Genomic DNA, 144,179 nt, shown 5'->3' with positions numbered 1-144,179 from the left:
GCCATGTCGAAAAGATCCAGATAAAATTATGGCGTTTTGTATGAACCAAAAGACCTTTTATTTGAATTGAAGTTTGCGAAAATCGAATAAGTCGTCTCTAGGATATATAAATGAGTTAGATTTTGATGATTTGAGTTCTGATTTCCGATACAAAATCGGATTAAAATGAAAACCAATACTCAATTCGGTATTCCCGCTATTTTCGGTACTTTCGGAATCGAAATTCGGGAATCGTTTAAACCGATTTGGGGTTTTACAGGCTGAGTAAATTAATACGCACAAAATGACGTGATTCGATAAGTTTCAAAAGTCCAATAATGGTTACTTTGCAGTAGGGGAGACCGGGGCGAAAATGGCCACTCGCAACAATTCGAACTCAGTTGAGCCTCAGCAGTCGCTGAGTGCGAAAGTGTAGATTTTCTCGTCTGAAGTAAAATTTACTAGTTCCAGAAATTGTGGTTTGTAGAATACATTTCCAGGAAAAAAAAAAAAACAAAACGAAACTAATGGTTACGATGAAATGGTATTTTTCATGTTCAAAACAATTATAAGATATCAATAATACCAAAAATGAAAGTTAATCACCATATTTGGAGCTAATTTGGTCATTGTTTCGCGTGCCATGTGGTATATGGCACCGTATTGTTGGAACCACATGTCAGGTACACTGAGGTCTCTTTTCACGCGGGGGATCGGCGTAAAAAAACCACGTAACTTCGGAAATCCACGTAAAAAAACCTCAGAACTAAAGAAAAAACTTTGTAAGTTTGAAAATCCGCGCAAACCACATAAAAAAACAGCGTAAAAAGAAACCCCAGTGTATGTCCAACTCTTCCATTTCGGGCAAATAAAAATTGTCAACCATTACATGGTAAAGCTCGCCATTCACAAGTAACGTTCCGCCCATAAATTGGAAGAAGTGCGCGATGCACTCTCTTAACCATGAATTTCGTTTGTTCGTAAGTGGATTCATGATTAAATTATGAACCAAACTGAACAAGTTTGATAATGACACAAGACACGATTCACGCGTTGCCAAAAAGATACCAGCAAAAAATCACCCTTTACTACAAACCGAATACGTTTTGTAACAGAAGGTTGTAGCTTTCGAACAATCGCCCTTATTCTGAATAACGGCGTATTGGCTTTTCGATCGAATATGGTTCGGTCGAATCCTAGCTACCTTTGATTTTGCTAGCGTTATTAAGAATACGAATGAAATACGATCAGAAAAACGATACGTCGTTATTCAGAATAAGGGTGAATATATCAGCTGTTTTTCAAAGAACGGCGAATCTAACATTGACAGCAAATATAGAAAAACGTCGACGAATGTTTCGACTTTGATTTCAAATCCTATTTAAGAATTATCGTACATTCTCAGATCAATTTTTGATTAGTCGATGAGCTGTTGGTTTATCTTTAAAAGCCATGCAATTTTTACCACTTTCCTCATATGCCAGTTTCGCCCTTTATAGTTCTTTGTATTACTAAGATTGAGATTTTTATAGAATCCGAATTTTCCAGAAAAATTGTATTATTTTGAAGCATTCATTGGTAGGTGAGAGAAAATCGATTTGTTAACTTTTGTAAGATTCGCCCTTTTTTGAAAAACAGCTGATATAATATTCAGAAAGAAAATATTATTTTCCGCAAAATTTTTGGCGTAAGACCAAACGTGACCATTATTGCCCCGGTCTTCCCTACTTTCATTAAAACTTCAAAGTTACACCATTAGACGGTCGTATTTCTACAGTTCGAAGGATATCTCTAAACCTTCTCTTGATGGAGCCCATCAGTACCCGGACAGTAGAAACGGTCCATTTTACCCGCTTTTGGTGGATGTCCTTGACAACCCCGCAGCTTCGTCGAAGTCGTTGCTTTAAAATTGCAAGGTATTTTTGATTGATCGAAAATTCGGGAAATTCGGTGAATTTATTATCTTGGGAACAAAATAGATCTTGTTGGCAGTACGGCCCGGGTTTGGCGGTTCAATGCATAGGATGCTGGTCTTACAAGCCAGATGCTGGTCTTACAAGCCAGTTGTCGTATGTTCGAGCCCCGACCTGGAAAGATTCTTAGTGTCAGTAGGATCCATAGTACTACCCATGCAATGATTCTGTACACTAAGAATCGGCTGCGAAGTCTGTTGAAACAGAAAGACCAAATTCCACAAAAAGAATATAATGCCAAGACTTTGACTTTTTGGCAGCACACTTATCCAGAACCCCCTTGGAGTTTGACCTTACGGATGAACGGCAGAACACGCTTTTTCGGCATGTAATTTTGGATGTCATCAGACCACAACAGCAAATCGCTTGCCGAATCATGACCTTATTCGCAAACTTTTCGATTAACACAAACTTAAATCTTCCTGACACAACCCCTCGTCCAGTCTCGAAGTAAAACGTTTAAATGGAAAGCTACTTGAAACCAAGTTTGACGTATGTTTCGTCATCGTTCAAAGTGCAATCCTTACGTTTCGTCAAAACACGGTCGATTATTGATTTTTCGATCGAATCATAGCTACCTTTGATTTTTCTAGCGTTATGGGGAATACAAATGAAATACGAGCGAAAAAACGATACGACGTTATTCGGAATAAGAGCGCCTTATCTGGCAAGAATGTTTCGCACCGTTTGAAAGTTGGCGTTGCACCTTCTAGCCACCTCTCGGATCCAGTATGTGCAATCGACAAACTGTTGTTTTTGGCATCTTCAGCACTTTAAACAACTTGGAACCGTATCGGATTTTACAGGTGTTTTAAAAAAAAGTCGAGTTATATTTGACGTTATTTCTGAATGCGATCGACTACTTTGATGAAATTTGCACCAGTTGGGCGCTATAGAAGTGTAAACAAACCACTGTCACTGTCATTGTGATTCTCGATTACTAATACTAGAAAAGTGTCAAATGTTCTTTACACTTCACAGCCTCAGCCACTGAAACCAGTCGACACGTCACATCTCGACAGTCCACCGAGGCCACGAGCAGTGGAGAACTGGCCAATGATGACGCACGAATTCGGTCAGGTGACAGCCGTTTCGGTGAACCGTGAAGGCAACCCGGTCATCTTTCACCGTGGTCATCGCGTTTGGAATGCAGAGTGGGTTTGATGAATCCCGTGATCCCGTTTTTGCAAATCCTAATGACATATGTTGCATTTACAGAAGCTTCAACGATACCAACTACTTCCAACAGATCGCGGACGGTCCCATTGAAGATAGTACGATTTTAACACTCAGTGCCGCTACGGGAGAGGTAATCGACGAAAGTGGCAGTGGCATATTCTACATGCCGCACGGAATGACGATCGATAAAAATGGGAACATGTGGCTAACGGATGTCGCATTGCATCAGGCTTTCAAATTCATGCCAGGTCACGACTATCCCAGCATAACGATTGGTCGACGGTTTGAGCCCGGTTCTTCGCGGAGTCACCTGTGCAAGCCAACGGCAACGGCGGTAGCTACGACCGGGGAAGTGTTCATCGCCGATGGATACTGCAATAGTCGTCTGTTGAAATTCAATGCCGCCGGACGACTAATCAGAGTGATTCCTCAACCACCGGAGTTCTTGTCCCTACAGGTCCCACACGGACTAACACTTCTGGAGCACCTAGACCTAATCTGCATCGCCGATAGGGAAAATATGCGAGTTGTTTGCCCTAAGTAAGTTTGGTGTGTCATAAAAATATGAACTATTAATAAAAAATGCTCTTTTAAAACAAATTCAGGGCTGGCCTTAGGTCATCTTTCGGAGAGGGAACTCAAGCGGCAACAATTCAGGAACCGGATCTTGGCCATGTATACGATGTTGCCGCTTACGGTGATCTGGTGTATGCTGTGAATGGTCCTACGGCCGACATGATTCCAGTGCGGGGATTTACTATCGATCCACGATCGGAGACTATCATCGACCACTGGGGCAAGTTCGATAATCCGCACTCGATCGCGTTCTGTCCCAACGGGTCCGCCATGTATGTGACCGAAACTGGACCAAACAAGGTGTGGAAGTTCGAGCTAGTGTAAGAAGCAAGACCACACATAAACATACTGTTGAACCCATACTGATGTGAATGAATTATAATGTTTATAGAAATAATTACAATGGTAACAAAAGAAGTGTATATCTTACTCGTATGAGCTGTCTACACAATTGATACAATATTCTTACAAAAAATTTATATCCAGCCAGATTTAGAAGTGTACCAATAGAGTCATCAAAAGTTGGCGAAGTAAAGCAGACAGATAGAGTTGCAATTCCAGCCGCATGTTAAAACTTTCGTTGTTGTAAAACGTTTTGGGGGTCATCATTATCTCAGTATTTCTGTTTGTATTGCTCTTAGTGTCAACTCGATTTATAAAATCGATCATGTTCTTGAGCGCTTAGTTTATCCCATGTACATTTAGCAATCAAAACAATGATAGCGGATTGGTAAAAATCCACATTAGACATACTATGGTGATTCGTATAGAGGGTGTTGGAACAGGTCACATGTAACCGCACCCGCAGAGTAAATCACAATATCAAAATGAATCTAGAATGCTGCGTCAGTGGCGCTGGTGTGTAATAAACATTTATACGTAGTATGAACGAATTGTTTGATTTTCTCCCTCTAGTAGTCATGCTTTAGAGACCACCCGTGTGTTGCTGCTACGTGATCGATCAGGACCAATTGAGCTTGCAAAACGTAGTACTGTAAACATAATATATTTCGAATACAGTCAAAACGGTTACTATTTCAGAATTCATTAGTTAATCTACTTAAAAACGCTATTTTTATCAAACGATTAGCTGCTATAAATTAGTATATACTGTTGATGATCTTTGGTATCAGTACATCGCCTTTATTCAAAGTAAGATAGCTGGCTATTGGTTGAACTCATGGAAAAGGAAGGAGGCTAGCATAAAGAAATAAAATTATAATGAAACCCTAATGGTCTTAAAGAAATGATGAAGAAGGGTCACGACAAGCCAGAATGTCGCGAACTAGCACATTGAATAGTATGCAAACAATTTACTAGTTGAGATCTGACATCACGATACTCCATGCATTTCCAAACGACATGATCAATATCGCAAGCCACAAGCACAATGATTAGTCTCGGAAAGTCCAATTTGAAAGAGATGTACATCTAACGTGTAGTGATTGGACACATCTCACGAATGAAATCCCTACTCACATCAAGTCCCCTGAACCATGCCTTTGTTGATATTTTAGGAATTGAGTGCATCCACCGACCCAGATCATCTTTATTCCAAGAAGCTTGCCAGCTGGCAAGTGTTCTTTGGCGAGACGCGCTGTAGAATTCGTTGAAAGCAATCGGTCTCTCAAAAATTTCACCCTCAATAGCAACACGTTTGGCTAAAATATCGTCTCTCTCATTACCTGGAATGGAGCAATGAGCCGGAACCCAAACTATTGTGATTTGATCATTATTGTTCAATATGTCATTCAGACACTGTTTTATTTAGCCCAAGAAAAATGGTTCATTTTTGCCAGCAGCGTTTGAGCGAATGGTTTCAATTTCGCTCAGACTATCTGTGAAAAGGAAATAATGGTTTGGAGATAATGTGACGATTACACTCAAACTGTAATGAACTGCTGCTAGCTCTGCTATATAAACAGATGCAGGTTACTGAAGCCTAAATGAATCCGAATCATTATTGTTGAACATACCAAACTCAGTAGCAGAGCTAAAAAAAGTCATTTTCATTGATTCAAAATATACGAAAATGACGAGAAATTAATGTCACTCTCAGCTGTGCTTGCAAATCATGAGAACGAGATCCATGTCCAGTCAATGACATCAGCGAAACAGTAGTTTCAAAATTGTGTTCTTTCTTTCATTTGCGGCTTTAAGTGAACATCCCATAGTTTGCAGTGGCGATATTCAACCGAAGCTTTGAGAATCGAAAATGACAGAAAAAGGTTTCACAATGACTTTGACCTGTTGGTACTCGAATCTGCAGTAGTTTTGGTTTCCAAAGAGGTTCTGGGATGTAGTTACTTCGATTACTCATATTTTAGTCACTGTTTATAGCCAAACGGCACAGATTTTCATTATATCGATGATAGAGCGAAAACTGAGATTCTTCTGATTCTCCCTGTAGATGTTAGTTTGGTTTATTTATTTAAAAGATATTTTTATTCAGGCCTATTTGCGTACAAGCTTTACGTGGCCGATTGAACCGATTTTTCAAATATTTTTTTTAGTTGGTTCTCGTTGTCACCCTTTTTCTAGGAGGAGAGGAGCTTCCATTTCCCTCCTGCGAGGATTCAGGGGCACTTCGTTCGTGGTTCGTCTCGTCATCCATTGCCGCATCGATGGTATAGTTGTCGATTTCCGTCTTCTTTTCGTTGCTAGTTTATTAGTTTATTTGTTAAAATAATTTATCTGACAAATAATAGTCTGAATGAAGGAAAAAAGGTACAAACGGTCAATTTATAAAAACGAAACACTTGATAACTTTTGTGCAAACTTATGCGATGGTTCCCCAAATTCGAATAGATGCTCAACTTTGGAAAATGCTTGGATACATGCTGTTATAGGTTCATGGTGTCCGAATGTAGTACGATTGAACCTTTGTTGAAATAGACCAGTCGAGCGAACTGAGAAGCACGGAAGTCGAAAAGAGATAAGATCTTGGGAGAGTCAATATCGCCGTTGATTACTTTAGCTACAAGTAACGCTTGCTGTATCTTTCTACGTCGCTCTAGTGTTTCCAATCCAATCTGGCGACAACGGTCAGGATATGGTGGGAGATCCAGTGAGTTCCGCCAGGGAAGATCCGCAAAGCAAATCGAATAAATCTCTTTTGTACACGTTCTATCCGTAAATTTCAAACCAGTTGGTAAGGACTCCAAATTAAACACGCATTTTCAACTAGTGGACGCACCAATGAGCAATACAACGCTTTCAAACAATACGGATCCTTGAATTTTTGCAATAAATCCGAGTTGCCGCGTTGCTTAAGAAATTAAAGTTGATCGGTGTAGATTGAAGGTGAGTTTAGCATCCAACAAAACGCCAAGATCATTGACAAATTCGACTCTATCAAGCGTTTGTCCATCAATTTGATAATCAAATACTATTGGATTTATTTTACGATGAAAAGTTATAACTTGACATTTCACGGTACTGATTATTAAAAAGTTTCGTCGACACCAGTCTACGAAAATATCAAGGAGCTCCTGAAGATGGACACAATCTTCAACAGCACGGACTGCCAGGTAGTGCCTGTAGATGCACCTTGTTGTACATTGGTTGCAGTTGCTGGTTGGTTGGAGGATAAGTTGTTAACTGCAGCTGGTGTACTTTGTTCTATAGGGGATGATGATAAATTCGTTGAAGGAGATGCTTCACTGTTGTTGGTGGCTGTCACAGGTGTACTGGGGTTGCTTGGGGTTGGTGTGAAGGAAGCACCGTTGTCCTTTGGTGTGGTTGTCTCCTTGTCCAGTTTGTCACATGGCTTACCGTAGTGAACAGCTGTTTGGCAATATTGACATGTGGCCATCTGATTGTCATAGGTAAAAAGTGATTTGCACGGAATTCTTGTATCTTGACCGAAAATCACATAAGAAGGTATAGGCCTCTTTAAGTGTATGCGTAATAAACGTGCGCCATTTAGAATACCTTACTTGAAAATATTTTTGGGATTTCCCTCGAGTGTAGGTGATCCGGGACATTTAGGAGTTGAGTCAAGGACATTTAGGAGGCTGACATGGATAGGAATATATCTTGAAGGGTTGATTTCCTGTAACATATGGTTAAAATACACTGTCATGAATCTTGTTTGAGATTGAAGATCGACTAACCTTTCGAAGTTATTAATAACCAGATGATTTACCTCGCATTTTATTAGCTTATTTTATGAAAGCTCCCAAAAACGATCTTTCAATGGAAGAACTTCCGCCAGAACTTCAAGACTCATTATATGTGTCGAATGCATGCAGCCTAAAGCAATTCGTAAACAACGATGCTGAATTCACTCAAGTTCAATAATATTAGAGTTTGCAGCATAACGAAAGCACATGCATCCATATTCTATAACTGAAAGTATCGTTGTCTGATACCATTTTATTAGATCTCCCGGATGAGCACCCCACCAAGATCCTGTTATTGTTCAAAAAAATCTACTCTTTGTTGGCATTTTGTTATCAGATCTCTCCACGTGCATTTGGATTCAAACCACACCCCGAGGTATTTGAAAGTAAAAACTTGCGCGATTATTCTTTCCATCATATGGAGCTGGAGCTGCGCGGGATCATGCTTTCTTGGAAAGACGACCAACTCTGTTTTCTCCGCAGAGAATTCGATACCCACATGAACAGCCCAAACGGACAATTTATCTAAGGTATCTTGCAATGGTTTTTGCAGATCAATAGCTTTGGGTCCAGTAACTTAAAACACGCCATCATCTGCCAATTATCTTAGTGTGCATGGGATTACTAGACAGCTGTCAATGTCATTCACGTAAAAAATATAGAAGAGCGGACTGAGGCATGAGCCTTGCGGGAGACCCATGTAGCTAATTCTGAATGTTGCCAAATTGCCATGTGAAAAATACATGCATTTCTCTGACAAAAGGTTATGTAAATAATTATTATTTATGGAATTCCATGTTGGTGGAGCTAATCCGAGAGAAAATCAATTGGAACTGAATCAAACTGAGACGAAAGCAATGCAAGACAATCATTCGTCCCTTTATTTTTACGGAAGCCTGAGTATCTGACAACAAACCGTTCGATTCGGCCCAAGTGTCGAGACGTCGAAAAATTATTTTTTATAACAATTTCTTGATGCAGGACAACATTGCGATGAGCTGTGATTGAAAGCTGGTTTCCCCGGCTTTTGAATGGCGATAGCTTTCACTTGCCTCCAGTCAGGTGGAACAATATTTTTCTCAAGAAACTTGTTAAACAATTCCAACAAACGTCTTTTTGCAAGGTGGGACAGATTCTTCACCAAGTTGAATTTAATTCTGTCCAACCCAGGAGCGTTGTTGTTACAAGACATGAGTCCTATGGAAAATTCCATAATTGAAAAGGGACTATCAATGGAACCATTATTTGGATAAGACTCCCTAATAATGCTATGCGGAGGAACAGAATCTGGACAAACTTTCCTAGCAAAGTCAAACATCCACCGGTTCGAGTATTCCTCACTCGTCTGGCCGTGTTCCAAATAGTGCTCATTGAGGTTTCTTTTGAAAATACCTTCGACGAAATGTCTCCAATAGCTACACTTCTTGGCCCGAAGTATGCTCTTGTATTTAGTTTCTAACGTCGAGAATTTTTCAAAATTCCGAGGAATTCCTCCATCCTGTTTACGTCTTGCAAGCATTTTCTTTCGCATGCTTGGCAAAATTTTTCGTGTTTCATGTAGGGAAGACCGGGGCAAAAATAGCCACTTTTCATGTTGCGCAAAAAATAGTGCGGGAAATAATATTTTCACTCGGTATGTTATATACTGTTCGGAAGGTAAAACTTTTAGTTGCAAAAAGCATTTGGTTTGAGGTACAGATCCCCAATTATCCGGGCGCAATCTGACTCAGAGTCTACCAACCTCGAAATTTATTCGCAGGAAACAATCGCAACAACTGGCAACTGTTACGTACATGAACAATATCATTCCATCCTAAAATTACTGATTTTGTTAAAGGAATATGAAAAATGATGATTAAGTTTTGTGAAATGAAATTCAATTGTTTTTGAGTTATGACCAAAATTTAAATGAATATAAAACAGTAGAAAATGCATCTTGAATTAAATTCACGATACGTGCAATCTGAAAAAGTACCAGATTTTGGTTTACGTGGTTTATGAACGGTCCCCAACAGGCTTGTTAGGACCCTATGCATTTAACCGCCAACCCAAGTATTCACATTGTTGGGTGCTACCATTGAATACGTCATGCAGGCTGTTCAGTCCGGTCGACACCCTTCCTGCTGGGGCATTCATGTCACCGACGACCATTTTGGCAGCTTTACAGCGGCGGTTCCAGATTACTGATCCACAACCAAAGCATAGCAGAACCATGTTGCTTTTAATAGTTGAAGCGTTTCGTAACATTTCTTTTCGGAAAAAAAATTATAACAGATAATAGTTTAGTAACAGAATAATTCAAGTGATTTATTTAAAGTGGAAACAACACTAATTATGTATAATTTGTGTAGCCCCTATTGGATTCTAACATTAATTCAAGTAGTAAAAACCTAGATGTACATTTTGATTGAAAACTTATTCACCGAATTAATTTACATGTTCTAGAACAATATTGAGATCATTTCGATTTGCCATTAGCTTAGCAAATTGGATTAGTAACAAGAAACACAATCGAAACGATTCGCAATTAGTAGTTGAATTGTCCTGTAACTATGCTGCAGCTTATTATGATCAATATATCAACTATTTCTAGGAGGCACTATGTTGCATCGGTTTTATGTATTTTCATGTGGAATGCATAGATATAAGATTGTCATTAGGAATGATGAGTTGTAATAAAAATAAAATTCAATTAACTATCTTGGAAGCGTTTGCCAACGTTTACATAACGACAATTTAAAAACCTTATAACTAATTGAAATCTGACGTTAGGAAGAGGCGCTAGTAATTTACAAACATATGAGATTCACTTCCCTTAGATCTAGGCTACAGTCTAACGTTTAATTCGAAAATAATGACTCAAATTTGACCATTACAAGTAGCAGCTATTATTGTATTTTTTATTATTGCACCGATTGCCGAATTTGCATAACGGGGGAGATGGTTAACGAGTTCAAATTTTCCATTCCTTTAAAAACTTAACAACGCGATTCAACTCATTGAGCCACATCTTGAGCTCGTTGGGTGTGTCGACCGACAAGAGATATATTTTAGTGTTATCACATGTGGATTGCTGCTGCTGCTGGTGGTGGCTGTCACTGTTTCGATTGTGCATCTGCTGCTGCTGCTGATGCGAGTCCGTATCCTTGTAGCTGCTAATACCGCTACTACTGCAGCTGCCAGATCCCTTTACAAACACGTCCAGCCGGAATGTTCGTGGGCGTGAACAGGTAGATCGATCTGCTAACTCCACCCCGTCACAGATACATTTGGTCAGATCAATTTGAACGGTCGGAAGCTGTAGAAAAAAATCAAAACGGTTTTTGAAAATAAAATAACTACTTTTAGTTTGGCAAATAGCTACCTTCTCTTGACACTCCTGGGGATAGTTCCAAAATTCTAGAACGAATCCATTCAACTTGCACCACTTCCTGCTCCAATCGATGCTACCGGTACGACTTTGACCGACTGTCAAGAATCCACTGATATCAGAGTTCACAAAGAGAACCTCACTTTTGACGCTCATTCCAATGCTTCCGAGTAGATTTGAATTGTAAACCATTGAATCCAGTTTGAGATACTTGAAGTCCTCCATCAGATAAACGTTGTGGTCGCCCTGGCGTCGTACCATCCGCTGGAAGTTGCTAGATGCCGAATAGTACGGTGAGTGACGACAGTTTTCCAACAGCTGTTCGTTGCCTTCCAGCTGTAGAGTGCTGTTCGAGGGTAGCAAACTGAACGAGGTGAGTGTAATAAATCCTTGAGATTTGAATCGGGAAAACTCGTTATCGAAATCATAATTTTTCGGCGAACTTGAACGGCTCGTAAGTAGCTTGGCTGGGCTAAGCACTTTCGGGGGACTTGGACAGGATCCGAGTAGGTTTTTGTTTTCCTGAAACGGTTTACAACTTGTTATGGTATGAACTAAAACGAGCGGCATTTTTGATTATCAACCTACCTTATTCAAATGATATTTGCTTTCGAAACTGAAATTACGCGCATTCTTCCGTAATCGTAGCACGAACACTTCCACTCGAATTTCATACTCAGCATCCAAATCGTGGAATTCGATCTCGCAGTCCCGGAAGTAAACGCGATCCTTATTGCGCTCTTTGGACAGCGTAGCTTTGACTTGGTTTTTGTAAGAGCACACCATTACGTAGAAATAGTTGAAAAGCATATCGTTGACAGCAGCTTCCTTCAAGGGGAACTCGAAATGATTCAGGGCCACAATGCCAACCTTTTTGCCTTCGTTCAGTACTTTTCCGTTTGAGTTGTAGTCGATCTTACTCAGCTCGTTCCTGGCGGCAGTTTCCTTCAGTGTCGACAGTAACATCAACCGTTCTGCCTCAATTAGTTCAGAGGAACATTCAAATTCCCTCGTATTCCGACAAACAGACAATGCCTGCTTTAGCTGCTTTTTAATGTCACACTGTGTTTTGATCTGATTTACCAGTTCCGCCAAAAATTGGTTGCTCAACTCTACCAGAGAACCCGCGTTACTTAGTGATTGATATATTTCTTCTGTTTCAGTGTCGTCAATGTATTTATTGCGGTACTCATCCAGGTCGAATGCCACGCGATTTCCTTCTTCTCGTTTTGTGGGTTTATCGTCGAAGTAATTTACAATTTTTCGTTGCTCACTTTTGATAAAATTTTTACTCTTTCGAAATGAAGTCCTCAGCTTATCCTTCAGATTCCGGTAAATGTCGCTGCTATTCATCCTCATCTTACCCGATGACGGTGAGCTGTTCACCGGGGACAGATTCGACACGGAATAATCGTGTGCACTCATCAGCTCGGAAATGTTGTCCGTATCGATAGTGGAGTTCGGTTTGTCGCTGTTGTTCCCAGCGCTGGCCGCTTCCAAATCGTTACGACGCGAAGGTGTAACCGGATTGAAGTCCACAGTGTCGAAACCGGTTACGAACGCTTCCGATTCCGTATCGATGGTACCAATCTCCGACAGGGTGATGTTCTCTCGCAGTGATGTGACCAACTCGTCCAGGCACCTATCGCCGTACTTCTGCAGTGATTCGATCTAGAATGAGCCAGAAACAATGCCGTGTTTAGTGTTTACCCGTGATCGAAAATGGATTTGCAGAAAATGGGGAAGCCGTTGTAAAACCGTTAGAAGTCGCGTTGAGGTTTACCTGTACGTAGATTTAAGTATTATAGTACATATACAGATATATGACGTACAGTAAATTACTAAACCAAAGCGACATATTTGTATGTAAAGTAAGTGAACATATTTTTATCACATTATATTGCCCATATTCGCAGTCTCATATTGATTTTAGTCATGTTTGAATGGATTCTATCTATACCTGGAGCTGGAGCTGTCAGCTAGATGTATTTTATTTCAATATTGAACAACCCCGCCATTTTTCGGTCGAGTTTCTCAAATAAAAAAATTATTTTAGGCTGTTCTATGCCATTTATTTTAAACCAGGTTTAGAATACAACGTCGATTAAATGACCACTCCAATTTGATAAACAAAAAGTTTTTCCAATGCGGACATTTTGCATAACATTTGTCAGAATCTGGGACTTTATCACAGCTTTTTCAGCTCGAATATTAGAAGCTGGAGTCCACTAGGAGATTGATAGTACCTTTTAGCTCTCTCCGGACAGTACCAGCCTAGATGCCGTGCGGAATCCGGCGGAAAAAATGAACCAAGAATAGATCCACTGGGTTTCTGCTTCCATGTCGTAAAAGACGACAATTGCAGGAGTTTTTTTCCTTTCAGTTATCAGATATTTTCAATGTTTCACTTCTGATTACTTTATTTTACTAAATTATCTCTTCATTCAACCTATCAATTTTCGTCTAGCTTCGGAGGAAAGTTTTACTTTGAATGTTTTCTTCTTCCATGTTATTGATTGTCTTTCAGGATTATACATTGAATGATAAAAAATCGACTATTGTGCAAATCCGTTGATATTACAAAGTTAATAACAGAGATTATATATACCGGTATATTGAATAGATAGTAAAAAAACACTTAATATTAATATTTCAAATAATAAATTAATATTTTTCTCGGTAGCCGGCTGCCCAGATCAACCAATATAACCAATTAATAATGGTAATAAATAATTAAAATAATAAAGTGGAAATAATAAAGAATCAAGACACGCGTGAAATCCTTTATTTGGTGATTTAAAATGATTTTATAACCACTGTTTAGAATATGTCAATGCAATGAATCAACTATTTTGTCTAAATCCTATTCACTCGTTTATTTTGTATCACGTAATTTCATTTACACAAAATAGGGAAGTTTTTATTCTTTACGCGATAGTATTGCAAATTTTTCTTCAGTTTCCTCGAATAAGAGCTGTGAATCAAGACTTCCCGGGACTTCAATATAGGATATTGTTGAAACGTTCACTCGGGAAGTTAGTGAGTTTAGTGGTGCATACGAGCATCTTGAAATCGGAACATACTGAGTCGCGCTCGAATAATACCAATACTGAAATTTTTACTAACAAATATCCTTCTCCCGTGACACTTGTGGAGTGCGCAGTAGTATATACGGCCTCTAGTAACAACAAGTGTTGGACAAACATCCCTTCCCATTCCTTAGACGATGTACGTTCGGGCTTGGCACGCGCTGGAACTGATCAATGAATTCTGGAATTACCAGAAGATGTACATTGAAGGATGATTTACCAGTCTCAGGTCGAATCATTCAGATACTCCCTGTACAATTTCAGCTAATTCCGATCAGTAACGGAGTAGCAACCAGGGGTGGTCGCTCAAGCTCAAGCTATTTCAGTTCGTATATTAGCTACGAGTTCCGAAAATCTGATTCGCTTCCAGAGTTGTAACGGTGTATATTCAATTACACAATTAAATAAGGCGAAACAAATGAGAGGTAAGAATTTCAGGATTGTGCACGGTACTCAAACGATCACAATGACGTTAAAATGAAATCTTCAAATTCATTAACAAATACATTTATAGGGTAGCGAGATAATTGCCGATTTTAATTTTCCGGTTGGCGAGATAAAAATTTCCGTTTTTTGGAATAGGCTCAAATAGCTTCTGATTAGTTTTTATCCCATGTTCAAAAAAAGAACATTATAATAGGCCCGATAATTGAGGATTGAAGTTAGAGGGTATCTCGATGTATAAATAGGAAATATTCATTTTTATTAGTGCATATAGGGAAAGCAGAAAGTCTGTTTTCTAGTCATCTAGAGGTTTTGATCACACGTAATGTATTTATTATTTTTTGTATACTTTCGAATTACAGGAAATAAATTTTCTCCTAATAGGATTCTAAATTCTATGCATCTCTTGTGGAGTAATCAGAAAAATTATCAGAAAGTACGATTTCTTCATGATGAACTCTCTGCTGGTTTTTAGCCAGTTTTATTTCCAATAGCCCAGCCAATTTATTTTTTATGAGAAATCCTTCTACAATTGATCTGATTCTAGAAGATCAATGTACACGGGCAAAATACCGATTCTAGAAATGAGCAAAACTAGTCATGATTTGGGGAAAATAGTATATTTTCATGTTATGATAATACACCATGATCAAAAGTTCTCGAATCATGATCCATTTAGACTGATTTCGCTGAAATTTAAGCGTAACACACTTTACGTTGTTGGGTATAACTTCAGGCGTGTTTCTGCTACGATGGTGATTTTCGCAACATGAATTCAGGCGTTTTGTTTTAAAATATGAAAATTTCAAATATGCATTAAATGGAATGGTGTGATAAACGTATTTTGTACGCTATTTTAACAAATGTCTCAAATGATGTACATTTGAATAACAAAACAGTGAAAAGCATGACGAATTTGTTTTAATCTGAATCATTACCAACTAAAATATTACGTTTTCGCGAAACGATGACACCTAAAATAACTGTAGCTTTTTGTTTACATTGTATGTCGAATTCTTGCAAATACCGCGGATTGATTTTTCCTTTTATATTTTTAAACCATCGTTTACGAAATCGTCTTATTTAAAATCTTTAGGGTGAATCAATGCAGCTGGTGTTGTTAATCAAAGTGGTTGAACAAGAAAATTTCTGATTTTCGTTAGTTGGCGTTCCAAATTCATAGTATAATTTATTTTTCAGTATACGCTAGTTCTTGGAACATATCTAACAAAAACAGTCACATCAAATATTTGGAAATACATTCAGATATATTCATACAAAATGTAACATTTATGTTTTCCAAATGAAAAACGTAGCCGTGTTTAGTCAATATTCGGTTTATTATCTCTATATATGGTCGATTCTCTGTCAACCGTTGAGTAAAACAACACAATTTCGAAATGAATATGCCTCAGGATCAAGTAAACATTTGCAGTAGTTGTTGTTTTTCAATGTCTGCTTTTTATCTTACCATTAATTTATTGAGCAATTCATCACATCACTTGAGACGGACGATTCAAAATGATATCCGGGTAGAAAATCGGAGTTACGAGTTTTGGTAGAAATACATTCCTCAAGTAACGCAGTTCCGGACCATGATTAATTTTCATGGACTTATTGCTCATGGTTCCATGAGAAGTTTATTGTTTTCATGATTTTCTAATCATGACAGCAGTAACGAATTTCTTTCCGTGTAACAATTGTAGTGATTCTGACTTTGACTCAGATCATCCACCAATAACAATCATGGTTTCAAATTAAGCAATGATTAGTTCAATTAGTTATATATTCTATCACCTTAGAATTAATCGGCTAGAATACAGATCTCATATCGTAAGCAATGTAAACCCTGAAATTGTTTCGGGAAATAACGATACAGCCATACATAATTTAAATCATTACATTATTGAAGTTAGGAGTCTGTCAGTTCTAGAAGCTCAAACTAAATTCAATTCTCTTTCATCTACATCTATGATTCTATACTGGTACTCAAAAATCAGTTTCAGTTCTCAAATATTCAAACACTTCCTGCAAACGGTGGATACGATCAAAGTCGACAACTTTTCCAATTCCTATTGACATCACACAGAAATATGGGCATAATACAAGTATTGTCTCAAGATGTCATTACTAAGACAAATTATATTGAAAAAAAGGGCAATCATTAGCAAACTTAAAACATGAAGACTCTTAAGAATTTTTAATAATTTTTTTTAACATTTTCCCATTGTTACCTTCCTTGAGACTAAAACTTAATAAAAATCCAACAGCAGCGTCCAAATTATCCTTATTTATCAAAACAAACTTTATTGATAGCAACATAGCATGCTCTGATCATTCCTTATAGATTTAGAACTGCTGTTAAACCCTTAAAAATCGTTGGACTGGAGACATGGGGACTTGGCCCAATTTCCAATGAAAAGTTCTACATAGGACTTGTATGGGACAATAAGTTGTTTCAACACATTCACTGAAAATCTAGCTGAAACGCAAAATTGGGTATTGTCTCAAACTTCTCCCTAATGACTTTTTACATCAGAAGATGCATCAGTTGATTACAAACAACTTTTGCGAAAACACCTACTGCAAAAAAAATAATATTTAATAGCGAAAATATTTTTGTCTAGCTAAATTCTCGAATTAGCTAGAACAGAATACCAACAATCCAAAGCTGCCATCTTGGATTTTAAGAATTCCATTACAACAAACTATTTATATGAACTCTTAAAGCGTGATCAAAAAGTTTCTGTAATAATATTACTACAAATATAACAACAACAACAACAACAAACAAAATAAATATAAATTGATGGTCGTATTATTCCTTCAAAAATGGTAAAATATTATTTCTTGACAGATTAAATTTGGAATAAAACAAATTTGCTGTTAGTTAAATCCAAGATGCATTTTTCATTCATCTAATTGTGCATTGTGCAGTCATCCACAAACTAATTACAGTTAATTAGGCTGCATGAAAAAACTACGAGATTTTCGAAACTTTTCTAATGTCGTTTTCGTTTTTAAATTGCACTACACTGGTGTAGCGAAAGCTGCACTGAAACGGTTCGTTTTTACCAATTGCACTACACCAGTGCTACACGTTTTCTGCACCGATACCACTGGTGTAGCACTCATCAAAAGATTGGTGTAGCTCTGTGCAATGGAATCGTTTATTGTAGTCAATGATTACTGATTGTTTTCGTCATTTTTGTTCGTTTATTCATGCCTCAGTGTAGCACTGCACCGGTGTAATGCATATTAAAAACGAAAACGACATACGACTGTAGCTTTTTGTTTACATTGCAAGAATTCTTTCTTCGCGAGAGCTCAATACCGCTCGATAGGTCGCACCTTCGGGCAGTTTGGTTGGATTCGCTTCTTTCGGTACAACATGGACTCCATTTTCTTTAGACCATTTGAAAATATCTTTGGCGTAGTGACAAGATGCCAAATTAGGCCAGAATAGCGAGGGAGTGTCATGGCTGCGTAGGAATGGTAACAATAGCTTGTTTAGGTATTCTTAACGATATATTTCTTTGTTTACTGTTCTGGTAGCGATGAAGCTTTGGCTTGCTCTACCAAATTGCCTGCCAAAACAATTATTTTTTCTGGTAAACTTTTTCTTCGTCCTGAAATACTAGTTTACGCCGCGCCGTTGCATGGTAGTCTAAAAAAATATTCCGGGAAGCTGCTTAAAATCTTCCAGCATATAAGTTTTATCGTCCATGATCACGCAGGAAAATTTCGTTAAATATTCGCGATACAACTTGCGAGCCCGGACTTTAGCCGTCACATTCTGTTTATCACTACGGTTCAGTACAGTTTTCACCTTGAACGACTTTACACCTTACCGGTGCTTGAAAGTATGCACGAAAGTTGGAAACATTCTTATTTTTCTAGCCACAGCACGTACCGAAAGATCTAGTCTCTTCTGCAATATTTGCATCACCTTCGTGTCCTTCTGGTGTTTCCTGAGAACAGTTCCTGCTTCGTTTGCAGCTTCCCTGATTGTTGTTGTCAAACGTGTACCGCAAGATTTAAGAACGTTATGGACAGTGCTTGCAGGAAAATCAAGTTCTTTTTTCGCAAATTTTCTTATCCGGATGTTCAATAAAACTACATATAATTGCTTCTCGCACTTGTCATCTTCGATCTAAAAGCTTTTAGTATCATCAAAAATTGATTTTACATAATGAACATACATACGTTCATTAGTCTGCAAAATATTTCAATCGTTGATGAAGTACTTCCAGAGATATATGTATTTAGGGGTGTTCCAATTTTGTCGCGAACAACCCTTAAAAAAAAAAATTCTGTGTATATTCATTTTTAGGGTGCTCAATCGATTTCCTATAACTTAGTCTTGAACACCATTTTTGTTAAATTTACAGTTTCCGAGTTACAACGTTTTGAAGAAAGTGCATGCAATATACATCCGTCATTTTTTAAAAGTCAAATTGGTCTTTCCGGACGTGCAAAAGAAATGGTTAGTCATCCTGAAAACGTCTGTAAAGTTTTTCTGGAGTTGCTCAACAATGACCGCAAAGTAAAGAATGTGTTTTGATTCAAATATCAACAGAAGTTTGGTTTAAGTGGATCGAACATCAAGTTTTTACTATCAATAAATGTAATCCATTATTTTCGGATTACTATATTATAGCTTTTTTCTTGTTCTTAAATAATAAGAAATCAACTCACCTCTTCATCAGACGTATCAATGGATCCTAGCGGAGCTCTTCCGACCGTGTCTGCCTTCATAGCCGTCTTCTGGAGCTGTTCCTCGCACGTCAGGGCACCACGTTCCATCGTTCCACTGTCGGATCGGTGAATGTCACTACTGAAAACCCTGTACCCGTCATCGTCCTGTACGTCATCCTTTGTCCCGTTGTCGTGTTTGTTTTGTCTGGTGCCTGTCTGAGATGCAGATACGTGCTTTCGCAGTACCATTTCCTCAACAATGTCCACCACCGGCTCCGCCTTCCGTGAGTCCCGTCCGTCGCTGACTAGTCGAAGCTCGTCGTTGTCTTCCTGCAAAACCGAGATATCATTGTCGTCATCCATGGAACCGGACCGATTAGGACCACCACCGCATGCAGGAGTATGAAACAAAGAACGTCGCAGTTTGCTGCCGTTAAAGTTTGATTGTGTGTCAGTGGATGTGTTTAAACGTGTAGGGCTTGGTAGCTCAGCGTTCAACTTCTTCACGCTAACTGGATTCGGTTGATTTTGTTGGTGTTCGACACTACAGTTACTGAACGATGTCCGTTTGATTAGATTTTTAGGGATTTTGTTAACAGTGGCATACAACACGTTTGGATTATTATTGATCATCACGTGTCGATTGTTGGATTCTCCACTGAGGAACTCGTTGATGATTGTTTTGTTGTTTTTCGGGGAGATTTCCTGGTAGATCGGTTCCTGATGCAAATCTGCGCAAACTTCAACTCTACGTTGATCGACACGATCAAGTAATTCGGTGCTAGTGGAAACATGTCTATTCCTTGGTGTGGAGCAGCTGACAGGCTTTGAATATCTCGCCATATAAATTTTGTTGAACGTTAGATCGTGGGAATTGTTTTGCCGTTCGACCTCTACCGCTTGACGAACATTGTTCAAGAAATCACCCATTTGAGCAATGTTATCCAAATTCAAGTCGTCATAGGATTGGAAGTCACCATACTGTCGTGGCGATTCAGCCAATGGACAACTTTTCGAATTATCGTTCGATTTGAACAACTTCTTTGGAGAAATTTTGAGATTCTTCAAGGTTTTCAGAAACTTTATCTCGTGAGATTTCTGCTTCCGTGAGTCTTCTACCGTACCATCTTCCGATGCCATTTCTGGTCCAGAAAAATTAAGCACTGTTCGGGCTGGATATCTGGGACGGCAAACATCATTGCCGGACGTAATCCTTGCAGGAGCGGAGTTAGTAGTGTCGATAAGATTATTTCGTACCATTCCAGATCGTTTCGGACAAGATCCGCAGCGCAGATGGTCTGGAGTGTAGCCCAAATGTTTATGCAGTTGCTTTTTAATTGAGTTTTCCTTGTTCAGATTGGAACCAAGTTCGCATTTCTTCGGTGTTTCGAAGCGTTCCTTTGGCTTCGGTTTCTTTTTCAAGGCTTGCAAATGTATTTTCTTTTTTGACGCTTCGAAAAATGATTTGGTTCTTCGGACAGCTGCTTTCCGGAATGATTTTTTCTCCGATTTTTCATTGCATTTCTTACAGATGGATGAGCTTCCCTCCTCCGGTTCGTGATCACTTCGTCTTCCATCATCTAAAAAATGCCTATTTTCGGTCTTCTTTTCCCGTTCCAAAATGTCACCCGTGGTTCGCCTTCTTCGATCGGGACTTTTCCGTATTCTTTCGCTTCGCTCGGACTGCAGAAACAGCTCCGATCGTCTTCCTTCCCTGTGCTGGCGTCTTTTGTGAGGAGTACTTTTGACTTTCGAATCGGCCACGAAACGCTCGAATTCCGAATTTGATGACGACTTACGCTGCGCAACGCCAGCGGCTCCATCAACCGTATCGATTTCCAATTTGGGTCCTGCAAGACGATTGACATGATGACAGCATGACTGCGACTGTGGAGCCGCTCGTAAATTGGATGATTTAATCAGACGTTTTCGGTTGTCGTCATCCGAATAGTGCAGCATGCTGTAAATGTGTGGCGGGATCGAGGCGGGATCAGTTGACTGTTGCTGCTTCGGAACGGTCCATCCAATGTCGTGCTTTTTGTCTTTTCTATTAAACTTCCACCCCAACAACTCCGGATCCGAATCAAGATCTTTCAACTCAGGGCAACTCGGTTTTCTTAACTTTGGTTTCTGAGAATTTGCCTCGGTTTGAGTAACCCAGCCTATTTTTGAGCTATTGCATGATGAAGCTGCAAAAGTTCGTGGTGGTTTTTTCGGACCGTTGGCATAATTCGAAGCCGAAGAATCGGACAAACCTTCCGATTTGCTAGATGTGGGTTTATCTAGTTTTTTCATGCGTCTCGCCATAAGACGTCCGATCGGTCGGCCGGAGTAACGTGGTTTACCTTCCAGTTTGCCAATGGACAGCGATGAATCGAACGACTCGTCTCCAGCCGATGATGCTTGTATTGCCGAATCGCTGAGGACTTCGATTGGAGTTTCAACTGCCGTTTTACGGTTGATTCCGTACAATCGATCGAAGTGAATGGTTGAGTCAAGGATTTCATTGCAGAAATTGTCGTCTATAATTTTTTGTCGACTAAAAATTGAACTGTCCATCTTCTTTTTCTCCTTTTTCTGTTTTTGTTTCTTTTCCGCAGCACGTTTTTTGCGATGATCTTTGATTTTTGATTTATTCAATATAACAGTTGAGGTTATTTGCATATCGTGAGTTAATTCTTGAACGATGTTGATCATAGGTTCATTCACATCGTCAATCATTCTACGACTGACATTACCACTCTGGTTCGAACGCACACTCCGAATTTCGGAAACATCTTCTAGATCATCTGAACTATCATTATAACATGAATTTGAAGAATCCAAACCGCTTCCGCACTCTAAAAAATCTTGACTCTCAGCAGTTTGAAAATGGTGATTATCGTATGACTGATCAGTGGACATCTCCGCTGTGTCGGCAATCATCGGCACAGGATCAGCATCTCGCTTCAACTCATCTAATTCACATTCCGTAGATTCTTCCTCTTCCTCACTTGACGTCGCATGTCGGATATCTTCATCCGTCACGCTTTCCGGAACTTGCACCTGCACAGCCTTCATTTCAGGACTCGTTCTCAACGGTCTCGTATCACAATTGTCCGCAGTCTTATTGATTATGTTAATCGTAATTGTAGCTGCCCCGGCAGTCACTCTGTGACTTTCCCCTGTTCCCACCACATCTGCTGCTTCAGTTTGTCCGCCGAAATTATCCACACTCATAACGTCCCGACTGCCATCGCTGAAAGTGGAACTACTTCGCACACTCCCGAGACTACTGCAGCTCGCACTAGGCGTTTCGTAATCACTTGTTTCAGTATCATCTATCGGACCACTCTTGGCTCCCCGCCCCTGCGATTCATACTTGGCCACCATCATCATGACCCGACTGTCGTTGTAGTTGTTGTTATTGTTCCGATCTCGACCGTGTTTCACCAATTCCAGAACTCTGTCGGATACGTCAATCCCGCCGATTTGTTTGATCTGGGTTTGAAGTGGGGAATTTGCGTCGTGTTCGGAAAAATCCACTTCCTCACTGGATACCTTTGCTACTTCCGCCGATTGCGTTAGCCCGTCAAGTGGATCTTCCCTCGTTGTGTGCAGCAGCTTCTGTTTTCCCTCATCACAAATGCCGCTACCACCATCAGAGAAGCTATCACCGTCGTTGTCGGTTGTGGTATCTGGAAGTGGAAACAAAATATATGAGAGTGGGGAATGAAGCCATTGATTGAGCGCGTATTTTTTTTGTGTAATGAAGCACAATTTGAACGCACCACGAATTGCTATAATTTTCGATGCAAGGGTTAGTAAGCGATCGAAATTTTGTACCCTTGGCGTCTGCCGTTTGGAAAAGCACTTCCCAATAAACGAGGAAACCTCTTCAAACAACAGCTCGAAACAGCAGACCGGTGGAGAGAGCGTAGGATGAAATCGTGTGCCAATATTTTTGCGGTTTCATCTGGTTGGCTGTACAGCAGTGCAACGGAGAGGTTTGAATCAATTCGAGTGGGAAACCGTAGAAAATGAAGTGCCTGTGTAGCAGCCTCCAGAGGAGCGCGATTTGTCTCAATATTATCGGCTTTTCCTACACATTAAGTCGCGACTTTGCGCTGGCGTTGGAATCCAGATGCGGAGGTCTGGTGTTGCCAGATGTCAGATATTCGTGTGAAAATTGGTTCAAAATTTGTCAGTCGCCAATGGAAAACAATTTTTTGAGAACATATCATTTGCTTAATCAATATTTAGTAATTCTTTTAAAAAAATATTTTCGAAAATTTTGAGACTATTTTATTACGGGAAGCCTATTATTAACGAAAGATTTTCATATTTCTGATTATTTATGAAAACTTACGTAGGGCGCTGGTCTTACAAGCCAGTTGTCGTATGTTCCGAGTCTGGAAGGATTTTTAATGTCTTAGTAGCACAAGCCATTCCTGTGAGTGTGTATCTTTACACAGATATTTCTCTCCGGTCAGTCTCTCGGAGATAGCTGAACCAAGTTCGAAAATTTATTCGCTGTCACTTCCTGAAATAAAATTAAACCATGATAGACAAAACGAACTAAGTTTCTTTCCGCTCAATTTTCTCAGATATGGCGGAACCAATTTCAACTAATATCCTTAGTCTGGGTCCCATCGCATTGTTCCATTCCGGGAAATGAAATGGCAGACTCATTGGCAAAGGTGGGCGCATTAAAAGGTGATATTTATGAAAGACCAATATGCTTCAATCAATTTCTCAGTATCTCTCGTCAGAAAACTCTCGAAAGTTGACAAACTTCATGGAGCAATGGCGAACTGGGACGACGGCTACACTCCATTATCCCTAGGGTATCGACGAAACCTTGGTTCAGGGGGATGAACGTGAGTCGCCGATTCATTCGTGTTATGTCACGGCTCATGTCAAATCACAACACTTTCATCGCACATCTCCAGCGTATTAGGTTCGTGGAGAGCAATCTCTGCACCTGGGGCGACGGTTATCAGGACATCGAGCATGTCGTGTGGTCGTGCGTAGAGTATCGTGATGCCAGGTCGGAGCTTCTGAAATCCCTTAGGGTCCGAGGTAGACCGCCTGAGGTTCCGGTTCGGGATGTGTTGGCGAGTCGGGATAGTTCCTACATGCTTCTCATATACCAATATCTTAAACACAATAATATACAAGTGTGATTCGTTGAATTTGGCATAGAAATTTTTCCTTACTCTTTTCGAGACTAAGAATACTGTTCACCTATAGGTTCGACACTAACATCCGCTCGATTCTCCCAATCCTCCGTCTGTCTACCATCTTTATCGATACTAACAAGATCTTTTTGCTGTTACTAACTTTTCGCTCCCCTTTCCCTTAGTCTCTTCGCCATCTCGATGTCAACTAACTAAATATTTGTCGTTATTAGTTATTTCGTTCCCATACCCCTATTCAACAATCCGTTTTCCACAACAATTATCTGTCTATTTTTTTCATACTACTCGGCAACATCACCATCATCGTCCACGGAAAGCCGCTCCAGTCGATAACTAACATGCGGACCACCTACCGGGTCTTCGTAGCCTGGGGATGTTTCCCGCGGATCCACAGAAGCATGCGACAATTTTAGACACATTTTCACGTCACCTTACTGATTCCAAGAACGGAGGACCACTCCTGTCGATAACTAGCACGCGAGCCACCGGCCGGGTCTTTGACCCATACGAACAGGCATACGGCCACTACCATTGAGAAGCAACGTCACTAATAAAACTTGGGAGACCAGCCACTACATAATCCTAATTATTAGAAAATGCCTTTGGCATCATAGAGCTAACGCATTGTGCCTTAATAAATATATCTACCTTATGAGAAAAAAAACAATTTCAACTAGCTTAGACTCGTTTGAAGGCTACTACTATGTCATTGATAAAGTTCGAAAATGAAATCGCTATTACTTCCGGTTCCGAAGATATAATGGTATAAATGACGTAACCGTCAAAACTAACTTTTTTTTCTCCCCGCTCAATTTTCTCGTAGAGGGGTTAACCGATTTCTACAAGCGTAGAATCGTTTGAAACGTACTTATGGGTTGTGAATCAAATTCGAGGATGAATTTGTTGTCGCTTCTGGTAATATAATCGTATAAGTTACGTAACCGCTAGATCGCGTTTTTTTCAATTCGCACAGTTTTTCAGAATGTTATCAATGATCACGTTGGAATGTATCATTGTTGATATTTTTGGTCTTGAAAATGTTATCGGATATGCGACGTAAGCGCTAAACTCCGCTCTTGCAAACTACCCGAATCAATCTGAATGAATTATTGTCAGAAATTATCAACCCTAGTTTGTGTCATATTTTTTTCCTAATGAAATTTGAAAGATACTGTTTAAATAACAAAAGACAGGCATTATCACACCACTAGGTGGATCAGGAAGGTTTTTTTTTAATAAAATGGTCTGGAGAGTCAAGTCCTTTGTTCCCCAGCGTGCTCTGCTAAATTTTTATTTTGCTTACATCCATTACATTCACAGCTCAACTACTTGGTATCGGTGTGGGGGCGAGCCGCAAGTTCTTATCTGAAGAAACGCCAAACTCTACAAAACAGATGCTTGAAAATTATTTTAAATAAACCCTTACTATTCTTTAGCCTATTGTTATACTCTAACATATTACGTAGGAAACTTCAGCGATCCGAATACACCCAGGCAACCAGTAAGCACTAAAATAGCCTTTTATGAGCATCGAAAATTCTTATAGCTCTATAGCTGCAGTATGACCACGCATCAGTTGTAAATAAATCAAAATTCAGCTTTCTGAATGCACACTAACCAAAAATATTAGGGTTCCAATATTTTAGGGTCATCTCTAATTTCGTTAAGCGGTAGTACTCAAAAGTTTAAGCACCTCGAAAAAAGTCCTTATGCATAATTTGAGCTCAATGGGTAAAGGGTAAACGTTTAAAAATTTTAGATCTTGAAAAATCACGATTGGAGGCCGGAGGAGATTTACATGAAATTTCCGAAATAGCAGTTTTTTTTCATGTCAAATGTCTTGAAATGACATGAAAAGTCAAGGTTTTGAAATGTTTTTTAATCTCAACTCTGAGAATTTTTTGATTTCCGAAATCGAATTTGTTTGTTGTTGCATGAATTTTTTTCGAGATAAAAAAAGTGCCAGAAAGTCGATTTAAAAAAAAAAGGTTTATTCAGAGATGACACTAAATCTCGACGATTCATGCAATTCTGTCCTTCGGCATAAAAACAATTTTTTCGATTTCGGATATTTTTTTCACATCTTCACTCTGGGACTCTAGATTTCCGATATTTTTTATGCATGATTTTTTTTCGATATAACACCATATCTCAACATTTCATGCAATTCTAAGACATTTGGAATTAAAATTTTTTTTGGATGTCAAAAATCTCAAGTCCAAGAAAGTCACCTGGCTAAATCCCAGTGTTTCATGCAATTATAAGTCTTTTGACATCAAAAACAAAATTTTTCGATGATGGAAATTTGATGTACCTTTATGGTGATTTTTCAAGATCAAAAAATTTTAAACTTTGACTGTCAAAACACTCAGCCAATAGAGTGATTCCTATTGAAAAAATAAGCCTCCCTAAAAATTTAATGACCGTATGAATCATGCTATACTGTTCCTTGTTGTGAGCCGTATCATTAGTCAAAAGTACTTCGAACTCGAAATCTATTCCTTCTCATGTGATTTTCGGTTAGAACACACTGTTACCAGGTAAATCGCTGGGCACTTACGACAATCAATTGGTCACATATCAAAATTGCCTGAGTCCCTTTCACTACGGTAGGCCTTGCGAGAAATCGAACAGTAAAACTTCTACACCTGAGGGCGACCGAGCTACTACTACCACTACTACTCCGATCCCATCTAAAGAGCTATCAACTTTCAATGAGGTATAAACAGGGGGTGCTGACTACATTGCTTGCTGAAACTTTATAAACAATGCCTTTGGACGACATACATATACAATAAATATGACTCAATGACAATCAGTTCGCACAGTGTGTTGAACGTACGCACGTGGTTTTGGGTGTTACTTGACTTATTGAAACACAATTTAGTTTACTAATATAGAAGGGTTGTGTTTACTCCACCTGTTTCTATCTCATTGAACAAGTACAACATATAAAGTGGTACGTTTGATACTGATAACAGCAATACAAACAATCGAAAAAATTGTAAATCAGCGACGACGAATTAATGAACGAAGACACGGCCAGTGAACCATCATCATGATCATAAGAAAATATATTATCCTTTTTTCTTATGATCATGATGAATGTTAAATGGTCGTGTCATTTAAAATAGAAAAAAAAAACGTCCAGTGAAAATAATATTATTTACTTCTTCGGCAAACGACCCTGAACTAAACTACTGAACTGTTGAATTTTAACCAAAAGTTAAATGAATCATTTCGCGAAATGGACCCCTACTCATGTATTTCATTATTTCAGCCAAAAGCAGGCAACACGGATCTCACTTCCAGTATCAAGAGTTCCTCCGTAATTTGAAACTTAGCAAGTAGGCAGACAGCTCCGAACTCAATAAAAGTATATACTGCGTGGATATTTGAGAGCACTTTAATTCTGCTGCGAACACAGTCACACTTCGAAAACTAAAGAGGAAAACAGTAAAACCATGCAATCTGTGCTCTGTAGTTGTATTGCCTTAATTGAAATTCGCTGTCAGTTTTGGATACGCGTTCCGAAGATGTATCATTGCACAAGCCTTTTTCGGTTCCATTTTACTTCATCGATCACGAGAACTGGCTAATTTTCCCTGGGGGGTGTGTGGATGTGGTAGATGAAGCTGGCGATCTGCTCTCAAACTGATAACGTGCTGATGATGAACCCCTCTTCGCGCACGTATTTGTGGTCCATCTAATGATTTCAACGCACCCCATATGGCGTCGCCATCGGAAGCATCCATCAGCAGATTCAACGTGGAAGGTACGATCGTTGCAACCGGTGCTCAGACTCGCCCTGCAATGCTGAAAACCTACACCAATTGTACAAATAAAGTAATTTTCAAGTTTCCTTGTTTGTTTGCACCCACTTGAGTCAAAGTAGAATGCTCTTAGCAGGCACGTACCGTCAATAGCGAGAAACCACTTCGACTGTTAGGATTATTGGATATCTGAAAATTCTGATAGACGGTATGAGTTTCTGAACAGCCAAATAGCTTCGAAGAAAGCGAAACCAATTGCTTTGAGCATTCAAACAGGTGCTTCTTCCCATATTGTTCCGCTGGGTATGATGTTCCAGAAACAACTTGCGCTAACACGCTAATGACCCTAATTTCATGGTTTCGAATTATTTTTTTGCTTTGCTTCAGATCCAACCTCGGTGGAAGATTTGACCATGAGTGCAATTCCGGAAAACCACTATACCCACGGTACTGACAATTGATTTATGATTATTTGTTATTATTTTTCACTCGATGGAGTCCGTGACGTGCGGTTGGTTGCGTGGTAGTTACAGGCAGAGGAGATCTGTTTGCGGTCGGGCCGGTTTTGAAGATGCTTTGATTTGCGCAATGCGTAATATGAGTTGCTGGTGGTGGTGGTGGTGATGGGATTCAAGAAACTGATGGCTCCAGACTGTACCCGCATCGTGTTCAGTGTAATCGGAGTCATTGTCGCTGGCAAGCGGCACAGATTAGTCTAAATTAGATTACACTTGTTGTGGATAAATCGTCAAGCTAATGCTCCGAACACGTTTCTTCGTTGTGATCGCATAAGTAATTTTTCTGGAAACTCGACAAGAATAATCGGTGATTCAGTTCGAAGAGTGAATTTTTGGTTCCAAATATCAATTCATTTGTTCAAATCTGCACATTTGAAAAATTGTACAGCATTCATGCATCTTTTTCAAAAAAAATCGTCCACATTTTTTTTAACCATAACTTAAAATACATATTTGTTGATGATTTGGTTAGTGAAATTACAAAAGTGAAGAAGTTACAGCTGAAACAGCATTTAGACTCTTCAGCTTCAATTTTCTGACAGTCATTCCAACAATAGGATATTATTTCACACATAAAAAGCAATAAATTTACTCAAAGTGATCTTCCTGCTAGAAGTAGTCGTTTTGGATATATTTAGACATGGAATTCAAAGAACTCACATTTTTAAACGATTACGCCATGTCAACAAGTCTACACATACAAAAATACTAATTTCCCAGTGTAATAGTAATGTAATTGAGCAGCCCGTGACACTAAAGCGCCTTTGGTGAAAAATGGTCCTACAATGTATGTATAAAACTGCCTGTGCATTTCAAACAACTAAAATTGCTATTGGTAAAACAGTATACCCATTTATCACATTTAGCGCTGTCAGTGTCACCGTACAGTGGAAAATGTAGGTTTATGATGAAACATGATTCATGATGAAACACACAACTATCTTAAATTGTGTTAAATTGGCCAAATTCATAAAAAATTGAGTTCTTTAAATTTCATGTCTAAATATCTCGAAATGTACTATCAGTAAATTGATGAAAGTTTTAATATTCTAAGAGGTTACGTATCCCCCGCCTTAGAAAAGACTTAAGTGTATAGTGGAACTAAATGGTATTTTCTTTAAAAGCGATTTAATTTTTTTCCACAAACCACTAAAAAACGTTATTTTTGCTTTTCTCATAAAGAAATCATAGTGAAAACCGACTTTTGATATAGCATTCGACTCAGTTCGTCGAATACGCAAAATGTCTGTGTGTGAATGTGTGTAACAAAAATATGCACACGGTTTTCTCGGAGATGTTTGGACCGATTTTCACAGAGTTAGATTCAAATGAAAGGTCTTTTAGTTTCATAGCATGTTATTGAATTCCATCCGCATCCGACTTCCGGTTCCGAAGTAACGGGGTAAAATGTGCAACAATATAAAAAAGTGATCGATCGATTTTCTTAGAGACCGATGGATCCATCTTCACAAGCTTAGGTTCAAATGTAAGGTCTTATGATTCCATAGAAACCTATCGAATTTAATTCCGATATGACTTCCGGGCTCTGGAATTACACGCTGATAACATAAAATAATTTTGGACATAACGAATCGTTGTTCCCGGTTGAAGGTAATCCAAACCGGAAATCAGGACAGATAAACGACAGTTAGCTGGATGATGCTGAATCAATTCAGTTTGGCATCACTCGTGTTCATGTCAAGGTGTACGTTTGGTGTACGTTTTGTACAGTTTGTTTAAATTTCATTTTTTTTGGGTATGTATGATTTCTGGGCAGTCCGTTTAGTGCTGTCAAATATTCATTTCGTGCTGAATCCAGTGATTATTTAGTGTTTTTGATTACATAGAAAATGAAATTATTATTGCGTCTCAAAAATGAATTGTCTGTGCGGGGCTAAACCGGACAAAAAAGTGGGCTGAACCGGAAACAGGATTCTCGACTTGAAATTCTTAACGGAATCTTGAGACATACCTTAATATTTCAAACATACCTAAATACCTGAATATTTTAATTCTACTTCTTATCACTTAATCAAACTAGAGTTACAATAAATTTAGTCAAAACGTTCATTATATGGAGCGAAACAATCAAATAGTCTTCAAAAAAACTCTAAAGTCAGTTTCAACATCAATTGTTTGGTACTGCAGGGCGTGGAATTTCGAGACAATACCTATATTCCAAGCGAGCGGAATTATATCTAATGCAAGGTTGAAGCTAACAGACAATCTATACGAAAAAGCATCAAATTTTATTGATATGATAAAGACTGACTGAAAGTAAATTGGTTCGCACAAAAATACTAGTAATTTGTGGTTCAATAAGTTGATAAAGTCCATTCTATAACTCGAACGAAATTTCGAACTTTCCTTCTGATCTCTTGCATTTTGCTCGGTTTCGTTGGATGTCGGAGGATTTATTAGCTTGGAGACAATATCTATCTCGTTGATTGTAAACTACTCCAACATTACCTTGGAGTTTTCTTGGCTGAACCGATTTTCAAATCTAGATTCAAATAAAAGGTCTTATGGTTCCATACATAGATCCTGATTTTCATTAGGCTCCGACTTCCGGTTCCGGAATTACAGTGCATCAAATACGTGAAAATAATGTCACTCACTTTTCTCGGAGATTTCTGAACCGATTTTTACAAACTTGGATTCAAATCAATGGTTTTAAAATGCCATAACAATATTTTAAATTCGATTTGGATCCAACTCCATAATTCAGATGTAAGGTGCTTAGTGCAACAATGTCAATTTAAAAATATGTTTTCCATTACTTAACAATTCATTAAATAGGTTAGTAAATTTATCTAGTTTCCAGATCATGATAGTATATAACCAAATAAAGTATTGATAGTCCTATAAATGATTTAGTGAATTTTATCCAAGTCAACTTTCGGTACATTTTTTCCAAAATTCGAACCGTCACAGAAAATCGCGAAAAATGTGTAGGTCATATTTGTTTTTCAGTAGAATGAACCGAATGTCATTATGTCGATATTCAGTTTTCGGTTTCAGAAGTACCGAAAATAGTGGCCCTTATTACCGTTCTCACTTCCACTTTCACATTCACTGCACTTACATGTCACTTCACTTGATTTTCCTTATTACCAGTATCACGCACAGTGAAGTAATGACCGTAGCGAAAAAAAAACATTTTTCAAACAAAATTTTGTTAATGTGATGTTCGTAATAGCCACAAGCTCATCTAAGTAATTACTTTTTTCTCTAAATTCTCCTCATTCACTTTACTTGATTTTCACCGTGAAGTGCTATCGATAGTAAGTGTCACAATCACTTCACTTGGTTTTCACCGGATATTATGGTTGGAAGAACATCTTTTATTCCCGCGGAATACGAGTAAGTGACTCTACTTACATATCCGCCCAACCCTTTTTGTTCGCTTTTCGGTAACAGCTACAGTAAGAAGGTGAATGGATGAGTCATATCGGGGCTACTGTAAGTCTACCCGCATCCACTGGCAAGTCCTTGAACTGATGGTGGCTTCACTTCACATCATCATCACATCACATCACTTCCAGATATTAAATTATACAAACGTTGAATCTAGCCTTGAATGGTGTCGACTTGGTTAAACACCATATGGACTTTACAAAGGATCGTGTCTTCAACACGAATCAATACCATGCCATTTTTGAGATTTTGTGAATACGCAAGTAACTCAGTTGGATGTAATTTATCATTCCGACCTAAAAAGACGTCGAACAACAATTCATCTGTTCGTCCGATTGATGGTAAGCAAAAAAGGACACTACAATCGGTTACAATGTGTTCGCATCGCTCGAACCTCGGTCCAGTACCGGTCGCAATTAACTTACCTTTATTGAAATCTTCGTCGCAAGCAAGCAACTCATTCGCCGTCGCCGTTAAGTGCATATTTTTCTTGCTAAAAGTGCATTATAACAGTGTCTCCATCGAGCACGTTCGGGGCAAGGACGCAGGCGGAATGCTGCTGAAACACCGCATAAAAGCATAATTTCTGCGACGTATTATTTATCTGCCAACGTAGCCTTATTTTATGGATTTCTCTCGCAGTCTTTTATGCCTCCTTCGTGTAAATTTTATGACTGGTTTTCGCAGACCGTTGCAAACCAACGATCCTGCCGTACGATCCGCTGAAAATTGAAATGTTTGTATTCACCGTAACGTGTCCCGTCCAAAAGCGGTCAATGACAGTGGATTGTACAATGACCGTTGCATTGTAGCAGTTCAAATTCCGATGACGTCGCGAGCATCTCAGATCTGATTGTCTGTGATGGAAATCAAAACTTCAAGCGACTTAGAACGTTTAGCTAAGCACGGTTCACTGAAAGGGTAGAAAATTGACTGCCTTGAACTTGACTCGATTGGTGGCGGGGGGTTGCTGAGAAATATGACCCGACACCTCCACCAGAGCTCCCTGTTCGCGTCCGACTTCCAGTTTTTTGCTGCACCTCAAAGTGCTACGAGTTTTTTTTTGCATGTTGGCTTCGGTTTGATTCAACTGGTGTTCGATACTGTTATTGAGGCGTACACGAAGTAGTTCATAATTTCTACACGGTAGCTGGTTTTCTTCTTACCAACCAACCCAATTCAATCCGAGCACGGCAGAGACACTGTTATTAAATGTTCGAAACACGTTTGCTTTCAAAATTTGAATATTTCCTCTCCCTCGCACAGTTTCTCCTGCTCCGTCTACCGCATCGAGTGGTGCTCGGCGTCGATTCCGTTGGTATTTCACCTGTTCACGCGTGTCGAGATTCAATAATGACGATACAAATTTCTATGTGTGTTCGGAATAAAATTTAAAATACGAGGCCAACTAAATTGATCAATTGGCAGACGAGTAGCGATTCTGAAGTTTAATTTATTACGACTGCCAGTACAGTGTTAATAGAATCAATCGAAAAAAAATCAACGACTCCGCGACGGACGAACTGATAAATATCTGAGACGAGCAATAAAACAAGCAAATGGTCATTGACACTTGCGCATACGAATTCCGAATTTCCGACACGCACCTGTCAAAGCCAAAAAAAAAAACGGTGACGATGCGAGATTTTGATTTGTTTATCTTTCTTCGTTCTAATTCTAACATTCACGACATGTGAAGCCCACAAACAAATAAAACAAACCGGTGCTCCCCGGTGTCCGGAAGAGTGGAAGGAATCGAAGAAAACATGGAATCTGCATACAAACTCAGAACGTAATATACTTATTTGCGAGCCACAGATAGTCGTTCACCTCAAAACAGCATCGCGGAATGATGATTTCTCCGATTATATATGCGCGGTAGGGAATCAGCGCCGGCTAGGGTGTCTCACAAAAAAAAATTATTTGGTTTATTTGATGAAACCAAAATAATTATATACAATTGTAATTCAAGTCGCGAATGAAATTTTCCACAAGTTTTTATTCAGACAAAAAATCATCGTTCAGGAAACTCACTGCAGAGAAGTTCAATTGTACTGATTTTTTGCGAAAGTGTTTCTCACTGAAACTGATTTCATATAGCAAGCAATCAATTGTGCAAAGTTCACTAGCAAACATTCTTGTCGATGATATTTAAGAAAAAAATGTTCGCACATTGAATATATCTGATATAATTCTCGAATAGAGGATTTTTGGAAAGTTAATATTCATACATGATGAATAAATTTGCCGTTGAACAAAAATTGAACATTTCTAAAAATGTTCAATGCGCGTAGGGTGGAGATAAATGGCTCAATACAGTTCGCTTTCACATTTCATTCAAGTCAGTCGATAAAACAACACCGCTTACGTTCGGGACGGAAGAAACCAAGTACAGTATTGTGCAGTGAACAATAGAACGATCTCGAAATGAGTGAACCAAACGAACAAAAGCTGCCGCCGGTACGAAAGAATACAATTATTGTTGACTTTAGGCAGTGTAAAATTCGACCTTCGATACGAGAACTTGAAGGTTTGCTTAAGGAGCAAATGCATCTTGACATTAAACGTGTGCATTTACTTCAATGCAATAAGACAAATAATGTTGTTTATATCCAGTTCTATAAAGAGTTGGATGCAATTCAATTCGCTAAAGACAAAAATAATGTGCACTATGTGGAGCATGAAAATATCAAGTACAACATTTCAGTATAAATGGAAGATAGTGCTATAGAAGTGGGTGTACATGATCTTCCCTCAAGCGTCATCGATCCTTATATTCTCAAAACTATGTCCCAATACGGAGAGATTCTTTCAATCGAAAAAGAAAAGTGGAAGATTTTTTCACCGGTATTCTAAATAGCGTACGTTTGTTACGCATACGCTTGAAGAGGCCTATACCTTCTTATGTGACTTTCGGCCAAGTTACAAGAATCCCGTGCAAATCACTTGTTACCTATGACAATCAGATGGCCACATGTCAATATTGCCCAAAAAGCTGTTCACTACGGTAAGCCATGTAATAAACTGGACAAGGGGACAACCACACCAAAGGACAACGGTGCTTCCTTCAAACCAACCCCAAGCAACTCGAAAAGAAGACGGAAATTGACAACAATACCACCGATGTGGCAATGGATAACGAGACGACCCACGAACAAAGTGCCCCTCAATTCTCGCAGGAGGGAGATGAAAGCTTCTCTCCTCCTATAAAAAGGGTGATAGCGAGATCCAATACAAAAAAAATATTTAAAAAATCGGCTCAATCGGCCACGCAAATAGGCCTGAATAAAAATATCATTTGAATAAAAATAAAAATGGATCAATAGTGGTGATGTATTCGGAATTTTTCGGCAATAAGTAAGATCATCGATAGAAGCAGAAAGTGCTGTGATTAATAATAGTTATAATGATAATAAAAACCTGTTTTCATCCACCTTTCTTATATCTCATATATTAAATGTGATTTATTCTTCAAAAGAATTTTCTTCGATTCTTGAAAAACAAAAAGGATTGTCCATACACTAGTATATTCTAGAGTGAATCAGTACTCAGGTCGGTTAGACCATATCTGAGAAAACGAAGTGAGCCCAACTATTGCAGGTACTTCCGAACCGGAATCCGATAGCCGGTATAATCAAAGTCGGTTCGAGAAAAGGGATTGGAAACCATTGTTGAGTCTTTGGTTACAATTTTCGGTCGGTAATCGAAAACTGGGAACCAGGAAGGCCGAAATTAATTTGTTTGGACGTCTACTGACAATGAGTACCGATTGGAATAGTTTTGAGGCTAGTTTAGAAATTTTTTCATGTTTGTCCACGTCGCCGCTTTTAGTGATGGGATAAATATTTTAACAATCTTCACCCCGATTTCCGAAATTGGAAGTCGGATCCGGACGAAGTTCAGGAATTTAATATGGGGCTATAAGACCTTTCATTTTAACCTAAGTTTGAGCAAATCGGTCAAGCCATTGCAGAGAAAAGTGAGATCCACTTTAGAATATATAATAACTATTTCCGGTGCTTCTGGAATCAGAATACTGGGGCCAGGATAGCCGAAATCGATTTGTTTGGTTGTCTACTGATAATAGCTACCAATTGGAGTAGTGTCGGACCAGATTAGAAATAGATTTACGCTTTTCGTTTCACCACTTTAAATAATGGTATCAAATTTTACCCTATATTTCCGGAACCGGATGTCAGATCCTGATAAAAATTGAGAGTTTAGTTTGGAACTATGAAACTTTTCATTTGAACCCAAGATTGTTACAATCGATCACGCCATCTTGGAGAAAAGTGAGAAAGTAATTTAAAAGAGGAATTTTTTGATTAAACACGCTGTAATTCTGGAACCGGACTTTGGATCTAAATAAAATTCAGAAACTTTGTATGGAACAATTACACCTTTCATTTGAATCTAAGTTCATGAAAATCGATAAAGACATCTCCGAGAAAAATTAATGCAAAAAAATGTTACATACATACATACACACATACAAACATTTTGCGTACTCGACGAACTGAGTCGAATGGTACAAGACACTAGGCTGTCCGGATCTCGGTTTTCACAGTGATTGCATAGCCTTTTCATATGAGAAAGGCAAAACATTAAAAGCGCGCCATTCAAACTGCTACGCCTGCTGTGTGTTTGAGATATGCACAATGCTGCACTCCTGTTACTTCTATAAATAAAATTCATGCTAAATAGCAAAACTTTGTTAGGTTTAATCTAAATAGTGCATTGTGATCAACCAGTAGGTATTAAAACAACTTTTTGCCTTTCTCATATAGAAAGGTTATGCAATCACTGTAAAAACTGACTTTTGAACCGAGGCCCGGAGGGCCGAATGTCATATACCATTCGGCTCAGCTCGACGAACTGAGCAAATGTCAAATGTGTGTGTGTATGTGACAAATAATGTGACACGATTTTCTCAGAGATGGTTGAACCGATTTTCACACTCATATTCAAATCAAAGGTCTTACGGTCCCATAGATTGCTATTGAATTTTATCCCGATCCGAGTTCCGGTTCCGGAATTACAGAGTGATATGCACAAAAAAAAATGAAAATAAATGTCACTCACTTTTCTCAGAGATGGCACGACCGATTTTCACAAACTTAAATTCAAATGAAAGACCGTATGGTCCCATAGATCGCTATTGAATTTTATCTTTATCCGACTTCCGGTTCCGGATTTACAAGGCAATATGTGCAAATTCACGAGAAAATGCGCACCTAATTTGCTCGGAAATTTCTCAATCGATTTTCACAAACTAACAAACAAATAAAAGGTCTTGAAATTCTTTAAAAAGTCCTCGAACAGTTGATCCAGATTCAACTTCCGGTTCCGGTATTACAGAGCGATTAGTGAAATTGTGGATTTCTCCACAAGCGATGGCGAAAAGAAATTCATCTAGTTGACAGATTTGTTAGTTAGTGGATATATCAATCTACTTTGTGACTAATAGTCCTCGGTTTCTGCTTCCGGAAGCACCGATAATAGTGAAGAAAAGGTCCAAAACCGGAACTCACTTCGATTTCTCAGCAACAGTTAAACCGATTTTCACAAATCAAGATTCAAATTAAAGCTCTCAGTTTCTTAAAAGATACCGTGCAATTTCATCCACATCCGACTTCCGGTTCCGAAATTATAGGGCAATTAAGATCAAAACTTTCAAACTATCATACAAAATGATGCAATATCGGTACGCATCGGTACGTGCTGGTAAGGAAGAAGAAAACGCCACCGCCTAGCACACAGAGCTTGCTTAGTTCAATTTTGTATAACGGGGTTGTCACATTTGAATCTATATTAACTTGACATAACTGTTTCCAAATTGAAGAAGTGATGGTAGTTTATACCAGAGAAAGTTTATGATTTAATTCAAGTTTGAAAAAAATTTTGACAGACTCTTCTAGTGATGTTTTCGCAAAAAAAAGATAATATGAGAAAGGCATCATTACACCACTAGGTGAATCAAAAAAGGTTTTGTTGTTATATTCACTATTTGGAATGTTGTTGTTCATATTTACCACCCTACGTGCATATAAAAATATCAAATTCTCGAATTACATTCATTTACTGAATTACTGAATAGGATTACGAACCTGAATTTTGCAAATTCTAAGTCGGTCAAAGGATTCGATTTTAGTTCTTGAATTCAGTTCTAGTTTCTAGTTTCTGGTGTAGAATTTAGGTTTTGGTACAATTAAAAAATGATGGAAAAAAGTATTCAATCAATCAATCAATCAACGCACGATTATCTATATTCGGAAGTGTGAAAGAAGCATGTCAGATTTTATTTTCATTTTCACGTCAACCAGTTATGTTTCTGACATTTTTTGACCCTATTTTGTTCTATAATTTATTGGGCGATATATTAAAAATAATAAGTATATCAATTTATCGAAAAGTCAAAAGAGGAGAAACTAATTGATGTGGAAGATCTCTTGGCAGCCAACTGTCTAGAGTTTTACGAGCTTCGGAAGTTTATTCCGTGCATGGTACTTTCTGTTGAGATCGCATTGTGTACCAAGACAAATCCAAGATCTTCTGACATTACCACTAACACATCTCCTATCCTATGCACAGTGATAATGATTAGCTACTCCCAAGCCTTATTTTCTTGGATCATTGTGCATTTTCATTCACTCGGTCAATCACGAAATGCAACTACAGGTAAAACTACTTCAGCTCAACTCAGTAAGGTTGCTGCAATACTAAGAAAGATTTTATTAAAAAATCGTTTGGAATCGATACACGTGGCTCTGATTTGCAATATGCTTACGTATTTTTTATTTCAAATTTAATATGGCTTTGAGAGCTGTGATTTGAGGAACGAATACTTACACGAGTGTTGCGTTCTTCCGAAAATCTTAAGAGCTTATTATAGCTTTGTTAACTACGTTGATATTGTGACACGTAACTAAGTGATGATGATGATGGAAATATACATCGGACTGAAATTGAAGCTAGGCGGATCGGATCGGAGTCAAAATACATGAGAGTAAATCGTCCCAAAGAGTAATAACAACGACGATATCGAGGTGGTTGAAGAATTTCTATTTGGTTACACCGTCATAGACATAGAAGGATTGTTGGCTGAATACAGCAAAGGTAAGGTGAATCGATTTAAGGATGCCATCGAATAAAATATTTTAGTTCTACATGCAGTATACACTCGATTAAAGTTATAAACATAAACAATTGTTCATTCGGGTGCCAATTCGAAGCGATAACAAATATTAATGTAGAACAAGCAATTTACAGTATGTACATCCAAGAAAACCGTTGAGAATTATTTTGCTTTGCTCATGGGCAAGCTTAACGTGGTCTCAGTTTACGATCCGTTAAATCGTCTCACGTTCATGATGTTATCAGCTTACAGACCATTACTGCGTGAAGCGCGGCAAGCATCTATCACAAAAAAATAAAAGAAAACGCCATCCAAATGGTAAGTGAACCCATTATTGTCTTCTTCGGTGCGCGTAAAAAGGCTCAATTTGGGTGCTGACATTTTCGAACAGCTGAAGGCCATTGCTATCACGAGTAATTATTTGTGCCATTTATTTTCCCATATGCCTCAAGAAACAATTATCGTAAAATCCAACCGACATCGAACTCGAAGACGGTTCAGTGCTCCCATGAAATCTATTGATTTGCACAGCTTGACAGTACGGTACAAAAACCGAATGTGTTTGGCACATTGTGAAGCTCGAAATCAGTGTGTGCGTACGTGCAATGCCAGCATATGGAGCCGGTCATTACCGACTGCTGTTTTGAAAGCCAAATGAGTGAAACGAGATCCGGCAGTGTATGAGAAATTGATTTTTTCCACATAAAAAGCATTCATTGATCGCAACTTTAAGATGGTTTAACAAAATATAACGACACTTGGAACGCTGTTGCTCTCATGCTGTTTCACTTCCAATAGCTTTGTCTTTCAAGGCAAGAAAAACCTTTACTGAACTAGTTCATTCAAAAACCATTCTCATTGATTTGTAAATTAGATCACCCCAATCTAGCTGTCTACTTTTGTTGAATATCAATTAGAGCAGGTAATCTCCGAGCGGCCACGAACCGGATTGAGAGTTGAAGATGAATCGATAGATCGGGTTTATTAATTGATCTTATTACAAATTCTTTGAAGTTTGTCTTTGTTCTAGACACAGTTTGGATCACACGTCTTGAGTTCTGCTTTACATAGCAATAAGACCTTGTTACAATTGAATCGAGAGAGGAAAAATTGAACACAGTTCGATGCTATGCTTGTTATTTTGATTACAAATAGTATTTGCTTTTCAACAACATCTGCCACCACACTCTAATTGTGTTCTGCTAACATGATGTTTCTGTTCGAACGCCGATTGTGACGGTGCCGGATCTCAACGCATCTCAACGTTGCAAATTTCTCCAACTCCGTGTCGCGACATTTTGCTGGTGCTGTGCTGGTGTCCTCGATATGCACAGTGACAAGCATGAAAAAAGTGCCATTTGTGGTGCGACGTATTGACAACGTGATCATCATAGCCACTCGGAAAGTATACAGTTCAGGTTTCAACGAGATTATCGCCATTACGAGCCATTATCATCGAGCGAACGTGGCTGAGTCCGTATGGAAGGGATCTGTCGGTATTTTGAACGTAAGAAAATGTGGTTAGTATGTATCGTAGTATAAGGCATTTATGTACAGTGACAAAGCCGTATTGGTATTTTTAAATGAAGTTTAACTCGGAACAGTTACCCTGGGCAATCACCTCTGCAAGGAACTTGATTAGCAAGAAATATTTACTGTCAGCGCAGTAAGAAACTTGTATTAGCTAATTCGTCAGATTTATATTCATGTGCGCTTAAAGCTTGATTACATACATAAACCTATTTACCTTGTGCAGCACAAGCGAACAATAATGATTGGAATGATTACGCTATCACTGTTAATTACCAGTTGAAGAAAAAAAAATCTGCAGTTTCAGTGAATATACACCAAGTCTCACATTTAAACATGATCAGCTTAGAGAAAGCAAATGAAAAGTCAGATAAGATAACTTCAACCCATTTAATTTAGCTTTATTTTTCATATAAGTTCAAAAGTTATCGACTGTAAAAAAACCACTTCGAGATCAGAGTTCCGTGCTAGATGAAAGGTAAAATTTGATACCTTACAAAACCATTGTTCACTGCATACTACAACTACTTAACGAATCTCAAATGTCTTTACTCGGTGAGTGATAGGAAAAAGATGGATCGATGGCATCGCATGTATGATTGAAATGGAATTTCACTGCTTGTGAACATAGTAAATGTACAGGCACTTGGTTTCACCGGGTTGTTTCTGAGATCTTGTTACCCCACATATCCAACAATACTCAATGGTGAATTGGAAAACGTAAGAGGCAAGATATAAGAGTATCTGATGCACAAGAAGATTACATTTACATTACTTGTAAATAAAAAGTATATTTCAAACAGTTCAATATTGACGATTTGTTTTAAGGCTTGTTCGTGACATAATCTGGACACTACCAAAATACATATATCCACGGAAATACTTCATCTACGTGTGAAATATTTCACAGATTTATGAAATGGTTTTCCTGGTGCGCGAGACTAAAAATTCCCGGTTTTTTAACATGTCCAAAAAACATCGAGAGTTGAGAAATAAGTATTTTTCGGGCATTTCCTTGGAACTACGATTAAAACTCTCATCCACAGTTTGTTCAAACGTTTATCTTCTGAACTAACAATACCATCCAGCCCAATGTATTCCATCTTTATTTTGTCCTTTACTTCGTCAGTAACTTCGATGTAACAATAGGATTAAAACAAGAAACATATCTGGCCAACGATGATGAAAGTGATCAGTCTTGCATTTCATGAAGGAATGAAGCATCAAAATTATTGCAATTTTCTTGAAAAATCGTCACATTTTTTTTTTTTTTGCTTTTTCCAATAATGCTCTTAAGTGCAGTTTTCACATCATATTCGACGATTATTGGTGGTGTTTTGTAGTTTTCCAGAAATATCATCAGTTATTTGAAAGCCTAATGATGAAAAATTAAATTTAAAGTCTTACAATTAAAATAAAATAATTATTTTTCGAACTATTCGATGTTTTTCATGACTACCACTGAATAAGTCTTTTAAAGGCTACCTGGAAAATCAGTCCTTCTTAAAACTTATGCAAGTTAGGAGTGTATTCTAGAAATGGGGAAAAACCGTTCATTTCAAAGAACTGTTGAAAACTTGATAGTTGTACCGAAAGAATTAGTTCTATTGAACCGTTCTTTCGTTTTGCTGAAACTTTGTATGTTTCTTCGAAAATAATATGAGAGCAACAAATTATATTTTGTAGTAAACAAATTCAATAGTAGTGAGTGATTTTTGCATGTGTTCAACCATCATTCTTCAAGCCAGCAAACGTTCCGAAAGACGCAACTTATTTGTATACATACTCAAAGAACTCGATTACTTTTATTTCCATTGAGAAGAATAGAGAGCTATCATTCTTCAATAAAGAACTCCAGTTCTCTCAATCTTCGAGGAGAACTAGTTCCTTTAGACCGTTCGCGGACTGACCATCTCTAGTGTATTCCAATGCTTTTTTAGCCTGGTATAGTCTGGAAAAAGTATAAAGTTAAAAATTGAAAATGGATGAACTAAAGAACAACACTCCTCTCGCAAACCCGATTCCTTCTAACAACCAGTGGCGTCTCGTGATAAAATTTACGGGTTGTGCACTGCTTATGGTATGATATCAGAACCGTTTCGACGTTGAGACTGAGATAGCAATTTGTTTTCAACTGCCATAAGCATAAGAGGCACTGGAGCCTCTCCTGAATGTGTTCAAACAAGTTCTCACAGATCCTATTTGACCAGTTGTGCAGTGCACGAGGTGCAAATGAGGACGAGAGACCATTGCTAACAACATATACGAAATTCTTTCAGAGTTGGGTTTTGGCGAGAGAACAAAATCCTTCTAGAATTCTTAAAATGTACGCTTGTCACTTTGGAAAAACAACAACAATCTATGCCTCTAGTGACTGAGATGATCTAAATTTGATTCTCCTACCATCGACACTGAACATACGAGTTCTGCAAAACCAATTTCAGCTGTCAAAGAAGGAAATCAAATACTCCTTGCAAACGGTGGATAAAATGAAAGTCGACAGCTTTGTCGATTTTGTGAATCCTATTGAAATCAATACCAAGATTACCAAACAAGTATTGTCACAATTTGACATTACTGAGACAAATTTTAGTGAAATTAGGGAAATTATTGGCTGCAAACTAAAAACACGGCCCCTAAGATTTCTTAAAAAATTTATCATGTTACCTGATGTTACTTTTACCATTATGTATACTAATTCTGAAATTTGAAGAACAACACTAGAAAAGGTCTTAAGTGCAAATGACAGTTCCTCTTTCTTTACTCTTTCTTTCGATTATTATGGTCCTATAGGCAATCATCCTATCTTACACTTTGCATAGAATAACGACTGAAACTATCAACTTTCGATCTGCTGTTAAAAAAATGTTGAAAAATACAGTAATAATTGAAAGAGGAAATAAACAAAGAGATACTGTCATTTGCACTTGGAATCTTTTCTAATATTTGTCGAGATTTAATAGAAATCCAGCAGAAGTATCCAAATTATCTTTATTTTTCATTATGAGCGTTCATTGTTCTGTTATTGATGAAAACTAAGAAAGCGCTTATTGAATTAAAATTGCTGAGGTGTTGGCTTCATTTTCAATGGATTGTGTACCATTGAACCTGTGAGGGACAATAAGAAGTTTCAAAACTTGTACTGAACTTGTAGTTCAAACACAAAATGGCCTTCAGCTTTCCATTTGTTGTATAAGGAAAATCATGATGCTGAAAATCGTTACTAAGATTAGGACTAGTAAATTTTTTCCCGGATTTGCACTAAAATTCCCTACTTTTTCCCGGTAAAACCAAATTCCCGACTTTTTCTCGGTTTTCCCGGTCACTTCCCGAATAGAAATTTACATAACCTTTTATTTTACAAACGCGTAAAGAACAATATATATCATGGTAATTATTGTTTTTTATTGTAAAGATTCAACTTCAAGCAATGTGTAACCAACAGTCTAAGAATAAAACTTACTGTTACATTATTTTCCATAGTTTTTTTTATTAAAGCTTAGGATATTAAGTAATTCACAATCATAGAAAAATGGAAATTATTGGAAAATATGAGTTTTTTTCGATACCGCCAAACGATTTTTTAAGCATACTTAATTTTTTTTCTTGAATTTCCACTCAACTGCTAAAGCAGCTGAAAAAATATTATTACGTATGTCAACTCACCTGACCTTCCGTGAATTTTTAAGATGATTTTTATTCAATTCAATGAATGCATCGAAATGCAAATATTAGCTCTGATATTATAGTTTATTAAATAAATAAAAGACAAATTTTGAACAATATAAAATGTTGTTACGTTATTGAACTCGACTGTGTTTTTTCCAAAACAATTAACAGTGTACATAACTTCACACATTATAACCTTGAATTGAAAAAAAGATTTTACGATATCCTGTCGCGTTCAAGCATTTCTTGTTCTTTAATTAAGCGTAAAATGCCTAAGCGTAGCAGAAAAACTGATCAAAAGAATAGTGTTGGTATGTATAATTATAAAAAGGACGAACAAAAACTAACGATATGTTTGTTTGAAGGTGGAAATAAAAAGAAGCAGCACGGAGCAGCAAAGGCGAGCAATGATATCTATCTGCAGCAAATGGTTTGTTATTTTGAAAACTGTGACTGCGAAAATCATTTTGTTTAGTAGTATGTATGTTTACAACTAATATTTACATTTTCCTTACATAGTTAAACAATGTACTCAAAGAAAACAATGTAGAACTCAGCCGAGATGGGCATGCATTCGTTGATGTGGCTCGTGCCAGTGTATCATCTTTGCAAGATGATAAAATCGACCCGTTGGATTTATCGTTGTCCCAACAGGACATCTGTGATAACCGATACGAAAATGTTAAGGGAAATACTGCACACTGCATCGAATATATTGAATTAGAAATGTTAGATGAGATTCAAACCAGCACATCTGTTGGATCTAGTGATTTTAGTGGCATTGCTACGACCTCAGCAAGCTTGTTCATCCAATCGATCTGGTAAATTGAATGATCCTTTGACTGTTCCGGAAGTTGAAAAATCTCCGGATGTCAATGTTCCTGAATCTGGTGCATGCATTCGTTCTGTCAGAGAGGTCACCCTGTCGGTCACTAATGGAACACATAACATGAATGATAATTCACATGACGAACCCAGCACCGCGCACAAGACGAATTGACATGATGAATATAATAGAGTACTCGAAAAGTTAAAAAATAAAATAGCTGAAAATAAAAAACAAAAGGAAAGCATCGAAAAACTAAGGAAGGATTTGGCAGAGGCGAAAGACATCGCTCTCATTCAAATACAGGAAAACCAGAGATTAAAGTCTAACGGACAAGTTGTAAGTTTTTTTTTTTTTATTAATGAATTGAATATCAAGATACCTAAGACAAACTTGTATGCATGTAAATGTTTTAACGATGTTTTCCTGTCTGAAAAAGACTTTTACGACTGATCCAAATATTAACGTAACCGTGAAGCAACTGGAAGATATAGACAGAGAATCGAAGAGCGTTGGACAGTTTGTGCAGAATCTGGCTTTGCTGATGTACGGAACTGAAGCCTTGCGAGAAATGTCGGTTACTGGTCGCAAATACGCACAATCTACAGATAAATTAATAAGACCGCCAATAGACGAAGCTAAGCTGCAATTTATCTACAGTAAGCAAACAGAAATGCTCAATCATTTTTTTAATTGTTTCAATCACACCATTTCAGAAAAAGCTCAAGAGAGACTAGGTTTACATGAAGGAATGAGTAATTTTTCGATCATCTCTCTTGAAGCTAATCGCGCAGTAATCAATAGAGCACTCGCAGAAAAAATAGCTAATTTGAGGAAGGCAGCCATCTACGCATCCAATCGTAACATTCGAAACTAGCAGGTTTTGAAGACATTCAACATATTTTTAAAGTGCTATATCGTTTAATTACCGTTTCAAGAGAAATAAGATACTTGGAAAGTTATTGAATTTATTTATATTGAACTGATGGAATACTTTTCATTGTCCTTATATAGTAAAAACAGTACATATTGTATGCAGAATAATAAAAGTACAGTAAAATACATTGTTTGAAAATTAAATTTAACTGTTTTTTCTATGTTGACCCAGTAAATGAACTACTGTTCAAACAATTTCCATATATGGAATATTATGGTAAATAAAATCTGATACGGTTGCAACATGGTTTGCTCAGTGTTACTACAATGCTTTTTGTTGAAAGAACAATAAATTTACATCAGAATCCAAGAGATTGTAAAAAGTCACATCTTATTCAAATTGCAAATTAACATTAAACGTTATAGTTTTTGAAAAAAAAATGTATGGAAAAATTTGATTTTTTTAATGTTAAGATACATAACCACCCCCCTTTTTTACTGTAAAAACCGATTTTACAGTAAAAATTGAGGTTAAAACGTTAAATTTCATTGTTTCTTCGGTGTTCGGTTTACAATGCATTTTGTTGTAAAATAATGTATTTTTACTGTACTGTTACAGTTAATATTACTGTTTTGGTGCAGTTCATTTCTATTCGGGTTGCCACCCTGCAAATATCTTAAAGTAGGTATTTTTAATATTTTAAATTTTTCGATATGTTGTAGCTAAAGTCCAAAGAAAAATACTGTCAAATTTCTAGAATGGAGAAATAATATTTGAAATAGTTACATATTCTCAAAATTATGTAAATTTTTGAAAATCATGAAAAATTTATTTTTATTTATTTTTTAACAAAATTTTATGAAAAAACGCTAAAATTCCAAATAAAACTATGTTAATCAAAATGTTGCTATATCCTACCGTTTTCGAGATATAGCGGTTTGAAAAATATACAGGGAATTTTTTTTTGTAACGATTTTTGGATGTTTAGTTTATTAAAAAAAGCTTAAGTTTTAAGTTTTTACACAATGCTCAAGAGTCGCATTTATCAAAGATTTCTTATTGTTTAATAATATCGACAATTTTTATACTTGCATTACAATTTGAAAATCGTCTAATTTCTATTTTATCTACACAAGCTGGCATGAGCCCAATCGAATAGTTCCTTTGCATTTTTTGGTGCAAAAAAATCTTCTTTTTGAGCCTCTCCAGAAACATTTCGAACGTGATACATCGTCGATAAATATTTCTCTGATACAACTCGTAAGGCATCCGATTTCCAACCATTTGGATGAACCCCGTTAACCGAGGGGAAACTAACTCGGATATTCTTGCCAAGGATGGACAGATATGCAAATTTTCAAACATGCACTCGACCTGCATCCGATTAAAAACATAAAAAAGCGAGTGGGTAATGAGCAATTCCAGGAATGAGTAGACGAAAAAGTGACAAAATCAGAATCGACCTTCTCCGATTTGGACGAAACTTTGCGCATGGCTTCAGTATGGCAAACCATAAGTTTTGAACCGATTGAGAGGTCAATCCGACTCACGACTGATTTTTAAAAAGGGTGTATGTATTTTTGCATTCCACATGGTGTTATAATCAAATTTCCAAATATCTCAAAAACAGCTACTTTTAGGAGAAAGGATATCATGAACAAATTTATTGCCTTTAACCTGTAGAATACTATTCTACTGTTTAAATGATTATCTTTCAACGAGAACTTGAAATTTCGAATATATCTGAAAATTGTTTTAGTTGTAACTTCTTCATTTTTCAAAAGGCACGGATGGGATAGCCATCAATCTGTAGGTTTTGATAACAGCTTTAAAATAAAAATTATCAAAAAAAAATTAAAACCATGCTTATTTTTTATTTAACTTTTTTGTATTGTTTTGTAATTATTAAGAAAAAAAAATTAAAAATTCTTTTTAGTGTATATATTTTTTCAGGAAGAAGTATGGAATCGATTGGACACTCTAATCGATTCCCTTGAACGCCGTTTTTGTACAATTCACGGTTTCCGAGTTACAACGATTTGAAAAAATCAATATTTGTGAAATGCAAAAATACATACACCCTTTTTAAAAATCAGTCGTGAGTCGGATTGACCTCTCAATCGATTCAAAACTTATGGTTTGCCATACTGAAGCCATGTGCAAAGTTTCATCCAAATCGGAGAAGGTCGAGTTTGATGATCTGCTTAGCATTTCTGGAATTGCTCTAATGTCAGAAACATAACTGGTTAACGTGAATACGAATAAAACTGACATGCTTCTTTCATACTTCAATAATCGTTCGTATTAGTTGAATGGTTATGTGAATTTTGCAACTTTTTTCTTTCTCGCTTCCAGAATAGTAACGGCGCCTCTCCACTAAAGCACGATTTATGGACGACAAATTGAATTAGGGGAAACAAATGAGAGCAAAACATGTCCTAGCATCAGCATCCAAAAGTTTGAGAAAACCAATTTTCTGAGTTAAACAGTGTAATCTTACACTGCTGAAAATTCATTCATAAATTGCTGATCATATTTCTGTTGGAATGGAGAAAGAATTTTGTTGTTGCGTTTAGTACAACTTGAGATATTCACGATTAAATTCTACCCATTCCTCCACAGGGCGAATTTTGAAACGCCACTCAATAGTGAAGTAAGACGTATTCGCGTATTCACAATTCTTCACCCGTACCCGACCCGACCCGAACCAGACAATTTTTTTTTATTTCTAAATCCGAACCTGACGCGAGGTTGTCGGGTTCGTTTTCAGATCGAGTTCGGGTTTAAATACCCTAAACTTGACCGGCTTCAAATGCATTTTGTCAAGCCCGATACGTTAAAAAAAATTTATTTTTGAACGTATCGGGTTTGAAAAATTGCTTTTGGCATCCTTATTCAACGAAAGCTTTTTTCGGAACCCGAGCCCAATCAGTGTCCGTCGGGTTCGGCTGCCCGAAGCCGGACCATTCCTAGTTTTTGCACAAAATCCACTGTGAAGCCTAGATTTTGTGGTACGCTGGAAACTTTATTGTTTCATGTGAATTCGTTAAGAAAACGGTCATGTTATAAAAAAAAATACGTTGCTCTTTCTACGAATTGTCCCTTTTGGTGAAATGTCCCTAGCAGCGATACGACTTTCCGCTCCGTTTTATTCTATCCTTTTGCAGTTTATGCGAAATATGTGAAAATTAGCTCTGCACTAGAAGGGTAGTGAGTCTATGTTTACGAAAGAAAATCGGCATGATTACATATTTGTACAAGTGCGATTATAACCAAACCATTATTATTTCGTAGTTTAAAATTTAAATTTTACATATGAATTGAACGGTTCCGACAATATTTTAATAACAAGTGCTCCTTAACAGTTCGATTACATTTCACCTGGCACTGAAACTGAAGAACTTACAGAATTATTAATAATGGTGAATTGGATAGTGATACTAGAATTGGATAGATAGCTGGTGCTAGAAATTGTTAGATCTTCGCCATAACAAGCTGAAATCCCAAATCAAATTACCCGCGTAAAATCGAATCCGGTAGGCCCGTAATCCGATATAAATTGCGGTGTTCGTTTCTGGTAATCACTCTCATCAGTTTCATTTCTTAATCAAATTTTTTTCCAGTCTCGATCCGACTCGCCACTGATTTTCTATAGAGAGTTAGGACAATACCGCCAATGAAACTAAATCCGCCGCTTAGCGGCTTCCACTGCACGGAACGAATGGGGAAGGCCTATGGGAAAAAACGAGTAAACTCACCGTGAATGGTGAAGATAGGATACCGAAAAGTAAGCTGTTTGGAATAGACTTTTAATATACAAACATACAAATGATGCTTTTCGTTTTCTCGTCATTCGTCGGCAGCTCGATTTCGATCCGTAGGTGTCTTACCATCGTTGATCTCTGGGTTGTATCATGTCGTCAATTTTATCCAAATCTTTTTTTATCGCTAACCGCATCTCTTTCTTATTTTCAGTAGCTCACGTGTTCGTCTGGCACGATTAGTGCCACTCAATCGTCTCATAAAAGTCACATTATTATCAATGAAAAGAAACATACAAGAGCATGTTAAGTTTGTTCAGTTGCAGTTCGGTTGGAGTTGAAACGAGCCACGTGTTCAATTATTTGACCTACAGCAACAAAACAGTGGTAGTTTGACCCGGGGTTCAATGTGTTGCATCGACAATAGCCGCTTTAACAACTAAGCAGCCGGGTTTTGCCGTACGTTCTTCGAAGATTACTTAGCAATTGAAATCGTTGGGTTTTCGTTGGATTTGGCTTAGTGTACTCGCGGTTTGAAAAGCTTCAACAACAAAATTTAACACGTAACGTACGTCTTACACCATCATCCCCGATCATTCATACTTGTGCACTTGCATAACACCCAAATCCAACCGAAAAACACTCACGAACAAATGAAGCACAGCTAGACCGTCGTGCTGACTCCACAAACTCGACGGTTGAGGTTTCAATCGTCAGCAGTTTTAGTTGTGTGCTTTCAGCTTTACCCGCTTTGTAGATCCAATGCAATATTTCCCTCTCCCCGTCGTCCCGAAATCCAACCGCCGAAAAGGGCGATGCTTCTGGTTTCGGCCAAAAACAACCGGAAGAGGAATAATTTTTAAGTTGAAATACACTTCCTCGGTGCGTAGCAGAGCCGTCGGCTTCTGTCTGTTTGCGGTAAACCTTTCGGGTCCTATGGTAGTTACGATTTTCCAATGTAAATGGATCGAAAGTGCGTACGGTTGGTATTTTTCTAAAAGGGCGTATTGCATGTTGGAAGGAAAACGAAAATAGATAAAAACAAATCTACTACTTTAAATTTATCACCGAACTTGTGTCTAAACAAAACATCATGCTCAAGTGGACAGCCTGCTCACATCGCAATTCAGAACGATTTATTCCCTTTCCGGAAATATGAACACGATTTTTTTAATTGCTGACCGATCGATTAAACGTTTGGTTTCGTACAAAGTAACTTTCTTCTCTGCTCCGGTTAAGTGTTCGGTACTTCTTCGTATTTTATTGCCTCTTTTGAGCCCGTACTTCATAAGCGTATGCGCGTCAGAGATAAGAATTCAATCGAAAAGAAGCAACATGAAATTAAGCATACCAACAACCCATAAAGATAGGAAAAGGCCAAAGCGTAGACAAGCTAGAGGTCCTTCAGAGCATATATTTTTTTCCTTGTGTTGCGCATTTCGAAGCGAGTGATTCTTTTTTCCCTTTTTCTTTTTCTAGAATCGTACCAGTGATGGAAGATCAAGCGATGGCCATGGCGGCAATGATGATTCCGGATCCAAACTGAAAAGAATCACCAACCGCTTCAAAGGTGTGGGAACTGGGTGTCACCGCGAACAACACACAAAGGGACGGTTTAACAAGATGAAACGAAGCACAATCAAATTTAGGCCATTAATTTCTAAATAAGCGATGATTAGTTTTATTGCGTTATCCTTTTGCTTTCATCAACACGTTCGGTTTGCGGTTCGAAACGGTTTCGTGTAAAATCTGGTAGCCCTGCACTCTACCCACCCCGCAGTGCTGGTCGGTCAATCGATGCTTTACCCGCACCACGTGTTGAATCGAACCAGTCGCCGTCGTGAGTAGGGTACTTCAAATCTTCGCACCGAAGAACCCTCCTTCCCGCTGTTAGAGGCTTTTGCATAGTAATTTGTCTTACGACTGAATTTCCACCAGCCTAGGCGCGAAGGCAACGCAACACGCCAATCTCGTCCGGTTCATCTGTTTGTTGTTTTAGACAAATTGTCCAGTCATGGTACGATTGTTCGAGGAAAAAAAGGATTTTTTTGTTGCACCGGACGATGTAATGTTCCTTTTGCGGCATAAAAAAAACCACTCAATGATGCCCAAGATGAAGCGCAGCGATAAAAATCACTCCGTTTTCGATGCTGGAAATGCAACAACATCTTCGCAATGACGAGCGTTCGATTGACAGGAACAGACCGGTTTCGCCTTATTGAGAAGCAAACCAAAAAAAAAATCTCGATGACACACGGTACGGAAGATGCATTCCAATCGAACCAACCAGAAGAGAGCATTGACTTGTTCGGGAGTTGCACAGCCACCAACCAAACGACAACCGCACAAATCGGAATGCAGTTTTTTATGCGACCGGCATAAGCAGCGTACGTGGGATGTTTTCTATATACAACTTCGCGATTCAAGTTCACTTCGTTACTATTTTCTTGTGTATCCGGCTTGCCCATGGGGGGAGCGCCTACTCCCGGTAGAGTAGAGTAGAGCCCCGGTGTCTTAAGTTTCGCCCACGGGTTCCACGATTTGTCGCGAGCCAAGCCAGACAGACAGCGAGGCGCGAGCTAACGAGCAAAGAGCATCCCACAACACCACCGATATTGCGAGATTGCGATGGGGCGGAAAAAAGCCGGCTTTTAGTATATCACCTAGCTATGATATACCGGCGTCTGAGGGCCTCGACCTAGACCAAAAGAGACCTGCATACTGATTTCAGCTAATGGATCCCATCAATGATGGTGTGTTGTGGAAGGTCGGATTCTGTTAAACGATTGATTGATTAGATTTCGGACGAAGTGCGATGGTTGATGGGTTATTGGACTAATTTGAGCCAGCATATCAGTTTTGATTGATGCATTGTGACCGACCGAATTCAATGAAGAGTGATTGAATGACAGATCTGTAAAGGGTGACGCAGTCTGGGAAATGGTGCCAGAAGCTCAACGAAGCCACTTTTCTAATTTATATTTCCTTTGCACGGACAGTAACGAAAAGAATATAGAGGATTCATTATTTAATATGTCTTTGCTTATTTGCCTCAAATGTAAACAGTACATGCAATGCATGTGAATTTGCGAACTAGATGATATCCATCACAAAACAACAAACTGAAATAATTCTTTTTTGTTGTTGAAAAAGACCGTTTACTACCTTGGAAGATCAGTTACTACCCTGACTGCCTCAAGATGACTAAAGTCATTCCTTGGTTCTAATCTGGTGACCGTTGTGATTGTAATAATTACCGTCCTACATCTACTACTTTGTCTGTCTTCAACAAAATATTTGTAAAACTAGAAAAATCAAGTTCTTAAGGAAGCCAATATGGCTTCAGACAAGGTTCTACCACAAATGCCGCTATAATTTAATTAGTTGACAATATTATAAGCGAGATCGATAGTAAAAATATTGTTATTTAGACCTTAGAAAAGCTTTCTACACATTAGAGGGGCTGGGGTCCACTAGGAGATTGATAGTATCTATTAGCTCTCTCCGGACAGTACCAGCCTAGATGCCGTATGGAATCCGGCGGAAAAAAATGAACCACTAGCACATTTAAATCTGCATTTTTCAGAAGAAAAATCTGAAAATCTGTATCGGGAGCTCAAAAACCTGTATTGAAAATCTGTATATAGAAGTGATAAGAAATCGAAGCACAACGGAATGAAAAGTCTTCAGAACCAAAATTTAAAGAAACCAAAACTTTTCTTAGTCTGAATTTTATGATTTTGTAGTTGAAAAAAACGCTGGAAGTTGTTTATGCGTTGGAGCCTCTCGAAATAATGATTTGACGAAAAACTTTCAAAATCCAATCTGAAAATGAAACTTAATCTGATTGATCAATTGGTAATCTTTCTTCTTTACTACCTTACGTTATGGCCGAGGCCATCATCTTTTCATCTTATCAGAAGCAATTTTTGAAAGCATAAGCAATTACGCTACACTAGTTGTAAATAAAAGTAAGCATAAACAAATCTTTATTAGCAGATAGAACATCTGTGTTTACTGTCTTTAACATACTCTTTTACATTTAGTTTTATCATCTTTTTAGAATTAACACACAATCAGGATAATGTTTTCACTTTGAAAAAATAATCTATACCATTATTTAATATATTTTAACTTGATCTTTATTCAATTGTTAATCCACGCTATCAAAAATCTGTGCAAATCTGTATTTTAAATCTGTAATCTGCATATACAGAATCTTGGCCACAAATTTATCTGAAAAATCTGTGAAATGCAGATGCAGACTGTCCACTGTGTTCCTGCTTCCATGTCGTAAAAGGCGACAATTGCAGGAGTTTCTTTTTCATTTCAGTTATCACATATTTTCAATGTTTCACTTCTGATTACTCTATTTTACTAAATTATCTCTTCATTCAACCTATCAATTTCCGTCTAGCTTCGGAGAAAAGTTTTATTTGTAATGTTTTCTTCTTCCATGTTATTGATTGTCTTTCAGAATTATAAATTGAATGATAAAAATCAACTATTGCGCTAATCCGTTGATATTACAAAGTTAATAACAGAGATAACATATATCGGTATATTGAATACATAGTAAAAAAAAACACTTGATATTAATATTTCAAACAATAAATTAATATTTTTCTCGGTAGCCGGCTGCCCAGATCAACCGGTATAACCAATTAATAATTTTAATAAATAATTAAAATAATAAAGAAGACGTGCGTGAATTCTGTTGACCTTTATTTGGTGATTTAAAATGATTTTATAACAACTGATTCTAAACAGATAATCTGCAATGAATCAACTATTTTGTCTAAATCCTATTCACTCGTTTATTTGGTATCACGTAATTTCATTTATAAAAAAATAGGTAAGTTTTTCTTTATTTTTACGTTTCGTCTTTGACTCATCAGTGCAGAGCAGTTCAAATTGAACTGCTTAGTGCTAAACTAGGCAGTTCAATTTGAACCGCTAAGCAGACGTAAAGTTTCTGCTACTTACAGAACACTTTTTGTTTTGCAACGAAGTGCAATGTCTGATGAGTCAAAGACGAAACGTAAAAATAATGAAAACGGTTATGTGCCCTAGCACAAATTTTGGCTAACCCCTAAATGAGGTAAGTTTTTATTCTTTACGCGATTGTATTGCAAATTTTTCTTCAATTTCCTAGAATAAAAGCTGTGAATCAAGACTTCCCGGGACTTTAATATAGGATATTGTTGAAACGTTCACTCGAGAAGTCAGTGGTTTTGTGGTGCATCCGAGCATCTTGAACTAACTGAGGTGCATCCGAGCATCTTGTAACTGAGTCGCGCGCGAATAATACCAATACTGAAATTTTTACTAACAAATATCCTTCTCCCGAGACACTTGTGGAGTGCCCAGTAGTATATACGGCCTCTAGTAACAACAAGTGTTGGACTAACATCCCTTCCCATTCCTTAGATGATCTACGTTCGGGCCTGGCCGGAGTCGATACTGATCAATGAATGCTGGGATTACCAGAAGATGTACATCGAAGGATGATTTACCAGTCCCAGGTCGGATCATCTAAAAATTCCCTGTACAATTTCAGCTAATCCCGATCAGTAACGGAGTAGCAACCAGGGGTGGTCGCTCAAGCTTAAAAGAGCTTTCGACACATTAGATCATAGTATACTTTTGGACAAACTCGATTGCTATGGTGTCATGGCTGTTGTGACAGCAGCTAGCTTGCTTCAATAAACATTGGTGTTCCACAAGGAAGTAATATTGAACCACTATTGTATCTCTTATATATAAATGACTCCACGACTATTCACAGCTCTGTTCTATCCTGACAGTGACATCAATGCTATTATTAATTCAATGGATAGTGATTTAATAATTATTAATCAATATTTTAATGCGAAGCAATTATCATTGAATGCTACAAAGACTAAGTATATGATTTTCCGTTCCTTAAGGAAAACTAAATAAACGCATAGCCATCCCCATCTCGGACACGTGCCACTTGAGTCAAATAGTTCTGATACCACATAAAGTTTGTTTCAAAACACGTGGCGTCCAACCCCAGCGTGCTCTGTTGTAATTATGTTTCGCATATATTCATCCGCAGCTCAACTACTTGGTCTCGGTGTGAGGACGAACCGCTAATTCTTATCTGAAAAACCTCCAAACTCTTCAAAAAGCCTCCACACTTTTCTTAAAATCATTCTCAATAAACATTGACTGTTCCCGAGCTTATTGTTATACTCTACTCTGATAGTAAGTCGCTTCGCCGAATAGGTCTGTTCACCGAATAGGTCATTTCGCCGAAAGGGTCACCGACTCGGAGTCGGAAGCGGCGGTCTCTTGCATACAAAAAGGAAACCGCCTCATTTGCCCGGTCTACTCAAAGCTAGGTTTCTTTGCTTTAGTTAGGGCCGAACTAGCGGTAGCGAGGTCGGACAGCACATGAATCAAAACGATGTAGCGAAGCCGCATTAGATATTTTTTTCACTTGGTAAACGGAAAATACTACATACATTTGCTTGGTAGCCATACTTATGCAATTGCTTTGATGCTTAGTGGCTAATAGTCAACAAGTTTCCTTGGGAACTTCGTTCTGAGGTCCATGAATCAATCTTTATTCAAAAGCACAAGAATCAATCTTTATTCCTGGACACCAAACACACATGAGCACGTGTTTCCAATCGTTTTGAAGAAACCAGAACGGCAAATGTCTGTTACCGGTGTTTGGTTTGGTTGAACACAGTTCTGCGTCGTCGGTACTGCGGTTGAATAAAACCATAGCCACCTTAAGGTAGTGTTGCAGAAAGAATTTATGAATTTGAATGGAGTGAAGTGTAGTTGAAAAAGCATGCATTTGAATCTTACGCTTCGCGATGCATATAAAATTTCAGCAGCCGGTTGTGTAGTAATATTGCCAAAAATATTTACATACATGCTGGGATTACAAATGATTATATTGATAATAATAACTGAAATCTCACAAGCCTAAGATATTTGATCAACAAAACGGTGGCAACGGTGTGCGAATTAATTTGTATTCTGTAGCTCATTCAAATCAAAACATAATTATCAAGTTCTTAAATCAGGTTACAGTTTGGTTTGCCGTCCTTATTATATTATCTTATTATCTTATTATTATCTCATCTCAAGGTAATTCAACAGCTGAAGATAGTACAGAATATTTCTTATAAGTAAGACTATTTCTTTCGTTATAAATTATCTCACTATTCATATTTGCGATTTGCGTTTTTAGTGTGCAGTAGTTAAAGTCGTCAGAGCTTGGTTGGTGCGCTGTGTTGGAGAATACTGCTACGCAGTCAAGTTGTCCGGGATTTGAATTTAAATTTATTATGAATTCCGAATGAGATGTGCCTACTGATTTAGCCTGTAATCAATTGTTTCATCTGTTTCGGAATCAATTTGAAAATTATAATTTCCGAGACAAATTTAGAAAGATTTCATATCATTTAGCTCGTCTTAAGATTCGTTTTTTACGCACATGCGGGATTGACGAATAGCAAATGAAGTCGAATAAAAAAAGAAAAAGGAGGGAAATAAACAAGACACGTACGGTGGGATAATGACGCAATTTCGCCTGGACAATTTTGACAGCCGCCGGAATGCAGCCAGCCTTCTGACGGTTGCCAGAATTCCTCACAAGCGGGACGTTTTATGCAATGTTAAGATTTTCGATAACAAAAAAAAATTTCGATTTCGAAAATTTCATGTACTCCCCCCCTATGGTGCTTTTCCAAGATCGAAAATTATCAAATTTTAACCGCTGGGCAGCACCCCTTACCCATGTCCGATTTAGCTCAAATTTAGCATGAGGACTTTTTTCGAGGTGCTTAAACTTTTGAACAATAGCGCTTTACGAAATTAGAGGTGATCCCAAAATATTGGCACCCTTATATACATTAGAGCGGTAAAAAACAACGTGTTTTGTCGGTTACGTCACTTATACAATCATATCTCCGAAACCAAAAGTCACAGCCATTTGATCTTTGAACTTGATCAATGGCCCGACAGTAGCTTTCGAACGAGCATAGTTGTTAAAATCGGTTCAGCCATATCTGAGAAAATTAAGCGCGTTGAAATATCTTCGAAAAGTGCACACACACAGACATTTTCCGATCTCGTCGAACTGAGTCGGATGGTACATAACACTATGGGTCTCTGAGGCTCCGCTCAAAAATCGGGGTTTCCAGTAATTCTAATACCTTTCTATAGAGAAAGGCAAAAATTGCTTCATTATTATTATTATTAAAGTCATCTATTTAACTTGTATTTGTTACGATTTTCTCACGTTTCGCCTTCTGCTCATCAGTGTTTGAAGCAGCTCAATTAAAACCATTAAGCAGACACAAAGTTTTCACTATATATGTAACACCTTAAGGATATTGTTCCGAGATGTAATATATTTTTTGACGTCTCGGGCGTAAACGATTGACGACCGACTACTGGTCGCCGCAGAATTTGAACATTTGAACAGTAGGTGTAATGCTATCGAAAATTTATTTAAAGTTGGTTGTGAATGTTCATAGCCTGACTATTGTTTAAACGGTTTTATTTTCCGTATTTTGAGTTCGCACGCCTATATAGAAAGCAGACATAGTCCTACGTTAAAACGGGCAATCTAAATCATCAGTTCACAATTTTGACTTCAGCCTTACTTTTGATGAAGGCATGAGCAAAAATTCATTAGAAATTTTCAAATCACGAATCTCAAAAATAATTGGTTCGTTTAGTTTGGTATTATCAGCAATTTTGTTTTAGGTAATTACTCAAATAAACATTCACGTTCGAATTACTAGAAAAATAACGTGAAATCAACCATCCATTTTTATTTGTTTTGGAAATGTGAGAAAATCTGCATTACACCTATAGGTGGTATGATATAAGCTTTGAAATAGTTCTTAAGATATTTTTTAAATTTATGAAATCAGGCAAAATTTTGAATCAAACTGGTACTTATTGAATGTTTACTGAATGCTAACGGTACTAAGATAAAGCGGTTTTGAAATATAATTTAATCTCACTTGATAGCCAACAAACAATGGTTCGCTCACTTCAACACGACTTTTTTCGAAAAATAAATCGGAATTTTGGTACCAATCGTTATTTGTTGCGTAGTCGACATTTTCTACTTGAAATTTGACATGGATGCCAAAACCAGTTGAAAATAATAGCTCGCGCGGTTTAAATTTTACCGATTTCGGGTATTTTTCTGAAACAGTAGTATTGAATATAATTTGTTAGATTGGGTTTCCATCTTAGAGATCAGTGATAACTATAGAAGGATAGTGATAATAAGATAATTAGTGCTCGTGGCAAAATATGACACCGCCCCTAATCGTAAGGGGGATGGGATCGGTTTGACACTGCACTCCACGACCGAAAATCGTAGAAAAAAAGGTTGCACCGTTTCGTTCAATAGTCGGTGTCCAAATATCCTTCTATTTCAATCTTCACTGACCCCCAACGTCGGTGTTATTCATGACTTTTTTGTCATGAAAGAAAGATAATCGATATTAATTATTAATAAATAAGCGACACCTTCATCGACATAAACATCAATCACTATTCCCGTGGCCAGCTCTTTGAATACGACAATAAATAAACTTATCAACTCAAGAAAACCTCCTAATTCTACGTAAGGATGAAATATAGCTAGCATAAGAAATTCACCCCAGAAGCACCATGTTCAACCCCAGTTCAGGAATAATAATCCCATAACAGGTTTTTCCGACTTCGTCACGCGATTCAAACGATATCTACCAATTTGGAGCTGAACCACATTTTGTTGTCTTCTAATCATACATTTACTAGCAGCTACGTGTCTGGTGTTTACCAAATATGTTAGCACCAGCTCCGGTCTGTGGCTCTGATGGAATCCGTGCGTACACGGTGCGTTGCGACTGTGTGGGAACTGTATCAATTGGAGCGCTCAGATCGTAACTCACTTTCCCTTCATCCCGTCAGTCCGGCTCTCGATAGTGTCAAAAATGCAGCGTTATTTGTACGATTTGTTAGCAACACCGCGATCGGTAAATAACTCGAATGATACGGTAAAGTAGCATCGGTAGGGGAAAAATTAAACAGAACACACGAAGCTGATAATAAATCTAGCCGAGGTGAGCAGCGAAGATGGTGCAATGCTACGTTGGGGAAGAGATTGCACCTACCAAAATACGATAGAGAAAAGTTCGTTACAAATTTTATGATAATTTGACCGGCGGTCTGGTGGTCTGGCAAGCATGCAGTATTAGTGATAATGACCAGTCGATCGTAACTTCTGTTACTGCTGCTGCTAAAGAAGGAATCATGTGGAGCACTGTTGAGCATATTGTCGGAGAAGTGCTGTTTTGCGCAATTGTATTAAGATTAATGTTCTAGTCTTTTTTTGGTTCCCATTCCAGAAAGTGTTTAGGTTTCAATCCGTTCTTTACCAGAACAACAAAATGAAGCAAGAAAGTACACCACCGGCGGACTATGGGTGAAGAGGATTATGTTGAAATTTAGCATAGGGTTCGGTTATTCGATGATCCACAGCACAGCCAGTGGAAGTGATAAGATAATTTCGGGGCGTATGTGAGAAACACGCTATCGATTCTTGCCACTTGAAAAAAGAGCGATACTATTTGGAAGTTAGAGTAAATAGGATTCCGCAATCAAACAGAGCCGAGCGGATTTGAGCGATGCGGTTCCGCATTAGCCTGAGTACCGTGGAATATTATAAACGTTACTTTTTTGTTTTAAATAGACTTTTGGACTTGGAAAAAATTCTAAATAATGTTTTGATGCTTCATTAGAATGTATAAAAATCTGTTTGTCGTATAAAACCGTAAGAAAGTTGCAGGAACATTATCAAAGAATACGAATTGTCTATCGGTTACAACGTTTTTCAATGGTCTTTGACATTCACGCATCATTTCAGAAAACAAGTTCGAGATACTTATATCTATCTGGTTACTGTAGAATGAAATTACAGCCTGGATTCGGTTGATTGCACGCGTTTTGTATTACCAGGTTTCATACAACGTGCTGATACGGCACGGAATTAATTACCGACAACGAATGATTGTGATCAATATATCTCGAAGTTATTTCGAAATGACACAAAGAAGACCGAATTAATACCAACGGTCTTGAAAATGATAAGTTCTCATTACTTACTTCCCAACACTGGGAATTGGAAAAATTAAAACTTGTTTCCGAAGCCAACCCAAAGGAAGAGCAAATGCCAGCCAACTATAATTTACATGAATATTGAAACTGATAAAAAAAAATGAGACAAATCTGATGATATGCGTACATCTTAAGACACCAAATAAATTGCCGCTCACGGCCTTGGGCCAACAGGGGGGAGGGTGTGCGGATGAAACCGGACAGCAGCATCACTTACCTTTATCGAACTGCAGATTTTTCAGCAGCAGAGACCGATGCACGGTGTCCAGCGCCAGCAGAATTGACGGATTTCTTCTTACGGTGGCGTTATTTGCATTATTCTGCTCACTATTTTGGTCATCGCCTTCGCTGCCGTTGCGGTTGTTGTTGTTGTTGTTGCTGGTGTTCTTCGTAGAGATGCCAGAAAGGAACGCGAAAACCGGCGAAAAAAATAAGCACAAAGCAAGGGATAAGAGTTGGAAAACCGGAATTGATTCGGTGTGCGATTTTTTGTTGTCAAGTTATCGCGTAAAAACGAGTCCTGGGGATGTGCTATCATTTAAGACGTTGGCCTTTCTCTTGCAGTCATTAACTTTTCTTCGTTTAACGTTCCAACGGACACTTCTGCGGAGATCCTGATATATTTAAACAGTTGCACACCATGGCAACTAAAGAAACTTGTTTTCGAACGTAACCTCAAATCGCAGTAGTTTATTGTTTTTCTTTGATATCAAAAATGTCCGTTACGTGTTTCATATCGAAGTTTCAACTAAATACTTACAGTCGAGTGCTCTTTTACAGAATGCGCATCCATTAAGCACTTTTATTCAACTAAAACTCACACTAGTAGGAAAAACTTCAATTCATCAGTTTTTAGCGTTTATATTATAACCCTTTCACAAGAATATCCTTGAAAGGAGTTACGTGAAACGAACACACAAAAAAAAACAAGAAAAACGAACGAATCGACTGGAGCGTACAAGTCTTCCGTATTGTTGTGACAACTACCGCTCGAAAGAAGGCGCGTGTTTACCGATCCGATGATCGCGTTTAAATGAAATGAACCCGAATGATCAACGAACATAAACGTCAAGAACCGTTCGGTTTTGATGCCGCTTTTCTTTTCGTTCGTTGTGGTACAATACATGTATGCCCAACAAGATTTAGGCCCACAACAAAATTATACCACAATTCCGCTGGAACTCGATTTTCAAGCATTATCTTTTATACAGCTTGTATACAAGCAAGTATACTCTCCCGCTGAGAAAGCGGTTAGATCATGTTGGGCGTGGAGCGTATGTTGAACGACATACTAAACGAAATACTCGTTCAGTTTGTTGGAACGGTTTGTTCTTTTCTTTCCTACAAAAATAGTGTGAAGATGTAGTGTTTCCTTCATATAAAACAATTACAGGTGTGTTATGTCAGAGATATAACTGGGTGTCGTAAATACGAAAAAAAAATGAAAAGCTTTCTTTTTACTTTCGAATATAAATTATTTGATCGGTTATGTGAATTGTGCCAGCTTTCCTTTTCTTCACTACTAGAATTTGAAACGATGCACCTAAACTGAGTCGGTGCTATACATTTTATATAGAAAATCAGCAGAAAGTTCCTACAACAATTACGAACTACAACTGATTGAAAAAAGGCCGTATAAAGTAAAATTTCGCATAGTACTTTGGGAATATGGTAATGGTTCTAAATAGAAACCGGTTCGAAGAATTCAGGACAAAGGCATTGAACCTGAGCTAAATTCAGAACTTAGAACAGAATTCAGTTGCAATTTAGTTCTTGAACTACAGTTTTTAAAACTGTATTTAGTTCCAACATGCAGGCTCTGAATTTGAAACCTGTATTCTGGAACTAAGTTCCTGAAACATAATTTTGAAAGTAAATTCTCCTCCCGACGACCGAAGTCCAAATGTGAACACGACCTGAGCGTTTCATGCTTCATACTTGGTTTTTACTTACTGATGCTGGTGGGAAAACCTCACCTCTACATCCAGTTCCGTCTGAAGCACTAGAAGAAATGAACGATTCTCAATCAAAGTCTACCTTTCACACTCGTCCAGTAGATAATCGGAACTGATATGTGTTTGGCTACCTCAAAACCATCGTCCGGGTGCGAAAAAGCTAAGCAAGTGTAATGAATTGTCCTCATTATTTCCAAAAGTTTCAGAAAACTTTGTTTTTCAGTAATTTATGGTTATCTCGCGCTGTTGAAAATTTAATCACAAATTCCTGATCATATTTCCGATAGCTTATAGGAAAAATTATATTGCTGTGTAAGTACATCAAGAGATATTTGCGATAAAGTTCTGCCCAATTTTGTATGGGGCAAATTTTGAAAAGGCGCCCCATAGTAAAGTAAGTCGTATTCACGACAAAATGTGCTATTTTACGCGAAGATGATATTGTACACGAATGTAGTGTTGGATTGGACTCTTTCATTGAGAATGCGTGACAATTTTAAGCTTTGCTACCAGCTTAGAGCGAAATCATTCTCCAGCTCAGCTACGCCATCGCTCGGCTTAACATTGATATCATGTCACTTGTATGGGTGCGTAGTGTTGCTGTTTTTGGCGCGCACGAATTCGACATTTTTCTCACTAACTTGTATGTACAAAATTCGATGCAGACTCGCCGAGGGCAGCATACTCGCCGCAAATCATTCACATGTATTATTTGACACATTTCTGATAAAACTGGAAAAACTCATCTAATGGGTAAATAAACTTTTTCTCAATAATGTGTAATACGAATATGTGTCAAAAATTGAGCCGACGACACGATCAGGCACTCCGAAGAAAAATCTGAACAAAAAGTGTTCGTGAGTGATTTACCGCCAGTTACCATAAATATAGCGACCCCTCGATAATCATGAAAATAATCTTCTTGAGCAACACTGTTTAAGTTGCTATGAACTAGTTACCAAGGAGCGCTACAATAAATAAACAAATCATTTGAGAAAATTTTAAAACTTTTATATAAATTTAAATTTTGTTTCAACGTTCTTTTTAGATTTGCGCCGACCACAATAGTACAATAATCAAATCTGGTACTAGAAGTAAAGTTTGCGACAGAAAGGCGTCATCATATATCATCCACAGCTACCCATTAGCTCTAACTGCAGTGTAGTCATCTAACTCATCCATGATGATGGTCTTTCTTTTAAGATATATCCAGTCGAGTTTCCGAAACACATCACTTTTGCTTAACATACTTTTAACCAACCCGGAAGTTAGTACCAGTCTTCACGAAATGAAAATGAGACTTCATTGTTAAATTGTATCTCACACTCTTTACATTCGACTATTTCAACAAGTTCCTTACGGTAGACCGCAGTTACAGGCCCTAATTATCACTACACGGTGAAAACAAAGTGAAGTGACTGTGACCCTTATTATGGGTATCACTTCACGGTGGAAATCAAGTGAAGTGAATGTAGGATATAAGGATATAACGGAAGTGCATTTCATATTCATCAAAGTATACACGAACTTTGCGGAGACCTCAAATCACTGAGAGTAGAAGTATAGAAGTTCCCAAAATATGACAACGCATTGTTTCACAGCATGTATGCTGATTAGCAACGAGGGTTGAATGATTTGGAACAAGGGGCGAATTGAAATGGTTTTACTTTAGAAAGTCATTAGAAAATAACAAATATACTTTCACTACTAAATTCTGATGATCGGGCTGATAAAAAGTTTCGCAATGACGGACTGAATGACTGCAAAACTTAACACCATTTAAAAACTCATTTACATAGCAGTCATTATAGATCTAAGTATGGTTACGTTGAACTATTTAACAAATATCCATGAATATTGAATTGTCTGGAAGTCATTTTTAATATGTTCGAGCACCAGCAAGCCTTAACGAAGACCTCTATCCGGTTAAACTAAATGATAATTCCACTCGATGCAGTTTGTTTTGTTTACATTTCCCAAGTCTCCAATATGCAGTAACCAAGGTTATGGTAACTGTTATTTAAAATCAATTGTGTTGCCAGTTTCAATAGTTTTTCAGGCGGTTTCGTTTTGACATTACCAGTTACTGAGGGGTAGTTATATTTGCGATACAGTTTCGATAGACGAGTGGCAGGTCGTGTCGTCGCTTGAGCGGTTTACTATCCAGTTTTAAATTACCGAAAACAGGAAGAAAATTACTCATTTCCAAAAAGTTATAGAAATCAAACATGATGTAATTTCTGATTGCTTAGAAATACCAAAATGTATGAAAATCATTTGAAAAGGTTATTGGAATTTTCATACATGTCATTTTGTTGGCAACGTTGTTTTGTTTCGTAAGGGCTGATCTATTTTAGATCTATGACAAAAGCATGTCAATCGCTGTGATCTAGTTCTATTTTTCGAACACAAATTTGAAACAAATTCAAAACAGCTTGACGACTTTGTTTTAAATTATTGCAAATTTGAAACACGAATAGGACACTTTTTTACAATTTCAGGCGTGAGTGTGTGTAGTGAGATCTGACAGACGAAATGTCGAAATGTCAAACGACTATTCGCAGCGCTGTAATGGATATCTGTTCTAAAATGACAGACTGCTGTAAAATGGAAACTGGAATAAAACGTTCTATATATCAATGTGATTATCAATTGATGCAATATTTTTTGCGAATTGAACAAAAATTCAAAAATTTTATGTTTTAGAGAAATATTGCAGATCGATCACACGTTATTATATCGAAACAACGCAACGTAGATTACATCAGCTCTACTGAATACAATTTTGATAGGAATGTATGCATCTTTTCGTGTAATATTACAACCTTTATATTTCAGATGTTAAATCATCGTGTTGAGATCACTAAGCTCAAGTACTATTTTTGACAGTTTTAAAATGTAGGACCGCCTGTCATTTAAGAACAGACATTCGTCACAGCTTTGCGAATAGGCTTATGGATGTTCATAGATCTATTTTTTTAGTTGATCGGAAATATGGATAAAGGTCGTATTTCACCCAGTTTTGTATATCAAAAAGTACTCAAAACAGCTCGACAGCTCGAATTGAAAGCGAAAATGGGTATTTGTGGTACTCATAAATGAATGTTACATTATAACCATGAAAAATTTCGTATAACGAAAATATATACTATCCGAAATCATTCATTTAGTTTATTTTTGTTTCTGATTTGAAATAAAAGTGGAATAACACAACACCAATACATTCATAGATAATATTAGAACATATTTTAAAATTACGCGATTAGATCATCAAGCTAGAGTTTTAATCATGACAGTTTCAGAATTATTAAATACAAACACTAGACAAAGTTCTAAGGACAAATGACAGTTTCTTACGGTCCAATCGGCAATCCCTTTCTGTAACACTTTGCATAGAGTAATGATTGAAACAATAAACTTTCGATTTGCACTTAATAATTTGTTGGAAAAAACAGGAGTACTCCGTAATAATTGAAAGTAAAATTGCAACCCGTTTTCACGCAGCCCGCCTGGGTTCGATTCCCAACCCCGCACATAGGGTCAGAAAGTTTTTCTGGCCCGATGAGGTGAATGACACTAATGTTAAAGCCTCTATAATAGAAACAAAACAAAAAATTGCGACCCGCCTAAGCAAATATAGATTCTGCTCGAATAAAATTTTCGTTTGTTCTAGGACCACCCTGACTGGGAGTTATTTTATTAGCAGCCCTTACACGAGACAATATTATTGTCAATACAAGGATAATTGACAATACTTTTGATCGTGTAATGGAAACTTCATTGGATTGACGAAAATATTGTCAAAAAATCAAACCTGCTCATCAATCGGACAATACTTTCTCTCCAGAGAGAAACTGTTAAATATGTGCAATGACCTCTTCTCTCAATATTTTAATATTCATTTGCAATATTTAAAGCGCCAAACGCTTCAATTTTTCGAAAAACTCGGACTCAAGTTATCAAGCCAATTGGATTGATAGTATTGACAATACTTTGGATTGACAATAATATTGTCACGTGTAAGGGCCGCTATTCTCAGCTGGTATAATAATCGGAGAAATGTCAACACTGCGATGACAGTTTCTAGCAGGTGACGAACCGGGCAAAGAACGAACCAAAAAATTTGATTGAAGCGGCCTTGTTGTTCCTTGGTAGGTTGCTTGTTAGTCAGGATCTGAAGCTAAACTGTACTTCGAGCTAAATTCTATATTATTTTTAGAAGTTTTTAGAAGTTTTTGTTAATATCGGTAAAATGGATACAGATTTCGAACCACTGGCTCCTAGTTTGGAAAACATCATCGAGCAGGAAACACTGAAGTGGATATTTGTGGGTGGTAAAGGTGGTGTTGGCAAAACAACTTGCAGGTTTGTACACATCATCAAGCGGGTTCATTTTTTTCTGTGGGTATTCAATTCCAATATTTTCTTACTTTTAGTTGTAGTCTAGCGGTTCAGCTAGCGAAGGTTCGCGAATCGGTTCTGATTATATCGACCGATCCTGCTCACAACATTTCCGATGCATTCGATCAAAAGTTCACCAAGGTACCGAGCAAAGTTAACGGGTTCGACAATCTGTTCGCAATGGAGATCGATCCAAATGTAGGATTGAATGAGCTGCCGGATGAATATTTCGAAGGCGAAAACTCGGCCATGAAGCTTAGCAAGGGAGTTTTTCAAGAAGTGATCGGAGCTCTTCCCGGAATCGACGAAGCAATGAGTTACGCGGAAGTTATGAAGTAAGTGTTTTTGAAAATATTTTGGCGAGAGTTTAATTTACATGGACTTAAATTTGTATTCGCTCCCACAGGTTAGTCAAGGCTATGAACTTTTCTGTTGTAGTATTTGATACGGCACCCACCGGACATACTTTGAGGCTGCTGTCGTTTCCTCAAGTCGTCGAAAAGGGATTGGGCAAGTTACTGAGATTGAAAATGAAACTGGCTCCATTTATATCGCAGCTGGGGTCGCTTTTCGGTATGCAGGATTTCAATGCGGATACTTTGACTAGCAAGCTTGAAGAGATGTTAACAATCATTCGGCAGGTCAATGAACAGTTCCGCAATCCGGTAAGTTTAGCTGCTTTGATATGTTTGATTGGTGCAGATTAACCGTTTTCATGATTGCAGGATCAAACAACGTTCGTCTGCGTGTGCATTGCCGAGTTTCTTTCGTTGTACGAAACGGAAAGACTAGTACAGGAGCTAACTAAGTGCGGGATCGACACTCACAACATCATCGTCAATCAGTTGCTGTTCCGACGCGACGGTCAGGAACCATGTGCTATGTGTTCCGCTCGTTACAAAGTACAGGAAAAGTATCTAGATCAGATTGCGGATTTGTATGAGGATTTTCACGTTGTGAAATTGCCACTGCTGGATAGTGAGGTGCGTGGCGTAGAGAATGTCAAGAAATTTTCCGAGAACCTGATAAAACCGTACGGTCCAAATGATGCGAATCGAGTTGAATAGTAAAGACCACATTGATTGGATGTTTGAGATGAATGAGAACGATCAGTTCGTTTATTTTTTATATATAAGACTCACATATAGTTTCCGTTGAATGGTAAGTTTGTTAATTACTTCCAGCTCCCGAAGAATCGTGTTAATAACGCGAATTCCACATGGGTTACATTCTATCGATAAAGGTATATTTTCCGTACAAGTTTTTGGTTCTGCGAAATACACGAGTTTATTTATTTGAGGGAAGTTTTCAATTATGCGACATGTAAACATCACTAGATGCTAGGCTAGAAGTCATTCGGCACCGTGATTGTAATAAATAAATTACAGTACAATAAAGGTATTCTACGTGTGTAATTGGAGGAAGAATGTCCTTTTATTTACTGACTGAATTACTTAGGAAATGTATCACGTTATCACTTTCAGTTGCTTTCCCACTTCGATAAAAGCAGCTATCGCTTGATCGATTTCCTCATCGGTGTGAGCAGCGGACAGTTGAACTCGAATTCGGGCTTTTCCTTTCGGAACGACCGGATAGCTGAAACCGATAACGTAAATACCTCTTTTCAACATTTCATCGGCAAATTCCGAAGCCAGACGGGCATCTCCGAGCATAACCGGACTAATGGGATGGTCCATTCCGGAGATGGTGAAACCTGCTTTTGTCATAGCTTCTCTAAATCTCCGGGTATTGCTTTGAACTTGTGCGGTCAAAGAATTGGACTCCATCAGCATATCGATCACTTTCATAGCGCTTGCCACCACCGGCGGGGGGAGCGAGTTCGAGAACAGATACGGACGAGATTTCTGTCTTAGAAGATCAATAAGTTCTACAGGTCCGGTGGTGTAACCTCCCGCTGCTCCACCAAGAGCTTTCCCCAGGGTAGAATTGATGATGTCGCAACGACCAAGCATTTTATAGAATTCCTCTGTACCTCGGCCGGTTGGACCAAAGAATCCCGTTGCATGACAATCATCGACAAATGTAATAGCATTGTATTTATCTGCCAGGTCGAAAATCTCTGGCAGTGGAGCTACGTTTCCATCCATGGAGAAGACCCCGTCTGTAACTATCATTTTGATTCGAGCGTCTGTGGTTTTGAGCTTTTCTTCCAAATCTAAAATTGATAACGTATATAACTATTCTACATAAATTCAATTTACTTAAAATTATCAACCTTTCATATCCCGATGCAAATACCGTGCCTTCTTCGCTTTGCACAAACGAATTCCGTCTATGATCGAAGCATGATTGAGTTCGTCGGAAAATACGGCATCATCCGGAGTGAGGACGGCTTCAAAGATGCCGGCATTCGCATCGAAACAAGACGCATACAGAATAGTGTCCTCTCGTTGATGGAATTCCGATAGTTTCTTCTCCAGTTGTTTGTGGATGTCCTGAGTGCCACAAATGAAACGCACCGAACTTAACCCCGCTCCGTACTTATCCAGCGCTTGTTTGCCCGCATTTATTACCTCTGGGCTAGACTGAAAAGGGTATGGGAGCAATTTCACAAGGTTTCGCATTAGGATTAAAAGTAACTCACCGCCAAACCAAGATAATTGTTAGCACAGAAATTCAGTATCTTTCCCGTGGTTCCCTCGACACGGATTGTGGTTGCTTGAGGCGAAACGATGATACGTTCTTTTTTGTAGGTTCCGGCTTTCTTGATTTCATCAAGCTGAGTTTGTATGACGGATCGGAACGATGTGTTAGCGCATCTCTCCGATTTCAGGTTACGGGCGAAGTACACTGGTTGGAGCCACAGACGAGCTGCCGCTGGAACAGACGAAATTTAGGTGAACATTTTAATTCAACTTTTTATTGTTTTTGTTTCTAAATTTTTGCTCAGTTGGTTCATCTCAAATCCAACTCCAGAACAACACATGGGCTGAAAAGTCCTGGGCCTAACACAAAGAACACGATTTTTTGGTTAGAAATTAACTTTATTCATCAACGTAATCTCCATCAAAAGCAACGCATCATTCCAGCTCCGCTCTAAAATTTGAATACCACTTTTGTGGAACGATTTATCTTTTGCCTCAAAATAGGCCTCAGTTTCAGCGATAACCGCTTCATGCGTGCGCAATTTCTTACCGGCGAGCATTTTATTCAGGTCTGCGAACAGTCAGCAGTCACTGGGAGCCAAATCAGGCGAATACGGTGGATACGGGATCAATTCGAAATTCAATTCATGTAGTTTTGCCATTGTTTTGATTGACTTGTGACACGGTGAGTTGTTATGATGAAAGAAAAATTTTTTCTTTACCATATGCCGTCGTTTCTTTGCAATTTCAGCCTCCGAACGCTCCAATAACGGTATATAATATTCACTGTTAATGGTATTTCCTTTCTTCAAGATAGTCGATAAATATTACACCACGCACCTCCCAAAAAAGGCCATAACCTTTCCAACCGATTGTTGTGCTTTCGGGCGCTTTGGACGAGTTTCATGAGTTGTTGTTCACTCAGATGGCGATTAATCGCCATCCGGAATGAAGTGATGAATCCATGTTTCATCCATTGTCCCATATCTACACTCAAAATAATAATCATGTTATAGTTACGTGAAAAGTTATGCGAATATTTTCCACCCTACTTTTCACGTAGGTTTTAATAGACTGGCATTTAAAAGCTGTTTAATGCATAATCCAGTAAAAGTTACGTGTTTCATAGGTAAAATGTAATGTACTGCTCATATCACATTTATCTATCAGTTCATATAAAATTTAGATACCAAAGAATCACTATTTTATATATTGGTTGAAGTCATAAGGGAGATTTCAGATTTTTATATAAATCTAAAACATGAAAAATGCCATGGAAAATCAAACATTTATTCTAAAAAATTAGCATAGAATTTTAAATAAAAATAAAAAGCATAATGAAAATAAAAAGCAACTAATAACGTCGTGGGATCTCTAATCGACAAGCCTCCAGAAATCGTTATGTTGTCACTTCCATCCAACCGAAGCCGAAGTCGAGATCCGAGAACTCCCACAACACTACCGATGCAGGTTGAGGTCCCATTACATGGGTCCAGTGTCTCTCGTTTCATACCGATTTTGAACTCGTTTTTCGGTGGACCAACAGCCTGTTTGAAGCATTCGGCAGGAGTGGGCACACTTCCGGACCCACGCAGGCACTCGGTCCAGTCGAACACATGGAAACTTTTCATACTGGAATGAACCGATCGATGTAGTAAAAAATTGCAATTAAATAACATTTCTCGCAAATATTTACACTACTCACACTTTGAGGGCCACTGTTCGCCATTTTCAAAATCGAGTTTTTCACACTGGAAATTCACGTAGATTGTTTGACGTTTGGTCAATTCACGTAAACCTTATGTGATGACTCTATTCATTTTAGAGGCTGTTCGTATAACATTCATTTTCGTCACGTAAAATATTCAATTTGACATTTGAAACCAGTTTACGTGATTTTTCAAGTGAATCAAACGTGAATTTTTATTTGAGTGTACGCAATAATTCCGGTTTGTTACATTTAAACATGGTTAAATACTGCTAATTTTTTATATAATTTATTTTACCACGGCTTTAACCATTTTAGTCGTTCACCGGAGACAAAACACTGCTCAGAATCATCAATACGTTCTCGGTTTTGGTCAATAGTGAGCAAACGTGGCACCCACTTTGAACAGAGCTTTCTCATAATCAAATGCTCATGCTATATAAAGCTAACACGTTCTTTGGATATCTTGATGATGTCAGCTAACTTACGCAACTTCGCTTTTCGATCATTCAAAACGATTTTGTGGATTTTTTAAATGTTTTCTGGTGTTACCGCTTCATCTCGATGCATTTACGACCACGTTTGAAGTCAGCAAACCAACGTCTTATTGTTGTTTCTGATGGAGCAAAGTCTCCATAACACTTTTCAAGCCATTGCTTTGCTTGAACGGTATTTTTCCCCATCAAGAAGCAGTGTAAAAATTAAACACGAAATTATTTTTGATAAATTGTTTTGAAAATAACAAAAGTAGCGTCACTCTTAGCACAATAACTTACAAACTAATGAATAGAATATCATGAAATTTTAACAGTTGCCTTTCAAAGGTTATTATTAACTGAAAAAGTGACTGCAATAAAACTAGTGCCATCTATTTGTTAGGCCCGGGACTTTTCAGCCCATTTGTTAAATCATTGTCCTTTCAGAATTTTTGATTTTTCTGATCTGATAATCGGAATGCTGTTTTTATCTCTACTCAACTTGAAATAGACCAAAAGAAAGATAGACTCGAACCGTCCCTTGCTCATATCCGTAACAATTGTTTCGGTAATTGGATTGCTCTATTGGGTTCTATTCTCCAAATGGGAGAATGTTGTAGGTGAGGATGATAAATCAACGAATATGAAAACGTACAAAAAACGTCTTGCTAAATTAAATTAGTCACAAGTTTATGTAACTATGTTCATCAAAATTTTCTTGTGGGAACAGGACATATTTGCAGGGTTTTGTCTATTTAATCCACCTAGTGGTGTGATAATGCATTTATCTTGCCATTTCAATAGTCTCATTAAAACATTTGTAAGATTCTATTCTCGGTTGTGAGCTTATCCAATAAACTAATAGTAGCTTTCAAACGAGTCTAAACAGTTAAAACCGTCTCTCGAGCTCGGCATAATGAAATGCCGAATTCGATCGGCAACACAGCATTTTACTGATCATTCAGTAATCCACATCAGCGCTGCCAACTATACCGATTTCTCGGTATTTATACCGATTTTTGGACTCGATACAGGAATACAGATATGCTCTCTCAAAATACCGATATTTCAATTTTCATACAGATAAATACCGATTTTCAGTTTTTGTGTTGGATTCCATAGGGGTAAACCAGGTCGAGCGACCTTTTTTTTTTTTTGGTCGCAAAATCAGTTTTCGCACTAAATTGATGTTTGATTTTTCGAGAAAGATATTGTACAGATAGTTTTTTTCGCCAAATACAGATTTTTGGAAAAAACAGTTGACAGCACTGATCCACATACTCTTTTCCGAAAATCGTGTTGGATTAACAGAGCGTGGATATAATAAAAACACGTCCTACGTGACTGACTAACAAACTTATATTGGTTATTTATTTCTGCATTGTATTATGTACAGCGGTTAGTGTAATTGTGTGTGTGACAGAGTGTGAGGAAACTGTGTAATACACCGATGTAAAACGATCCTGTCTTTGTTGTGAAAGATGCATATTGAGAATCTAACACTCCTCCTCAACGAAGACGGTATCGGTAATGGGTTTGATCCCCATCGCGTTTCGATGTCTCTCTAATTTGACCCGCTCTAGAGGCTTGGTCATAATGTCCGCTTGCATTTCGGATGTCGGGATGTACTTGACATTGATCATCTCACGTTGTACCAAGTCTTTAGCGAATGCGTGTTTGGTATCGATGTGTTTCGATCGCTTTCCAATGCGATCCGACTTCGCCAGTTTGATGCAGGACTGGTTGTCTTCCCACACAGCGATTGGCAAAGGATGTGCTTCGTTAGTATCCTTTGATAGCTTTAGATGCCATAGAAGTTCTTGACATGCTTCTGCCAAGGCGATGAACTCTGCTTCTGTCGATGAAAGCGCAACGCACGATTGCTTGCGCGTACCCCAGTTCACCAATCCGCCGCCGTACTTGATTAGTAAACCAGAGTTTGATTTTCTGTCTCCTTCGTCGCTGGCCCAATCGGCATCTACAAAACATTCAAGGTTTCCGCTTCCGGGGCCTAGGTGCAGTCTCAAATCCTTTGTGCCGTTGAGGTATCTTAAGACACGTTTCGCTTCCGTCCAGTCACGGTTCGTCGGTTTGGAAACTTTCCTCCCGAGTAGTGAAGTGCTAACGCAGATGTCTGGTCGAGTATTGACCGCAACGTATAACAAACTTCCAACCAAGCTACTATAGGAAATGTTGTTAGGTAGCTCCTCCTCCTCCTCCTTTTGTTTAGCGTATGCCGGGTCAAGGGGAATTTTCGATGTCTTCGCGTGTTCATGTCCGAATCTGGTCACGAGCTTCTCTATGTAATTTTTCTGGCTCAGTGTGTAGTGGTCGCCTACTTTTTCCACTTGAATGCCGAGGAACTGCCGCAGCTCACCAAGACTGGATAGCTTGAAGTGTTTCTGTAGCACGCAACGGATTTCCTGGAACTCGCACTCCGAATGACAGAAGACGACAATATCGTCGACGTAAATTAAGATGAATGTCGACTTTCCGTTTCGCTTGCGCACGTACATGCAGGAGTCCGCTTCGGCTGATTTAAACTGCATCTGTTGAAGCACGCCGTCTATCTTTTTGTTCCAAACTCGCGCCGACTGTTTAAGACCATATATACTGCGTCTAAGGCGGCAAACAAGTCCGTTATCCGTGGCGAACCCCGGTGGCTGTTTCATATATATGTCTTCGTTAAGTTCTGCGTACAGGTATGCCGTTTTGATGTCGAGGTGCTTAACCATCATACCTTCTCTGCTCGCGATCGTCAGCATAGTTCGAAGGGTTGGCTGTCTAACTACGGGGGCAAACACCTCGTCGAAGTCACTGCCATATTGTTGTGAGAACCCTTGCGCCACAAGCCTGGCTTTATATCGTACTTCCATTCCGTTTTCATTTTTCTTTTTCTTAAAGATCCATTTGCATCCGATGACCTTTTTGCCTGGAGGGGGTTGAACTAAATCCCACGTTTGGTGTTCATTAAGCGAGGTCATCTCATCTTTCATCGCTTCTTGCCAGTATAACTTGTCGGGGCTGTTAATCGCTTCGTTGTAGTTCCTAGGCTCATCGATACTGTGCGTCGTTGCTCTGGTAACGTCGGCGTATCTTGCAGGAGGTTTTCCTTTATTTGAACGCTCGGAACATCTTGTTGGTTGTTCGGCTTCCTCTCCTCCTATGGAATCGTCATCGCTGAATCCATGAAAACTGTCCTCTGAACTATCTGTTACAATGTCGTCGAGATCTTCCTCCGGGTCTGCGTGTTCGACGTTTACCGGGTCTGCGACTTTGTTGTTCGTCTGATGAAATTCGAATTCGACCGTATCGCTGTCCTCATTGCTAAATGTATTTTTTTCTGTTCCGGACTGTAGGAGTTTCTTCTACGAATCTTGCATCGCGACTTATAATGATTTTCCTCGTTGTCCGGTCTAGGAACCTGTAGGCCTTGTGCTCTGAAGAATAGCCGACGAACGTTAATTTTTGGGATGTTTCGCTGAGCTTCTTGCGCTTTTGTTTCGGTATGTGCACCCATGCGTTGCTGCCGAAGATTCTCAGATGACTAACATTCGGTTTCACGTTGAACCACAGTTCATAAGGGGTAACACTCACGGATTTGGACGGTAACATGTTCTGGAGATACACTGCTGTGTTTAAAGCCTCCGCCCAATAGCACTCCGGCAGGTTCGCATCAAATAGCAAGCATCTTACCATCTCTACTAGGTAGCGATTGCGACGTTCCGCTACACCGTTCTGTTGTGGACTATAACCCGCTGTGAATTGAGCACTAATGCCGAGTCGTTTGTAGAAACGTCGCAAATGTTTGCTGGAGTATTCGCCTCCTTGATCCGAGCGCACAATTTTCGGGTAGTGACCAAATTGATTCTTCGCGTGTGCGACGTACTCTTCCATCTTGTCGGCTACTTCTGACTTTTCCTTCAGCAGGTATACGGTACAAAAACGGGAGAAATCGTCGATTACTGTCATAAAATAGCGATATCCGCTCACTGAAGGGACTTCCACTGGACCGCACACATCTGTGTGAACTATATCCAGGCGGGCCGCAGTACGTGATTTCGATTCCTTAGAAAATGGAATGCGTGTGCTCTTACCCTTTAGACAGCATTCACAGGAATCATCGATGTCGCACTCGGCTATCGCGAGTCCGTTCACTAGGTTGCGCTTCTCCAGATTCCTAATAGCATTCGGCTCCCGATGGCCAAACCTCTTATGCCAAATGTGTCTGCAATTCTTACTGTGATGACTCTTTGTGAGGAGAACGGTTTCGTCGGGACGTTTTAACTGGTACAATCCTTGCTTAAGATTTGCCACCGCAACTGTCTCGGTATTACGCTTAATTTGGCAACCGTTGGTACTGAAAACTACTACTGCTTGCTTTTCGATGAGCGCTGATACCGACAGCAAATTCATCGCTAGTGTGGGAATGTACAATGCCGAGCTTAGGAGTATCTTTCTGCGGTTACCGTTTTCGTCGCAGCACTCAATTTCTCCGCGGCCTTCACCTTTGACTTCGGCCACTTTCCCGTCTGCTAATTTGACGGATTTCACGTCACTGGGGCGCAGCTCAATGAAAAAATCTCGATCCGCGACGGTGTGGCTCGTAGCGCCAGAGTCAATAATCCAGCTTTTGCTCATGTTGTCGCTTCTGGTAACACAGGTCACGAATGTGAACGAGACACTATTTGTTTGTTTTTTCTTTGTAAGCTGTGCTTGAACATTACCTTGTTTTTCTGCCTCTCGAATGAACTGCCGGCAAAACTTTTGTTTATGCCCCGGCTGCTTGCAGATATGACAGATGATTTTCTTCTTTCTGCCTTCCTCCTTAACCTTCAGCACTGCGTCCATTTGAGTGCCCTGGCGCTTGGAAGCTTCATCCAAAAGCTTCCGCTTCACCAGCTCCAATGTTAAATCAGCTTCGGCCCGGCTCTCAAGGGCGGTTGTTAAAGCGTCGAACGAGCTTGGCAAGCTGCGCAGAATCATTGCGACGGTAAGGTTTTCTGCCAGCTCTTGTCCAGCGTTTGCGAGTCTTGAAAAAAGATCCTCCATGGCAAACAAGTGTTCCTCCATATTTTCCCCTTCCGAGTAGCGTTTATCGCAAATGCGTTTCAAAAGGGAGACTTTCGAGGTTAGGCTTGTTTTCTCGTGGTGGTTTTTCAGAGCGAGCCAGGTTGCTCTTGCGGTTCCTACGGCGCGAATCAAGCTATGCTGATTATCATCAATCAGGAGCCCAATAGTTGCTCTCGCCTTAGCGTCTCCTGCGTTCCAAACGGCGGCATCTTCGTTATCCGGCTTGACTCCTGGCTCGACGAATCGCCATAGTTCCTCGCGGATAAGAAGCAGTTCGACTTTGAAACGCCAGCTTGGGTAGTTGCTATTGTTTAATTTTTGGATGCTAAAACGGGATCCATCCATTTTATTACGATTTACTTTATTTTATATGCAGGCCCATAACCTGTTGGATTAACAGAGCGTGGATATAATAAAAACACGTCCTACGTGACTGACTAACAAACTTATATTGGTTATTTATTTCTGCATTGTATTATGTACAGCGGTTAGTGTAATTGTGTGTGTGACAGAGTGTGAGGAAACTGTGTAATACACCGATGTAAAACGATCCTGTCTTTGTTGTGAAAGATGCATATTGAGAATCTAACAAATCGTTAAAGTAATATGCTAATATCTCGGTAAAGCGCGTTCTTTTACCGAAGTTTGGAATAGTATTATAGTGAACTTGTCAGTAAACAACAAATGTACCGAGATCAGCAAAACCGTTTGCCGAGGATTCGAACAGTGAGTTAGCTTTTACTGAAACTCGGTGAGACACTTATCATCTAATGTCTCTTTTCGATTTTGCAAAGCATGACGTCGCCGTTGCTCGTGGAACTGGAAAACATGTAAATTGGATGAAGGAAAAAGATTGGTATATTTTATGAAAAGATAAGTGAAATCAAAAAATTATCTACTTGGCATACATATTTATAAATGTCCGCTTTTTTTCAGGTAGAGGCGTTAAGGAGCATTAGAAACAATTCTCGGTTAATTTTTCAAAAGGGCGTATAAGTAAGTAACAGTTTCTCTTTGTTTACTTTCTCTTCTATTAATTACCAAGCGGTTTCCACGTTTATCACTCAACTCTTTGCATGAAATGAAATCGACTTTCAAAAAAAATAGTGATATCAAAGAAAATCTCTTTAATCACATCACAATAATCGAAAGAGTTATTGATTTCCAATGATTGGTTACCAAGAAATGATGACACCCACCAACAACACGTTTGAGCGGTTGTTTGCAGAGCCACCATATTGAAAAAAATAAAAAGAATAAACATTTCTATGATGTATAATATATGTACTTTTATCTGTAAAAAGCATAATTTTAAAATATGCCATATTGTTTGAACGATAAGTGGATTTAAAAAAGCATGTTTTTTTGCAGGAACCTGGCCTTAATTGGGAAATTTTATCAATTGTTTTTTTTTTACTTTTATGTCAAAAATATTTTTATTTAACTACAAAACAAATATACATACAAAAGAAAAGTCGTAACAAAATGAAAAAGTTTTACTATTTAACATAAATAAACAGTAAAAACAAATCACTAAATCATCAATTATTTTAAATTCAACCCAAACAATGTTGCTACTGCCTTCAAGTAATTTCCTTCTGTGTGCGTCTTAATATTTGGCACTATTTTCATTTTATTGGCGTCATTATTTTGGTTCAATATTTTTTGCTTTTTTACTAGAAGAGCATGATTCATACACCAATTTATGTTAACTTACAGGAATTTCCGGAAAATATTAGTGAGAAACTGTGAATTCTCTGAATTATTTTTATATTTTGTTCCTATTGATCTTATGCCAAATTACCTTTATGCAAAATGACCGTCGGCAAAGTTTCACCTGTTCACCTTATTTGTTTATTCCCTACTGATCTCAACGTTGAAAATTCTCGATCAGATCGGTATTATTATGATATTCTGATATTCTCAAAACATTGGATTTGAAACAAATTCGTATATTGATTTATCTTTGCTTTATGATGCAATAACACAGTTCAAGCTGTGCAACGCCTTTAAAAGAGCTATGGGACTAACTTCCATCAAAAACAACTAAGCTGAGTTTGAACGTGCTCGTACTCGCACTGAAGATGCTTCTCCGACCAGCCAAATTAGGAAACAGGAACCGGAAATCATAAAAATAGTCCACCAAAACGATTGAGTGAGATAGCTGACATCTATATGATATCATATAGCAGTGTGTACACTATTTTGCATGAACATCTGTCTATGAGGAAGCAGTTGTCAAAGTGGGTGCCGCGTTTGATCACTGTGGACCAAAAACGATAACGTGTCGTAATTCCCAATGATGGAATCATAGCGGTCGTCGGCTGAGTTGACTACAGTCGATGAAAACCGCCCAAAAACAAAAACATGGACCGGTAAGGTTTTGGCCTCAACATTTTTGGATGCTCATAGAATATTGTATCACGACTATCTTGAGAAAAAAATAGACTGTCAACAGAAAACGTTCCGTTGGCCAATTGATGTGTTTGGAGAAAAAAATCGTTGAGAAACGACTCCAAATGAAAAAAAGGGTAAAATGAAAAAACCTATTTTAATCTACCTAGTGGTGTTGTAATGTTTGTCTCATATAACTCATGTTTTCGTTAATATCACTAGAGAATTCTTAAAAAAGCTTTTATTTGAGTATTGAATAAAAAAATAACACATCTTACCCTGTTGTTTCGAAACCGGAAGTGAGATCCGAACAAAGATCAAATGCAGTGTATATTTATCTACGTTGACCCTTTTATTTATTGATTTATTTCGTCAAGCAAGTGTAGACTACATACCATAAATTGTTTACAATGTTCACTTACATACTACGTATTATTTTTACGACAAAGCTGAGATTTTATTTGATTTTTTGACATAGTTAGGTCAAGATGTTCCTATTGATTGTAATGGCACATTATTCGATTGACTGGACTGTATTTTGCATAATTTGTTCTAGCTTGTTTTTCTAAAAATAATTTCCTGGAACGTAGTTGACGGCTAGGCATATAAAAATTTAATTGCGATAATAATGGAGCTGATTGAATGCGTTGAGAAATAATATCGCTGATAAAATAAAGCATTGCAAAGTCGCAGCGTTCTTTAAGTGTTTGTATATTGATGAGCGCGCAGCGTGCAGCGTGCTTCATATAATGCTAGAGGAAATGCTGTCCAGTTTAATTTACGAAGTGCATATAAAAGAATTTTTTTTTGCGATTCAATGCGTTCTTCGTGAATAATGTTATATGGATTCCATACTAGGCTGCAATATTCCAAAATGGGTCTGACATATGTACTATATAGCAACTTTATAGTATATGGGCCTTGGAAATTATGACTGAAGCGTTTGATAAAGCTCAGCATACTTACCTTACCTAACAGCTATAGGCGTGGGGTGTCCTTTGCTGTATCAAGAATACGTCTCCACATAACTCGGTCCATGGCTGCTCGTCGCCAGCCACTCAAGGAACGGACGCTTCTGAGATCACCCTCCACTTGATCGATCCACCTTGCTCGCTGCGCTCCTCTTCTTCTTGTACCAGTCGGATTAGATTCAAGAACCATTTTCACTGGGCTGTCGTCCGACATCCTTATGACATGCCCAGCCCATCGTAGACATTCGATTTTAGCTGTCCGTACGATAGGTGGTTCTCCTAGCAGCTGTTGCAATTCGTGATTCATACGCCGTCTCCACGTTCCGTCTTCCATCTGCACTCCGTCATAGATGGTCCTCAGTATCTTTCTTTCAAAAACACTGAGGGCGCATTGGTCCTCTGCCAACATAGTCCAGGTCTCGTGGCCATAGAGAACAACCGGTCTAATAAGCGTTTTGTAGATGGTCAATTGCGTGCGGTGGCGTACTTTTCTCGATCGAAGGGTTTTTCTGAATCCAAAGTACGCACGATTCCCTGCCAAAATACGTTTCTGTATTTCTCTGCTGGTGTCATTGTCGGCGGTCACCAGTGAGCCCAAATACACAAACTTGTTAACCACCTCGATATCGTCACCGTCTATCAATATTCGTGGTGAGAGGCGTAGTGTTTCTTCTCTAGAGCCTCTTCCTCTCATGTATTTTGTTTTCGACGCATTTATGGCCAGTCCGATACGCCTAGCTTTCAGTCCGATGTAGGTTTCCGTCATCTTATCAAGGTTACGTGTTATAATATCGTCAGTGAAACCAAAAAGTTGTACGGACTTTCGGAAGATCTTGCCACTCGTGTCGATCCTCGCTCCAAGGCAATATTGTCAAGATACAAGAGAGTCCATCACCTTGCCGTAGCCCTCTCCGAGATTCGAAGTGACTCGAGAGCGTCCCAGATACTCAAACGTAGCACATCACTCTATCCATCGTTGCTTTGACCAATCGCGTCAGTTTATCCGGGAAACCGTATTCGTGCATTATCTGCCATAGCTGTTCTCGATCGATTGTGTCGTATGTCGCTTTGAAGTCAATGTATAGGTGATGCGTGGGTACGTTGTATTCACGACACTTCTGGAGTACTTGTCTTATCGCGAATATGTGATCCGTAGTGGCGCGGTCTCCAGTAAATCCCGCTTGGTACGACCCTACGAATCCCTTAGCTATTGATGATAGACGACGGCAAAGGATTTGGGAGAGTACCTTGTAGGCGGCGTTCAGCAATGTGATTGCGCGGTAATTGCAACAATCTAGCTTATCGCCTTCTTTGTAGACGGGACATACCACTCCATCCATCCATTCCTGCGGTAGAATCTCCTCCTCCCAAATCTTGGAAATCATCCAGTGCAGCGCTCTAGCCAGTGCCTCTCCTCCATGTTTGAGCAGCTCGCCTGGCAACTGGTCATTGCCCGCGGCTTTGTTGTTCTTCAGCTTGCCGACCTCCTCACTTATCTCCGACATATCAGGGGCTGGGAATCTGTCGTCGGCTGAGCGTGCACCCAGATTGATTCCTGTACCGTTCTCTGTATCTTGTGCTTCGCCATTCAGATGCTCGTCATAGTACTGCTTCCACCTGTCGATCACCTCACGTTCGTTCGTGAGAAGGTTACCACTGGTATCTCTGCACATTTCGGCCTGTGGCGTGGAGCCTCTACGTGAGCGGTTCAACTTCTCATAGAATTTGCGTGTATCATTTGCGCAGTACAGCAGTTCCATCGCTTCGCGATCTTGATCTTCCTGGTGGCGCTTTTTCCTCCGAAAAACCGTGTTCTGTCTGTATCGTTCCTCGTTCGCTCTAGTGCGGTGTTGCAGCATCCTCGCCCTTGCTGCATTCTTCTCTTCGACCAACTGCTGACATTCGCCGTCAAACCAGTCATTTCCTCGATTCGATAACCTCGTACCTAGCTCAGCATACTGTTTCCTTTATTGATTATTGTGTTGTAATGTTCCACAAATGTTAGACTCCAAGTCGTAGGGAAAGTATGCATTTTTGAGTCTAAGTTTGTGAAAATCGACTCAGCTGATCCTGAGAAAATGAAGAGAGTTCCACTAATTCCGGAAATTGGAGCAGGAAACCGGTATATTTGAAATGGGTTCGTTTGGTCAGCAACTAACAAACCTATAAATTGAAACAGTTTTCAACCAAATTAAAAAAAAAATTACCTATTATCGCTTTGTATGACTGGTCTAGAGGAAATTGTGCATCAACTTATGGAAACATTATACTTTTCATTTAAATCTGAGTTTTCCAAGATCGGTCTAGTCGTTTCGGAGAACTGGGAATGGTTTCCGGTATGAAACACACGAGCACTTTCCCGATACTTCCGGAACCAGGAACAATGATCCAGTATACCCAAAATCTACGTATTTGATCATCAACTAACCATATCTGCCTAATTGAAGAATTATGCGGCTATTTGAATGTATTTGTCTCAATTTTTGCGTGTCATGTATGAAAACACGTGTCTGAAAATGAAATTTTTATACTTAGCCTGTTATTCCGGAACCGGAAGTCATACCTGGATGAAATTCGGTATGGTTATACGGGATTATAAGACCTTTCATTTGAATCTAAGCTTGTGAAAATTGGATGAGCGATCTTTGCGAAAATCGAGAGCACATTTTACCCCGTAACTCCGAAATTGAAAGACGGATTCAGGTGAAATTTAATAGCAGACTATGAGAGTATAAGGCCTTTCATTTGAATCTAAGTTGAAGAAAATTGGTTAAGCGCTCTCTGTGAAAATTGAGTGCACGTTTTTCTCATTTTTACCTTTCTCATATAGAAAGGTTATGCAATCACTGTGAAAACCGACTTTTGAACCGAGGCCCGGAGGGTCGAGTGTCATATACTAATCGACTCAATTCGTTGAGTACGCAAAATGTCTGTGTGTATGTAACGTTTTTTTGCACTAACTTTCCTCGGAGATGGCTGAACCGATTTTCACAAATTTAGATTCAAATGAAAGGTCTCATGGTTCCATACAAAATTCCTGAATATTATTTGGATCCAACTTCCGGCTCCGGAGTTATGGGGTAAAATGTGCGAAAACATGAAAATATTTATTTATTTATTTATTTCGTCAAGCAAATGTAGACTACATATAAATTGTTTACAATGTTCACTTACATACTACGCATTATTTCTACGACAAAGCTGAGATTTGATTTGAATTTTTGACATAGTAAGGTCAAGATGTTCGCAGTATTGATTGTAATGGCGCATTATTCGATTGACTGGACTGTATTTTGCATAATTTGTTCTAGTGTTTCTTTCTAAAAATAATTTCCTGGTTCGTAATTGACGGCTAGGTGTATAAAAATTTAGTTGCGATAATAAAGAAGGTGATTGAATGCGTTGAGAAATAATGTCGCTGATAAAATAAAGCATTGCAAGGTCGCGGCGTTCTTTAAGTGTTTGTATATTGATGAGCATGCAGCGTGCTTCATATGATGGTAGAGGAAATGCTGTCCAGTTTAATTTACGAAGTGCATATAAAAGAAATTGTTTTTGAATAGATTCGATGCGTTCTTCGTGAATAATATTAAATGGATTCCATACTAGGCTGCAATATTCCAAAATAGGTCTGACATATGTAGTGTATAATAATTTTATTGTGTATGGGTCCTGAAAGTTATGACTGAAGCGTTTAATAAAGCCCAGCATGCTATTTGCTTTATTGATTATGGTATTGTAGTGTTCCACAAAAGTGAGCTTGGAGTCTAAGATTACGCCTAAATCTCTTACAATTTTACATTTTTCTACAAGTTGATTTCCTAGATGTATGTTTGTGGGTATAGTTTCATTTTTCCTACTGAAAGTTATTGAGTTACATTTTTTTACATTGAGTTGGAGTAGACTTTTGCAGCACCAAATGTAGAATAGATTGATTTCGTTCTTGAATATTACAGCGTCGTTGATATTTTTTATTTCCATGAAGAGTTTCATGTCGTCTGCATATATAAGCACTTTCAAATTTTTGAGTATGAAGGAAATGTCGTTTATATGTAAAATGAAAAGGAGAGGCCCTAAGTGAGAACCCTGAGGTACGCCAGATGTTACATTAATTGGTTCAGACAGAATGTTTTGGAAGCGGACTACCTGTACACGATTCGTTAAGTATGATTTGAGCCATTCAAGAAGAGTATGTTTTATGCCATATTTTTGTAGTTTGTGTAGAAGTAAAGGTATGTCAATACGGTCGAAGGCTTTGCTAAAGTCAGTGTAAAGAGTTTCTACGTAGTTGCCGGCGTCCATTGCATTCAGTGTGAATGTCATAAATTCTAAGAGATTTGTTGTAGTTGAGCGGCCTTTAAAAAAGCCATGTTGTTTGTTTGTTATTACATTTTTAAGTTGATGAAAAAGTTTTTCGTTTACAATTTTTTCAAATAATTTTGGAATGCATGAGATAATGGCTATTCCACGGTAGTTCCGAATGTTAGATTTTGCACCAGATTTAAATATTGGTACAAGAAAGGAAGATTTCCATGCTTTGGGAAAAGTACATTTATTAAGCGATAAGTTAAAAAGTAGTTGTAGTGGTAGTGTAAGTTCTTCAGCAAGATTTTTTAAAAATATTGGTGGTATACTGTCAGGTCCAGGCCCTTTTGAGGCGTCTAAGTTTTTCAGTGCTGTCGAAATGTCATGTTCTGATAGATAGTTTACAGAGATGGAGCTAGAAAATGCAGGTATGAAAGAGAAGTATTCACGGTCACGGTCAGTTTCTGAATAAGATGTATATACTTCTTGGAAAAAATTTGCAAATTGATTGCAGATTTCTGTACTATTTTTCCCTACATGTTCGTCGAGGTGCATTTGAGATGGAAAATTGTTGCTTTTTAGTTTAGTTTTTGTGTAGTTAAAAAAGTTCTTAGGGCAAGTCTTTATTTCGTTTTCAATTTTGTGGTTGTATTCTTCGTGTGCTGTGTTAATGGCTATTTTGAGTTGATTGCATAGATTTAAGTAATTTTGAAGATGAGCGTCACTTTTTTCTTGTTTGTAGGTTTTGTGTGCTTTTTGTTTCCTATTTTTCAAATGTTTTAGTTGTGAATTGAACCATACAGGTAACTTGCTGTTATGATTTTTTCTTCTTCTTTTCATGGGCAAAGTTTCGGATAATATTTTGTTTATAATGTGATAGAATTTGTTTACTTCGACGTCGACATTTCCTTCTGTACTCAGTATGTTCCGCCAATTTATTATACTTAGTCTACACTTGACTTCTTCAAAGTCAATTTTATTGTATTCCGGCACTTCCTCATATTCCAAGTCGTAGGGAAGGGATGCATTGTGTGTAAATAATGAATATTCAATTGCGGTGTGAAATGCTTCATTTTTCCATAATGGCAGGTTTGATGCGTTCACACAAAAGTCTTCTGTGCAATTTGTGAAAAGAAGGTCTAAATATGCATTTTGTTGATTTTTTACGGAGTTTACTTGATGTAGGCCAAAATTAGAAATTTTGTCGAAAAAGTAGTGCTAGTTGGTGTCATACCCTCGATGCATACTGTAGGTTGTTGATTTTTCATGTATGACAAATACAGACGGACGACGTGCATTATTTTCGGGTCACGAAGTCTTGCTTTCAAGAAGCGTTCGTCGCCATTTGCAGATTGTGAAGTAAGACGTACAATTGGAGGACGCATTGGATCAACTTCGAATTGGCTGTCTGTACTCATGTCATGTGATACTGTAGATGTATTTACGTTCTGTGGTATTGAAGATGTGTTCACATTGTTAGTGGATTGTGTAGCTTCGGTGTCATTACTTCCTAAGACCGAAGTAGTGTTGTTTTGAATACTTCTTGTTCCTTTGTAAGGGTTGATGGTTTCACCTTTTTGAAAATTTATGAATTTTGAGGCAATATCTGCACCTGGATTCCCGGAGAATTGAACCCGTGCTGCTGCTAGTAGGTCTTTGTCCAAGGGTAAGGTATATTGTAATGACATATTATTGTTATTGTTGTGGCAGGTATTGTTACTATTAGTGTTCAAGTTGCTGTTGTAGTGCACATTATAGTCGTTGTTGTTGTTGTTGCTGCTGCTGTTGTTGTTGCTGTTGTTGTTGTTGTTGTTGTTGTCGTGTTTGCTGTTGTTGGTGTAGTTGTTGTTTTTACTGCGTATACTGTAATTTGTATTCTTTTGTTGTTTCCGCTTCCGATGTTTTCGCCTGAGGTTTGCTTTTTCAGCTTGTTTTTCTTGCAGCCGTCGAGTGCGCTGTTTCTTGTCATACTCACTCCAGTCTCGTTTCCAGATTTTTTTACTTCCAATTAAGCGCCAGCCACTGTCGCATGTTTGAATTTCCTTCTCTTTGAGTTCTTCAGCTAGAGACTTAGGTTTGGTATTTTGGTCTTTGGTTCCGATACTGGAGATTGAAGTCGATATTGCTTTGACTTCATCTCTCAATTCTTCCAGAATAGTGTTAGGTATTATTGCAGGGACTTCAGATTTCGTAGGTAGTAAGAATTTTTCTTCGAGGCGAAGAAGCCGTTTGCTCATTTCCTTGATGTGCTGGTCATTGACTTTACTAAAATCGCTAACGTTTTTTATGGCACTGTGTAACGAGGCCTCGAATGACTGCATGCGCTGACCTACTTTACCGCAAATGTTGTGGTCGTTTCTGCTGATACTGGACAATGACTGCTTCACGTCGATGAGCAAGCGCTCGACACTGTCGAATATTTCCAGGTAATGGGTTTTCATGTCTGCAGTGGTCCGGTGATACGTTTCCGTTTGATTTTTTGTGTGCTTTAGAAGTTGCTCCTGTAGATGAAGTAGTTTTAGAGTTTCAGCTCCTGTCCTTATTAAATGTTGACAGTCGGCACACACTGGTACCATAAATGCCAGAATAAAATTTTCTTGATGCCGCTGCACGCCGATGCAGGCTGAATGGTACGATTTTTCACAGAATTCGCATTTCCAAAGGAAGCGATCGTCAATATTAACACACGATTTTACACCGCACTTCATTATTCTAGATAAAATTTGTCCGAAAGGCTATGAAAAAAGCCCGCGCGCGACGTAGACTACGCGTCAAAGAATAAATAAATATAAATTACTTGCGGAGCGCTCGAAAAAGCGAACCGCGCCCGATGACTGTTCGAGGCGAAAAAAACTGTGTTCTAACTTTTCTCATAGATGGCGCGACCGATTTTCACAAACTTAGGTCCTGTGGTCCCATATGTAATTTCTGAATTTCATCCGGATCCGGAAATATAGGGTAAAGTGTGTTAAAAATTTTATACCATCACTGAAAAGGGCGAAAAACCGTAAAAAGTGTTCTAAATCGACCTCAAATCTTCTCCAATTGATAGTTTTTATCAGTAGACGGTGAAACAAACCAATTTCGGTTATTCTGTTGAGAATCGAAGAAAATTATTTTGATGAATACCACAGTATTATATATGATAGTATGATTGACATGAGAAAGGCATCATTACACCACTAGGTGGATCAAAACAGTTTTTTTTGTACATTTTACACCGGAAGTTCGATCCGGGTAAAATTCAATAGGAACCTATGGGACCAAGAGACCTTTTATTTCAATTTGAAAATCGGTTCAGCCAGCTCCGAGTAAATCAAGTGCTCATTTTTGTCACATACACACACAGACATTTCGCGTACTGGACGAACTGAGTCGAATGGTCGGTTTTCACAATGTTTCACCCCCAGTCACAGCCTTCCTATATGGGAACGGCAAAAAAGGTTCTCATGGGGGAAATCATGACCAATTATGTTCAATACCATTGTAGACTTGCAAACTAACTGCTACATTCATCCTCTGATGAATTAATAGTTCTTATCAGAGCATTTATACACCGTAAAACACGAATTCACCCCTGGAATGAGCAAACATAAAACTAGTGCACCGATTCAGTTAGATATATATCCTCCTTCAAGATAAGCAACAAATAGGATGCACGCTGGCCAATGCTCCAAAAGAGACACAACGAAACTCATAAAGTGACTGACCGATCGACGCAATCGGTGCGACCTTGGAACCGTCATTCATTGCTATATTTTACTTCGAGTTCGCCTTTGTAGCGTACTTATTTTGGTTGGAAAAAAACTTCGGCGATATTCGAACAAAACCTTCGACTTTCATTAGAACGACTTTTATGATAATTTTTTTCTAGACGAAATTTCGTTTTGTGGATAATTGTATTACTACTGTATACAAACATGTATCTCAATATTCTCAATTAGATTTATTTCAGTACAATGAAGTTTTAAACATTAGTTATTGGTAATGTGTTTATCAACGGAACAAAATAAAATCGCTGGGAAATGATCATAGTAACAATTATTTCATTCTTATGTTTGTATGTTGGCAACGATTTTTCACAAACCATGCGTCTCCATGAAATAATGTACATAATGCTAGGGGCAACGTTATGCTCTGTCTTTCGTATTATCACTTCACTACACTTTACTCATACTTCGGGAACCGGTTTTATCAGATGCCGGTTTGTCGATAATGATGTCCAACACTAACACTCACCTGTGGATGAAGTATTTTTGCAAACTGGCAGCCTAGATAGCAACATACTCGAACGGCTCGCGAATAAATTGGATAGCTAAGCAAATTTAAATCAATTTATGCTGTGAGACACTTTGCGTGCTTTGCGTTCAGAAACGTAGTTGGCGACGCGTTGCCAGGTCCGAAACTGTCGACTGCATGGAATAAACAACACTAGTGCGAGCATCTAACAACCGGCTGAACCAGAGACAGTTGATCTTAGAAACAGGATGTCGTGTGAGAGTAAGAGAGTGAAAGGTTGCGCTTTATCCAAAGATACACAACCGTTTGAAGTGTGGATAGCTTGTGGTGCAACAAGTTTGTTTTATCTAGTTTCTTGGTCCAAAATAAATTTATTTATTTGTTTGTTATGGCACAAGTTGCTATAAAATTCGTTTAAATTTTATAAGTACCTGGTTAAAAAAAAAGGTAAATGAACGAATTGATTGAAATCAGAGCAATAAGACAGAGAAGGGACTCAAACATGCAACCATCTTCAAAAATTAAGAAAAGCCGTTCTACCTATTGAATTACTCTGGATGTGTTAAGACTTGACTCAGAAAGCAACCTGATTAACAGAAATACATTACACAGATTGTTAAATTTCTCGAAACCCTTACTTCTACCTCGCCAACCATTTATATTGGATGAAAACAACGAATCAGAAAATCAATCTATTTTCATTCCAAAATGCTGATTTCGGTCTTTCCGTGATTGGCCAATTGGCATAAACGTCATCACAAAGGTTATTTGGCATACTCTGCTTCCGAGAGCGGGCCGACAGTCGATTTTATGTATTGCTAGCTGAATTACTCGGCGTTGCTCGGTAATGTTTCGAGAAGGAAAGGTTGCAACAAAAAATTCTCAAAATTGTTCTGCCACAACTTTGACGACAACCCGATTGAACAATACTCCGTCAGTGTCCCACCTGATATCTCAAAATAATCATTATTTTCAAAGTATTCTCGTTAAATCGAGCCAGCTTTAAGTTGTTATGTTTTTGTAAAATCCGATCAATTTTACCATACATTCCCCATGTTTGGAGCACTTGCTTCACTCCCTTTCCCTTAAAAAACCTTAAAATTTCCTTTCATATAAAAGTAGTATTAGTCTTTGTCAAGTGGCATCCTTTTCCGTCAAATAAATTTTATGTTGAACTACCCTTTTTTTAGTGAACTTACTATGACTATCTCTGAGTAGTGTAGAAAGTATCTGACCTCGTCATAAAGTATCGATTCCCATCTTTGGTGCATGTACCAAACTTGATGGGGATTCGTTTAGTCGTTTCGTAGTTATGCTAAAACTCACATACACTTCATAGGCAGATAAAGATGATTTTCCCTTAGTTCTTTGAATTCCCCGGTAAAATAGAACCAGATCTTTTAAAATTATTTAAGCAAATTTTTGTTGCATTAAAATTAGCAATAGCAATACTATCTAGCACGATCTGGAAATTCTTGCCCTCATTTATTTTACAAAAAATGGGAGATGAAACATGATTTTCAAAACTACATCCTTCTAACCTTAAATCCCCCTCCTCCCATCTTGTTCGTCGACAAATAAGAAAAGTTTTACAATAAACACCCCTTTTTAGAGGCACTGCAATGAATATCTGCCAAGTTTGTTGATAATTTACTGAGCTGTTATGGAACTTCCCCCTTAAAAGTGCTCTTAGGATCATCTGAACGGCAAAAAATATTTGTGCTTTGCAATAAGTATGGTTGTTTGGAAAATTCTGCCAACTTCGCATTAAACTTCCTTTTCTAGAGACACTCATTACATTCACCCCCACAAATACCGTTAAGACAATATTTGAGTTTTGCAAAAAGTATGTATGGTCTTGAAAAAGTATCGATTCTAATCAAAGTAGATAAATTTTTTCATAACCCCCTCATTCTCTCCCCCTAAAAATGGCCTTATGACCAACTCGGAAGGGCAAGAAGTACCTGTACCAAGTTTGATAGCAATCCGTTCAGTAGTTCCGGAGTTATGCCGCTACAAACACCCCTCTTTTAAAAGATTTTTAAGAAAGTCTATTTTTTCCATGATATGATGGTAGAGGAACGTGATCAATCGGTTGGACAATCGGACCGATTCCGGCCGACAAATTACACTGGGTTAAATCATTGAAAACATGCGCAAGTTGAACTCAGTAGAACTAATTAATCATTGAACTGCCATAATGCACCCAAAGTTTGTAGTACATGTCTTATTTTTTAACAATAATACATCAGTCATTTGTTGAGGGATTGATATAATTTAGCAACCAATCGATACGGAAACATTTAACTTAAACACGAATGGCAACGTCGTTTCAGTATTTCATTAGCGGTTTGAATTGACCTATGTTTTCACGAGCTAATCACAGCATGTCATAATGCTGTCATCCTTTAGTCACTTTAGCTGCTGGCTGCCTGCGAACGAAACACGTTGCTTGTCTAGTGAGTGGATGACAAAATAGATTTACATCGCTCGCTGGATAGTCACTTTTACGCGGTGTATGGATGCCATTTTACGTCTGCTACATAGCGTGTTCGTTTGGGTATATTGAATACCGATCAGCAGTTGACTAACTCCAGTAACTAGCAGACCAATTAAAAACTATCGGTGATCGATTTTTCGTACCTAATTTTCTTCTTCCATCATATAAGGCGCGTTGTATGCTCTGAAACTTAGAAATACTCGAAGAATGCCGCAAAGCTGCAATGCTTTATTTTCTTAAAGACATTGTTTTTCAACAAGCACTGAATCATTGGTTTCACAACTAACATTTTTTGTTTCTAGTCGCCATCGTAGGAGTCGTCAAATATTCCCGGAAAAAATATGGACAACGAAAACTGCCAAAAAATCGATCTAATTATATCCAGGAAACAAATAAAAGAAAAATTAAGACCAAATCGTAGAAATAATGAATAGAAGATAAGAAACCTTTATTACTTCTTTTGACTATAGTCTACATGTGCTTGACGAATTAATAAATAAATAAATTTGGAAAAATGTCTTAACTGGGCGAAGAAGCAGAAAAAAAATCTAACATAATGTTCCACAATTATTTACCTGTTTTGCATTTCTCATATAGAAAGGCTATACAATCACTGCAAAAACCGACTTTTGAACCGAGGCCCGGAGGACCGAATGTCATATACCATTCGACTCAGCTCGACGAACTGAACAAATATCTGTGTTTCTTATCTTAGATTCGAATGAAAGGTCTCATGGCCCATACAAAGTTCCTGAAATTCATTTGGATGTGACTTCCGGTTCCGGAACTACAGGGTGATATGCACCAAAATTGTAAAAATAATGTCACTCACTTCTCTCGGAGATGGCTCAACCGATTCTCACAAACTTAGCTTCAAGTGAAAGGTCTCATGGCCCCATACAAAGTTCCTGAATTTCTTTTGGTACCGAGTTCCGGTTCCGGAATTACATGGTGATATGTACCAAAAATGTGGAAATAATGCATTGAAAATGTGAAAAAATGTCACTCACTTTTCTCGGAAATGGCTTAATAGATTTTTACAAACTTAGATTCAAGTGAAAGGTTGCATGGCCCCCAACAAAGTTCATGGATTTTATTTGGATCCCACTTCCGGCTCCGGAACTGCAGGATGATATTCACCAAAATTGTGAAAATAATGTAACTTACTTTTCTCTGAGATGGCTGAACCGATTTTCACAAAATTATATTCAAATGAAAGTTCTCATGGCCTTATACAAAGTTTCATTTGAATCCAACTTCCGGTTTCGGAATTACAGGGTTTAAATGCAGCAAAAGTGTGGAAATAATACTTAAAAAATGTGAAAAAAATTTCACTCACTTTTCTCGGAGATGGCTAAACCGATTTTCACAAACTTAGATTCAAGTGAATGGTCTCATGGCCCCCTACAAAGTTCATGGATTTCATTTGGATCCCACTTCCGGTTCCGGAATTACAGGGTGATATTCACCAAATTAATGGTCTTATGATCTCATACAAAGTTTCACAATTTCATTTGGTTCCAATTTTCGGTTTTGGAATTACAGAGTGATATGCACCAAAAATGTGGAAATTATGCATTAAAAATGTGAAAAGATTCGTCACTCACTTTCTCGGAGATGGCTAACCCGATTTTTACAAACTTAGATTTAAATCAAAGGTCTTATGATCTCATACATTTCAGAGTGTTATGCTTATAAATGTGAAAATAATGTCACTCATTTTTTTTCGGAGATGGCTGAACCGATTTTCACCGATTCAAAAGGAATTTCGTGTGATTTGATGAAAAAAAGTGTACTTTTTGATGGAAAAAAGTGCCGCCGATACCAAAAAATGGCTTGATGAGTGTTATCCAGACTCTGCACCGGGCGAAGCAACAGTTCGTAAGTGGTTTGCAAAATTTCGTACTGGTCATATGAGCACCGAAGACGATGAATGCAGTGGACGTCCAAAAGAGGCTGTTACCGATGAAAACGTGAAAAAAAATCCGTGATGTGAAGTTGATCGAGATAGCTGACACCCTAAAGATATCAAAGGAACGTGTTGGACATACTATTCACGAATATTTGGATATGAGAAAGCTTTGTGCAAAATGGGTGCCGCGTGAGATCACAATCGATCAAAAACAACAACGAATTGATGATTCTGAGCAGTGTTTGGAGCTGTTATATCGAAATAAAACCGATTTTTTTCGTCGATATATAACAATGGACGAAACATGGCTTCATCACTTCACTCCGGAGTCCAATCGACAGTCAGCTGAGTGGACTGCACGCGATGAACCGAACCCAAAGCGTGGAAAGACTCAACAATCGGCCGGTAAGGTTATGGCGTCTGTATTTTGGGATTCTCATGGTATAACTTTCATCGACTACCTTGAAAAGGGAAAAGCCATCAACAGTGACTATTATATAGCGTTATTAGAGCGTTCGAAGGACGAAATTTAAAAAAAAACGGCCTCATTTGAAGAAGAAAAAAGTTTCGAATTGCTCCCTCATCCACCGTATTCTCAAGATTTGGCCCCCAGTGACTTTTTCCTGTTCTCAGACCTCAACAGAATGCTCGCTGGTAAAAAATTTAGAAGCAATGAAGAGGTAATCGCTGAAACTGAGGCCTATTTTGAGGCAAAGGACAAATCGTACTACAAAAATGGTATCGAAAAGTTGGAAGATCGCTATAATCGCTGTATCGCCTCTGATGGCAATTATGTTGAATAATAAAAACGAATTTTGGCAAAAAATGTGTGTTTCTATTAAACGATACGAACTTTTCAGCCGAACTGTTAATATCATTCACTTTTTTCGAAAATGACTAAACCGATTTTGACAAACCTAGATTCAAATGAAAGGTCCTAAGATACCATAAGAATTTCCAATTTTCATTCCACTTAAACCCCTGCTCCAGAGGTAGAGTGCTTAGTGTAAAAATGTTAGTTTCGAGAATTTTATTTTTCATATGCTACCTCTTTATATTTGCTGTATAATTGTAGTATTTCGGGGAATTTCTCCTGTACTATACAGGAGAAAATGAAAATGAGAAAGGTATCATTACACCACTAGGTGGATTAAAACAGGTTTTTGAAATTTAAATCTGTTAATGGTCCAATCCTATCTATTTTCAGCGGTTGTGTGGCGAATGCTAGTGTGAGTATGTCGAAATAACCCAGTGAATTTTGTCGAACCGTATCGTGCCAATTATTGAAGACATATATGCAATAAAAAATATAGCAATGCCAAGAGAACAGTTGAGAGAGACATAAAATCGTTTATGAAACTTCATAACACGCAATGGAACTGTCTTCTACTTGGTTCATAAGTTCATAGCTTACAAAAGTCTATATGCATTTTCCACAGTGTATGATTATGAGTCAAAAATGTTTTTACCTCAGTGTAGGATTGAACCCACAGCAAACTTTGTCTTCGGCTCGCACACATTCTAATTTCGTATATGAATAGATCTGTGCACTTTCGGTGTAACAGAAACGTCAAATTGCTCAATGGGAGAGTTTGAAAATTGCATTTTAATGTCATCATGATCGGTCGTGTGTCGTACACAACCCTGTAATTTTTTCGTATCAAATAATAAAAAATTGTTAAAAAACCAAAAGCACGCCCTTACGCAATAATTGTTATAAAAAAGATATAATCGATGTAAAATAAGCTATACGGATTTACACAGATTTTTTCTCCTCTGCCACCACCCCGACACTAGTTGGAATACGGAAATTTACTGCGCACGATCTGGCATCGCTGATTCTTACAAATGGCATGAAATAGGGAGCCCTCACCCTATTTGAGCCTTTGAAATAATTTCGTCGAATACAAGATAAATAGAAATCAAGGCAAACAGAGTCTATGTTCTGGGTTCGCGGGTTTGATGTTGGTTGCTAATGAAGACTCTCGTGCTGCTCGTGTGATTGAACTGTTTGATTGAAAATATCGATCATTTGAAATTTTGGTTGCCTTGTTCCCCATCAATAGCTCGAATAATCGTATAGGGCGGTCCTCGTCCTTTTTTTCTGTAGGGTTTGGGATTAGGTTAAACACATTCACAAGTTTTGAATTTATAATTTCATTTATTGGTTTCTTTGTTCATTTACTTTAGCACTTCTGTTAGAATGTTTCCAATCATTCATCACTGGGAGTATAAAGGTATCTACAGAATGCAAAATTGTATCGTACTTCTACAGAACGTTGTATCGCTAGGAGTTTTGTTTTTCGACAAATAAGTACAAAAATGCCTTGTTTTCCGTTCCTATTGAACTGTTTCAGGTGACGGCGCCGTTTGTTCAAGCTAACGCTAACATGGCTCGTCACTTTGGATGTTGGTTATTTTAGATAGGCTGAAAAGCATTCTTTGGATATTGACAGTTGTGTCCGCGCAACCAACATGAAATCATCAAATGACGCTATAGTATTTTAACAGAAATTTTGCTTGCTTTGTTTGTTTGAGTGAAATTAATATCGTCTTCGAAATCAACACCTATTATCACATTTTGCATGCGTTTACAGATTCAAATGGTAACAGTACTGCTTCGGCATTCTTTTTCTAGTAGTTTTCATATATCTCCCGCAAAGCGACATCACCTGGTTTAAATTTGCGCTGTCACATTCAAAGAATTGATTGAATAGAATTTCGATGTTGCTTAGATTCAGTTTTTTTTCTTCTTCTGTTTGTTACTAAATTACTATTACTGGGATCGAAAACTGTTGTTTTTTTTTAATATAATTAGGTAATGTGTCTATCGTATCTTTGATTTTTATTTTGTTGTCGTGGCATTTCCCTAGAATCTAGAAACTGTGAGTTGTGTGTTTCGATTTATCATAAGTTGCATTTCACTTGTCCTCTGTGCTAGTAGTGCGAACTTGTTTTACATTAAAACACAACTTTGATTCTCACTAAAACTTAATAGACAGGCTCGAACCCGCACTGAATTTGACTCATTTTCGCTATAAGTACAAACAACTCGCTCTTAGCGTAAATACATTATCGTTCTTCTCTGTGGAAAATATTAAAATTGGCAAAGGTATACAGCATAGAAAAGACAAACCCGTCGTGTCGGTTTTCTTGGACTCTTTTACATTCCGTTGGCCGTTAGTAGCTTACTCAGACTGGCACGGGTTGCTCCTGGTATGCTAGTGTTTCTGGTCACAGACGGATTAGCGGACGTTTGTTGAGCCGCTGTCGGTGCCGTGGCAGGTACTGCTCCCTTTTCTTGGTTTTTATGTTGTTCAGTTGGGACTGGTGGTTGCTCTAAACCACTGTCCTTAGCTGCTAGATTATCTTTGGAGATCGATGACTCTGTTGGGGAGTTGCTAAACAACTGTGAGAGTTTTCTCGGAATCGTTTCCGATCCGGTCTGTAATGAGATTAAGTTTGGAATCAAAAGCCTAACTACCAGCTAACGGTTATAACGCTACCTCAGTAACATTTTTAGTCGCAACGGTCGCCGGAACTTCCGGGTTCACCACTTTCTCCAGTCGGTCTTTGATCGTGTTAATTTCGCCGTTTATCTCATCGTTCTGAGCATGATATCGATCACATTCTTCGCGAACAGTCCCCAAGGAACTCTTCAGTGCACCCGTCTCATTCTGCAGCAGCTCGAGCTGTTCGCTCATCTTCTTACCAGATCCTTCCAGGTTGGTCAGATTTGTTTTCATCTCGACCCAGATGTTCTCGACCGACTTAACGTGCGATGATACGTTGGCGGAGTTTTCGAGAAGTTCGTCGATACTTTTTTTGTTTTGCTTCAAATCGTTATCAAGCCAACTATTTTTCTGTTTCAGTCCCTCCAACTCGACCGATAAGTTCTGCGCAAGGTTGGTAATCTGGGCGGACAGCTGCTCTCGGATGTTGGCAATATTCTGCTCGGTAACATTGTTCGCACTCTCGCTGGCCATCGCTGACGGCGACGAACTGTTGCGGATTTGAGAGAAGACAATCTGAAAAGGAAAAACGATCGTTTCTTAGGTCCGCTAGTGGACTCCGTAGAATAAAATCACTCATACCTTCAAATCATCCACGTTTTTCTCCAGCGTCTTCTGCTCTGTCTGCGCCGCCGTAGATCGATCCTCTAGGGACGATATTCGGGCAAGGGCGTCTTTGATCTGGGAACCAAGATTGGCCACGTTTGTCATTAAACTGTTCAACTGCGCTTCTTGGGAATTTTCATTCTTCTTCTCTATCGTATCTCGAAGTTGTTTAAGCTGAAATAATGAATTATTTGTGACTAACAATCCGTTGAAGTGACAAAATGGGCGACACTCACCTCCGTGGAAAAATTACTTAAAACTTGTTGAATCTCGTGCAGCCGTCCATTCAGCGCGGTTTGGTTTTGTTCGAGAATTTTAGACGATTCGTGCCATTTTTGTAAGGCTTCCGGCACATTGTGACTAGTGGCTGACACTGGCATCGGTGATGATAGGTGGCAAGTTCACAATAGATTGTAGATCGGGTGAGCAAAAAATAGAAGTTTTAATATGGTACGGATAATTTTAGTCGCAATCAGTTAAGCCATGTGGTTTGAAGGATCAAAAGGTTTTCGGGCTGTTGTTGTTATACAATTTTGTTTAAATAGTGAAAATATATTAAAAATGTAAGTCGCATCACTGACAAAAAGATGGCGCTATCATCGTCAAATCCATTACTACCAACTTTCAAAAGACTGTGTGAAATTTCATGACATTTCGTTTAGCCAAAAAAAAGTGACCGACATTTAAGCTAAGCTACTTTGGCATTTTCAAAACAATGGATTCAAAAAAAAATTCGTATGTTTATTTATCACCGTTGTAAAAACTGTACACGCTCAGTGCACAAGCGTTATCCGAACTCTGCTTCATCGTAAAGAACCATTTGTTATTAGTTAGCTGAATTTGAAAGTGATCATACAGACACCGATGGGGGTGAACGTTCTGGTCGTCCAATTGAGGTGGTTACTTCAGAAAGCATAACAAAAGTTCACAATTTGGTTATATCACATCGTAAAATGAAATTGCGTGAGAAAGCAGAGGAAGTTAGTTTACAATTATGTATAAACATTTGACCACGAGAAAGCTCTTTTCAAAACGGGTGTCGCGTTAACTATACAAATACAGTCAATACAGTCGATCAAAAACAACAACTTGTTGATGCTTCAGAGCAGTGTTTGACCATTTTTACAAGTCAATCAATTTTTTTGCGTCGATATGCGACAATTAATGAAACATGGATCCATCATTTCACTCCGGAGTTGAAACGATCGTCGTATGAGTGGAGTGCAGCCACGTCCGAAGCGTCCTAAAGTACAGCGGTTAGCAGGAAAGGTTATTTCAGTATTTTGGGATGCACATGGTAGATTCTTCGTCGATTATCTTGGGAAAGGAAAAAATAATCCATAGCGAATACTACATGGCATGGTTGAATCGATTTGTTTTAAGTCTTTGTTAAGACATAGAGCCGTCTTGAGCTAGTTTTAAATATGATCAGTATCTAACGGGGGAAACAGACTGCAAAATTGACATAGAAACACAATGATGTAATGAAAACCGCGAAAACGTTACCGCCGAGACGGGTCTCTCTGTCTCTGTGGTCACATTTTCGCGGTTTTCATTACGTCATTGTGTTCATATGTCAATTTTTCAGTCTGTTTTCCCCATTAGATAATGATCATATTGAATTATTAGATTGTTTGATTGCAAAAATGGAATTGAAAAGCGACCTCGATGGAAACGATGGTTAAATGGCTTCCCCACCCACCGTAAAGTCCAGATCTGGCCCCCAATGACTACTGGTTATTCGCTGATCTAAATTAAATCTAACCGATAAGAAATTCATTTCAATTGAAGAAGAAATGACTGAATGTAAAGCCTATTTGGAGGCAAAAGATAGGCATTTTTGGGAAAAAATGTGTTTGTCTTAGCTTATTAGGTGATGTGTTACACGAAACTTTGCAATTAAATAAACTACTGTTTATAACAAAATGAAGCAAAATTTTCACAAAATGATATATTTCACGATGCATTTCATGATCGATTTCAATCTATCAAGCGTTAGAAAAAATGTTTATTTTTCAATTTGTTGTCCTCAAAGAGAGAAAGTCTGTAATTTTTTTTCATCAAAAACCATCAGTTTGAAAAATATATTAAGTATCTCCAATATCAAACTGGTCAGGAGACTTGGCCCCAGCACGTGAAGCTCAAAAACATACGAACATCTCAAAATATTATGTTTTACTCGAAATAAAATTAAAAAAAAAACATTTCAGAGGTTCTCTGTTCAACAGCTTACAAAAAAAAATCCTGTAGATTGTTTAGTAGTATTTTTTAACGCGTAAGAGACGATTTTCGCGCCTAATCGTATTCGCAGTTGGCAACACTCTCTCAGATTTGAATGAAACGTTATGGAAATTTAGACTTTTTTTCAAATAAAATTTTTATTAGGCTCATTTGCTTTAGCTTAACGTGGCCGATTGTCTTGTTGTTAGGGAGAGAGAAAGGGATGCCGTATTACGGGGCGGCATACTCCCCAGTTAGTAAGGGGACATAGGGAGGGTGGGACCTACACAGTATTGAATTGAAATTTGAATACATCATTGGTTTGTGGCATACATCTTTTAGACACATTTTGCGTTCGATGAATCTTCATGTTTTTCAGCTTGTAGCAATGAAGAGATTATTCTGGATTGGGATGCTTCGTTGGTGTGTTCTGACGTTGATGTGACGTTTTTGGGTAGCTTCCAGCAACTCAGTCAGTTCAAGGCAGGTGCATGCTCCGAAGCATCGTTTACACAGGCCATACTTCCAGCAACGTAAAGAAGAGTGCGGTAGAGCTGTAGACGAGAAAGAGATAGGGAGAGCACTAAATTTGAGCATTGATAGTTTTCAAGAAGTTATAGATGAGAGTCATATAAGGAAGATTTCGAGTTGCCAAGACGTCGCGGACTGGTACGAAGGGTGGTATACCTCGGGCCCGAAGGGAACCTATGAGTTGGGACCTGGCATCACAATACTCGACACATGTCCAAACAACATGTTCGATGTCATGATAACCCTCACCGCAAACGCAGACACCACTCTCAGCGAGCCCCACACGACGGAGATGCGCGCTGAACATATAATGATTAGACATGAGCCTTGACATTACACGAATAAAGTCTCGGCTCACGTCTAACCCCCGGAACCAAGCTTTCGTCGATACCTGTGGGATTATTGAGTGTAACCATCGTCCCAGAGTTCCACTATTCCATGTATTCTGCCAGCTAGCTAGAGTTTTCTGACGACAGCAACTGAAAAATTCATTGAAGCAGATTGGTCTTTCATAGATATCACCTTCTAGTGCGCCCACCTTGGCTAACGAGTCCGCCCTCTCATTGCCCCGTATGGAACAATGTGAGGGGACCCAAACCAAGGTAATCTGGTATGATTTTGCAGATAAAGCACTCAATTGTTCCCGTATTTTCCCCAGGAAATACGGTGAGTGCTTTCCAGGCTTCACTGAACGGAGAGCCTCAATGGAACTGAGACTGTCCGATACAATGAAGTAGTGATCTGTGGGCAGAGTGTCAATGATCTCAAGGGTATACTGAATTGCAGCTAGTTCTGCGACGTAAACTGAAGCTGGATCACTGAGTTTATAGGAAGCGGTGAAATTTACATTGAATATACCGAAGCCAGTGGACCCGTCTAGATATGATCCGTCAGTGTAAAACATTTTATTACAGTCGACTTCTTTAAATTTATTATTAAAAATTTTTGGGATCTCTTGAGGGCGTACAGGATCCGGGATTCCACAAATTTCTTCTTTCATGGATGTGTCGAAAAGCACAGTAGAATTAGAAGTATCCACAAAATGAACACGATTGGGAACAAACGAAGAAGGATTTATATTCTGAGCCATGTAGTCAAAATACAAGGACATAAAACGGGTTTGTGAATTAAGCTCGACGAGCTTTTCAAAGTTTTCTATCACCATCGGATTCAAAATGTCGCATCGGATTAGCAGTCGATATGAGAGATCCCAGAACCTGTTTTTCAACGGTAAGACGCCCGCCAGCACTTCAAGACTCATCGTATGGGTTGATTGCATGCAACCCAAGGCAATACGTAAACAACGATACTGAATTCTTTCCAGTTTAATGAAATGAATATTCGTAGCGGAGCGGAAACAGAAACATCCATATTCCATTACTGACAATATCGTCGTTTTGTATAACCTGATCAGGTCTCCTGGGTGAGAGCCCCACCAAGTTCCGGTTATTGTACGAAGGAAATTGATTCTCTGTAGGCATTTTCGTTTCAAATACCTAATGTGACATCCCCAGGTACCTTTGGAATCGAACCAGACCCCGAGATATTTAAATGTGAAAACCTGAGCTATGGTTTCACCCCCTAGTTGAAGCTGTAGTTGCGCAGGTTCTCGCTTCCTTGAAAATACAACCAGCTCAGTTTTCTCCGTAGAGAACTCGATACCCATTTGAAAAGCCCATGTCGACAAGTTGTCGAGGGTATCTTGCAATGGTCCTTGGAGATCGGCAGCTTTGGGTCCTATAATAGACACAACACTGTCGTCGGCAAGTTGTCTTAGCGTGCAAGATGTGTTGATACATTCATCAATGTTATTTACGTAAAAGTTGTATAAAAGGGGGCTTAAGCATGAGCCCTGAGGAAGACCCATGTAACTGAATCGCTTTGTCGTCAAATCACCATGCTCAAAATGCATGTGTTTCTCGGACAATAGATTATATAAAAAGTTGTTCAAAACTGGTGAAAGACCATGCTGATGCAACTTCTCAGATAGAACGTTAATGGAAACTGAATCGAATGCCCCCTTGATGTCGAGGAAAACTGATGCCATTTGTTCTTTACGAGCAAATGCCATTTGAATTTCTGTTGAGAGCAACGCTAGACAATCGTTCGTTCCTTTGCCCCTGCGGAACCCAAATTGTGTACCTGAAAGCAATCCATTTGTTTCGACCCAATTGTCTAGACGGAAGAGAATCATTTTCTCCAACAATTTCCGAATACAGGAAAGCATAGCAATCGGCCGATACGAATTGTGATCGGAGGCTGGTTTTCCAGGTTTTTGAATAGTAATAACTCTCACTTCTCTCCATTCGTGTGGGACAATATTACCCTCGAGGAACTTGTTGAATAAATTCAACAAGCGCCTTTTGGCAGAGTCGGGCAGATTTTTCAACAAGTTGAATTTAATTCTGTCTAACCCCGGGGCTCTATTGTTACACGACAAGAGCGCAAGTGAGAACTCTACCATCGAAAACGGTGTTTCGTTTGTATTCAATGTCGCGACGCGGGATATCTTCTGTTCCGGAACAGAATCAGGACATACTTTCTTAGCGAAATCAAATATCCAGCGGTTAGAATATTCCTCGCTTTCGTTCGCGTGATTTCGATTGCGCATGCGACGGGCCGTATTCCAAAGAGTGCTCATTGCTGTTTCTCTCGTTAATCCGTCAACAAACCTTCGCCAGTAACCGCGTTTCTTAGCTTTAATCAGACTTTTCATTTGAAATTCTAACGCCGCGTATTTCCGATAATTATCTGGAGTTCCGTTCCTTCTAAACGAGATGAAGGCTGAAGCTTTTTTCGTTTTCAGCTCTGAGCACTCTTTGTCCCACCATGGGTTGGGAGAACGCATACTAGTTTGCGCGCTAGGTACTCGTTTCGTCTGAGCTTGAATTGCGGTGTCAAGAATCAAGCCAGCCAAAAATGTATACTCTTCCTCCGGAGGAAGCTCCTGTGATGTTTCTAGTTTCTCAGACATCGAGCTCGCGTAACGTTTCCAATCAATGTTTCGTGTGAAATCGTACGAAACATTGATTGTTTCCGATGGTCTTCCACGGTTGGTGATAGAAACTATGATCGGCAAGTGATCGCTACCGTGAGGATCACAGATTACCTTCCACTTGCAATCTAACTGTAGCGAAGTCGAGCAAAGGGATAAATCCAGCGCACTTGGTTGTGCTGGCGGTCTAGGGTTCCGTGTCATTTCTCCCGTGTTTAGAATTGTCAAATTGAAGTTGTCACACAGATCTTGGATTAACGAAGAACGATTATCATCATATAAGCAGCCCCATCCTGTACCATGCGAGTTAAAGTCCCCTAAAACCAGCCGCGGTGAAGGAAGAAGTTCTATGATGTCTGCAAGCCGACGATGCCCTATCGAGACTCTGGGAGGAATGTAGATAGAAGCTATACATAGATCTTTGCCTTTAATATTAATTTGGCAAGCAACAACTTCAATTCCCGGTGTCGAGGGGAGGTTAATACGATAAAATGAATAGCACTTTTTAATCCCTAAAAGTACCCCTCCATAAGAGTCTTCTCGGTCCAGGCGGATTATGTTAAAATTATGGAAGTCGAGGTTGATGTTAGAAGTAAGCCAAGTTTCACTCAAGGAGAATACATCGCAATTATGAGTATGTATTAAGTGTTTGAAAGAATCAAGTTTTGGGATGATACTTCTGCAATTCCACTGAAGCACAATGATCATATCTTCGATTCTCAGTGGTAAATTATCCATCAAAAGATACGATCGCTGCAAGGAGGGGCCATTGTTCAGTCAACTGTTTTAAAAATGTCCTTACTGTTGGCAGTAGAGCAGTTAGGAAGCTTTTCAGAGGATCAGTAATATTGAAGGCTGTTAATATCCAGTCCACGATATCAGAAAATTTCAATAATCCAGCGTTTGTTGGATTTTCTGGTTGTGCTTTGGGGTCATTCGGGTTTTTTGATGCCCCAGGAAGTGCTGGGTACTCCTTATCATCCCTAAGTTTTTTGAACCCAGGAGGTGTTTGCTTCGGTTTTGAGTCAGCACTTTTTGTTTCCGTTTGGTTCTTTTGTGACGAAGAGGACAGTCTGAGGCCTTTACGAGGAAGCTTGGGAGAAGCCAGATTTTGTCTTTTCCTGCTTCCTTCAACCTGTGTGTAGGAAGGTCCTTCGCCTGGGTCGTCAGAGGTATCCTCTTCAACTGGCAAGATTGCAAACGGGTTCTCAGGGGTCGATGGAGTGGTTCTTTTTAAGATTTCCGCATAAGAACGTTTGGAACGTTCTTTCACGGATCGCTTCAATTTCTCCGCACGCTGTATGTACGTAGGGCACACCGAAAGATCATGAGGATTCTCCCCGCAGTAGCAACACTTTTCCACTGCTCTTCTGCAGAGATCGTCCTCATGGGCCTCTCCGCATTTGCCGCATCGCAGTTTGTTGCAACAATAGGTTGCCGTATGACCTAGCTGTTTGCAGCTTGTACAATGCATTACCCGCGGTACATACAGCCGAACAGGTAGACGAACTCCACTCACTACCAAATAATTTGGAAGTGCAGATCCGGCAAAAGTCACGCGAAATGAGTCCGATTGGTAAAATTTACCATCTATCGATTTGGAGTGCAATTGCTTGCACTCCAAAATTTTCACTGGTTGAAGGTCGGGGTTTTTGAAACGGCCTACCCCGTCCTTCATCAGATCTTCGATTGTCAGACTTTCGTCACGGACCACACCGTCGATCTCCACCACATGAGACGGGACGTACACGCGGTACTCCTTCGTGAACAACTCGCTGGTAGCAATCTCGTTTGCTTGCTTCAGGTCGGACACAACAACGCGTAACTTGTTTGGCGAAACCTTATCTATTGTTTTTATTGCCGAGAAATGTTTTTCCAGGTCCCGAGCAATATTTAAAACTCTGAGAGACTTTAATTTGGGCCGGAAGTATACCACCCACGGACCCCCCGAGCCATCGTCTTGGTAAACTTTTTGGCGAGCAGGCAATATCTTAGAGGGAGATGGAGGCATCGGAGAGGGAGATGGCATTGGAGAGGGAGATGGTATCGGAGGGGGAGATGGTATAGGAGGGGTAGATGGCATCTCGGAAGCAAACTCAGCCTCTAAATGTTCTTCGTTCATTCGTTCAGCTTCGCCCTCCTCCGAGACACCCCCACTGTCATCAATATTCATATTTAAAGTGCGGGAGTAAAGAAGTCTCCCGCACTTGAAATGAGAAAGAAAGAAATAAAATGAAAAGAAAATATATGAATAGTAAAAGTTGAAAGAAAAAGTTTGAGAAAATACTTAACAGTATGTCACGGTAAGCTGTTAGGTGAGTTGCTCCTTCACTCCTTCGTTGTGCTTCAGCGTGACCTTGACTCAGGATTTGGCTGCTGCGATGCGGGTAGCAAACAATAGAAATAACTGCTGCCCGAGGATAGCACAATAGCGTCTACTGTCGATACCGATACAAAACCGGTGCACAGACAGAACTCACTTGCGGGGATGCTACTTTTTATCACTTTTATTTAATGCCTATACTACAGCCTCTGCTGTGATAGGCACCTTCGTCTTACCGATGTCGATTGTTAAAAAAACGCGTGTGCTCACTTCGAACATTCGGTTACGAATGGAATTTAGACTTTGTCACAAAAAGACACTTTGCATACTTTGTTTTTCCAAAATTGAGATCTAGACTGTCTTTTGAAAAGGGTCAAACTATTTCAGCTATGTTTTTTTTTAAATAGTGTTGTACTAGTGATTTTTACAAGATCAGTAAAATATTTGGGTAGAAATACAGAAAAAAATCCTTTTTGCGTCCTACACTGAACAAAATTGACTTTAAAAATTTAAAATCGATTTACAAAAAATAACCTATTGCTATCAAATTATTGGATGCAATATTGTTTCTACATTCCGTGGGATTGTTTTGAAACGGCACTTCTGGTAGTCCTTCAACTACTTGAACTAATGAGTCCCGCACTTACGCACTACCCGAAACACACGTTGTTTCGCCGAATAGGTCATTTCGCTGAAAGTCGGAGGCGGCGGCCTCTTGCATACAAACCTGTAACGCCTCATTTGCCCAGTCTACTCAAAGCTAGGTTTCTTTGCTTTAGTTAGGTCCGAACGAGCGGTTGCGAGGTCGGACAGCACACGAATCAAATCGATGTGGAGAAGCCGCATTAGATATTTTTTCACTTAATAAACGGAAAATACCGCATACATTCGACCCCCGACCTGGAAGGATTCGTAGTGTCAGTAGGATCGTGACACCAGCCATGCAATGGTTCTGCACACTCTGAATCGGCTGCGGAGTCTGTGGAAACAGAAGGTCAAATTTCACTACAGGAATGTAATACCAAGGCTTTTACCACATACATTCGCTTGGTAGCTACACCTATGCAATTGCTTTGATGCTTAGTGACTAATAGTCAACAAGTTTCCTTGGGAACTCCGTCCTGAGGTTCATGAATCAATCTTTATTCCAGAGTACAATAATCAATCTTTATTCAAGAAGTACAATTGTAGATCAAAAACGTGTTTAATCCACCTAGCAGTGAGATGATACCTTTTTTTTTATCAATCCGACTGTGTTTTTTGCATGAATATTCTTCGGTGTTTAAGTTTTCATGACATTATTTTAATGACCGTCGTTTTAAGCGACAATTTGAGGTTTTAATCACTCATTACTCTGTAATGTCTAAACAGCAAATCGGATCGAATTTGAATCTAAAAGTGTGATAATCGATGAAACATGCCATGATATGTCGAAGTAAGTTCCACTTTAGAGTTTACGGTAATTTAAGGTACTTCCAGAGCCGATTCAGGAACCAGCATAACCCAAACCGATTCGTATGGCCATATGACGAATAAATTACAACAGTTTTGAGTTCAACTTTGAAGCTTTTCGGGATTGTCGGCTTGAATTTTAAAAATTCATCATCATGTGATTCGAGAATCGGAAGTCATAATTGAATAAAATTAATTAATTTTGTATAGGACTATAAGTTTATTTAAATTTGAATTTTTGTTTCTGAAATTCGATTAGGCTTTTTTGAGAAAACGATTGAGCTTTGAGAAACGATTCGATAGTGGAACCGGAATTCTAAAATAGGTATGGCCGAAGTCAGATAAATTCACCTGAGTAACTGTATAGTTTACATTTGTTTCAAAATGTTTGAAAATCAGTGTAGACATCTTTGAGAAATCATAGCACGAATTAAATTTTTAGGTGCTTTCTGCATCGAAAGCTGAATACCATTAAAACTGAAAAAAGTTTATTTGATTATCGACTATCCAAATCTGCTAACCCGATAAACCTGATTAATTTATGTGAAATAAACATTTTTATACCAATCACCCTGTATCCCCTAAACCGGAAGTTGGATCTGATTGAAAAGCAAGATGTTTTACAGAATCTTTAAACTTTTCATTTGAATCTTAGATCGGTTCAGCCATCTACGAGAAAAATGAGTTACACAGTTTTATTTTCGTTTCACATATCATCCTGTAGTTCCGGAACCAGAGGTCGGAACCAAATTCAGGAACTTTGTTTTGGAGCATACGTATTTTCATATGAATCTGAATTTGTTGAAAAGAAATTTTCCGAGAAAATTGAGTGATTATTTGTCACACACGCATTTGCTGATCTCGACGAACTGATTCGAATGGTATATGGATGTTATGTTCTTCCAGCTTTTATTGCTGTAAGTAGTTTAAATCAATATAATTATGGAATTACTTTCAACTCGAAAATGCTGATATCATCTGGTTTATAAATGCCATATTCGAACGATTATGTAGCCAAAAACGAGCCGTGCTAAAATCGGTCCGAGACTAAATGTCATGAAAAAGGATGCTGTACACAGTCTTTTTGGTACTTAGAAACAGTTTTTAGTTTTCCGTTGCTCCCAAGCATTTCTTTGTCATACAGCGCTCAAAACTTCTACTACTGGAATAGGGGGAAAAGTCGTTTACACAAAAATTTCGATATCTCCGTTGAAAATGGACGGATTTTAACAATCTATGGCTTGTTGGATAGGTATTACCGAGCGAAATCTAAGTCTGGAAACATATTCTGTTTTCAAGGTCAAATGTGACAGATACTGTCAAAAAACTGAAAATTTTGACATAACATCTCGTATAACTCAAAAAGTAAACATCCGATCTCAAAACCATTCAATAGCGGTCCAGCCATCTCTGGGATCTCGACCTCTTAGTTGACAACACACATACAGACACACACACATACACACACACACACCAAACATTTGCTCAGTTCGTCGAACTGAATCGATTGGTATATGTCATTCGGCCCTCCGGGCCTCGGAAAAATTTTCGAAAGTTTGAGCGAATTCTATACCTAGTTTTTATATATATAAAAAAGGTAAAAAACGAAAGTCATTTGTGTTTATTTTAACTCAAATCCCATTTTAATATTAAGACAATTGCTGGAATCGGCGAAATGACCCTTTCGGCGAAATGAGTTTCGCCGAAATGACATTCGGTGAAGTGGCCCGTTAGGTGAAATGTCATTCGGCGAAATGACCCTAATCCTCTATCAACGTATTGCATCTGTTTTTTCTTTTCTTCTCTTTGATGGACGAGTTATTTTGAAAAGTTTTCAATACTTGCACTGCTTGTTTATTTTTTGCATTCCATTGCGACGGTAAATAAGACAACAGAGTTGCGAATAACTTGGAAGCGAAATAATATTTGAAATGGAAATAAGAGAAATGTTATCGTCATTTGAAAAAAAATAATTGAAGTTTTTAGTTGGTGATGTACGAAAGTAGGTTTGATCCGTAATTTCAACGATATCAATGTGCGACTAATAGAAAATAAAACCATTTTTATTTCATTGCAATAATTTTTTTTCTAATTATGTATGGCATCACTGCCAATATAAAAAAATGGTATTACCAATACTAAAGTACGCCGGCAAACTTTTTATTGTGGATTTTCGGAAAATTTCAAAACCAGAACTATGAGTTATTCAAAGGTGTTATAATGAATTGTTTAGATCAGAGGATATCTGAATAAATTGGCTCACTATGGCACGTTCCCCATATTTTCGGGGATTTGTGCCTTGCCGTGACTTTTCATCATTTACCTGAATGATGGTGGGAAATAGAAGAGGATGGAAAATAAAGGAACGGGAGGGATACGGAATGGAACACGCACACAACATAAATGTGTACATAAACCAATCGCAACTTACGAGACGTAGAAACCGCTTGCGAGAGTAATTAGAGCTCTTTTCCACATTGGGTTAAACACCCAAGAATATCTCTGAGTTTCAGTTGCTTGAACATAGGTTCTTCAATGTAAAAACAACCAAAAACCCGATACCGTAGTTGAGATACTGCAGAGCAGTTACATATTAGGTGATATGAAGTCCCGTAATCGGATTCACAGAGATCACATGAAAATGATTCAGCAATATGTATGGTAGCCATGTGATAATTAAGTTTACAGTTGCCAGTCAGAGCCCTCACCAGAACACCACAATGGCGCTTCGAGAAATGTAAAAGATTCTTCGAAACTCCAGGGCATGGATTTTCCAAGAATATTTCTGTTTGACGACAAGTCTCAGAACTTTGCCAGTAGTTTGCATGCTCAGACGAAGCCCAAGACAGAGTTTTTTGTTTTATCCAGCATTTGGAAATTGGTAGTGCTGGTTCAGGACCTACAAGGTCGTTTTCTGCTCCCACTCTGGCCAGTTCATCCGTCCATTCATTTCCAATTATGTTGGAATGATCAGGTACCCAGACTAGAAGTTCTTCGATCTGAGTACGGCAATCGATCAGAAGTTTTGAACGTGAGTCACTCGATCTAAGCGCTTTAATTGCAGCCTGACTGTCTGAGCAAAAATCTATTATTTTACCAAATATGCCTTGCCGGAGGGTACACTGTACTCCACACATAATTGCAGAGATCTTAGCCTGGAAAACGGTGCAGTATCTACCAAGTGAGTACGATTGCTCCAACCCCAATTCACGACAGTAAACACCCGCACCAGCTCGCCCTCCATCAGTGAACCATCAGTGTAACAGACTACGTGCTCTTGCTGTATTGTTTCCATAAATCCAGACAGCCACTCTTGTCTAGATGGAATTTTTATTTGGAAAGTTCTATACGGGAAACTACACATGAGTGTATTCGAGCAGTATTCAAAGCTCTCGAGTTGTCATGCCCACGCCGGTTCCAAGCTCTTCGCATGTCTTTTTTCAGTTTCTCAAGCTCAGCCCTCCACCATGGAGTACCCTTTGTAGTTTTTACGGATCTGAGCGGACAAGCCTCTTCATATGATGACACTATGAATGAGTTCAAAGTGTTTACAGCCAAGTCCAAATCGTCGTGACCATCGAATGTGGGAAAATAGCCATGAAATTTTGTTGCCAAAGTTTTAGTGTAAAGATCCCAATCGGTAGATTTTGGGTTCCGATATGTTGTGACAGTTAAGGTAACACCTAAGTGATCAAAAAATATAAATTTGTGGTCTGAGAGCGAAGGTTCAGTTTCATCTGACACCTTCCAGTTTCCCAGTTCGTGCTGAACTTCTTCAGAACAAAGTGTTACATCAAAGACCTCTTGCCTATCAGACCTAACAAAAGTTGGGCGACTTCCTTCATTGAGAATGTATAGATTCGTACTGCTTATGTACTCCATTAGTTCAGATTCCCTGGGATTTATATCTGTGCTACCCCAGATGATGTGATGAGCATTTGCATCACTTCCAGTAATTAGTGGAAGACCAGTTCTTTCACAGTACAGTACTACTTTCTTAAAATCATCCGTGTTATAATGAATTGTTTAGATCAGAGGATAAGTTTACCGGTGAAGAACAACCCAAAAGTGTTTCATAAGGCTTACTTATTCCACAGAGCTATAAAACAGTTTAAGAAGAAACTTCCAATGAAGGTCCGAAGAAAGTTTGCACAAATCATTCTTCAAAGTTGATAGTTTATCGTAAACGTATATCAATACGACGAATGATTATGTCACCAAATTGCAGTAGCAATTTCACGCGACATATTTACCCCTACGCGTAGAAAAAGTATGTTTAATGGTTTGCTCACATCAAGATTAGGGCAAAATAACGGAAGTTGGAGTGGGAGCCTAGGCGGTTTCTTGGTTGCCATTTGTGGCTCGGTTCCATGGTTACCTTAACTGATAGTCATTATCATCTAAGATCCAACACTGATACTGTTTGCTAATATCGGGCAACTAGGGGTATTCTGTGTAATTTTTTCACTAATTGAGATTCATTCGAACCTCACATAGGTGCAGCTTTCTGGTTACATTGCGACTATCCCTAGTCCACGTCCGTGGCGACAAGTTCACGAAAAAGGCCATGATTTGGCAAGCGATTTGCTGTGGTGGTCTGAAAGCTATTCGTCTTTTTAATACCTGTTAAAAAATGTTGTTACGGCTTGTCGATCGTTTGTTATCCCAATACTTAAAACGAAAAATGCCTGGAAAAAGTGTGTCCGTTCATTCGCAAGGATGTGAGAAAAGTCATCTTTGGCCATCTGCCACTAGGTGGTTTTTGAGGTGGTGTGCTGCCAACAAGATTGATTTGGTCCCCAAGCTAATGAATCTTCCGATTTGCCCGGAATGTCGACCATTCGAAACATACTGCGGAAATACGACATCGGCGTCTTCGACAAAGCGGCGGGACCGCCAAGGACAGTCCGACAAATGCGGGCAAAATAGAACAAATGCGCTTCATTAGCAAATTGATGATATTGAAGTTGTTTTATTGCAGTTTTGTTGGGAGCTACGGAATTTACCACAACTTCAATTAATGTCAAAAACCCGAATGAACTTTTTCAACTGAATTCTAAAACCCATCCCACTTCATTGTAGGGTAAGGGCTCCCTATTTCATCTCATTTGTAAGGACGTCGCCTTCAAACCCCGATTCAGCCACTAAAATCACTATAACTAGTTCATATTACTGCTTCATTCGCCTTGCTCCACGTTGAGAATTGATTCACATTTCTTGAAAATTTAAATAATATTCATAAAACAGCTAAAAACACTTATGATGTGTTCACTACTCTGCTCCTAATTCCATCTCAATGGATTTTTATCCATCCTATCGTTGATTTTTTATTCATCCTATAAATTTGCAATGGCGACAACAATCAAAACAAAATATTCCAATAAGATATAAAGAACTATCTGTTAACATCATTTCATTAGTGAAAACAGATAGAGCAGATATCGACTTTCTATGCAACGGAATACATATTTTCTATGAAAATATCTGGCATCTCTGTGCACAGCCGATGAAACACACACTTCACAGCGTTATGTTGACGTATAGCGGAATGAAACCAGTGCTACTAGATTTGCCACAATGGTTATTTCATTAGTATTTAACACGCCCTTTCTGGTAACATTCGAAGCAAAAACCGTTTTATTGTAGTATTAATATCAATAATATAATTAATCCAATCTCACGGATACCAAAAACATACTTTTTGATAATAATTTGAAGAAGAAAAACAATTTATTTTTTGTAACATTTTGAGATAATTTGGCAACTTTGCGAAGCCAAATGAGATGAAAACAAAGCGCAATCAAGTGAACTAAGTGAAAAACTTTCATCTCATATTTTTAAAGATTTTTATTGTTTATCGGGTAGTTTTTGAAGTTTTAAATCGTTAATTAAACAAGTTGCCAGTGAACATTACTAATTATGAAGTCATATAGCATTCAATGGTGGTGTAATTGTGCGAAAAAGTGAGCATGTTTTGAGACGAATCGATTAGTAGATAATCAGAAACATGACGACCTGTAAATCTTGAGACGAAAATGTGTCCTAAATTGAAAAGTGAGTTTATTTTAAATGAAAAAAACGATAAACGAAGAACTCAAAACCATTTCTTTCAATAGGAAAGTGTGACAATAGCATTTATAATCATTTAAAACATTTCACAGTTTTTTCAGGTAGGTTGTAAAATATTATTCATGTTCAAAGTAATGAGGTGAAGGGATGAGATGGAAATAGGAACTCAGATGAAATAGGGAGCCGTTGCCCTATTTCAGTTTTCATTGGAATTGTGTCCACATCCAGTGGATTTGGTGACGCTGTAGTATTCAACCTGATGACATAATATCCTGTTGAGGATGTTTAAAACGCAAATCAAAGTAGTTATTCTCACTCCAGATGTACAAAACCTGGCTTCATTCCAAGGACATGCTAGTATCCTCATACGACGTACAATCTTATCGCTTGTAAGCTTTCTGTCTCCCGTTGTCCCGTTACCGGTTCGTGCGGCGCTGAATGCAGGCTCACATTCCAGCGTAACATCACAATACCTACTACATTCCGGTATGTGTTAGGACTATTGTTCGGGTAGGGAATTACCTTGTTCGATGCGAATCCGGTACTCGGAGACCTGCTGCCTGATGTCGAAGTAAAGCCAGTACATAAAACCGAGCGAGAGGAAAATGCAGGACACTAGAATGAGGGGACCGCATGTGCGCACACAGGAAAAACGTTTTCTCCGGCAGCGTGACTGGGTTCGGACTTTCGGCTGCTAGCTCGTGCGTGGAAAAACAGATCGGTTGCGGTCATGGTTTTTTTTGTCCGGCAGCAGACGTTGGCGAGGAGAGAAAGAACGAAATATCAGAAAATTAGAGTTAGAGGTTAATTGGGCACACTAGGCCTGTTGGGCGGCGAAAGGTTAACTAACCCACGAATAGTCCTCCTGTTCGTCTGTGGAATTCGAAAGTAGCTGATCGTGGGAGGCGATTCCGTTTCCGGCCATGTGACGCTTTCCTGAACTGTTGGACGTAGAAAGAATCGATGCTTAAAAACGGGTTACTATGATCTTGAGATGGTGTTTTACCTTTTAGCAATAGAGTGGGCCACTAAGGCATCCAATTCGCGTCTTTTCCGCATCTTCTTACCACCAACTCGAAGCGGAACGGTTACGTGCCCAACGGATTCCATTTCGAGCTGTATTTCGTCAAAAGTCACCTTTGAGCAGTAGCGTTTGTCGTGAATGGTGACGGCGATGTACAAGTTGATAGAAGGCTAGTGTTATGAAATTGAACAAGAACAACTATAGGCCATAGGTGACATCGATGTCTGGTTTGATTTTATGCTTTCACATGTTCGTAAACTGGTCGATTTTTATTTCATTCACATTTACTGATTACGTTTCATGTTAACTCAAATAACACTGCTAGGGATTTTCACTGTAACACCAACAAGTTAGTACACCTTCACTACTTTGGAATGCTTTCCCATTCAGCCGACGTTGCCAGCAATTGATAAATGTTTCACCCTGACACTGGATTTGCCTACAGTCAAGGCACCGCATGAAAGTGATTTCTCGTTTTCTCTCTCCAACAGGTAGGCTTTATGTATGTATATCTCTATGGTTTATATGCTGCAAGCTGTTTTTCCTCTAGTAGCGATAATAAATTTGCATACTTCTAAATTCATTTCCTGTACCGTAGCAGCACACCCCTGCGCGAAACGTGACATGGATATGCCACCAAAAACTGTTCTGTTCAAGAAAAATGTGTCGCGTCGAGGAGGAAACATTTGCGATCAAATAATCATTAGTCCGACACTGACCGTATCGCTTTCTATTAGGAATTTTTTTTATCGTTTTGCCTTTCTCTATAGAAAGGTATTAGAATTGCTGGAAAAACCGACTTTCGAACGGAGCCTCGGAGACCCATAGTGTTATATACCATTCGACTCAGTTCGACGAGATCGGAAAATGTCTGTGTGTATGTGTGTGTGTGTGTGTGTGTGTATGTGTGTGTGTGCACTTTTAGAAGATATTTGAACGCGCTCAATTTTCTCAGAGATGGCTGAACCGATTTTAACAAACTTGGGCTCGTTTGAAAGCTACTGTCGGACCATTGATCAAGTTCGAAGATCAAATGGCTGTGACTTTTGGTTCCGGAGATATGATTGTATAAGTGACGTAACCGACAAAAAGCGTTGTATTTGAACGCGCTCAATTTTCTCAGAGATGGCTGATCCGATTTTAACAAACTTGGGCTCGTTTGAAAGCTACTGTCGGGCCGTTGATCAAGTTCGAAGATCAAATGGTTGTGACTTTTGGTTCCAGATATATGATGGTATAAGTGACGTAACCGACAAAACACGTTGATTTTTACCGCTCTTATATATAAGGGTGCCAAAATTTTGGGATCAACTCTATTTTCGTAAAGTTCTAGTGCTCAAAAGTTTAAGCACCTCGAAAAAACCTTCATGCAAAATTTTACCTAAATCGGACATGCTTAAGGGGTGCTGCCCGGTGGTAAAGGTTTGACAATTTTCGATCTTGAAAAAGCACCATAGGGGGGAGTACATGAAATTTCCAAAATCGAAATTTTTTTTTGATGCCAAAACTCTTAAAACTGCATAAAACATCGAAATTTAGTGCCATCTCAAAAAAATTTTTTTTTGAAAAAATCAACTTTCTGGGACTTATAAAAATTTTCATATTTTTTCTAAGTCCCAAAAAGTCGATTTTTTCAAAAAATTTTTTTTTCGAGATGACACTAAATCTCGACGTTTCATGCAATTCTAAGCCTTTTGGCATCAAAAATTTTTTTTCGATTTCGAAAATTTCATGTACTCATGTACTCCTATGGTGATTTTTCAAGATATATGAAAACATCACTAAGTGGACTAAGAAGGCTTTTTTTTAGATTAGCATCACTGTTCTCATACAAATAGGCAACGCAAATGTCAAGCACTAGTTTGGAAAAATGATGCTGACTGTGTGACATAAACACTGAAGCATGCTTTTGTGAACTACTCGAATCAATCTGAATCAATTGGCGTCTAAAATTATTTAATAAATGTATGAAACATATTTTCATGAGACTGTTATGAAAGAAGAGAAAGGCATTATCACACCACTAGGTGGATTAAGAAGTGTTTTTTTAATTAAAACTGCCGAATTTCCGATTTGGAAATTAGACACAGGCGATGAGAGATTTCAATCAACGGCAAAATTTTCCCCTTTGGAAAGCTTTTGATGTCATTCAGAAATTCATTCAATTGGCCGAAAGAGCAAGTGACAGTTTCTCTTTGATTACTTTTTCTTCTGATTATTGTCGAGCGACTATAAAGATTTTCGTCGGTTTTCCAGTATTAATGTTATGAATTATGTAATGAAAACTTTTCTCTATAAATATGACGAATTTCGCACCAACTGGATTTGTTGTCCCAACAAGTCACTTTACATGATAAGTCCTACAAAAAAGTGTTACACTAGTGATTTTCACAAAATCAGTCAAATTTTTCAATAAAAATACTTAAAAAGCCTTATCGAGCTCTATACTGAAAAAAATAATTTAAAAAATTTAAAATCGATTTAGGAAGCAAAACCATTGTTGATTTTTTATCCCAAGATAGGTGATTAAGTCCTCTACCAACCAATCTTCTTTACCCTTGGTATCTTACAGTTTAAGTAGTGTCAGTGGCGTATGGGGCAGTTAGGACCTTTTTTGTTTTTTTGCTCGTCTAAATCATCTTTCCGGAAATGGAGTTGAGCATTTTTTTGCTCACTAAACCAACGATGGGGGCGCAAATCTTATTTTGCCCCGGGCGCCAAATTTTCTCGGTACGCCCCTGAGTAGTGTGCTTTAAAAATTATATTATTAAATAAAAAAAGGTCTTTCTTGTCCAAACTGAATGTTCATCCAGTGTCTTTTTATGAAAAACTAAACTAAACTGAAAGTCATAATCATTCACGATTCCAATGAATATTAATTTGTGAGACAATTTCACTGAATACCCTCCCAAGTAGTAATCCGCAACTAGTTCGGATGCGACTAAGTCCAAACTATGTTGCAACAAGAGCACGAATATGTTATACTGGTTAAAACAAGGTGACAGCAATGTTTCTTCATAACATAACTAGTTACGAAATAGTTCTCAATTCCCAAGTAACAATTTTTGTTATGCTAGCTTATTTGTAACTAGTTTGCAACCAGAAATTTGAGTTATTGTTACTAACATCTAACTAGTTGATTTTCTAGGAACAATAAAAAGGCAGTATAGTATTTGAAATTACAAATTTGATACAAGGTACAAATTTCACAACGATTTTAAAACTGTCGAGCGGAGTTCAATTTTAAATAACTGTTTTTTATGCGACTTCAATCAAAATCTGTTTATGAAGATATGAACAATAAACAACGAAAAAACCTTATGTTCATGATGCTCTAAATCAATCCAAGTAGAGTGATTTCTCATTATTTTAAATTCATATATCCATCATCTGAATCAATGCAGAAATTGTATGTTATAATCTTATAATATCTAAGTTTTTGCTACTTACATTCACCGTAGCGATTTACATAAACGCTTACGTATTTTAATGTTTCGCAACCTTTTTTCAACTCGTAGCTAAAATCATAGCTGTGATTGAAGATATGTTAGAATCAAGCAGAAATGCAACATTCTTACGGTGTTTCATTGCGATTTCTGCTCGAAGGTGCAAAACCAGAGCAATCCATGCCACCAGTGTTTTTCAATAAAAAACGCCATTAGTTTGTGAAAATCGGAGAAATTTGAGTGCGCATTTTCTCATAGATTTGCACATGTTACCTTGTGACTTCGCAACCGGAAGTCGGATGAAGATGAAATTCAATAGCAAGCTATGGGATCATAAGACCTTTCGTTTGAATCTGAGTTTGTGAAAATCGGCTCAGCCATCTCTAAGAAAAGTGAGTGACATTATTAGTCACATACACACAGACATTTTGTTATCTCGACGAACTGCGTAGAATGGTTTATGACACTCGGCCCTCCGTCCAAAAATCGGTTTTCACTTTAATGCAATAGCCTTTCTCTATGAGAAACACAAAAAAAACATCAGTTCGCTTCCACATCTCATCCAAGTCAGTCGATAAAACAACACCGCTTACGTTCGGGATGAAAGAAACCAAGTACAGTATTGTGTAGTGAACAATAGAACGACCTCGAAAATGAGTGAACTAAACGAACAAAAGCTACCGCCGACACGAACGAATACAATTGTTGTTGACTTCAGGCAGTTTTGCTTAAGGAGCAAATGCATCTTGACATTAAACGTGTGCATTTACTTCAATGCAATAAGATAAAGAATGTTGTTTACATCCAGTTTTATAAAGATTTGAAAGCAATTCAATTCACAAAAGACAATCGTAATGTGCACTATGTGGAACACGAAAACATTAAGTACAACATTACAGTATATATGAAAGATAGTGCTATAGAAGTACGTGTGCATGATCTTCCTTCAAGCGTCACCGATTCTTATAATCGCAAAACTATGTCCCAATACGGATAGATTCTCTCTATCGAAAAAGAAAAGTGGAAGTACTTTTTCCCCGGTATTCTAAATGGCGTACGTGTGTTACGCATGAGGCCTATACCTTTTTATGTAACTTTCGGTCAGGATACAAGAATCCCGTGCAAATCACTTGTTACCTATGACAATCAGATGGCCACATGTCAATATTTCCAAAAAGCTGTTCACTGCGGTAAGCCATGTGATAAACTGGACAAGGAGACAACCACACCAAAGGACAACGGTGCTTCCTTCACACCTACCCCAAGCAACCCCAGTACACCTGTGACAGTCACCAACAACAGTGAAGCATCTTCTTCAACGAAACCATCCAACGTATCCTCTATAGAACAAAGTACACCAGCTGCAGTTAACAGTTACCATCCAACCAACCAGCAACTGCAAAAAATGTACAACAAGGTGCATCAAAAGCAAGTAACAACGAAATCAACAACGATACCACGGCAATGTATGACGAGACGAACCACGAATAAACTGCCCCTCAATCCTCACAGGAAGGAAATGGAAGCTCCTCTCCCCCTAGAAAAAGGGTGACAACGAGATCCAATACAAAAATTTTTTTAGCTAAAAACTCAGCTCAATCGGCCACGTAAAGCTTGTACGCAAATAGGCCTGAATAAAAATATCTTTTATAAAAAACAAACAAGTACAATATTATTTGTTGTATTTTTTGACGTGAATACGTCTTACTTTAATATGGTTTACCTTTTCAAAAATCAGCAATTTATGATAAAAAACTTACTAGTATGCGATAACCAAAAATAATTCAAAATTGAAGTTTCTTAAATGTTTGGTATGAACAAGCATCAAGGTAAAATTCTATGCCACAATAAGTAGCGCCAAATTTCAACCGCATGAGTTGAACGAATCATCGCACAATTGTATCGTGGAAAACCGAGTCATAGAAACATGGAACATTTTCAGAGTGGGCTTATGACACGTTTTGTTCGCTAGTAAAACAGGCCCTATGAACGATTAAAATCATTGTTGTTTAAGACAGTAAATTTAGTAAATTCAATTCATAGACAAAATGCTCTCCAAATTTATTCACTGTAGCGAAATTGTCCATTCTTTGTTACAGTTAAAAATCTTTGCCAATTATGCATCATTTTATTAAAGATATGAATAATTTACTAAAAAATGTTTAATTTGTAGTGGGCATATCATATCAGTATATAAATGAATGATATTTTACCGTTCCTCATGAAGTTTTGAAGGAATTATAGATGCTTTTATGCATGCTTGGTGAGTGAATATGAATATTACCCACCCGCCTTTTTTATTTTTTCGCGCATTTTACCCCGTTACTCTCGAACCGGAAGTTCAATCCGGATTAAATTCAAAAGCAGGTTATGGAACCGAGAGGTCTTTCACTTGTACCTAAGTTTGTTGAAATTGTTTTAGCCATCTATTGGAAAATCAAGTGCATATTTTTCGATCCAATATCGGTTTTCACCGAAAAAGATATTCTCTATATGAGAAAACATACTTTAGTAGTAAAAAAACTTCCGTGACGTAATGTTCTACCAAATTCTCCTCCCCCTTAAAGCGTGACGTAATTTGTGATTAACGCCCAATTGAAATTCATTCTAATCGATGTAAACATTTCAAAAGTGCCTAAAGCAATTCGGTAGTAACATGTGATTAGGGCATATCGCACGATAGGCCCTTGCGAATGTTACAAAATATAATGCTCATTGCTCGGCTCTACAACCTTCATTAACACAATAATCGATATAATCTCGTAGATAGAAGCCCAATCTACAAAATTGTGCGCAATATGCTTGAATTTCATGTTTGAAACTTGAGTAATGAGCATTATTTTTCGTAACTTTCAAAAGGGCATATCGCACGATATGCCCTAATCACATGTTAGTACCGAATTGACAGATTCTCTTTGTTTACTTCCTCTTCTGATTATATCTCCGTTATTATACAAATGTTCGTTACATATCTAGTACTGTTAAAAAAATTAAAACATTGGATTTCATTCTACACGAATATTTTGTAAGTAAACGTTAAAATTAAGAAGTAATTAACATAAGAGAAACTAATCAGAGTTCTCATTGGTTTATGTGACCTTATGACATGTTCACATCCAAAAGTGAGTAACAGTTTCCCTTTGTTCACGTTTCCTTTAGATTATTAGGTTTTGCACGATGACGACACAAATGAACTGCCTATGAATCAAGTTCATCTTTGACATTTGCCGTGTACTTGTTTTGTTTCGCGACTGCAAGTTAAAAATTGAAAAATGACGAAAAAGTGCCTGTTAAACACGGAATCCACAGTGAAAATAACCAAATGTATGTGTTTCCAGCATCAAGGAGCGATATATGTATGAATCTGTTGAGTGTGAGGCGTCTTGCAATTTTTACATTCGAACGATGAATTTCTGATGAACTTTTAAACTGTAAACAAGTACACGTCGACTGTCAAAAAAAGGTTAATTCTGTTCATTTTGTGAGGTTATGGCATGTTCGTGCAAAACTTAATTGCGGAGCGACTAAAAAGGTTTTTCGTTGATTTTCCAGTTCGGAAGTCAAAGCATTCAGGAATCGTTTTTTACAAACAGTTCACAGGAAAACATTTGATCAGCTTAGTGATCGATAGAAGCGAAGGGTATCAAAGCGAAACTGGCACTGGCTTATACAGTCATTTGGATCATTTATCGCAAATTATCTGCGTGTTTACGTATGACCATAACAAAACTAATATATTTTCAAACAACAATTCAGATAAAGATTGAATCTGGTAAGCGTTTTGAGTTAACTAAATCGGTAAAAAAGAATTCGCTGAAGTAACTGAAAGCCGTCCCTGTTCGACCCTACGAAAAGTGTATGGAAGATTAGATCAAGGGTTGGCATATGTGTGTCACTTCTGCAGCAATGTGATAAAAACAGGTGGTGCAGATCATATGGCTGGCTCGAGTTAGTAATCAAAACTTTATAAATAGTTCGGTATGACGATATACATAAACATGCTTTGATCCAATGCCAAAGTTAGTTTTACTTGGCTTGCTGAAGCAAAATTAATTTCACAAAACAGTTGTGTTTGCCCCACCTGTTTCTACCTCATTGCTACAGAAGGAGATGAAATAAATTTGGAATAAAATTTAAATTTGTGTGTTTTATTCACAAAATCCGGGTAGTTTTCGAGCAGACGGTATTGCACATTTCTCCCTATTATTCTTGTAGATGAAGCGATACCGTAATCCCTGATTCTACCATAATAAATGGCAAAATATTTGGTATATGATCCCGTTGACTTTAGGCAAAGAAACTCAACTGGTGTTCAGCAATTATTCATTATTAACCTACCGGCAAACGTCCGGATGAGGTGCTTATGCTGACGAGCCACAAATCGAGCCGATATATGTTACGACCGATGTTTTGTGGAATGACAGCTAGTGTCGAAGTACCGAGAAGGAGGGCTAAGTTATAACTTGTGTTCGGCAGATTCTCTAATTGGTGGCTTGATGGAAAGCTTGTCGAGGGTCGTCCATCATGGGAATGGTTAACGGTTGAGCAGAAGAAAAGTACATACACAGATAAAAATATTTTGTGAATTTACATTTATTTTCATGCACATATTTGGAGCAGGCAATTGAATGGAAAGTTACATTACAAAACTAAGCGGTTTGTAAATATACAGTCTTGTTCAATGAAAAACTAAACAAATCTCAATGTAATTTTACATCAATCGTGGTTTTAAATCAGATTTTCGTTTCAACTGATAGACATTTCATGGTACTATCGATTTACATGTCGTGTAGGTTTCATCTTTTCTTTCTGTGTAGTTGAATAAAGTGTGCCTGTCATTTAGTTACGAATTTTTCACTAGAATATCAACCGAATGAAAATGTATGCGAGATACACGGCAAAGATAATTTTTCTCATTTGTTTTTATTTTCGTAACTCATGCTCGCGGTGAGTTCATTAAATATACTCGGGCGATATCAAAACCAGAACGACCAACCTTATCCGTTTGAAGGTATTCAATCTAGTCTGCGGAAGGCATCGCACCCAGTACGGCTTATCAGATGCAATTATACAATAAATAACCGCGCAATGCCAGTTACAAAACGGTAAAAAGTGAAGCAAAACCACAGAATTACTTTTTGGGGTGGAACATGGCTATCTAGGTCGGCGAAGCAACTGTCTCAAAGATGGTGAACATTAACTGAGCTATGCGACCGATAACGTACCTGTTCTGTACCGGTTGAAATAATAGCGCAATAAAAGTTTACGTCCGGTCCGGTGGGGTCGAAAAGAACTCTCACTTTCGCACTACGTGGGAGAACATGGATTCAAAATTTAGTGCGATACGTGCAGCGTGAGGTGGGAAAGGTGGATTCTTTTTTGCACAACCTTGAACTTCTCAGCTCGGGACAGGAAAGGTCTTCACGAACGTTTGATGTTTTTTTTCACTCTTTCACATCGTCAGAAAGTAATAACCAATTATGCATTCTACAGTTAGCGGCGAATTGATTTCCGTTGGATTACCTTCGTAATTCATTTTAATAGCATTATTCAAATCAAGCACAATTTTGAGGAGATTGATGGTGCTTTCTATAGAACATCGTGTTCCCAGCTGTGATACTATCATCATATTTCAAAATAACACAGACTATGAGGATAATTAAACACAACGGTGTATGTGCGTGTTGGTAGATAAACGATGATAAATGGTATTCAAATCGCAATGATAGCATTTGTGGCACTTTAGCTTCGGTGAAGTATTCCTGATTTTTGCCTTTCTTATATAGAAAGGCTATACAATCACTGTGAAAGCCTACTTTCGAATATATACCATTCGACTCAGTTCGTCGAGTATGCAAAATTTCGATTTTCTCGAAAATGGCTGGACCGATTTTCGCAAAACTTTTCTACAAACTTTTCTACCATTTTTACCTATTTTTATATATATAAAAAATAGGTATAGAATTCGCTCAAACTTTCGAAAATTTTTCCGAGGCCCGGAGGGCCGAATGACATATACCAATCGATTCAGCTCGACGAACTGAGCAAATGTCTGTGTGTGTGTGTGTGTGTGTGTGTATGTGTGTGTGTCCGCATGTGTGTTGTCAACTAAGAGGTCGAGATCTCAGAGATGGCTGGACCGATTTTCATCAAACTAGTCGCAAATGAAAGGTCTCCCCGTCACCCAAAACGCTATTGAATGGTTTTGAGATCGGATGTTTACTTTTTGAGTTATACAAAGTTTTATGTCAAAATTTTCAGTTTTTTGACAGTATCTGTCACAATTGACCTTGAAAACAGAATATGTTTTCAGACTTAGATTCCGCACGGTAATACCTATCCAACAAGCCATAGATTGTTAAAATCCGTCCATTTTTAACGGAGATATCGAAATTTTTCTGTAAGCGACTTTTCCCCCTATTCCAGCAGTAGGAGTTTTGAGCGCTGTATGACAAAGAAATGCTTGGGAGCAACGGAAAACACGATTTTTTATACTGTTACATACAATTGTTTCTAAGAACCAAAAGGATTGTGTACAGCATTCTTTTTCATGCCATTTAGCCTCGGACCGATTTTGGCACGGCTCGTTTTTGGCAACATAATCGTTCGAATATGACATATATAAACCAGATGATGGCAGAATTTTTTTAAATTATTTTGTTTTAAACTACTTACAGCAATAAATGCTGGAACAACATAACATCCATATACCATTCGAATCAGTTCGTCGAGATCAGCAAATGCGTGTGTGACAAATAACTTCAATTAATTTTCTCGGAAAATTTCTTTTCTACAAATTCAGATTCATACGAAAAGTCGTATGCTCCCAAACAAAGTTCCTGCATTATGTTTGGTTCCGACCTCTGATTTCGGAACTACAGGATGATATGTGAAACGAAATCAAAATTGTGTAACTCATTTTTCTTGAAGATGGCTGAACCGATCTAAGATGCAAATGAAATCTAAGAATCATCTAAGATTCAAATGAAAAGTTTCAAAGTTCTATAAAACATCTTGCTTTTCAGTCAGATCCAACTTCCGGTTTCGGGGATTGTATAAAAATGTCTATTCCACATAATTTAATCAGGTTTATCGGGTTAGCAGATTTGGATAGTCGATAAAAAAATTAACTTTTTTCAGTTTTAGTGGTATTCAGTTGTCGATCAGAAGGCACCTAAAAATTTAATTCGTGCTATGATCTCTCAAAGATGTCTTAACTGATTTTCAAATGTTTTGAAACAAATGTAAAGAGTACAGCTACTCTGACTTCGGCCATACCGCTTTTAGAATTCCGGTTCCAGTATAAAATCGTTTCTCAAAGCTCAATCGTTTTCTCAAAAAAAGCCTAATCAAATTTCAGAAACAAAAATTTTAATTAAAACAAACTTATATACAAAAATTAATTATTTTATCCAATTATGACTTCCGGTTCTCGAATTACATGATGATGAATTTTTAAAATTCAAACCGATATAGAAGATGACAATCCCGAAAAGCTTCAAAGTTGAACTCAAAACTGTTGTAATTTATTCGTCATATGGCCATACGAATCGGTTTGGGTTATGCTGGTTCCTGAATACCGGCTCTGGAAGTACCTTAAATTACCGTAAACTCTAGAGTGGAACTTACATATCATGGCATGTTTAATCGATTATCACACTTCTAGATTCAAATTCGATCCGATTTGCAGTTTCGACATTACAGAGTAATGAGTGATTAAAATCTCAAATTGTCGCTTAAAACGAGGGTCATTAAAATAATGTCATGAAAACTTAAACACCGAAGAATATTCATGCAAAAAACACATGCGGATTGATAAAAATAGGTATCATCTCACTGCTAGGTGGATTAAACACGTTTTTCCTTTTACATCTGAAAAAAAAAAACACTTGAAATTCAAATTTTTACTCTAATCACTCTGTATTCCCGGAACCGGGTGTCGATTCAAAAGTCGGAATTTACAGGGATTCTATAACCATCACACTAAACAGATTTATGTGATTTTTAACCACTATTTCCGTAATCAGGAACAGAAATGAGTTTTTTGGCCAACAAGATGCGCTAAGGAGTGTATCGAAAATAAGCTATCCACAAATTTTTCTTCCAAATTATTATAAAAAAACAATATTTTATTCGAACTAAAGATTGATCCTTTATTGTACGAGGTTGAACTTGAGCATAATGAAAACCGGATGAAATTTAAGTTATTTCTTCATGAATTTTCGAACTTTTGATCGAACGCTCTTCACCAAGTTCCGGACAAGTGTTGCATCGCATATTTTGGACGCTAGAGCCCAAATTTTTGTGAACTCCTGCATGTTCCCAGCTGCCTTACCAGTCGAAGCTGAGGGCAATTTGGTGGATTGATATTTTTCTCAACGAAATTTTTACCATTTTCCGCAAGCCAATTGAGAGTGGCTCACTATGCCAAAGAGCCGACTCTAAATTCGGCCAAAGCTGTGGAGGTGTACTATGCTTCTTATAGAAAGGCAGCAATCTCTTCTGAAGACACTCCGATCGATAGATTTCTGATTTTATAGTTTCGGTAGTGTAAAAAATGGTTGACTTCAAACCACAGGAACATATTGCTTGCCATACCAGTATCTTTCGACCGAATTTTTCCACTTGAATCAACCTGTCCGCATCGCTCACATCCTCCCCAACGACGACAGCAAAGTATTGTGGACCAGGAAGGGTTTTTGAGTCCTCTTTTACATAAGTCTCATCATCCAAAACGCATGCATCCGGACACTGCAAAAAACGCGAATACATTTTCCGGGCCCTTGTTGCTGCTTGCTTCTTCTGTTCTACACTTAGTTTCGAGATTTTCTGTTTCTTGTAGGTCTTCAGGTGATTTTGCCTCTTGATAAACTGGATCAATCCGACACTCGTTCCTGCTTATTTGGCCAAATCACGTATTGACATTGATTTGTTCTTCATGATTAGAGTTACCACTTTCTGGTCCAGTTTCGGGTTGGACGAACCGGGTTTTCTGCCTCTTCCTGCTAGCTCATCCAAAGAATAGTGTTCCCCAAACTTATTATTGATGGTGTTAACACTGGCATGATGAATTCCAAACCGCTTCGCCAATTTTCGCATAGTAATACCCTTCTCACTTAGCCGTGTGTCCAGAACCTTAATTTTCATTTTCTTTTCAATACGCGACAATTTCAACCGCACAAACAAGTAAACAAACGAAAGCTGACGGCCAAACACACAGCATTCCGTTATCTGAGAATAAAAAAAAACCATCACAAATACATGCGTACAACACAAATGTATGTGGATAGCTTATTTTCGATACACTTAGAAGATTTTACCAACCAGTTTTAAATAACCCGTTTCTTTTTGCAATCGAATTTATTTTCGAGATTCAAAGGTCGGGTTTCACAGTGATTACAATCAATGTCAAAATTAACGGAAATGGTACTGGATGATCAGAAAGTGCCATACAGATTAGTACTGAGCAAAAATATCATAGTTTTAGAAAGATTCTGCGAATGAAAAAGAGGTCCTGCCGCTGGATGTTGCACTTGCATACTCAGGATTGAAGAGATGAACGCGAGCACACTTCAGAAGCATGTTCGCCTATGCTGATGATGGTGGTGTCGGTTGGTTACTGCTGACGAAGTCTAGATCCATTTTTATATGCCAGAGAACAAAACATTACCGGTTTTTCGGTAGTATAAGTATAAGTGTACATTATTGGAATGATTGAAAATTTGTGTGAGCTCTGATAATTGTATGTGAGTTCCATTTTGGAGGTTTTGAATGCTACTAAAAAAATTTCTCTTTTGTTACATCGTCACTCCCAATGACGAATTTAAATTTTTATACTCATCATCCTGTAAAATATCAAACATACTCATACATATATTCCCCTGAAAATTTCAAATATATTCAAATATTTAAACTCGAAAAAAAGTCTGCGAACTCAAAGTTTTCTTCAAGAATGAAGCACGGAATTGGTATAGCGAACAAAAAAAAAATTCAAAAACCGGTAAATTTGTACAAACGTTCACTAAAAACGTGATTTTCAAAAGTCTACAAAAAAGTCTGCATTTGAAACATGTCTACAGTTTATTTTATAAATCTGCTGATTTACAAACAAATCTGCAGGTATGGCATCTCTAATTCAGACACGGAAGTTAACTCGATGAAATTAAATAGGATCATGTGGGATTATAAGGCATTTCATTTGAATATAAATTTATTAAAATCGTCTTGACCATCTGTTCGACAAATAATCAACAATTTTGGCAAACTAGAAGAGCTTACTGAATAGTTTCGAAATATTTATTCCTTCTTACATCGTGGCTTATTTATTTATTTATTTATTTATTTGGCCTTTAACCACTAGGGTCATTCAGCCCTAAGATCGTGGCTTATAAGAACACACCATTGAAATGGAAGGTTTTAATACTCATCACTCAGCTTTCCCGGAACTAGAAGTCGAATATGAGCTAAGGGACTATATTATAGAAGAAATGTAAAAATCGATCCCTTCTTCTTGCTTCAATCTCTCATTGTCCAATCCGAAATATGTGAGTACATTGCTTAAATTGCTAAATACTTGCACTCACTCTTCAATAAAAAAAAAACAAAAAATTCTAAAGGTACAAGATGAACTTGATTCATCGGCAGTTCATTTGTGTCGTCATTGTATAAAAACTAATGATTTGGCGCGAAATTCGTCAATAGGTAATTAGGTTTTACACAATAACGACACAAATGAACTGCCGATGAATCAAGTTCATCTTTGACGGCTGCCGGTGGTTTGTTTTGTTTTGCGACTGCAAATTAAAAATGACGAAAAAGTGCCTGTTAAAAACGTGTTCCACAGGTAAGAGTACTAAAAAGATTGTCCTGTATGCGTTTCCTTATGTATAAATCCGTTAAGTGTGAGGCAACTTGCAATTTTTAAACTCAAACGATGAAATTCGGATGAACTTTTAAACTGTAAACAAGCCACCGGCCACCGGCGGCTGTCAAAAAAAGTTCATTCTGTTCATTTTGTGAGGTTAAGTCATATTCGTGTAAAACCTAATTCGCAAATTGGCAAAATATTATTCCCTTGTATACTGATATGATATGAATTTACTCCTCCTGAGACCGACACATTCGAGCATCAAAAATGACTCATTTTTACAATTAATCAAACACAAGTTAAATGCATTCCGATTTATTTCAACTACTGAAACATGTAAGTTTGCACGTCTGCTTGGGAAAGTTAGGTGTGTTAGACATACATTTAAATCATTCTTGTGAAATCCAATCATTTTACGAATTACGTTCTACTGAATTGTGTCATATATGGATTTACGTCACCTGTAAATTTAATAATTTTTTGCTGTGCAGTTGTAATTCCAAATGAAAAAAGATCTTGTTTGAATATTTTTCAGTTTTTGTTTTATAAAATGATACATAGTTGAAATCAGTTTGAGCATTGTAAATATGCCAAAAGTTTTGATCTGTAACAATGAACAATTTCAAAATAAACGAGAAAATCTATTTAAAGAATATTTTGGTTACAAATTGAACTAACAGATCGGCTGAAAAGTTCGTATCGTTTCTATTAGAGGGCGCCACTAGAATTAAGTCCATACCATTTTCAGTTAGTACCAACCTTCAAAAGATACGTGTATAAATTTGACAGCTGTCTGATTATTAGTTTGTGAGATATTGCATTTTGAGTGAAGCTACTTTTGTTATTGTGAAAAAAATGGAAAAAAAGGAATTTCGTGTGTTGATGAAACACTACTTTTTGATGAAAAAAAGTGCCGCCGATACCAAAAAATGGCTTGATGAATGTTATCCAGACTCTGCATCGGGCGAAGCAACAATTCGTAAGTGGTATGCAAAATTTCGTACTGGTCATATGAGCACCGAAGACGATGAACGCAGTGGACGTCCAAAAGAGGCTGTTACCGATGAAAACGTGAAAAAAATCCACAAAATGATTTTCAATGACCGTAAAGTGAAGTTGATCGAGATAGCTGACACCCTAAAGATATCAAAGGAACGTGTTGGACATATTATTCACGAATATTTGGATATGAGAAAGCTTTGTGCAAAATGGGTGCCTCGTGAGCTCACAATCGATCAAAAACAACAACGAATTGATGATTCTGAGCAGTGTTTGGAGCTGTTATATCGAAATAAAACCGATTTTTTTCGTCGATATATAGCAATGGACGAAACTTGGCTCCATCCCTTCACTTCGGAGTCCAATTGACAATCAGCTGAGTGGACTGCACGCGATGAACCGAACCCAAAGCGAGGAAAGACTCAACAATCGGCCGGTAAGGTTATGGCGTCTGTATTTTGGGATTCGCATGGTATAATTTTCATCGATTACCTTGAAAAGGGAAAAACCATCAACAGTGACTATTATATAGCGTTATTAGAGCGTTTGAAGGACGAAATATAAAAAAACGGCCTTATTTGAAGAAGAAAAAAGTTTTCTTTCATCAAGACAATGCACCGTGTCACAAGTCGATGAAAACCATGCTGAAATTGAACGAATTGGGCTTCGAATTGCTCCCTCATCCACCGTATTCTCCAGATTTGGCCCCCAGTGACTTTTTCCTGTTCTCAGACCTCAAGAGAATGCTCGCTGGTAAAAAATTTAGAAGCAATGAAGAGGTAATCTCTGAAACTGAGGCCTATTTTGAGGCAAAGGACAAATCGTACTACAAAAATGGTATCGAAAAGTTGGAAGATCGCTATAATCGCTGTATCGCCTCTGATGGCAATTATGTTGAATAATAAAAACGAATTTTGGCAAAAATGTGTGTTTCTATTAAACGATACGAACTTTTCGGCCGAACTGTTATCTTTGTCTGTTTTACTAGCGAACAAAACATGTAAACCCACTACACTCAACCACTAAGAAAATTCCTTAATTCTATGAGTCGATTTTGCACTATACACTTTGTGCGATTATTCGTTCAATTCGTGCGGTTGAAATTGTAGGCGCACCTTACTTTGGCATTGAGTTTTACCTTAATGCTTGATCATATCAAACAGAAAACTACAATTCTGAGTTATTTGTGGTATTTTTATACAACTGAATTTGCTGACTATGATTGCTGACCATAATTACCGATGATATGAAAAAACAATTATGTGGCTGCGACAAATACAACAAGAGATATTCTAGATAAAGTTGTACAGGGTAAATTTTGAAAAGGTGTCCCATAGTTAAGTGAGTCGTATTCACAACAAAAACATTTTTATTTATTTTCATTTCGATTGTAATTTATTTTGGTTCAAGGAGATATATTACAGTTTTTTTTTGAGAATCACATCGCGGAAATGACCACCTTCATTTGGCCAATGTATCGGTCGATATGGCGACGATTTCTCGTCGTATGTTGTCTTTGAGCTGAGCTATGGTTCTTGCGATCTGTTTTAGTCTTTCTTAAGACGTAGAGCCGTCTTGAGCTAGTTTTAAATATCTAACGGGGAAAACAGATTGGAAAACTGACATGCGAATACAATAATGTAATGAGAGCCGCGAAAATGTTGTCGCAGAGACGGGACTCTTGGTTCTTAGCTTAGCAGTAGTATAAGGTAAGTATACCTTGGATTTCGAATAGCCTAACAAAAAAAAAAGTCTGGTGGCGTTAGATCGGGTGATCTCTGGGGTCAGTCAAACTGGCTGTTTTTCGATATGACTCGTCCAGAGAACAAAGGTAGTACCAAACCGATTGTTAGTCGAGCGGTAGGGCATGTTGCATCGTCCTGTTGAAACCAGTAGCCATTCAAACCATTTTCCCGGACAATGCGCATCACAAAATCATTTCTCATGGCTTGTTATCAAACCATTAACAGTTTTCGTTTCTCCATCATCGTCTTGGAAAAAATAAAGACTGTAATTTTTTGGTCGTATAGAGGCTGTTCCTTCAGTGGCATAGAACCGACAATTTTGTTTATTAACGCATCCATTTAACGTGAAATTGATGGTATTGATGGCTTCGTCTGACATAATGATTTTTCACCAAAAGTTGAATGCTATTTTGAATGTAAAGTTGAACAATTTCAGTGCGTTCTTTTGATGTGTACTATTTCATGGTAACATTGTCTTGGAGTGACGCTCCCTACGCTGTATGTCTAACGCTCGTATTGTACTGTATTTTCGACCCAAATACTGTGCACTGTTTTTTACCCTCAAATGTACTGTATTTTAATTTTTACTGTATTTTCCACACTGAAAATTAATATACAATTTAAATCTTTAACGCATCGAATTTCGATTTGTGGTAGAACAAAACATCAGAAAGGACAGTGACATCACGTAACAAAATGTCTCAACCAAGAAGAATCATACGAGGTCTGTTCAAAAAGTTCCCGGAATTTTTTAATTGCGCGCGTCTGGAGAGTCCGGTGGTCAAACAATTTTTTTTTATTGTGTTGGTACATATGTCCCTAATGTATGGTGAAATTTTCAGCTGTATTCATTGTTTACATTCTGTCTTGTAGCGGCTGGTGTAGACGTGTTTTTTTGAGCTCGGCGATTTTTGTTAGTTTAAACAATGGAAGAATTGAAGAATTTGTATTAAATTTTGCGTGAAAAATGAAATAAAGTGTAACCAAGTGTGTGAAATGTTACAGAGAGCCTACGGTGAGTCTGCTATGAAAAAAAACAAGTGTTTACGAGTGGTATAAGCGTTTCCAAGATGGCCGCGAAGACGTTGAAGACGACGAACGCTCCGGTCGACCCAGCACATCAATAATCGATGAAAATGTAGGAAAAGTGGAAAAAATGATTATGTATGATCGCCGAATCACTATTAGAGAAGTTGCTGATGAAGTTGGCATATCAGTTGGCTCATGCCATCATATTTTTTCAAATGTTTTGGGCATGAAACGAGTGACAGCAAAATTCCTTCCAAAACTGCTGAATTTTGAAAAAAAAAAACAAACGCATTACCATCGCTCAGGAGCTGTTAAACGACGTCAACGACGATCCAAATTTACTTGAAAGGGTCATAACTGGTGATGAAACATGGGTGTACGGTTATGATGTCGAAACATAAGCACAATCGTCCACGTGGAAGCACCCAACGTCACCAAGACAAAAATCGCCGAGCTCAAAAAAACACGTCTACACCAGCCGCTACAAGACAGAATGTAAACAATGAATACAGCTGAAAATTTCACCATACATTAGGGACATATGTACCAACACAATAAAAAAAAATTTTGACCACCGGACTCTCCAGACGGGCGCAATTTAAAAATTCCGGGAACTTTTTGAACAGACCTCGTATGCTTCTCAAAAAATGTTTGATGTACAATTGGTGCATTTTTTTAGTTTTTGTCGAACTTAAAAATGCCCTTAAATGAAAATAGTATAGCACTTTTTTTGTGGAATTTAAAAGTTCCAAATTTTGGTCTACATGGTTTATGAACGGTCCCTAACCCGAGCAACCCAATCGATCACCGGTGCATCAAATGCAGTGAACACCCACACAAACGAACACATATTTAGCATACAGCGCCGCACTGCACACATGTTAAATGTAGTAAATCCATCAACAAATTACCGAGATACAAGCGCTTCAATGTAGGTCCATAAAATCTAATGCTAAAAGTTCTGAATTGGCCTGTTAGTTCCCGTAGAATCAACAAATTCAATATACTCAAGCGCACACGGTGTGCAGCGGATGGAAGAAAATGACACATCACAAAAAGCAAGCATCCCGCGAGCATGTCACTTGCTTATTTGGCGGCTGGCTGCCGATTGAAGTTAAAATTGTTATATGACATATATTTATAAAATCCCTTTTGTGCGAACGTTCATGCGATGCGAAGAGAACGATACTTTTTCTTGCATTACGTAAATACTCCCTATACCGTACGAAGCAGCAGATCTGCTACTACATGAAATTCTAGGTGCAGACCAACGATCGAAACCGTCGGCCGTGCACGAAATATCAATAGGATGACATCATGTGATTGGTTAGTGAAAACCTAGGTCGATTCTAACCAATTTTTCAATAGTACGCTATTGAAATACTGAAACGATGTTACCATATAGGTTTAAGTTGAATGTTTCCGAATCAATTGATCATATAAATCCATCCACAGATCACTGAGTTATTAGCGTTCAATATGATGACAAAAAATCTAACGCGGCTAGTTTTCTAATTTTTAATTGACACTCGTTCACGTATAGCGATGAGTAAGGCATTTTTAATGGCAAAATATGGTAAAATAAGTGCAGCCTACATGTCTAGAAAGTTTCATTTAAATCTGAGAGGTTGTTGCCAACTCCTTTTCGACATCACCAGTAAATCACATTGTAGAAAACTTGACATTTGGGCTGCTCTACATCGGCGTGGATTCAACGAAGACAACGAAAGCATCAATCAATGACATTTTCTAGGGCTACTGCCATGACATTTTTCGTTATATACGCACGCATAACAAATGTGTCATTTATTGATCCGTCATAGTGAATAAGTCGTGTTTTGCACCAGAAATATATCATAAAGGTCAATGACGTCATAACAAATGACGGGAATGCAGGTGTGCATTATACACAAACAAAAATTTTTATTCGGTTACTTTTTTACACTGATGTGTTATGCTTTCTGTATGATGATAACATATTTCACATTTTTATGCGGTGTGAATCTCCCAGATAAATCAAATTTTAGTGTATGTACTATTGACGTGAATATGGCGCCTTTTTAAAATTCCCTCTGTTCATGAATGGGCCGAATTTAATCGCGATTATCTCTTGTTGTATTTATTTCGTCACGTACTTGTTCCCATCGAAAACGATCCATAATATGGTATGTCACGTAAGCTACTTTCAACGGGTGCTCCTTCATCCGGTGAATACAAGGAATATGATTAAATAAAACCATACCAACTTCTTTTAGAAGCAGTAGGCTATTTGTTTGAGTATTGGAACAGCAATTCATAACTACCCAGAGTAATTCTTCTGCTCTATATTTACTTGCAACTGATTCTAGTACATTTCAGGATGGCTATAGATAAGAAAGAGAAAGGAAACACTTTCGAAAATTCGGTCGTTTCCGTGTAAATATTCATTTAATACTTCTATTTGAAACTGTTGGCTCTTATCACCACGGAGGAGCAATGTTTGTGAACATTCCTTTGATAATATCAACCATAGATGAATACTTTCTCCAAAGGAAAATGCGAGGATAAGGAACGTGACACCGGGTACCGTGCCCTGCCTACAGTGCCTACAGCGACATTGCGAGGGGGAAGAATTGAGTAAACAAGCAAGTGAGCCACGGAGGAGAGTTTTCCCTGTCCTGTCTATTTGTCCTTACAGCAGCAGTGGCTTATCGATTATGAGAAGACGCGCGCATACCAATACAATGTTACGTGGTGAGATGAGGCGGTGGTAGCCACGTAATTCCGTCAGTGGGAGGATAGAAATGGCTACCAGATTCGTCTATTTCAGTTACAATCATTTTAAATGTAGACATTCTCATTCTGGCCGATGAAAAAAATAAGTTTTTCAATTGATGAAAAAATCATTCCTTGAATAAAATTATATGAACAAAAAATTTCCACTCCTATTGAAAAGATTCTATGTTAACATAGATTGTAAGGTGAATATTGAAATATGTAAGTTTATTCCTCATCACAATTTCGAAAATTATTTGTTAACTTGAAATTTTTGCCTCCGTGGCTACCTATGATTTTTTTATAAGAAAAACAATTTTCAATTAATGGTAAATAAACAACGCAGGCTGGCAGCACTTGCGGGTCCCTTCCACAGATAGCGATCTGACAAAAGCACTACCGTGCAACAGTATTCACTCTATCTTTCTTTCACTGTTTTTTTTTCTCTCCAATATCCACCCGTCGGAATGCGTTGAAAATGCGGAGTGCGTGGGTGGCTGATTGTTCTATGGCAATGGAAAAGCATTCCATTTCGTAGGTGTAATTACATGTATTTTTGCGTTATTTTTTTCCCCTGAAGGTTTCACATTTTTTTTCGCAAACTTTTCTTCTCTTCTCACATGGCGAGTTCACTTGGTTTGATTGGAGGGATGACACCAGATCATCACATCCTGCAACTTTTGGCATCCACAGTAAACACACCAACAACGGCAGCAACTAATGCGACCTTGCTCGTTCTAATCCAATTTTCTCCGAGCTGTTGGAGTACACTTTTCACTTTCCACACGATTAAACCAACATGCTCCACCTGTCAAATGGGTTTGCCTTCTTTTACATTTTGCCTATCTCATTAAATCTACGCTGTCAGGCCTCACCTCGGTGGAATACGTACGTTGATGAAGGATACGGGCGAGAATTGATTTCATTTGTCTTCAGGGGATCCTGTTTCGAGATTGAATTTTCCACATCATTCAAAACCCGTTCTGAAAGCAGAGTTTCACATCGGGGTCATGTACAGTCTAATCCCTGAATGGACCGAAGCACAGTGCACAGATGGTGCAAAAGTAATCACCGAGATTCGTCATAAAAAATTTAACACCTAAAGTTTCACTACCTTTTTGATTGGCAGGACACAAAGTTGACAAGTGTCCAGAACTAATGAGAAAATAGCTTTTGCAGTACTACAGAACAGAATTTCCCGCTCCTGGTTTAGGAGGCAGATTTTCGGCTCCCAACCGAAGGGTACGAAGCTGGTCGAATCCAAGGGAGAACTGAAACTGTAGAAATCCTTCAAAGGATCCCCCACTGTATCCGAGTGGAGCAGATTTCCACGTTTCTCTATTCTTCTTATTGACTAACTCTCTCTCCCTCTCTTGTTCGCATACATGATTGACATAATCATCAGGAAGTTGAGAGAGAAAGAGAGAAAGCTTTTTGTGTTGCCTTTTCCTGGAGGAACTGCGAAGCTTACCGAAGACACTGTAAGAATAGTTGCTGATTCTTTTTGAAAAAGATTCGATTAGTAAGTGTCACAAAATACACAAACAATTGCCCTCGGCATCTTATAGCTTAACGCAGTGTGCCTTAATATATATTATTGAATAAAAAATACACAAACAATTTGCAAACAAAAAAAAACTTTTCATAATTTTTTAAAATTTATGAAATTTTCAAGAATTGAGTACACAATTAGTGCTTTTACAGAAATCGACAGAGTTATTGGGCATTTTCGCTCCACCAAACTTTTCGTGTTCCTTTTAGGTCCCATGAGAATCTGTTAGCTCGATCGGTGAAACTATATTTCCTCGCCGAGGTTTAAACTTTGTATGGATTTTACCATGGAAAAATTGACTTTCGACATTTGCAAAAAAAATTATTAAAGGAAACCCGACACAAGGTCCGGACTCTGTATTTTGTGATGTGCATAGTGTAATATTAAAACTACATGAATTGTACTTCGAATTGTTCCCACATCCAAGGATGGCTTTTATCGTGTCAAAGAACGCTCACTAGCAACTCTTCACACGATTGAATCAGTGCCATCAAAGAGAGACGGATATCATCGCAATAACAAAAACCCGGCATGGCTCATTTAATATAGAATAGACACTAGTGCAAGAGCGAATTTCTCTCGATGACATTTATAAGGATCAAATGTTAGCACGCTACCGTGTGGATCCTCTCTGAAGCAACAAACGGTCGCTTATTCTCGTTTCGCGATCCGATTATATACAGGCAGTTGATAATTGCGATAGAATCATTTTACTATTGCCGCTTATTCTAACTATGTGCATATACCTTTGTATAAGTTGTGTATATGAAAATGTCTGTGAATGCTCCACACAAGGGTTTTGAAATATTGCAACCTAGTATGAGAATCATCAAGTTGAATCATCGATTCGATTTTCTGTGATAATTGTCAACTTGCGATTCTCTCTTGTTAAATTCCACACAGCAACGATCATTATCAGACTGTAATTTTTTAAGGGCCGTGAAATACTTAGAGTATGAAGTGGAGCGAAGAAATGTAGAAAAATTCTCTCGCGGTTCATGCATTGAGAGACTCGAGTTCTTGTAGCATCTTCTACCGAATTGAAAATGTTGTATACAATATAGATTGCAATATATCAGCTTCTGTCGAATTTTCGGCAATCACCAAACACTGCCCACATCCACTGTATTCGCCAGATTTGGCTCCCAGCGACTATTAGCTGTTTGCAGACTGAATATTTAGCTCGCCGGTAAGAAATTTCGCATGAATGAAGACGTTATCGCTGAAACTGAGGCAGAAGATAAATCGTTCTACAAAAGTGGAAATGTTAGAGCGTCACTGGAATAATTGCGTTGCTCTTGATGGAGATTACGTTGATGAAGTTAATCTCGGACATTTCAGCCAATGGCATATATTGATCATTTTCTTTCCAAAAATATTTATTATATATACTGTTTGACAACTCTATCCACTTTGATGGAGCAAGAACCTAACAATTTTACACCTCTATTGACTCGTCTTTTCATTCAATTAATTGATTAATCAAAATTAATCAAAAAGTTTGCATTTTCGTTAGTTTACTGCTCTATAAACCTTGGAATAATGGAATCTTGTAAATTTCTTGTACTATTCGCTTTACTTTTCATTGAAATAAAACTAGAAACTTTTCAAAAGTAGTAAATTTTCGCTGGTTGACAACTCTATGCACTTTGAATGTACATGAATGTAGTAAATTTTGACATCTAAAGAGTTGCCTTTTCAATACATTTTTTTTAAACTTGAAAATATTCGGTGATTGACAACCCTAACGCGTTATTTTTTATTGACATTGACCATTTCAACTAACATTATCGAGATGAAAACCGTCACTAATATCGCCATTATAAATTTCTTCATGAAAGTGTATTACCAGAAATGAGTTTCTATTGATGATTATCATTCTTTCATTACATTCATCGCCCAATAAGAGTAATGTACGATTCAGACGATCCGGCTTCTTCCGTCACCGGAACGTCAGCCTCCGTCAAAATTAGTCAAATGAGTTTTGCCTTTGCGCATTCACACGATCCAGCAGAGATCCGGAACGTCAACGTCCTTCAAAGGCAAGCTCCGTCAACATTTCTCCGAAAGAATATTTGACGGACTGTGCTTATCGCACACATGCACGATTCATATGATTACGGTATTGAGCTGACGTTTGTTATGTATGTATTTGGTGTCAAGATCCCACTCTTAAACGAAATATACCACATATAAGTAATTAAACTTATCAGTAGATTTGCGTTACGTTGTTGAGTGGAACTGATTGTTTTGTTTCTTCCTCTTTCTAGTTAATTTTGAAAGTTATTTATTCGATTAAAAGGTAGGAAAACAACAGATCGATTAGCTTCAAAAGCTCCCAGATTTTGTATTAGTGGAATAAAATTGTGCGAAACTAAGTTCTTCCAATTCTGCGTGTAGGAAAATGACATGACGGACACGGATAGGAAACCGGATCGTGTGAATAAGAATGACGGTGACGGACGTTGACTTTCCGGTGACGGTGACGTAAAAAGCCGGACCGTCTGAATCGTACTTAAGACTGTCGCCACTACATTCACGCTGTGCTTGCTCATGACTGTCACATGCGACAGTCATCTGTGCGAACCGCGCGACATTCATATATGACAGCCCGGATAGCAGGCAACGTGAAAGTTTCCATCCACACGACATCCATAGCAAACATCTACAGTCTTAGGAACCAACTTGGGAATTTCAACGATTGTCTAAATGCAGCAATAAAAACAGCGAAGAAACGATTGTGAAACTTATTGAAATTACTAGGTAATGCAAACAAAATTTGATTTTCAATACAACTGGCCATGCTATATACCATTCAACTCAACTCGACGAACTGAGCAAATGTCTGTGTGTGTAGGTAACAGATCGGCTGAAAAGTTCGTATCGTTTCTATGAGAGGGCGCCACTAGAATTAAATCCATACCATTTTCAGTTAGTACCAACCTTCAAAAGATACGTGTATAAATTTGACAGCTGTCTGATTTTTAATTTGTGAGATATTGCATTTCGAGTGAAGCTACTTTTGTTATTGTGAAAAAAATGGAAAAAAGGAATTTCGTGTGTTGATGAAACACTACTTTTTGATGAAAAAAAGTGCCGCCGATACCAAAAAATACTTGATGAGTGTTATCCAGACTCTGCACCGGGCGAAGCAACAACTCGTAAGTGGTTTGCAAAATTTCGTACTGGTCATATGAGCACCGAAGACGATGAACGCAGTGGACGTCCAAAAGAGGCTGTTACCGATGAAAACGTGAAAAAAATCCACAAAATGATTTTCAATGACCGTAAAGTGAAGTTGATCGAGATAGCTGACACCCTAAAGATATCAAAGGAACGTGTTGGACTTATTATTCACGAATATTTGGATATGAGAAAGCTTTGTGCAAATGGGTGCCGCGTGAGCTCACAATCGATCAAAAACAACAACGAATTGATGATTCTAAGCAGTGTTTGGAGCTGTTATATCGAAATAAAACCGATTTTTTTCGTCGATATATAACAATGGACGAAACATGGCTCCATCACTTCACTCCGAAGTCCAATCGACGGTCAGCTGAGTGGACTGCACGCGATGATGAAGAGGTAATCGCTGAAACTGAGGCCAATTTTGAGGCAAAGGACAAATCGTAAAGTATCGAAAAGTTGGAAGATCGCTATAATCGCTGTATCGCCTCTGATGGCAATTATGTTGAATAATAAAAACGAATTTTGGCAAAAAAATGTGTGTTTCTATTAAACGATACGAACTTTTCAGCCGAACTGTTAGGTATATATGTGTGTATATGACAAATAATGTAACTCGATTTTCTCTGAGAGGGCTGAACCGATTTTCACAAACTCAGATTCAAGTGAAAGGTCTTATGATCCAATAGATTGTTATTGAATTTTATCCCGATCCGACTTCTGGTTCCGGATTTACGGTTGCCACATTTAAATCTATATTAACTTGACATAACTGAAAATGCGATGGTAGAATAAAGTTTTTGATTTAATTCGAGTTTGAAAAAAAAAAATCTTGACAGATTCTTTTAGTTTTTCCACAACCTAAATAGATGCTGGCTGATCTTCGTGCATTGTAAGTTATTACTATTACGGTGGATACGATTGCGCTAGTCTATTTCAAACAGAGTGCTTCAATCATCTTTCGATTACGGGCAGCTGTTGAGATAAGAAGTGTTTCTGCATCCCTGTTGGGGATTCCTTTTCGATGAATAGTCAGTTATTCACACTTACTGCGGTGAGTATCACGCCGGCAATATAAACATTATGCCAACTTTTTGTCTTAGGTGACCAGCGATTTACATGGACTCTTTATGTCCTGACCACATATAAAGGTATTATCCTTTTTTTATAGCTGAGACCGGAACTAAACTGGACAGCTTAAATATCTTATAAACCAACAATTACTTCGATCCATAGAGCGCTTTCATGTGACAGGTCAGTTCGTCAGTTGGTTGGATGATGCTGAGTCAATTCAGTTTGGCGTTAGTCACATTCATGTCCAGAGGTGTACGTTTTTGTTGCTTCTTTTTCCTTAATTCCTGATTTTTTGCTGGTATCTTTTGGACAGATCACGAGTGAACAGTGTCTTGTGTCATTGTCAAACTTGTTTAGTTTAAATTTTAATTAAGGCATGAATCGTCGTTTGATCTATAAGTTAATCATGGATGGGCGCTGACAAAGTTGGAAGAAGATCAACTTTTATATCAACAAATTTTTGTTCAGCGACGAAGTTCATTTCTGGTTGAATGGATACGTCTACAAGCAAAATTGCCACACCTGGAGTGAAGACCAGCCAGAATCATTGCAAGAACTACCAATGCATCCTAAAAAAGTCACTATTTGGTGTGGATTATGGGCCGGTGGCATTTTTCGTAAAATACCGGCCGACATGTGTGTTCGAACGAGTGTGCCGAAATTGAACCTTCCGCATGGGCCATCTAGAGCGGAGCCGCAGCCAACATTTGAATGAAATCATCTTTCAATATTAAATTATATTGACCGTTTTATCGATTCAAACAGAGATTTCATCAATTTTCTTAATGTTTGTTTTTTGAAAATCAAATCCTATACCTCTGGAAAAATCACCCTTTATTTATAACAAACCCTTAAACTCTTGCACGAGACAATATTATTTACAGTAATCAGTAATTATCAATCGTTCATAAATACGCCAATCTCTTCTAAATGCACACCGCCATTATCAGTAGTATTGCTAAAAACTGAAGCATCAACAAAAATATTGACTAGTGTTAGGGTTACTAAAGCTCGCATTTTAGATTGCTCACATTCTCACATATACAATTAAATAACGTAACTCGACGTATGTGACAGACTGCGATCTATTTTACTCAAATTTAGCGTTTAGCGTTGACGACGCTCTTAACGTATGTAACTGAATCAAAATATTGCTCAACATTAATCAGTGAAGCCCTTGAAGCACTAATTGATCCCTCTGCTGCACATGGCTTGCAAATAGTGACACTTGTGTGTGTGTGTGTCAAACTACTCAGCACTCACCCTTCTGAATCGCTATCTCCAGACGGCGATTCTCATGATGTACCACCGATGTGATGTAGGAAATTATGAACAACCAGAGCACAGTCATCAAGATCGCCAGCCACAGTCCAAAATTTCTGCAATCGATATGCGATGACCTGCTTCGATCGTCATCGTGCCGAATGGACGTTGTCCTTGGACGTGTTTTCCTACAATGGTACCACAACAATTGATGAGCCGCTGAGTGAAAACATTCTATTTTTGGAGCATAACATGTCGCGATCACGAGGAATTTGCTTGTCACACTCTCGCTACCTACCTTCGAACTTTACGCTTGCGTTGGTTGGTTATCTCCGGTAATTCTAGGTCCGACAGACTCTTGGAGTCGTCCGAAAGCTGCAGTAGTTTGAAAGACTCAGTCTTGCTTTCCCCGTTCATAGTAATAATCATTACGGTATGTACAAACTTAGAGACTAATAAAATGTGTGGTGTTCTTATCTACTAGGGAATCACAGCACTATTTCATAGGATGAATTTATTGCAACTGTTCAAATCGCACACTCGTTTTCCTGGGGGAATTTAAAGCTAATCCGTCACGAGCCACTATTCATAATTGGTGTACACGAAGCTCTTTACATAATGCCTCTCTAATACATTGCTTTACCTTACCGATAAGCAACCTACAAAAGGATCTCTGTCTTATCGTTATCACCTGCGAAAACAAGAGCTCTCGACATTCTGAATGCGGTTCAACAATGTACGATCTCAACGAACGAAACTGGGCCGTCTACCTTCGGCCGTATGCGCGTGGTAATAACAAACTTGTTTACTCGAAATAATAAAACAAAATTCGGTTCTCGAATCTGACTTGAGGATTGGGAGTTAGATTCAGGTGCCCCAAATCGTTCAAGTGTGCATACACACACACGAAGACATTATTAATTCCATAATGACGTCACAACCATGTAGTCTGTCAGTTCATTTCAAAGAACCGAAATTTTAAATAGCTTTGTTTATACTTTGCTAACATAAATTGTTCCCATGTTTCTGTACAGACTACGCATAACGAAAGTATTTCTTAAATATACGAAATAAGTATTCAATATCATAACGAAGCTTCTACTTCGACTTCTCACACAACTATAGACGCAATATTAAAAACTTTTCTATGAGCAGCACATTTTGTTCCTTTTTCAGTCAATCTGCACTAAACACGGAAAGCTGTCAATGGAACGAAACTGAGAAATGATTCAAAGAATGACCAAGTTACAAACAAGTTTGCATACAATTTCTTACGGTATCTTGAGAATTGACGAGTTAGAGTTTATTTTCTTGGTGATAAATATTGTTGTTCGATATGACAGTTGAACCATCAAGATTGAAATATCTACTTGCTTGTTAAGATCAAACTTACAATTTAGTTGGATACTAGTTTTGCAAAGCTTAGCTCCTATTGTAAACAAAATACAAATCGCAAGCATTGAATTAAAATACTATACTACTTAATATACTTTTGCGATTGCTGCGCTGCCCGAGTAGCGAGCTTTGAACTAAGCGATGGTGATAATTTTCAGATTTTGCTTGAAGATTCGAACAAAAGTCAGGGTTTTTATTTTTTTATGAATCAAATACTAACATACAAAAACGTGTGAAAATTTGGTAAAAAAATCGATCATTAATGATTCAGTAACTTTCCGTGGTATGTTTGATTGATATTCATGGAGAAATC

The 144,179-nt window shown here is 38.3% G+C and overlaps 5 protein-coding genes across 15 annotated transcripts in view; 2 read left to right on the top strand and 3 right to left on the bottom strand.

Moving 5' to 3' along the window:
• LOC131439145 (peptidyl-alpha-hydroxyglycine alpha-amidating lyase 2) overlaps positions 1-4,596 on the top strand; it is a 7,341-nt gene extending 2,745 nt beyond the window's left edge. For both annotated transcript variants that reach the window (XM_058609818.1, XM_058609819.1), the window contains exons 3-5: positions 2,934-3,106; positions 3,171-3,671; positions 3,737-4,596. In XM_058609818.1, coding sequence (XP_058465801.1) covers positions 2,934-3,106; positions 3,171-3,671; positions 3,737-4,031 — 969 coding nt within the window. In that variant the 3' untranslated portion in view covers positions 4,032-4,596. The remainder of the gene's footprint in view (positions 1-2,933; positions 3,107-3,170; positions 3,672-3,736) is intronic.
• Positions 4,597-10,112: 5,516 nt separating this feature from the next.
• LOC131439144 (uncharacterized) lies at positions 10,113-62,317 on the bottom strand. Its single transcript, XM_058609817.1, has 6 exons — positions 62,045-62,317; positions 61,502-61,670; positions 19,433-23,109; positions 11,790-12,872; positions 11,196-11,723; positions 10,113-11,129 (listed from the first exon to the last, which is right to left on the bottom strand). The coding sequence occupies exons 1-6, from the start codon at positions 62,075-62,077 to the stop codon at positions 10,785-10,787; spliced, it is 5,835 nt and encodes a 1,944-aa protein (XP_058465800.1). The 5' UTR covers positions 62,078-62,317; the 3' UTR covers positions 10,113-10,784.
• Positions 62,318-67,307: 4,990 nt separating this feature from the next.
• LOC131435128 (ATPase ASNA1 homolog) lies at positions 67,308-69,067 on the top strand. 3 transcript variants are annotated; one of them, XM_058602684.1, is made up of 5 exons: positions 67,308-67,390; positions 67,459-67,604; positions 67,676-67,975; positions 68,047-68,305; positions 68,366-69,067. In XM_058602684.1, exons 2-5 carry the CDS (start codon positions 67,492-67,494, stop codon positions 68,705-68,707), a joined length of 1,014 nt encoding a protein of 337 aa, XP_058458667.1. In that variant the 5' UTR covers positions 67,308-67,390; positions 67,459-67,491; the 3' UTR covers positions 68,708-69,067. The 3 variants fall into 3 exon arrangements, with proteins under 3 accessions (XP_058458667.1, XP_058458668.1, XP_058458666.1); XM_058602685.1 differs by having other exon boundaries at positions 67,334-67,390; positions 67,462-67,604; XM_058602683.1 differs by lacking the exon at positions 67,308-67,390 and having other exon boundaries at positions 67,408-67,604.
• Positions 69,056-89,588, bottom strand: LOC131435127 (2-amino-3-ketobutyrate coenzyme A ligase, mitochondrial). 2 transcript variants are annotated; one of them, XM_058602680.1, is made up of 4 exons: positions 89,413-89,588; positions 70,246-70,478; positions 69,877-70,186; positions 69,056-69,816 (listed from the first exon to the last, which is right to left on the bottom strand). In XM_058602680.1, exons 1-4 carry the CDS (start codon positions 89,456-89,458, stop codon positions 69,107-69,109), a joined length of 1,299 nt encoding a protein of 432 aa, XP_058458663.1. In that variant the 5' UTR covers positions 89,459-89,588; the 3' UTR covers positions 69,056-69,106. The 2 variants fall into 2 exon arrangements, with proteins under 2 accessions (XP_058458663.1, XP_058458665.1); XM_058602682.1 differs by having other exon boundaries at positions 70,246-70,472.
• A 6,377-nt stretch (positions 89,589-95,965) lies between these two features.
• LOC131439593 (centrosomal protein of 128 kDa) lies at positions 95,966-143,295 on the bottom strand. 7 transcript variants are annotated; one of them, XM_058610799.1, is made up of 8 exons: positions 136,272-136,678; positions 114,539-114,890; positions 114,383-114,473; positions 114,055-114,226; positions 98,179-98,315; positions 97,919-98,116; positions 97,331-97,852; positions 95,966-97,269 (listed from the first exon to the last, which is right to left on the bottom strand). In XM_058610799.1, the coding sequence occupies exons 2-8, from the start codon at positions 114,640-114,642 to the stop codon at positions 96,988-96,990; spliced, it is 1,506 nt and encodes a 501-aa protein (XP_058466782.1). In that variant the 5' UTR covers positions 114,643-114,890; positions 136,272-136,678; the 3' UTR covers positions 95,966-96,987. The 7 variants fall into 7 exon arrangements, with proteins under 7 accessions (XP_058466782.1, XP_058466788.1, XP_058466785.1 ...); XM_058610805.1 differs by having other exon boundaries at positions 114,055-114,223; XM_058610802.1 differs by having other exon boundaries at positions 136,289-136,678.
• Between the last annotated feature and the right edge of the window lie 884 nt (positions 143,296-144,179).

Source organism: Malaya genurostris, chromosome 3 (genome assembly GCF_030247185.1).
Source record: "Malaya genurostris strain Urasoe2022 chromosome 3, Malgen_1.1, whole genome shotgun sequence".
Classification (NCBI taxonomy): domain Eukaryota; kingdom Metazoa; phylum Arthropoda; class Insecta; order Diptera; family Culicidae; genus Malaya; species Malaya genurostris.
Note: the sequence above shows the minus strand (reverse complement) of the source record. Positions and strands in the feature narration are given on the sequence as shown.

Coding starts and splice junctions, on each gene's coding strand:
- LOC131439144 (XM_058609817.1), bottom strand. CDS start 62,077: ATGGATGCGCATTCTGTAAAAGAGCACTCGACT. Junction 23,110..61,501: donor AAATCTGCAGTTCGATAAAG/GTAAGTGATGCT, acceptor TTCCACTTCCAG/ATACCACAACCGACAACGAC. Junction 12,873..19,432: donor TTGATACGTCTGATGAAGAG/GTGAGTTGATTT, acceptor GGCTCATTCTAG/ATCGAATCACTGCAGAAGTA.
- LOC131435128 (XM_058602684.1), top strand. CDS start 67,492: ATGGATACAGATTTCGAACCACTGGCTCCTAGTTTGGAAAACATCATC. Junction 67,605..67,675: donor GTTGGCAAAACAACTTGCAG/GTTTGTACACAT, acceptor TCTTACTTTTAG/TTGTAGTCTAGCGGTTCAGC. Junction 68,306..68,365: donor ATGAACAGTTCCGCAATCCG/GTAAGTTTAGCT, acceptor TCATGATTGCAG/GATCAAACAACGTTCGTCTG.
- LOC131435127 (XM_058602680.1), bottom strand. CDS start 89,458: ATGTTGCTATCTAGGCTGCCAGTTTGCAAAAATACTTCATCCACAG. Junction 70,479..89,412: donor CAAAAATACTTCATCCACAG/GTGAGTGTTAGT, acceptor CGTCTGTTCCAG/CGGCAGCTCGTCTGTGGCTC. Junction 70,187..70,245: donor ACAATTATCTTGGTTTGGCG/GTGAGTTACTTT, acceptor TACCCTTTTCAG/TCTAGCCCAGAGGTAATAAA.
- LOC131439593 (XM_058610799.1), bottom strand. CDS start 114,642: ATGGAATCCGTTGGGCACGTAACCGTTCCGCTTCGAGTTGGTGGTAAG. Junction 114,474..114,538: donor GCCCACTCTATTGCTAAAAG/GTAAAACACCAT, acceptor TACGTCCAACAG/TTCAGGAAAGCGTCACATGG. Junction 114,227..114,382: donor AACAGGAGGACTATTCGTGG/GTTAGTTAACCT, acceptor CGCACGAGCTAG/CAGCCGAAAGTCCGAACCCA.